Below are 132347 nucleotides of genomic sequence, written 5' to 3' on the forward strand. Positions count from 1 at the left end.
GGTTTCCTATGCTTAGGATATTGTCCAATGTCTCAGTCAACTTCCTGTTGCCTGCAAGATGTAGGACTCTTAGCTACTACTCCAGCACCACAGCTGCCTGAACCCTGCCATGCTCCCTGCCATGATGATAATGGACTGAAACTCTGAAACTGTAAGTGAGCCACCCCAATTAAATGTTTTCATTTATAAGAGTTGCCATTGTCATTGTGTGTCTTCACAGCAATAAAAACCCTACAACACCAAGTCACCCTGTGTGATGCATGTCAGTTTGTAAAGGGCAACCCCTGCTCTGGCTCACCTATGTCTTTCCAGAATGAGGTATTTAAAGAGAAACATGTCCACATGCTGGGCCTCATTTTTTCAAACCAGTTGTTCAGGAAGGATGTATTGGAGGATCTGGTTGTTCCCTTCCAAACAGTTTGTTAAATAGCACTCTGTGCTAGTGTGCTATGGGAAGATGGGAAGAAAATCCAGAGACTTGCTGCACACATTGCAGAACACCAAGCAAGAGAAAAAAAAATCAAAAAACAAAAACAACTGAGCAATTAGTCATTAGTCATTAAAAATAGTGTGTTTTAAGTAAACACACACCATTTTCCAACACTGGGTCTTAGTGAAGAGCAGAAATGGAATTTGAGAAAGATCTGTTCTGGGGATTGGTTCCATCTCTGTCCAGCTCACCTTATGGTAGCAAGTTGCAGGCACTCGTGGAAATGAGGCTATTTCAAGAATTACCCCACCCTCCTTTCTTTCTTTGCTTTCACAGAAGTTGCCTTTAACTTTGTAATTTTTGCACTCATTAAAAAGTACATTTTGGTTTTTATTAGAAAGCTCATTAATGTTGCTAGCCAAGTAGCTGTTGAGTATTAATTTCCTGTGTGGTCAGACTTACCTATCTAGACTTACCTTCTTACTAAAACCAATAATAAGGACACTGAGTCCTTCAATTCAATTAGAAAGTTCCTGGGCTGCCGACTCTGAAAGGATCAACTGCTTTAAATATTTCTGCATGTGAATATGAGCTTATGTCATTTATGGTGGCTTTTTCTTATTTTATAATGTATCCCATTGTTTTATAGAAAGGAAAAAGGTACCAGGGCCCATGTACTGTACAACCCTTTTGGGTTTCATTCATATACTAGTCTATGTACCTTATGGATTGCATAGTACAACATAAGCAGCGTTGGGTGGAGGCTGAGCTTGCTAAAGTCATTAGAAAGGCTTCTAGATAGCTTGGATATGGATTATTTGGAAATGGCTGGCAATATATGTTTCAAAGCACTGGTGAGGACATTAGAGCTCTAGTGGGCCAGTGTTCACCCTGTGTGATTATGGGGTGAGATTTATATCATTTGCCATGCTTCAGAAAGAAGCCGGTGAAGCAGACATTAACACTGCTTCCTGGAAAGCCCTCAAAGAGAGGGCTGGGCAGCAGCTAGGAAAATATAGGCATTCTTTAGCCTATAGCTTCTGTGAGGGTATGTCTGTATACTAGACAGGAAAGGATCTTTGTAAAATTTATTTTTGAACCTGGTAGCACCTTAATGTTTGGGCAAAGTATGTTTTCCCTGTGCAAGCTTCCTGGTGAGCATAGTCCACAGAATAGACTCCTACCACCAGACAGCTCTTATCTGCAACTGTAGATCACTCTAAAGATCCTAAATGGAGCTGCTGAATTGTTGTCATAGTTACCAGAGGACAGTTTTTGAGGCCACAATGTTTTCAAGAAGGGTAGTCCTGGGTTGAATACCCTAGATTTCTTCTGAGTATGCACCAGATTTAAGAAAATGGTTTCTTCTTCCTTCTCTCTTCCTTCCAGTACCTAACCACAAACTGACCCTTGTTGATTCAGATGTCCCCAGTGATCATCCTAATCAGCCCAGACCATACCTTAAATGATCAGACTGATCTTGGGGTGGAAGCACCAAGTGGATCTTGGCCCAACTCTGCTCACAAACCAAGAGAGGTTCCTAGACATTTGGTACATGCAACTTCTTCTAGGCAAAAGATTCAGCTTAACAAACTCTCTGGACTCAATATGCTAACAAGAAACTAACATCTTGACCACAGCACTTATACACACCTCAGATTTCATGTAATTCACTAACCTAGCAAGAGGTTGTAGAATACTGTTCAAAATTTATCCATGGGGAAAGAAGAATCTGTTAGTGATGATGCCTAAGGCTGCACAAAGAGTAAGTAGCAGAGCTGGGATTCAAACAGGTTCTAAGGACAAATAAGTTTCCTTCGAGCCACAATTGCCATTTTAGATACTGAGAAGAACTGATAGTTCCATAACCATCCCCTAGACACAGAACATCCATCTATTCATTAAGTAAACATGTCCTGAGTCTGTTCTGAGCCAGATCCTCTACTGGTCACTAGCAATATATAAAGACAAATCACACATGCTCTTTGCCCATAAGAAACTAACCTACTGACAGCTAGTAGTAATTTTAAAAGAGCAATCTGAAAGACTCTAGTGAAGGGATGTTACAGAAATTATTCTGGAAGAAATAGTACCTGGCTGAGCTGGCTTGGTCTCAAGGTGTGTGTGTGGGGGGGGGGAGGGAGCAGATGAGGGTAACAACATAGTAAGATCCACCAATACCTATGCTCAAAGAACTCCCAGAACTGCAGAGATAACTATGACGCATATACAGGGAGGGAAGGAGAATAAAACCCCTTAATGAGGGTCTGCATAGGTACCATATAAAAGTGTTGGAGAGCTGGGTGGTGGTAGTGCATGTCTTTAAACCCAGCACTTAGGAGACAAAGTCAGGTGAATCTCTGTGAGTTGAAGGCCAGCCTGGTCTATAGAGTGAGTTCAAGGAGAGGCTCCAAAGCTACACAGAGAACCTTGTCTCAAAAAACAAAACAAAAAAGTGTTGGAGAACTGAGAGCCTGGTTGCAGAATGTAAGTCAGGAAGACCAGCTAAAAAACAGTGGACTAAAAGATGATGATTGAGATAGGCTCTCACTATATAACCCTGGCTGGCCTGGAACTCACACAAATCCACTGCCTTTGCCTTCGAGGTGATGGGATTAAAAGCATGTGCACACTGGGTCAATACCACTTTAATTTTTTCTTATTTTTGTTAGAACTACTTAGGGTTCTGCCCTAGTTTCATTTTTTCTTCAGTTTTCATTTCCCAATGAAAGAAAAACATTTATTCAATGCACATCTAAAGCTTATACTGAGGGCAACACATTACTTCAGGTCCCAGTGGAGTGCATGGTAGTAGGAAAACTACACAAAGACACTGACAAAAGGTCCTTGACTAGACAGCAACCAACCAATATGGTAAAACATTGAGATATATGCTCCAAACCAAATGACATAAGGAACTAAATTATTAATTCAGATTTGAAAATAGATGCTGTCAGGAAAGATTTCATTATTGCTGGTTTATCCATTTATTTTTCCATTCAGGATTCATTCCCTGGTGCTTCCCATCTTCAATATCAACTCTTTAGAGCAGTGGTCCTCAATCTCCCTAATGTTGCAACCCTTTAATACAGTTCCTCATGTTGTGGTAATCCCCCACCATAAAATTATTTTCGTTGCTATTTCACAACTGTAATTTTACTACTGTTATGAATTGTAAATATCTGTGTTTTCTGATAGTCTTAGGCGATCCCTGTGAAAGGGTCATTTGAAACCCCCAAAGAGGTCGCCACTCACAGATTAAGAACCACTGCTTTAGAGCAAGCACCAGTCTAGAAACATAAGCCACCAATGCATTATACAAGCACAAGCTGTATTCATGTACAGGTGCACGGTCATGTACGTCTGTAAAAAAGAATTCAGACAGCAGAGTAGGTAGTTTAGGGGCTGACTCCTCCGAAGAAAAAGACTTTGCCAAGTGGAGACCATAAGGACATGAAAGAAGGCGTAAAAATTACTGCCCATAAGACAAGAAGGCTTGAACTACGGAGGTTAGCCTTTATTCCCCAGATAACGGACAGCCATTAAAAAAGATATAAAAAGAGCAGGACAGGGACAGGATCTTCGTTTTTAGAAACAACCTTCCTTTACTCTTCGAAGGCGGGATAGAAAGCCGACAGCTTCTGCACTTTAAAGGAAGGATGGGGAGAGTAGATGGCGGGGAGTGGAGGAATGAAGGCTCAAGGGAATCCCTTCGGAGATGCACATTCTGGATAAGAACTACGCAGTTCCAGGCACAGCACAGCTGCCTGGAACACCCGCCTCCCTTTCCATCCCTTTGGGGAGGAGCTCGGGACAGAGCACGTGATGCCTAGGGCACCCACCTTTACTCAGGGCAGGCCTGTCGTTTATTCTCGGTTTCATGGGTTGCCACTTCGACCCCCAGCAATTCAGCTCAGTATTTCAATGTGCAAGGAGCCCATTCTCTTCCGAATGTCTCTCTATGGGCTTCCTGAAAAGCCTACTTTGGGAACATAAACCTCGAAGGAGTCTTTGCCCACAAAAAAGATGGCGGCACATTGCTTTCACTGAGTGCGCTGACCCAGCTCCGGTGCCGGCCGGGCTGGGCGAGGCGCAGGCGGAAGGGGCGGCTCTGAGATGACCGGAGACCTTCCTGGGAGGGGCTCTGAGCTTGGGAGGCGTGGCCTAATAGGAATCCTAGCGTCGGATTGGTCTTCCGGATGCTGGGCGGGGCCTCCGCAACGCCCTGCCCCTCCTTCGCAGAACCGGAAGTGTCTCTCGGTCTTTCCAGCTGGTTGTCATTTCACTCGGCTCGGTCCTGAGGAGAAGGACTCAGCCGCGGCTTCGGGACCCGGGCACCGGAGGCAGTGGCGGCGGAGGTGGAGGCGGCGGCAGCGGCGACAGCAGGGGAAGACGAGGAAGAGGAAGCAAAGAAAAAGAAGAGCCAGGCGGAGTCCACAACGACGACAGCTGGGACTGCGGGACCCGGGGAAAGCGGCGGCGGCGGCGGCCCAGCAACCGTGAGGAGAAACAAAAGCCTTCTAAATTATAGTTTCCAAGCAGTCTGGGGGAAAGAGAGCGCCAGCCCGGGGGGGGAAGCCTTTCTCCTTTAGAGTAACTACGGTAGCGGGGTTTTCCTTTTTGTCCATCTCCTCCCCCCTTCCCTCTCACCATCCCCCTCCCCCCCTCCGGCGGAGAATCGAACTGAGAGAACTGAACAAACCGCCCCTGGGTCCCATGAGGGAAAAAAATCCCGGAGCCGCAGAGAGGGGAAGAGGCAGAAACCGCAGGACCTACCAGGTCACCCCCTTGCTCCCCGCACCCCCAGGCCGCCAGCTCGCCCTTGTCCAGTCTCGCTAATCCCTCCTGATCGCGACACCCCCCAGAGGGAGAAACGGGTGTTTCCAACCCCTTTCATGGGGGAAAGGAGGCCGAGGGGAGCCCAAGAACAGCAAACGCAGCAAGATCTGCACCCGGAGCCCCAGGAACAGCCCCAGAGGCCCACACTGCACCCTACAAAAGAACAGAAACAGGACCAGGAACAGCAGAAACCTCCCTGCAATCATCTGTCCTTTAGTCAAGGCTGATTTCCTCTTTGGCAACCAGAAATTCACCTCCCGTCCCAGAAAACCTAATATAATCTATCTATATATAAATATATAATATATAATGTTCTTAAATTATTCCTGATTTTTTTAACCAAGCTGCCAAGAAAAGAACGTATTCTCCCCTTAATCCTATTCTAATTTTTATGTGAATCTAAACTGCTGAGGAAGACCATATGTGATTGTTAAATTTTATATATATATATTTTTACTCTGCACAATGCTTATTCTTCTATATCCATAGATGCTTGAGAAGCTGTGTTTTTGTCATTCATGTACATTTTCCTTTGGAAAAAGAAAGCGCCTATTTTACTAACCAAAGACTTGATTTTTACCTTTTTCCTTTTTTATTCTCACCTAGAAATAAGCCCAATTGGATTGATATCAATATTTTAAGAGATTTTTTTAGTTGTTTTTTCCTTCCAGAGAGACCAGAATTCCAAATCAGAGATACTTAACGTTATAAGCTGTGATCTTTGAGTTAGCTATAAATAAGATACTTCAAGCAAACAAACAAATCTGAGATACACGGGGGAAAAGACTCGAGGCATTAGATTGTCTTTTTTTATTGTGAGATTCTGATCCTAAAAATAATAAATGGGGGATTACGGGTTTGGAGTGCTAGTGCAAAGCAATACTGGGAATAAATCTGCTTTTCCAGTGCGATTCCATCCACATCTGCAGCCTCCACACCATCACCAAAATGCCACCCCCAACCCTGCTGCTTTTATAAATAATAACACAGCTGCCAATGGCAGCAGCGCTGGGTCAGCTTGGCTCTTTCCTGCTCCAGCTACCCATAACATTCAGGATGAGATCTTGGGGTCAGAAAAAGGAAAAAGTCAACAGCAAGAACAACAAGACCCTTTAGAAAAGCAACAACTCTCCCCAAGTCCAGGTCAGGAAGCTGGAATACTGCCTGAAACTGAAAAGGCAAAAGCTGAAGAAAATCCAGGGGACAATTCTTCAGAAAACAGCAATGGAAAAGAAAAAATACGAATTGAATCACCAGTGTTGACAGGGTTTGATTATCAAGAAGCCACGGGCCTCGGTACTTCCACCCAACCCTTGACATCTAGTGCATCGTCCCTTACTGGTTTTAGTAACTGGTCAGCAGCGATAGCACCTTCTTCCTCCACGATAATCAATGAAGATGCAAGTTTCTTTCACCAGGGTGGGGTCCCTGGCGCTTCAGCTAATAATGGTGCTCTGTTGTTTCAAAATTTCCCCCATCATGTCAGCCCTGGCTTCGGTGGTAGCTTCTCCCCTCAGATCGGGCCTCTCTCCCAGCACCATCCTCATCATCCCCATTTCCAGCATCATCACAGCCAGCATCAGCAGCAAAGGAGGTCTCCTGCCAGTCCCCACCCCCCGCCCTTCACACATAGAAATGCTGCTTTTAACCAGCTGCCTCATTTGGCGAATAATCTTAACAAACCTCCTTCTCCATGGAGCAGCTACCAGAGTCCCTCTCCAACCCCATCTTCTTCCTGGAGCCCAGGAGGTGGCGGCTATGGTGGCTGGGGAGCTTCTCAAGGCCGAGATCACCGCAGAGGGCTGAATGGTGGAATAACACCCCTGAACTCCATTTCACCTTTGAAGAAAAATTTTGCAAGCAATCACATTCAGCTCCAGAAGTATGCTCGCCCTAGCTCAGCCTTTGCTCCCAAATCCTGGATGGAAGATAGCTTGAACAGGGCTGACACCATTTTTCCTTTTCCGGTAAGATGCTGTTCCATTAATAGATTAAGATGAATAAGGAAGTTGGGTGGTGGAGTATCTGTGGAATGAAAGAATTGGAATTGTGTGTGTTCACATTAGAAATCTTAGAAAATTAATTGATTGCCAGTTTTTATTTTAGCAAATGAGTGTAATTGGAACAAAATATTCACTTGTTTCTTGGACCTTAGTTTTTCCATTTATAATTACAGATAGCAGATAGCTAGTAGTTAATGATACCTTAAGTAATTATAGTACCTTTTTTGTTTAATGAGAATTTTCTTCACTTGCTTGAAGAAGAACAATAATATATAGCAGATAATGTGTTTTGTTGTGGAAACTAATGAATGTTTTCTGCCTATCTAAAGGAACTAACTTAAAATGACCTTTTCTGACATTGTAAAGTAGGGATTCACTGAAACCATCTAACTACTAGGTTGCAGTTTTCCTCCTGGCTATATTTAGACGTGGACCTTGTAGTCTGAGCAGTCTGAACTGATCTATTCAGCAATTCCTCTTAAATCTCTCTGCAAATTCTGACCTTTCTTGTGTCAGTAAGCACTGCTACTTAGGGAGAAACGGTAGGTGATTTTTTTTTTTTTTTTGGTCATGTTTAAAATTAGTATTATTATTTACAGTGCTGGGTGTAGAACCTACGACCTTCTAAATGCTAACTATTTCTTTTTGAAAACCATGAAGTTTTTGATTTCAGAATGCCATGCCATGCTTGCTTTTTTTTTTTTTTTTTTTTTAATGTGATGCCCTTCACCCACTTGTTTTTTTTTTTTTTTTTTTTTTTTTTTTTTCCAGTGTTAATACTAGGGGTGTAGATAATTAAACCATTCCTAAAAATAGATCCAGGCAAAGATCACTAACCTTTGTTGCTACTAGTATATCCTTTATCTGGTAGGAGTCATATTGTTTGATGTTTTTGAACTAATGAACAGCCAGTTTTTATCATAAAAACAGGGTAAAGGGAATTGCAAACTAGCTGAACCTCACTTGCCATACTCAGTTTATATACTATAGAGTATGATCATTTCTGTGTCCTTGGAAAATTTATGTAAAATTTATGTAAAGTACTAAGGTGCTGGACCTGTCCTAACAACAATCCCACAAGGTAAGTTCTATCATTATCCCATTTACAGATAAGGAAACTAAACATGGGATTAAAATTATTTATACATGAAGGTGTCACACAGATGTGTTACAGTAAAAGAGTTTTTTTAGACACAGTCTGCAGGAACTAAATCATATTATAAAATAGTTGTAGTGTTCCTGTGTAAGGGAGTGAAAGTTTGCTAAGAGAAGTCCGTGTAAGTCCAATGAATTAAGTAAGTATCTCTTCTGTCCTTAAAGATAAAATATTTGGTTAAATTTAGTGTTAAAATATTTGGTCAAATTTAGTGTTAGAATTTTTTTATTTTTAAATTTTTTTCCTGTCAAAAAGTTATTGGCATTTTGCTTTTAGAAAACATTATTTTGGGCTGGAGAGATGGCTTAGCCATTAAAGGCTAGTCTCACAACCAAAAATATAAAAAATATAGAAAACATTATTTTTTGCAGTTGTCATGTAGCAACAGATAAATAGCTGTTCAACATATTGACAATGACTTTAAAAGTAGTTTTTAATATTCCTTAGAACATAAATTTTAAAACAATCTAATGCAAATGTGACTTATGAACTCTTTGTGTATTGCTAATTTAAATTAGCTTGAGCTGGAGAGATGGCTCAGCAGTTAAAGAGCACTGACTGTTCTTCCAGAAGACCTGGGTTCAATTCCCAGTACCCACCATGGCAACTCACACCTGTCTGTAACTTCAAGATCTGACTGACACCCTCACACAGACATACATGCAGGCCAATACACGTAAAGTAAAAGAATAATAGTATAATATATATTATTTAAAACAAAACCTATACCTTAGGGGCTGGAAAGATGGCTCGGGTTAAGAGCATTAAGTTCCCAGAACCCACATGGCAACTGTCTTTAACTCCAATTCTAGGGGACCTGACACCCACAGCAAAACACCAATGGACATAAAGTAAAAATAGATAGCTGTTTTTTTTTTAAATACCTTTTAACTAGAATTTTATTAGTGTGTGAATTGAATACACTTTTCTCTCCTATTTGCTATTCCTTATGCTAACAGTAAATTTATGTAACCACATGGTTACTCTCTCATTCTGAGCTTACTAACTTATGATAAAGAATTGTTTGGGGAGAAGTTCTGAACGAGAAGTTCAGAAAATAACACACACACACATACACACACACACACACACACACATATGTGGCTCAGGTTTTCTCCATATGGGGCTGATAGGATATGTTGAACATGTGGAATTCTTTGGATCAGTTTCTTTAGTGATTAAACTGACTTATTAAATAACAGACTAAGATTGACACTAAGAGCTGTTGTTAGAAACTAACCCTTTCAGAGGGCTAGGGATGTAAGTAATAGAGCATTTGTCTGGCCTGAATGAGGCTTTGGATTTGATCTCCAGCACTGAAATTTTTTTTACTTTCCTCTTGTTTTTTTTCTTGTCTGTTATGCTGGGGATAGGAAAAAGGTGGTCAGTGAAACCGATTCAAGTATAGAAAGGCTGGGCATGGTGGTTCACACCTTTGATCCTAGTACTTGGGAGGCAGGTGAATTTCTGTGGGTTCAAGATCAGCCAGGGTTATAAAGTGAGACCTTGTCTCAAAAGATTTTTTTTTTTTCAAATATGGAATGATTAGAAAGTAGATTATTTTTGGCTCCCATCTCCATCATTTTGGGTAGTGGATTTAGAATGAGGTTATAATATTCATATACTATCAGATAGCATGGTACTGTTATATTAAAAATGAATCTGAAACTTGCCTAATATTGGGCAATATTTATTTAGTTTGAAATGAACCAAACTATTTTTTTTACATCTGTTTACTGCAGGTTCATTTTTGTTCTGCCTGTATCTAGGGTTTTAATATTAATAATATTTAATAATTAAATGTTTTCATTTTTATTTATTTTGTATGTATGCACATGTGTACATATAAGGATCAGAAGATAACTTACAGGGGCCAGTTTTGTCCTTCCACAAAGTGGATCCAAGAATCAAACTCAGGTAGTAGCTTTTACCCAGTATGCCACTTTGCCGGTATTCCTCCCCAATTATTTTTTGTCCATTTTCAACATTCTGTTTTGTCCATATTTATGAAGCCTGATTATCTCAGTTGCCCCCTAAGTGATTCACCAAGGAACTATATTTTGAGAAAAAAATTAATTACAAGTTGCTTCTGAATTTTTACCTCATCTAAAGCTTCATGGTATGAATCAAGAATACATAACTTGAATTCTGTTTTCAGACACATTAAATTAATTAATATGCATTTAATAATACATAAATTGCCTTTCATGTTGTGTTTTGTATGTATTAGTTCATTCAGTAATCCTATGAGGTAGAAATTATTATTTACATGCAAGATTTGACTCTTAACCATATTATACTATGGTATGTACCTCTTTACAAAACCATAATACAAATACAAAATCAGATTTAAGTTGGGTGTGAGAGGAACTTCTCCCAGAAGCATGTAAGATGAAAGGAAAAAAGTTAACTATATGTAATGACCAAAAGCTGATTGTAACCCCAATATAGATCCTGCTACTCTAGAGGCTGAGGCAGGTTGGAGAGTCTAGAAGTCATGGCCAGTCTAAGCAACATCATGAGGCTATCCATTAAAAAAACAAAAGTTTTAAAAGTAAAGAATTTTAAAAGTAAAAAATGATATACCATATTTGTTTATCTATTCTAAATGTTAAACTTCATGATGTTAAGGTGAATAATTAAATTTTTATTACATTCGTTTATTTATATGCTTGCCAACACCACTGTACATGCATGGAGGTCAGAGGATAACTTGCAAAAGTTGTTTCTCTCTTTCTATTATGTGGATCCGAGGAATTGAACTCAGGGTTGGCAGCAAGTGCCTTTATTCAATCTCACTGGCCTCAGATCCTTTTGTTTTTAATTTTGAGTAGTTAGGCACATTTGGATAGGCTCTATTACTTTCCATAATAGGGTGACTTTTGGTTTTATTGCCCTGACTTGAAAATAAAGAGACAAGTCTCATATTCATGTGACTAAAGTGTGATTTGAACCTTACATTAAAGAGAAAATAAGTCCTGTCTGTTCTGCCAAACACATCCTGGAGCTCCAATACCCAAACCAGATAATAGATTGGGATACTGCCAATAATTATATTTGAATATAGTACCTTATTGGAATGATGCCTAGATTTGTCCTTACAGGAAAAGTAAAACAGAATTCCTTAGTCTATATACTGTTATCTAAAGTTCCATTTATGTTCCCATCTCCATTAGCTAAGTAAAGTGGCCACAAAGATGTAATTCAGGACTTTACTTGGGCTCCATTACCTTAGACACAACATCACAGGTCTGTTGTCTTAATTACATTAGTAATTCTTGTCACCATAATAACTTACTTGGTGGTATCAATGTAATGTCCTTAAAATATATATCACACAGTGTGCCTGTAAACAGAAAGTTACTTTAGTGCTTCAGGTAACAAGTTTTGGTGAATTATTAAACATCATCATAACATACAACCTCATTCTATTTTATCTTTTCTTAATTGGATTCCAAGAGAAATTTTTCATAGGAAATCTTTTGTTTGACTTAGAATGCCAAGTGGTTTATAATTAATATAAGCCTCTGTGTGTTTATTTGGGACCCAACAACTGTGGGACCAGGTGTGACGGAAACTCCATCTTCAGAGGTAGACTTCTTAAAAAAAAAAAACAAAAAAAAAAACCTTTAAACCTTTTCCAGTGTTTCCCTCATTTTAAATAAAGGTTTATTAATTTCTATTTATGTGTCTGGGTGATCTGCCTGTATGCATGTCTGTACACTTCATGAGGCCTAGTGCCTACAGACCTGAAGAGGGCACTGGATTCTCTGGAACTGGAGTTAGAGTTGGTGAGCCCAGGTTCTCTGCAAGAGCCCTCTGGTAGAATTTTTAACCATATTTTGTGTTGTTTTCAGGGAAGCTTTGAAATATAGTCACAAATTGCTCTAAAACCTATTAGGAAAAGCTTACTTATTAGAAGCCTAGTGAATATGGTTATTGCTAATTGAAACTAGGAAGGTGATATTTAGTTCACCAGGGTAAGCTTGTGAAAATAATCTTGGAGGTGCCCCTGATAAAGACATAGTGAAAGTACTGTTAAAATTAACTTAGGCTTATGTTTGAATTTTACATTCTGAATTCATCATTCTTAGAACTTTTCTGTCTTGATAGAGTGAGAATAATCTTGAAAGCCCTGCAGTATGATGTTGTTTCTAACAATGTGTTACACCTAGGTTTTTGGTCCCATCACAAATAAGATAGTGTGAACAATTTTCTTTGCTTTAAGGGCACAAACCCACAGTATGACTATTCTAACTTTTGTGACAAATAGTTATTTTATTTCATTTGAATTATTCAAAGGTATCTTGCGGAAATTAAAAGTAAGTTTTTGCCCTTATCTATTTAGGACAACATACATATTTTTTAAATTTGATTTTTTTTCAGCACATATTATTGAAAAGAGATTGAGTTACATTTTCAAGTTTCAGAAAATAACTGGTAGGCAGAAAGATAAAATTGCATATCTTATTTTTTTAAGTCAGCTTCTGAGTGTGAAATTTAATTCCTGAGAAAGACTATTATGTGAGGCCAAAATGTATTATGGGGAAGCATGTGCTTTGGACTGAGACATAATTGAATTTGATTCTGAACCCAACTGAGTGGCCTGGAATTAGTCCCTTACATTTTGGAAGATGATCCCTTATCAAGATAATAGTGAAGGATTATTGTAAGGCACCTTAAATATGTGGCCATACTGAAATTGAAAAATGTAGCTTTCAACTGTTGAGTAAAATTGTGAAGATACTTATACATGTAGCTAAGGTTTCTGTGCACAATCCTGAACAATCTTAGTCTTGTGTATCTTATTGTTTATGATGTTTCTCAGAGTACACCTTTACAATCAGTTATAGATGCATCCTATGAGAAAGACATTATTTAACAGAATTAAAGATTTTCTGGGAAAATCAAGCTTTATAACCATATATGTTTAAACTTTGATTAGCATTTAGCAGCCTGTATCTTTCAGTATTTTGAAAGATTTTTGCACTAGGTTGTTTTTTAAAGCTCTAGGTATCAAGTATAGTGGTATATGTTTGTAATCCAGGGGATCCTGAGAAAAAAACAGTGAAAGTACTTAAAATCAACTTAGTCTTATGTTTTAGTTTTACAGTCTAAATTCATTTTTCTTATGAATTTTATGTCTCAGTAGAGTGAAATTCTTGAAATCCCTGAAGTGTCACCTTATTTCCAATAATTTTTCTACCTAGACTTTTGGAAGATTGAGACAAGAGATCACAGATTCAAGGCCAGCCTGGGCTCATAGCAAGTCCCAGGTTACTTTGAACTATAGAGTGATACCCTATTTTAAAATAAGGGACAAAGGAACTTTAGAACATGTTTTACTTTATACACTATAATGTATTTACTATACATATATATATATATATATAGTAAATTTATATATTAAAAGAACAGCATTTTGACAGAAAATGACTTTTTTTTTAAGAAGTTGGAAATAGTACCATAGATTTAAACTGAATATTATGGGCTGGAGAGATAGCTCAGCGATTAAGAGCACTGCATGCTCTTTAGAGGACCAGGGTTCAAATCCCAGCACCCACATGGTAACTCATAACTATAACTCCAAGATCTGATACCCTCACACAGACATGCATGCAGGCAAAACATCAATGCACATATAAGTATTTAAATTATTTTTAAAAAACAGATTAGATATTGTGTGACTTTTTAATGTCATTAACATGCATGGTAAAATTAATGTGAATTATAATTTATTTTATATGTATATATATTTATTATAATTTACTTTTATTTTTGTATTTTAATCTTTAGCATACATTTATTGAGTAATTATGTTATGAAATAGGTATGGGACTCTCACAGAAATCATTTGATAATGTATTTTATAATCCCTTCCTAACTTTTGCTAATATCTGAATGATATTTAGCGTGCATTTTTTCTTAACATTATAAACAGATCATAAATTAACCTAATAATTTAACTCCATTTTAATTTAGGATCTAACTGATTAAACTTTAAGGCAGACTAACATTCAGCTGTAGGTATAACAGAAATGATATGTAAGTGTGGCCATTGATAGATAAAATAGAAATTTCCAAATTGGAAATTTATAAATAAATTCTTATATAAGCTCCTTTGTACACCTATACTTGTTTACATTCTGTGACAAAATGGTATCACCAAAGGCAAACTTTAAACCTTTGCATAGCAGAATTCTGGTCCTCATGTTTATGGGCTGAATTATTAAACTTCAGACTTTTAAGTTATGCAAATACTTCCCGTATTGTACTGTATAAGGCCTGGACATTTGAATTTGCAGAGTATTTTTTGATATGCACCAATCATTTTTAAATACCTAAAGTAAGATGTAGTTAATCATTTGGTATTATATATTTCAAAGCCATACTTGTATTTAAAATGTGGTGTAACATATTAAATAGTAGTTCTTTCAGGAAGCCTAGAGGGATGCATCTAGTTAGTAGGTTCATCGATGCATCTAGTTAGTAGGTTCATCATGCTAGCTAGTAAAAATCTGCTGTCACGTTATTGTCTGTGTGACCTCAAGAACATTTCTACCCCTAAAACAACCTTAATTATGACAAGTCAGATCTGTGCTCTAAATACGGCTTTGCTGTTTAGTAGTCATATAACCCAGGACAAGCTTGCTACTTTCCTGATTCTTCCTCTCCCCTCCCCCCTCCCCCGCCACCAAGCCCTTTTGAGAGTAAAATGAGATTATGCTTAATATTTGTCTTTCAGAAGATTCTATTATTAAAAGGAAACAAGATTTTCAATAGCAATATTAGTCAGGGCTGGCAAGTTGGCTCAGTAGGTCACATATGGCCAAACCTGATGATATGAGTTCAATTCCTGAAAACTCCTGCAAGTTGTCCTCTGATATTCATTTGCCCATGCACACACAAGACTCACACACACACACACACACACACACACACACACACACTAAAATAAATGTCATTCAAATGTGGAAGCCATTGTGATGATAATTGAAATTAATTTTAAAAAAATATTTTTATAAATGAAGTACAATTCTAAAAATAGAATTGTTGCACATAAATAATAGTGGGACCTGAACACCAATAAATACAATGTCTGACTGGTAATTCCCCCCTTTTTAAAGAAGGCTTTCACCCCCATGTGTTTTTTAATTTTTTATTATGGAAAATTTTAAACGTTGTCTAGACAAAATAGTCACCTGACTTAGGCAGTCACTGGCTCCTGGAGAATCCTCTCACCTATACTCCAGAAGTCTTCTCTACCGTATATCTTGAAGCAGTTCCTAGATGTGATAGGGTTTAATTGTAAAAGTACACACTTCTCAAAGGTAGAGTCTTTAAAAGGTAGAGTCTTGCAAGTGTCTTTTGAAGATACTGATGGCTCACATTTCTGTCGCCCCTGCTCAGCCTGTTTTCCCTGCTCAGCCTGGTGTTACTCCCACATACACCAGTGGCCTCATCTCTTTCTAGGCCATCAAAAAAAGCAAATAAGCCCAGCTAAAGCACCAAATCAGCAGCTGGTGACTTGACAATCTACTAGCAGAGTATAATTTTTAATCTTGGCTTTCTTTTAACTCTAGGCTACTGTGGGATTGTGGGTATGATGTCTGGAAAGAATTAAAAAGATGAGTATAGGGCTGTGCTTTGGGGATTATTTTTCTGTTCATAGTTTGTTTTTAAAAGGAATTCAGAGGTTGGGGGCTTTAGAAGCCTGTGGAGTGTATCAAACTTTATTTATTAATCTTTCAATGTGTAGGTATTTGCTATTTTGATGGATTGTAGGCTAGAAATATTTGACTATGGTGAGAGAGGGCTTTCTCATGGAGAATAGTCTGGTAATTTCCTATTTTCTACTTGAGAGTTGAGGAATGTGTTCTGCCTAGGAGACTGGACAGCCATTAAAGATGGGGATGGCCTTGTTAGCCTCATTGGCCAGCTAATTCCTGATATCTGACTGTCTTCACCTCATAATGCTGAAATTATAAGCACATGTAGTTGTGCCCAGATTTTTAATTTTCTTGATTTAATTTTTTTATAGATTCTAGATTTTATTTTTTATGTTCTTCCCTTTTATTGAAAATAGTCTTTTGTCTTATAATATATCCTGATACAGTTTTCCTTCTACTTCTTTGGTTCCTCCGCATTTCCCCGATCTGCTCGGAATCCACCCCCTTTCTGTCTCTTATTAGAAAAGAACAGGCTTCTGAGAGATACCAACCAAACATGACAAAAATAAAATATAATAAGATAAAGTGAAAAACCATCATACCAAGCTGAAATAGGCAACCCAACAGAAGGGAGAGTCATAAGAGATGTGGGTGCTTTGAATTTGGGTCCCCATGCTTGCAGAGCAAGCTCTCTCGGTCCAGAGACAACTTGGCCCCTCATTGCAATTTTACAGCTACATTATATTTATTTTTGTGTGTATGAAATCAAGATTCAGTGATGTTGCAGTGCCAAGACCACATATCCAGTTGGTAGAGATTTGGAATCAAATCTTAAATGGATTTTAACTATTTCTTCCAAACAAGGTTAGAATGACTAAATAGCCAAGAAGAGAGTCCATTGAACTAATGGAGTCTAAATTGCTAGTTTTTTTGGGGGGGTTTGTTTTTTGTTTTTTTTAAATTCAAATAAGTGGCTACAAGTTGTCTTTAAAAAAAAAAACACTTTAAAGATTTTATAATGCTCAAAATGCATAACTACACATGGCATTTAGAGAAGGGGAAATAAAAGGCAGTTTCCTCAACAGCTTTCTGAAGAGATCTTCATATTTATCAGTTTGTGTGTAGGAACCAAATGGAGCTATGAACTGATGAGAGTTGATTCAGCTACAGTTTAGAACTCTGTTGGGAATATATAGTAGCCTAAGTAAGAACTCTTTTACCTCCATTGAAGGCATTATGATGGGAAAGTACTGACTTAGAAGAGAAATAATGAAGAAATGTGAGGTGCTATTGATGGAATTTACTTTGCCCCTTCTTCATACTCACATCATTACTTCTTCGATATCATCCCCTGATACCTGCATCCAAGCTGTGCAGACACAACAAAACTTTATACCTTGTGCCTTGTCAGTAATGAACATTCTAGGTTATGACATGACTGAAATAGATTTTTAAACATCACTGTGACTTTAAGCTCCATTTTCCTAAAATGGGATATCAGTTAATGATTTCTCATGGTACTTGTAAGAACCTAATGCAGATTAATTTGTGTGAGAAATGCAGCTCAGAGCCAGGAGGAAGGAGTCAGCCTCTTGTTTACTTGTAGAGGTACATTTACAGCATGCTGCTAGAAGCATACAGACCTATCCAGTGAGATTATCAGTAGCCAGTCTGTCTAGTACAGCCTGGGGTGCTGAGGGACTCAAGGCAAAGACTCAAGCCTGGGAGTGCTAGAGTGTTAGGCCTTTGGGAAGTAGAGTCCTGAAGGTTAACTGTACAGTCACCTCTTTGTGATTTGTGGACATAAATAGCATTTCATCCAAGAAGAATATTTATATTTTGGAAAATGTTGGATTAAAACTCCCATAGTTAGCTTTGATTAAATATGAGTTCTCCCAGAACTTTCAAGCTTCCTATTTGTTTTGGCAGCTGAGACCCTGGCATTGACTTTCCTTTTGAGCCAAAATATTTTCCTTTCCCTTCTTCACCAGGGAAAATTTAAGCCAAAAAGAGAAACTACCACAGCCTGATATGGATTAATAGCAAGCTGAAAGTGGTCATAGAAAGGGAATGAAGAAAGTTGGGAGCTGAATTTTGCCTTGAACTCTTAATGATATGATTATATACATTGTATGCATCATACCAGTCTGGCAGCACCCAAACACAGGGACACAGGTTTACAAAAAGAGCCAATGAAGAGTGGTGCTAGTAGTGGTTAGCATGGGATTTATTTAAATGAGAAAAGTTAGTCTGAAGACAGAATCTCTGAGCACAAAACAACATCCAGGGCTGGGTGTTGGTGGCCCACACCTTTAATCCCAGCACTGGAGAGGCAGAGGCATGCCTCTGTGAATTTGAGAACAGCCTGGTCTACAGAGCTAGTTCCAGGACAGGCTCCAAAGCAATACAGAGAAACCCTATATCTAAAAAACAAAACAAAACAACAACAACAAAAACCAACATACAGTATAAACTGTATAACCTGATGGTTTCTGTTATTCTTATCCAGTGATTGTGGATATCCCCTTAAATAAGAGAAGAACATGAGAAAATTTTGTCTTGAGGGTCTTCTGTCCTAGGGAATTGATAGAGGTAATAATTTCCCTCTATAAATGATTTTTAAGAAAATCCAGAATGTTTACCAAATGGTAGGTACTGATATTTTACACCAAGATTCAAGTATAAATCTGAGGTCATACTTTTTATACTGGTAAACTAATGTGGACCAGGATATACTATATAGCTCTTTAATGATAGGACTTGATTCTTAACTCGGGAGGAATCTAAGAATCATAATTAAAAAGGAATGACTATGTGCTTCACCTGTCTTTTTAAATAGAGTTTTGAGAGGAGACACATTATTAGTAAATATCTGAAGGCAGGTATTCCATGTTGTTGGATGAAAAAAGAATGATATTCCTAAAATAACAGATTATAGAAGCCAGAGATAATAGGAACAATCTAGATGCCAGATTTGTATTTTGTTTGCTTTTAACCACTTGCTTTCTTCAAGAACAGCTCCCCATTTGTTGAGATTGAACTTGCTTTGTTTTCTTAAGGTGTATGCTGTGGAGTTTGGAAATTTTCAGTGTAAAGAACAAAGCCCCTCTCTTTATAAGGAAACTTAAACTGTTTCTTGTAGCTTACTTAAGATGGGCTGTTCCCGGTTAATTAGGATAATAAGATGCAAACAACACCCCCAAATAGCTAATGAAACTAACATGTTGATTGGGACTGTTTACCTTAGTAGTTTTTATGTGTAGTCCCTGGCCTCATATTGCAACTTGTCAGAAATGTGAATTCTTATGCACTTCACGGACATACTGAACCTGGGGTGACTTAGTAATCTGTTCTTAAATAAGACTCCTCCCAACCCAAATGTTTCTGAGGCATCCTGAAGTATAAAGAACATGGGCAGCTGGACATAGTGGCATGCACCTTTAATCCTGGTAGTCAGGAGACAGAACAGGTAGATCTCTATGAGTTTAAAGCCAGTCAGGCTACATAGAGAGACCCTGTCTCAAAAAACAAACAACAGCAACAACAGTTTGGCTTAGATCATCATTTGAATGTTAAAAAAAACAAAAACATGTGGCTTATAATTCTAGCTACATGAGAGGCTGAGGCAAGAGGATAGTGAGTTCAAGACTCCTGATACCAACCAATGACTTACATGCAAGATAATGTTAAGTATAACAAGTAAGATCTAGTGGCACTGTGCCTGAAATCCTAGCACTTGCTAAGCTGAGGCAGGAAGATCAAAAGTTGGAGGCCATGGTCAGGCAAGACCACTCAGTAGGCAAGAGCACCTCTATCAAGCCTGATTACCTGAGTCGAAGGAGAGAACCAAGTCATCTCCGATCTCAACAGGTATATCAGGGCATACATTTGTTCTGCAACATGCACACAAAGAAAAATAAGGAAAATGTAATTTTAACAAAACAGAGCTAAGCCAGACATTGGTGGCACACACCTTTAATCCCAGCACTTGGGAGGCTGAGGCAGGCGAATCTCTGTGAGTTTGAGGCTAGCTTGGTCTATAGAGCTCATTCCAGGACAGGCTCAAAAACAATACAGAGAAACCCTATCTCAGGAGGAGAGGGGCTGGGGGGGGTGGGAAAAAGAGCTAAAGGTCCACCCGAGCCACACAGGGGGAGCATATCTTAAAAAAAAAAAAAAAACTATGCAATTACAAAATAAAGTGAAGTCAGAACATTGCAATAAAGATGCTGTGGAGCCTTGAAAATGATTGTTCTTTTATATTTATGGGTAGGTATTAAGTTCACGGGTTCAAATTTTGTTATACTGCATACCTGACATGGATAAAGTCATTCTGTTACTGTAAGCTTGTTTTTTCTCATCCATGAAAAGAGATAATTGAATATGCCGATTATATAAGGCTTTTGTGAGGGATAAGTGAGACTATATATTTAATATTTGGAATTAGCTGCCAGCATTATGAATATCAGAACCAGCCCTGCTCCTATAGTTTGCAGTTGATAGCCTGCCAATGTGTTTGTAGGTATGATTTGTGTTCTTTACCTAAATGTCATCCCAATGGGGGAGACAGGATCAAGACTTTGTTTTCTCTTGTGTTTTCAGATTTCTGTCACACTTAAACATTTCGCTCATTCTTTTGTTGAGTAATATTTAAGTGATACTGTTTTCCAGTCATTTGCTGTATACTTATGTCCTCGGAGTCCTTTCCACAAAGTCCCCCTCCCCTACTTTGTACAAATACAGTTGCAATGATCCTGTTGTGATTACCTTGTCTAATGGAATGAGGCTTGAGTCACAGCTGTGTTGCTGAACTCAGCAGGAACCTGCCTGTGCAGTAAGTTGTATGAATTTTTCTTAGTCATAGCTTTTTAAAAAATTATTAAGTGGGAATAACACATTCTAACTTAAGAAGTATAAGGCTTATAATTAAGACAGTGCTAATAAAGTACACAGACTGATCATGTGTATGTATTTGGTGCTCTGTACAGTAATGTTCAACTTTCTCCCAAGGGAGACTGGCAAATACAGTTTGAAGCAAATACAGTTGTTGGTTGGGGAGAGGGTGTTATTTAATTTTTTCAGGGTATTATTTAATCTTCCCCCTAACAAATTGTATAAGTAAAATTTTAAAAAAAAAGAAAATAGTTACTTTGCTTTATGTTTGCATAATGGGCTATTAACCCTGTAAAGAAGACTGGGGCTATATAGTTCTGCGATAAAACATTTGCTTACCACATGGAAGACCTTGAGTTCAATTTCCAGTACTAGGAAAGAAAAAAGGTTCAATTTCTTACTATCAGTGACTAAAAAGTGAACTTTAAGTAGTGATTTCAATCCACATCTTTGGTTTTTGACATAGTTGTCAAAATTTATAAAATATATAAGAGCCTAAAAAGTTAGGATATAGGCAAACCAAAAGAAGAAAATTGGCTGTAGATATAGTTCCTTACTAGAACACTTGCCTAGAATATGGAAAGCTTTAGGTCCCATTGCCAGCTCTGCAAATACAAAAAAATGAAAAGCATTTTGTGCTAGGAAAGAGACCATGGACAGCCAATGAAATTCCTTCCTTTTCCGGACCAGAAAAGCATTCTGGAGGACATCAGTGCCCTGAAGAGTTGAGGCTTCTTAGTGTCTAATACTCATTGCACTGAGTGAGGCTGATGTTCCTGTTTTGGTCATTGGTTCAAGGGCAATCAAGAAGAGCCGTCATTTGACAAATATTCTAGTTTATACTTACTTTCTGGGAAATGAATCCTAGAGACAAATAAGCAGTTATATATGGTCCATTTTGTAGTTGAAAAAGGGGAAAAAAATGGAAATCAAGTCCTCCTTAATAAATTCAATTCTTTGGTCTTTGAATAGGAAAACTGGCAGTTCTGTTCTTGTATGCTGGCCTTCCTATTATATCTCTACCCTTCTGCCTACTTCCTATTGGCCCAAGACCAGATTGTTAAAAAAAATTAAATGTTAAAAATAGAAAGGACAAATTAAAAATAATAAACTTTGAATCTCCATTGATAAGAGGCTAACTTGACAAAATATGTCATTTTGAGCCTCTTGAATTAGCAGAGCATTGAGGAAACATACGTTCTATGAATGTAGTTTGTAGTAAGTCTAATTGCTAGTATGTTTGGGTTGTGGGCAAGAATACCTACTTCAGTGGGGTTGAAAAGAAGATGGTGCTTATGCCACTGAACCCTCAGACTTTGCATTTCATTATCAGCGATCTCTTGAGTCTCTTTCCTTCTAAAAACATATAGAACCTGGGAATCTGTCTCAACACACTTCACCAGAATGTCAGTACCAATTGATCCAAGTTTACATATTGCCATTTACTTATAAGCCTATAATTAAATAATAATGGATTAAAAGAAAAAAAATGGTATGGGTATAAAAAGGATTGAAGGGGTTTTAATCCAAAAATTATTAAAGTTTACATTTTTCATTTAGGATTCTAGTTTGACATACTTTTTCAGTTAAAGTAGTGGTTATTAAATTTTATAGCACTCTATGTTCCAGGCAGTATACTTGGGGTCCAGATAGCTATGGGGTCTTTTACTAAGTTCTAGGGTCCCATTAGCAAACAGAAGCATTCTTGACTTACTAGAAGTAGCTTTTATAAAAGAAGGCGCACAGAACCATTGTCATATTTTGTATCAGTTGCTTTTCTCTTCATTTTGTGATTGGCAAAATGTTAGTTTTGGAAATTTACAAGACTACTACTGCATTAATTCCATGAAAAAAGAATAATCGAGTAAGTTGTTCTCTTATCTCTCTTTGTTTATTTTGGCAAATGAAAATGAACAGCTGTAATGGGAAATGAGAAGTATATAAACAAATCTTAAGACAAGGAAGTAGAGAAGAAATATTTCACATGCTTAAAAATCACTCAAAGGCATTCACATGTTGGTTTAGCAATCATTTTGAGCACCTCCATCCTGTAGATGTGCTTGACATATAACAATATGGAAGGATGGGCAGTATGCCTTAACCCAGTTTACAACATAGACACAAAGAAAATGATATTTCAAAAAAGATTTCACCACCGACTTTCTGCCATCTCAAGTCCTTCTGGGTAGTCCTGTGGGGCAGAGTGGCCTTGGCTTGCCATTACCCATTTGAGGTCAATGTCATACTGGAGACATTTCATGTAAAACAGTTCCTGCCCATAGGACATTGTCAGGACATAGCCAGTGAATGAATGCTTTGTACTGACTATGGCTTACATAGATGACTCAGGGACAGGTATAGTTCATAGTCTGCTGAAAAGAAGAAAATCCAGCTGCTATGGATTGAGGTAGTATGACTTGATGTTGACTTCCAAACCTTGAGTTGGCCTCAGATTCCTTCAATTCCGAAAGAAATTGCAGTAAGGGTTTTGATGTTATGTTGCCTTAAAAAATAGAGCAGCATCCCCTTTTACAAATACTGTACCTTAGAAAAGTCTAATTCTGGCTATGTGTCCTGATCCTGTGGGGACCCAGTTGAGGGAAAAAAAAAAAAAAAAAAAAAAAAAAACTCAAGAGGGAAAAGGTAGATAAAATCAGGTCTTGAGTGAGTAGCCCTCCTCTAGAACAGAATCAAATGTTAAAGCACCCACCCCAACCGTTATCCCCATTCTCACCCCAGAAGCAAACCTGTATGTAATACTCTCTTCTAATGTGGAATTATACCCATAAGAAACTGCACCTGGACTCCTAAAGCTGTGGAGTATCAAAAAACTATGGGTTCAGTGAACACTGCAGAGTGTCTAGATGCGGGCAAGATAAGGGGGAGTGTCCTTATTTCAGGAAGTATAGTGCAAAGTGATAACAGAAAAAGCACAGGGAGAAATGTCAAGTTGATCAGAAAGTAATCTTGAGTGATGATTACCCCATTAGCCTAGTAGTTAGATATCAAAATAAAGTGAGATTCCAGCAAGTAAAAATAAAAGTAAAAGCATGGCTGAGCAGTCTAAGGCATTGGTTAAAAGATGCTTTTTGTTTGTTTGTTTGTTTGTTTGTTGTTTGTTTTAAACAAGCTGAAATTCTGAGCTAAAAGTAGTTAGGAGCTGTGTGGATTCTTAACATTCATAGTGCCTGAGTTTACTACCAAGAACAAAACAACAACAGAAATTAAGTTTGAGTACCTGTAGTGAAGGTTACAGAACCCTGCTTGTTAGGTTCCTGTGGAAGTCCTCTGGAATGCTGTGACAATAGTCTTTGGGTGAAGGGCGAGAGCTCAGATGTATGTATTATCACTTCCTTTCTGAGTTTAAAATGTTTCCATGGCACTTTTAACTTCTCAATCTAAGCTTCAGTTTTAGTTGTTGATAGATAATTCCCCTCATCTGAGGAATGCCAGAGCTGTTGAGAGGTTGTAACTTTTCTTCTTTCTCATCACTCTGAAAGTGGACTTTATTAAGCCAGGGGCCCCAAGCTCTTTTTCTGTTAAACTTAAATGGCACCAATGTCAAGCCCAGCTTGGCAAGTACATATTAAAGGGGGATTTGGATTTTCTTGTCCAGGTACCCACTGTGATCATTGTCCTTTGTTCTCCATCAAAAGTAAGGCTAGGTTCTTTAAGGAGCTAATGCCTTGTTATTTTGGAGAGAGTAGGGGGACAAGCAAGCTCTGACAAAGAGAGGAAAAAGTGTCTAGTGTCATTATTCCATTATTCTTGGAGAGAGCACATAATATCAAAATTACTATTTTTTGTGGAGGGGGTATGTGCATGTATTTGTGATGTAGTGTGTGTCCTGGCTATGGTAAGTGTGTACGTGTATGTGTACACGTGTGTGTCTGTCCGTGTGTGTGTGTGTGTGTGTGTGTGTGTGTGTGTCCATCGGGTTCCTTTTCTCCATCTCTCTCCAACTTTGTTTATTGAGATAGGGTCTCTTGCTGATTATGAGGCTTATTGATTCAACTGGTTCTATCTGAGACTTACTGATTCAGTTGACTGGCATGAACTTCAAGAATTTGCCAAACTGATAGCTATTGGAACAGTATGGAAAGTCTAGTTTTAAGAGATGGAGAAGATTAGCTTTCTTTTACATTCATTACTATTCTTAATGTGAAGGCTTGTTTTAATTGTTTATGCTTTATTAATAAAAGTAATGTTTTTGTTGAATTCTTGTCAGAAATAAAAGTAGTCTTTAATGAACTCTATACTTTTGTGGGTCTTGATGTTTTGGAAGTGCTAGAGTAAATGTGCTTTTTGACTTGTGTCTTACTAAATGCAACTTATTTTCCTCTGTGTAGGTAAATGCTGTGGGGAGGGGGGATTATTGGGAACTAAACCTTACACATGCTAGTGCTCTGCTACTGTGTTATCTCCAAACCTTAAAATACTATTTTAAAAGTGTTCTGTGGCTATTTGTGTTTACAGGATCGCCCCAGGACATTTGACATGCACTCATTGGAGAGCTCACTCATTGACATAATGAGAGCCGAAAATGATTCCATTAAAGGTAAGTTGAAAAATGTAACTATTCTGTTTTAGTAAATAGTTAATAGTGTATTGTCTACTTATTCTGGTGAACAATATTATTATTATGAAGCCATGTGTCTAGTAAGTAATTAATTCTGCACATAAACTTTTTTGTTAAAAAGTCAAATTTATTTGATGGACATTTGCAGTGGGACCCATCATGATACCATCTAAGAGTACTGAACAAGTCCTCATTGCTAAGAGTGGGCAGTTAACTCAAAGACCATATACTTCTCTGAATGTCTCAAACAAAAACCATGTAAGAGCCCTGAGGTTCTTAAATGTGATAGTAACTACTACCATATTGTTGGCATGTTGGCAACTTTTGACCTAGTTGTACAATTTAAAAAATGGTCCACAGTTTCTGCTTAAAATGTTTTATAGTTATCTTTTTTATATATATGATGATTTTAAAAAGCATGCTAATTCTGCTTGGCTTCTGGCCTCACGTCTGTTAATGACTAGCTGTGTTACAATCTTGAACAAGGCACCCAGTTTCACCAGGCCTTTTTTTACACCTCAATAAGAGACTCACAGACACTTGGAGCCTTAAAAGTTAAACACAGATGCATGGACCCCTACCCCATACATGGAATATAGATTTGTCACATTCTTTTTTAATATCTCAGGAGAAATGTCAGATGTTCTCAGGACTCCTTGTGAAAACTACTACACAACATGAAACCTTTTCCTTTTAAGAATCACAGTATACTAGGAAGCAGGTTTCTTTGTTTTAAAGAAATTTAGAATGTTTAGTTAGTTTATCCCAGTTTGAATACGTTTGCTCATTTATTTAGTTGGAGTTTATAAGGTGCTAGACATACAGCTTTGCACTGAAGTCAGAGTAGCAAGGTAGCTTGCTGTGATGCTGACTAACCTAGCTTGGTTTTCCCAGAGGTTAGCTTGTCTTGTCTCTGACACAGTAAAGCCTTTAAGGATAACTTTTTTTTTTTTTTTTTTTTTTCTTCCTTCAGAACTGTTTGAGTTTGTTGTTTGCTTTTTTTAATTTTTCCTTTATTCTTGAAATATGGTCATATCCACCCCTTCGCATTTTTCCTTCCAACTGCTTCCATATCCCCCATCAGGAATCTTTGTGTGTCCTGAAGATATGTGAAATAATGTGTGGAAATGTATATATCTATTTAATTAGGTCACTTGAAAATAAGGATATTTGAAATTGTTTAGGAATGTTTTGAAGGTCCTTACTGAATTCCTCAAGGGATTCTGGTCACCAATCCCATATGTGAAGAAAGGATCTTTCTGAGTTTTTTACCGTTTCCTATTTTGAAATATGTCTATATTCCAGCCTTCCTTTCCTTGTCATTAAAATGAAGAGAGTCTAAGGCCCCTTTTAGCACCAGAAAATTGTACTTTTTCAAAGTAGCTCAAAGAGAATCTAGGCCCATTTCCTGGTTTGGGGGACATGGAATAAAGGGCACATGAGGGTTTCTCTATGCTACCTTTTGTAACTTGCTTGTGAGTCTACAATTATTGCATAAGTTAATTACAGGAAAAGTTTGTAAAGCACATTTTTTTAATTTTTTTTTTTTTTGAGAACTTCCCTTGTACTAAATCAGTGCTTCTCAACATGTGAGTCATGATCCCCTTTGGAAATCCAACAATACTTTCATAGGGATCACCTCAGATCATCAGAAAACATAGATATTTACATTACGATTTATAACAATAGCAAAATTATAGTTATGAAGTAGCAACAAAACTAATTTTATGTTTGGGGGTCACCCCAACATGAGGGACTTATTAAAGGGTCACAGCATTAGGAGGGTACATTAGAACCACTGTACTAGATGCTGGGAAGGTAGGGAGAATAGCAATAGATACAATTTGCCACATTACATTTCTGGGAACAAGACTCTAACTAGTACTTAAATATAAAGAGTTTTGCACACATTGTATAATTAACTGAATGGTTTCTTTGTTTAACCAGTTTTAGCCAAGATATTTTTCTTTTTAGTTTGATAAGTTATTACTGCTTAGACTCCACTTTTACTCTGTATTTCATATAAAATTTATTCTCACCAATATAGTTCCATATGGGAAATCAAAAGTGACAGAAATAATTATGTGTGGATGGCTTAATCTGGGAGCATAAGGAGTTGACAGAATCATGACTTATAAGATGCAGCATGGCAGAATGGAAAGAGCCACTCTAGATTCACAGCTGTGAATCTGGTCCTCACAGCTGTGCTCATGGTTGTGAGGGTTAAATGACACCATATATCTGTCAAAGTCAGCATATTGCCTGGCTCTAGAAGATGCTCAAGAATTGATGTGGATTTATACTGGAATCTACTAAGTCTTTCATCATGTGAGGAAACCTGGATCAGTTTAAGTTTCAGTATTAAATGGATTTCACATTTTTTTTATTCAAAAAGCAAGGAAGAATCCATAGATGAAGACATGGCCCTAAAACACCAGTTTATAATTCTGCTTGGCTTTAAAAAGAACTGAACATGGTTAGTGTCTTCTTCACTAGCAGAATGGCAGCTCCATTCAGGGCAGTACTTCATTTCCTATGAACTTTCTCTGAACCGCAGAGTTTCACATTGCTGTGCTTGATTTGAATAGTGAGTCTATCTTCAGATATTGTTTACAAGTGATCATTGCCTTTTAATGCCTTAAAAACAATTCACTGTCTTCTAAATCAGGCACTAAGTCTTGTCACTCATGTGTACAGTAAGTGATTCTCTTAGTGCTCCTTGTTCAGAAACACAGCCAAAAAAAAAAAAAAAAAAAAAAAAAAAAAAAAAAATCACCATTTTTTTTCTGAGAGCATCATGTCACTTAGAAAATGTAAATTTTAACTTGAGATTAGTACTAAAGAGTTCATCATACAAAGACAAATTTTGTATTTGAGCTAATTTGGTATTAAAATAATGTCATAAAACATGAATGACTTCATTTATTTTATCATCATAGATATGTCTGTGTTTAAATCATAAAGCCTGAAGTTAACTCAGGAACAACAACATGAGTCATTGTTGCAGCATATATTAGTTTAATTGAGAAAAATGTTATGAAGGAGAATTTGCATTTTCCATTTGGGAAAATATTTCCTTGATGCAGGGGCTTAAACTTTTTATTTTTGCCATCAACAAATAAGATACTTGATATGTCTAAGGGTCTTCAAAGATAGTTTTTGAATTTTCTTATGAATGTGTGGTTGATTCTAGCTGATTTCTTCAAAACTTTTAACAAATGTTCAGGACTTAGCTTCCATTTGATCATGAGTATCAGAGCTTTTGTGGTTTTCAAAATAATTTTTTAAGTACTGTTTTAAAAGAATTTTTAAGTTACTGTCACTTGCTCCATGGTAGAGGCTCAGCTGTTATGGGGAGAAAAGGGTCCTCCCTGTGCTTTATCTTTGTGTCATCACTAGGATCAGCTGGCAAGTCCTGATGTTATTTTTATCCTAGAAACTGTGTATTGCCTTCTCTATAACCAGTGCCAGTGACAATCCACAGAAGCTTGTCCCCCCAGAGACCAACTTTGTTTTCTTTGCTCCACACCCAGACTCATATACCAAGATCTGGAGTCTTTTGATCTCCCCACGTGGCACCTTGGGCATGGCTGTAATGCTGTTAGATTGTCAGGACCAAGCAATGCTCACCTATTTAGATATTCAGGTGATTGTTTGGGAATACTGATGTTCACTGTCCTATCTTTTTTCTTGCCCATGACATTGGCACTTATTATCTAGAAATGGAGCAGCAGATTGAAGCCAGAGAACAGCTGTTTTCATCTTTCTGTATCATAGTTTGGACAGATGAAATGTCTTCTCAGATGTATATAGTAGGAAATACTTCTGATAATAATGGAGTCCCCGCCCCCCCCCACACACACACACAGCATGTGCAAGGAATAAAAGGAAGCAGGAATAAACTAGGAAGTAGTTTATGGAATGGAGTTAATATGTTGGCTAAAGGCACAAAATTAGTACTTAAAATCTGTGCGACAATTCCATTTCATGTTAGTGGTTGAATATTTCAAAACTGATATATAAAAGCAATTTAATATCCAATATGCTTCATTTCACTAGAAAGCCAAGTTAGACAGCAAAATTACTGCAAGAGCAAATGCAGTCCGTAAGTCATGGCAACACTGAAAGTGTTTTTCAAATAGTAACTAAACTATGAGTCAATATCATATTTTTCCTTTATTTGTAATGAAGTTATTTGCATTGTTTTAAAATAAATGTTGCTTTCAATTTTTGGAAGGAATGGGACTCAACATACTTATCAGTGTGTATGTTAGGCATGAAATGCTAAATCTTCATGTAAGCAATAGTCATTGTTTGTAGTGCCTGTTTACATATCCCTTCATGCCTAAGAAGCCTGTTAGAGATGTGATATGCTCATGTACTTGCTTTATGCATTCATCTCATAAGGATTTATTTTAAGAGCTGTGGATTTAATACAAGAATCATCTTCATTTAATTCCTGATTGCCAAAGGTGTTGTGACCTACTTTAAACATGCTTGATGTTTTTCTCCTCTACATATTAAATTTCAGGGTCTTTCCCCTATTGTTTTTATCACTGCATTTTTTTTTTAAACAAAAACTTAAATGTGTGGGCAAGTGATAATTCCATCTGTGTCTCTTTGTTGCTGAGCAAAAGAATTTATAATAATCCTTTAGAAGACAGTCATGAAATTCAGTTGGAGTTTAATGCACAAAGCTTGTTTCATTAATTTCATGAGTTTTTAAAATGTCTTTATGAAAGAGTGATGGTTAGGAGAATTATGTAAATTCTTTGTCATTGGGAGAGAATGAATTTAGTGCTGTTTGGGGAAAGATTAAATAATGGCTGGCAAATCATTTTATAATCCAAATTGTAGCCACTTAGTCCTTTATTTTAGAGAACAGATGTTATATACTGATATGCTGAGGCCTTAGACTTGATTTCATGTAGGTACTGACTCTGCAGCCTTGAGAATTCTAGACTACCTGAGCTATTGAACAAGGACTACAGCCAGTCATTTATATGTGTGAACCTGAAATAATTTGGCCATAAACAAAAATTTCAAAAATTCGATGAATTTCCATGAAAACAGGCTGTGGCTGTAACATTTTAATGCTCAATTTCCATTTAGAGGTATGTGCGTGCGCGTGTTTGTGTGTGTGTGTGTGTGTGTGTGTGTGTGTGTGTGTGTGTGTGCACATGTGTGTGGGGGGATTGTACTTGCCCCTTTTCTATTTAAATATGTTAGCCTCTGTCTATATGGAGATGTGTAACTGCACCCTACCAGCCATTTAAAGTGTTAGATACTTGCCTATAACAGACAAGATACAAACTGCATGAAGAACCAAAAAAAAAAGTGTGAAACATAACTAAAACTAATTTATCTTGGATTCATAACCAAATTTCTCCTCCTAGTTAAATTACTGTCTATGCTATCAAGTGTCTTCTGGAAAATTTGGGGGATCTTAAATATTACATGTTTTTAAAATTCAGACTCAGCCAAGCAGCTTCCCTGTTTATGGGAGCCAGCCTTCCTGAGAATACTGGTTTCTTCTTGTCCTCTTTGGATGATACCAAGTAACTCAAAGCAGTTGAGCAGGGGAGTGGTTGAGGTTTCCAAAGTAGAAAGTTGCCTGATTTCTAAAAATCTTTTGAGTAATGGAGTGAGAGACATAGTAAAGAGTATAATTTCAACTGAACTACAATTAACTTTGTGTGTGGCTGTTTTGAAATGAAGGGTGTTTCCTCTCTTGCACTCCCCCTTTCCTAGCTGGGGACGTGGAACACCCTGAATAGCCTTCTTCTTGGCTTGCCTTGCCTAAGGACAAGGCAACATCACCATGAGGAAGAGGAGGAGGGCGGGTTTCCTTGGATCACTGCTGGGGAAGGGCCTGCTGGACTGAGTAGCTGCTTGATTTCAGGTTTACTTCTGATCAGGATGTATTGAATATTTCAAACCCTGTGTCAGTAGAGGTAGACTTTGAACATGCTGGTACAATCTTTCAGATTTGGGGGTTGCTACTGTTGTTTCTGTCTTTAAAAAAAAAAAAAAAATAAGGGAGGAGAGAATCAGGAATTTCCTGGGGAGAGGAAAATGTGATGCTGAACGTTGAATTTTCTGTAGAATTGGATTGACATTATGGCCACTGTGCCTCTGAACTAAACCACAGTTGCACAGAGCACACACATTCTGTTCACGCCTCAGATCTGCTCACTTGTGTCCTGCTTGCATATATAGGTTGAGAGCAGTGGTCTTCTCTCCTCTATCCCATACCTCTGTGATAGAATATTTGACACTGATTTTTATTCTAAAAAATAAGATAAGCAGGTGTCACAAAGCAAGAATTTATCTTATGTCATAATTGCTTGAGCAGTCCCATTATTTTCTTGTTGAACATTGGGCGCAGAGAATCCTATTTTGAGTCTGTGAAAACTGAGTGGTCACAATCACCTTAAAACATTACCACAGCTCTGCTTTTACCTGGGTGGCAAGTGAGGGTAGAGGGCTAATGTCAGGGAAGCAATAACTAACCCTTTTATGTTATTAGAAGGTTAATGATCCTAAGCATTTTCAAAAAAGATTTTACCGCATAATCTTATTCTTTACAGTTTCACAAAGGCTCCCATATCTTGTGGCTGCTGTGACTTAATTTTGTTAGACATGCAATGGGGCAGTGGAGAGGGAAGGATTGCTAAAGGCATAAACCAAATTTGATAAATACTTTTGAGATAACAAGCACTAGCAATGGCGAATAATTTCCTTTATAGTTTCACACTGTCACCTTAAGAACAGCTTAAATAAGCATGGATTATACCAATTGGTTGTCAAAATTATAATATTTTCCATTTATAAATGAAAGATGAGTGACATTTTGAAGTTTTCAGATATTGTTAGCAGTTTGTCAGTGATAAATATTAGAGATTCCTACTGTGTAAAAGAGAAAGGGGGTCTAGAATTACAGAGCTCCATGCTGCTAGTCATATGAAGACAGAGTTCTTTCCAGCCTGGTCCCATAGCTTCAGTCCCAAATGAACACACAGAGGCTTATATTAATTATAAACTTTTTGCTGATGTCTCAGGCTTCTCATTGGCTATCTCTTTCTTAACTATTAACCAATGTCTATTAAACTATGTATTGCCATGAGGCTGTGGCTTACCCATAATGATCTAGCGTGTTTCTCCTTTGGCAGCCACATGGCATCTCTCTCTCTCTGGCAACTGCTCTCTGCCTTTCCTCTTCCTAGAATTCTCCTAGTCTGTTAACCCCGCCTATACTTCCTGCCTGGTAACTGGCAAATCTCACATTTATTTATCAACCAGTAAGAGAAACATATATTCACAGCATACAGAAGGACATGTCCCTCAATCACATATGCAAATACCTATTTAAATAGATGTTTTGTCGTCTCTAGCGGTCTTCAGACCTTGATCATGTTATATAGCCTTGGCCTATGTAATTGGTGGACTTTGTCAAAGGAAACCAGGTTGCCTGGTTCATATCTGTCATAAAAACATCCAGATTCCTTTTACAGTTAACTTAATTACAACAAGCAAAGAACAGCCCAGTATGTGAAGAAATGACTTCCTGGATTTAGATCTGTACCCCTGTAAAAAGCCAGAAGTGATCACATGCCCACCTGTTAACCCAAGTACTTCAAGGTGTGGAGACAGGAATTGCTTGGTCTGGTTTGCTGTCTCTAAGGAATAAGGCAGGAGAATGAGTGAACAGGACACCTGATGTCCTCCTCTGACCTCTGTGTAAGCACCACCTGCATTCATGCTACACTAACATGCACATGATGCACTAATACAGATGCATGAAATTTTTTTTAAATTCCTGATCTGCATGGAATGTTTACCTGAATATTGTTTGCAGTTAATTATTTATCAGCTGTTTATGCCTGATTTATGTTTCCTTTTTATTTCATGGTACCCATGTACTCAGTATCAAAATTTAGAAGGAAAGCAAACAAACAACAACAAAAACCAATGAATTTGTTGTTGTTCAGCAGTACAATTTGAATAAGCTGAACTAGTTTTAAATTGGTTACTACTCTGAAAAAAGTCAAATACATTGGGATGACAATGCTGCCTCTTGAGCTTCATTATTCGATTCAGTAGTATGCCCAATTCTAAAAACAGGACTTCATTTTATTCTGAGTTATACCTGAGTTATAGCTCAGGTATATGAACATTAGTCAGATTCTGAAGGGAATCTCTTAGAGCCCAGAGGAGTGAATGCCAGTTGCTGTCCATAAGAAAAGAGGAGGGGTCAGCTGTTTGGTGCCTGAGAAACTAGCAATATAGTGCAAATCTTTGTCCTGAAGAACAGTCATGACTAATAGAAATTTAACTTGAAACAATTCTGACAGTTATTTACTGACTGTAGAATTCCAAATAATAAATATCTGGCCTAATTGAGTAAATTGAGGTGTTTAAACCAACTGAACCCACCCCAATGATTAGAAGCTGTTAGCCTATAATAGACTTTCTGAAATACTAAGAAAATGATAAGCATATTTGAGATTGTGTTCAGACCTGGCTCTCTGGTTCCCAGTGGTGTAGCCTTGGGTTGGTGGCTTTCTGCACATTAAGTTAGAAGATTTGACAGTGTTTGGTATTGAGTAGCTTACAGAAAGAATATAATCAGAAACTAGTCAGTGTTAAACCAGTTATGTGAAGGTTTTGCCTTAAGCAATTGTTTAAATGTGATCTCATGAATGGTTTCTGTTCAATGTTTATGTACCTTGGATTTCTTCAGCTATTTGATGGAGTCTGAATTCATTAGTAGCCAAGTATACCAGTTAGATTATAAATATGTCACTTTCCATATTAGTTACTTTTCTATAGTTGTGATAAAACACCATGACCAAAGCAACTTGTAGAACAGTGGTTCTCAATCTGTGGATCATGACCATTTGAAAACATATATTTCTGATGGTCTTGGAAACTGGGACACTTCTCAATAGCAAAATTAGAGCTAGGAAGTAGCAGTAGAGATCATTTTATGGTTGGGGGTTATCACAACATGAGGAACTATTAAAGGCTTGCAGCATTAGGAAGGTTGAGAACCACTGAGCTATAAGGAAGGGTTATTTTGGGCTTTTGCTTCCAGAGGATTAGAGTTCATAATGGTAGCTAGAACAGCTAAGATCTTACATCTCAAGCCACAAGCAGGAAACAGGAAGCACATTGGAAATGGCATGAGGCTGTTAAACCCTGAAGCCATTCCCAGTGACTGATATACCTCCTCCAACCTTGTCAGCCTCCCTAAACAGCTCTACCAACTGGAAACCAATCAAATGTCTGAGCCAATGTTGGATGGTCTCATTCAAGCCACCACACTTGCATATGCATGATTGTTTTCCAAAAGTATGTGAATGCTGATGTAATACAATTAAATTACATTTAAAGGTGTTGCTGAGTTCTTACTGTTACTAAGGTTTTAGTTGTTTTGTTTGTATTTTCTGGGTTGACGTAGAGCTAGGAGTTGGTTATCATGTGGTGAAGCTATGAAATAGGATATGAGATAGTTCTAGAGAATTTCTCTAATTATTCTACTCTGTGCTCTTGTTGTTCCCCAGTATACAAAAGAATTTAGTGCTATAAAGGAAGAATAACTAGAGGAAGAGCTAAGGAGAATGGAAATATATATAAGGCACTTGCCTTGTATTGTCATCTCCAGCAAATAAATCTTCATTTCTATACTTGAAGCTGTATTTGTCATTTGAGACAGGACTTGGGGAATAGGGACACCCTGACATGATGAAATATAGCCATATGGTTTGGAGGTGCCCTACCTTTATTCCAGCTCCCCAAAGATTGTACATGTTCATATTCTGCAAGGTCCCTTTCATTGCATGTTTCTTCTTTGAAGTAAGCTGGACATCTCCATGGACAGCAGTGTAGATGTGCACGAGTGGAAGGGAACTATTGCCACTCCTATCTCATTCTCTGCTCTTTGGAGAATTGGCTCCAACCTAAATCCTTACAGTAACTTTTTCTTTGAATTTTGTGATCTCTATTTTATAGTCAAAAATAGGTAAAGCACAGAGAGGTTAAACAATTTCTGTAAAGTTACTCCATTTCCCAGAATGGGAGAGAGGGTCAGCATAGGAAATAGGAAGTCTCTTGCCTCGGATTCAATGGATCAGGCATTTGTTGTGTAACCACAAAGAAGGAAGAAAACCTAAGAAGATGTAAGCAGATGTGACTTTGCATACATGACATAGACATTAATATTTCCTAACTTCAGTTTAGGAATTGAATTTAAAATTGTATTTTATCATGATTCATGATAAATTTCTATAGAAGGTATGTGGTCCTCCCTCTATACGACTTCCTGTTACAGAATGGAGACTGGTGTTCTGTCTCCTGACCCAGGACTGATTCCTCAGGCTGTCCTGGGGCATATGCAGCCTGTTCCCCAGGTGACTCAGGCCCATTGCTTTCCCTTCCCACACACTTGTTGGCCTGTTTTTCTACTTTTCTGCCCATTAGATTACCCCTTCCCCTCCTTTTTAATCAACCACAGTTGGTTTAATTTGGGCAAAAACCATGCCCTCCCCTCTTTTTTTACTTTAAATTTTTGTCATTAATCACTGATACCATAACATCCTCTTAAGGCAAGTTATCCTGTTGCTATGTCCTCTCATTACAGCAGCCAGAGAAAAAGGCTCCTGGCAAGGGTAAAAATAGCCTCCCTGCTTGCTGTTTGTTGTTAGCTTTCCTGGCAGTCGGAAATCTTTTGAATTCCTTAATTAGGTCAGCTCTTTGGTAGCTTCTCTGCAGACATTCCCTTCTCCTAGAACTCTTAGTTGCTTTCAGACCTTGCAACTTTATAGCTGCCTTGAATTACAATCAGGTAATCTTTCATTCTGTAGAAATATATTCCTTTAGCTTTTACAATCTGTTTTTCGCTGTCCTATCAGAATTCAAAATTCGAATTTGAAGATTTGGGACAAAAAAAAAAAAAAAGGTGTCCCTTGTTTTCATTAATACTGGAAACTTATAAGGCAAGTTTCCCTCTCCTAAAATTTTTCTGCAGCTGTACTGGTTATAATTAAACTCCAGTATTTCAGTTTTGTCTTCTCTCTTCTCTCAGAAAAGAATTACTTCCCTGTTTGTAACCAAAGATCAGAGCAAACTTCCATTTCTTTGAAGCAAAAGATTCCCTGGATTACTACTGCCTTCTCCAAAATTCCAGTTTAGTACTTGTTAGCTAACAGAAACTGCCCTGCTCCCTTTCTTTTACAGGTGGAAATGGCTGCTTATCTTTGGCCATTGTTGGAGAGGGGAAAGGAATTGCTATTAATTGCTTAAATTACTATTACAACATAGGGGTAGAGGGGTCTTAGAAGTTATTTTAGGACTAGCCTTCAATGCCTATACATGGAAATGAGGATTTCTGTGTCCCTAATATGAAGCAAATTTCAATGTGAGACTGTGATTTTACTTTTTTCCCCCATATCTTGCAAGGCAGACACTTCACCACTTGCTGGCTTTGTTTCTTTCGTTCATCCAGCAACTGATTATTGAGTACTTTCCTATGCTCAAGCTCTTGAATACAAGACTTGAATACAATAGTTTGCTTCCATACAGGAAGAGATAGCCTGAAAAGGAGTGTGATGGTTAATTTTAGTTGTCTGTTTGACACATCCAGAATCACCTATGAAGGGAGGCCCAGAGAGGAATTATCCTGTTTGGCCAGTCAGGGAATGTGTTATCTTGAGTTAACAGAAGTAGGAAGACTCATCCTGAATGTGGGTGATACTGTTTTTTTGTTTTGTTTTGTTTTTGATGGACGGGGCCCTCGACTGAGTGACTAGTGAGAGCTAGCTGAGACCTGGGAAGCATGTGTGCTTTCATTTTCTGGCTGCTCTTGACTATGGATGTACTTCAACTTCCTGCTACTTGATTTCTCCACAATGATGCATTGTAACCTAGAATTAAGAGTGAGATAAAAACCTTTCTTTTGTTTTGTTTTATCACAGCATCAGGAAATGAAACTCAGTAATATAGTATGAGAGGTGCTATGGACTGCACAGGGTTATCTGAACCAGAGTGTGGGTGGCATGAAACTGGGAAGACTTCCATAGGAAATAAAGCCAGTGGGGGAACTGCTTATAGCAGGGCCCAGGAAGGTAGAGGGAATGGAGGTAAGACTTGAGTGGTGATAAATTGGGACTGGGGTGGGGGCATTCCACAGAGAAGGTAACCTAGAAGTAGAGGTTATGAGTTAGTAGGTCTGAATGCTTGGTGGATCTAGTAAGATAGGGAAATGGCTTTGTGGACAGATTTAAAAAAAAAAAAAACAATACAAATGTAAGGATTTTTTTTCTGACTTTCACTCTGACAGCCACATTCATCCCATAGAGGGCTTTTATTTAGCCTGGACTCTGTGTGTATATAATGAGTTTTAAGTGGGTGTTCAGAAAAGAGCAAGAGTCTGAAGCTGGCGTCAGTGCCAGTTTTTCCTTTGTGATTTTACATAGAAATGCTACAAACAGTTGCTTACAGGACAGAGCAAGAGACCAAGTAAGGTTATGGACTTTAATTGTAATTGTTAAACAGTTTTTTTTTTTTATCATAAGACACAGAGCATAGTGAGTACATTGCATTAGGTCATACTGACATTGGTTTTACATTTATGTAAATACAAAGTTGATATCATAATCAGTGAATTTATAATGGGCCTTTAGCCTTTGCTGTATGTTCACTATGTGTAAACAGTATCTGTCAATATTGATTAAAAACAAAATGTATGTAAAGGCCATGTGTTACCTTTAATAAATATTTTGACAGTATGGCTTTGAATTAGACATGAACTAAGTAAAATTATCACTGTCAGAGTTGTGAGGAGTATTCTAATCAAACAACAACTACAATGTATGTGTCCGTATACAAATATATATGCATATGTGTATATGTATGGAAGTTAGAAAATTTAAATTTAATGAGGTTCACTATAAGCTTTCCTTTTGGAGTATCTATGTTATTGTATCTTGAACCAGCTTAAAATAATAACTTAGAATTTCATGCTACTTGGAATTGTATAGGACCACATTAGCTATGTTCTAGACAGCAAAGTCATTATTTCTTATGTGACTTGGCTTTTGTACCATTTACAAATGATGCTAGCTTGACTCTGAAGAAGAGAAGGTCATAACATGATATCCAACATTACTGTAGAGCATTTGATATTTTTCATTGCTTGTGTTTGAAGTGGGTGCTTTTATTGTATCATTTCCTGCTGAATTATTTGTAGCAATATTATCTGGGTTTCTCCTTGGAAAATAAGTATTAATTATGAAAGTAACCTGTACATTTATTACTAATAAAATAGAGCATCGCCTTTTATCTCCTTGACAAGCTTGTTTGTCCTAAAAGAACATGATAGTACACATTGTTCTTTAGAACAATCTTCTCCTTATTAACTCTAAGTCCATTGTTTGCTAAGTAGTGGTTCTTCCAACTCATAGAGGTCCAGCATGGACCTGTCGAACTGGTGCACGGACCTTTCCTAGCTGTAGAATTTGGCAGTGTAGTTCCCCAGAGTCACACTTTATTGATTGCCTATATTTGGCTAGGTTGAATAGTGTCTACAAATATAGCCTCTGCCTTCTGTATGATATGTGCTAGGCTCTGGCTCCAAATGTCATAGCTGCCTCCAGAGACACATTGAATTTCTGGTGATGGTATCCCTTAGGATCCTGATCAGGTAGTGTTTTTTATATTTATAACACAGCTTTTTTTATATTTATATCAAAAACCTTCAAGGATTGAATTTTAGCCATCAAATAAGTTCACTTGCCTAAAATTCTAATGCCATCTTTTTTTTTCTTTCAGGAGCTAAATTATAAGTGTACCAAAACATGTATATAGATGAATTATCAAAAAACCAACCCAACAAAACCACAGGCACTGGGTTATCTGTATGCTTACATATCTCAATTATTTTTATTTATCCTTCATTCGTTTATGAAGTACTGGTGTTTTAAGTTCAGTAGAATAAATTTATTGAGTGTTTTCTGATGTTTAAACAGAAAACTTACATAGGCTTAAATTAAAAAGTTTTAGTCCCAAAGGGCATTTATTACATAAAAAAGATAAGAGAATTATCCAGTAGCTTAAATGGTTACATAAAACTGACAATTTCTATATGGCTAGATGTAAAATTTGGTGAGCTAATTTAAAAAGATATTTCCATTTTGGGAAAAGTATCTTTTAAAAAAGGTGACACTGAAAATATTTGAAAAAACTCCTCAGAAAACTTGTAGCCTTAACAAAAACCAACATACAGATGTTTCTAACAGGTTAACTAATAATTGCCATACTTATAAGTAACCAAAATATCCCTTAGTAGTCCCATACAAACAATGTAACATTATTTGGTACTAAAAGAAATGAGCTATCAAGTTCCAGAAAAGACATAAAAGAACCTTAAGTCCCCAAGAAGTTAAAGAAGCCTGTCTGATAAGGCTTGGTTCTATGATTTCAGCCATATGGTATTCTACAAAACAGTGAAAGTCTCCAGGGATCCACAAGGATGACCCCAACTAAGAGTCTAAGCAATAGTGAGAGGCTACCTTAAATGCCCTTCCCTGATAATTGAGATGATGACTACCTTATATGCCATCCTAGAGCCTTCATCCAGTAGTTGATGAAAGCAGAAGCAGAGATTCACAGCTAAGCAATGAGCCGAACTCCTGGAATCCAGTAGAGAGGGAGGAGTGGTGAACAAAGGGGTCAAGACCATGCTGGGGAAACCCAGAGAAACAGCTGACCTGAGCAAGTGGGAGCTCACCAACCCCAGTCTGACAGCTGGGGAACCAGCATAAGACCCAGAACATGGTATCAGTAGGGGGGCCTGAGCAGTCTATGGGGCCTCTGGCAGTGGAACCAGTATTTGTCCCTAGTGCAGCAATGGCTTTGGGAGCCCATTCCCTATGGAGGAATACTCTCTCAGCCTAGGTCCTACCCCAAATGATATGATATACTTTGGTGATCCCCCATGGGAAGCCTCACCCTTCCTGAGGCGTGGATGGGGAGGAGGTGGGATGGAGAGTTTGTAGGGGAAGTGGGAGGATGGGAGGGGAGGGAACTGGGATTGGTATGTAAAAGAAGATTTTTTAAATTTAAATAAAAATTAATAAAATATTTAAAAAGTAAAAGCCAAAAAAAAAAAAAATAAAATAAAAAGCAAAAAGACCCAAGGTTGGGGTAAAAAGACATAATAAATAGGTGGAGCACAGAGAAATCTTAGGATAATGTAACTGCTTTGTGATTCTGAATCAAAAGGTGCATGTGGACACATGTTGTTATACATTTGTCTGAACAGTAAGAATGAAAGTAATAAATAGGACCTATGAACTTTGGGTGTTGATGAAATGCTTATTTAGATCTATCACTTAAGACAAATGTGCAAGTCTTCTGCTAGCTTTTGCTGTGAGTTTAAAGAAGAACCCTTAGGGTAGGTAGGTAAGTGCCTAGACTGACAGACACAGACAGTATCTGTCCTTTGCTGGGGAATAGGCAATGAGACCCACTGTGGATCTGTGGGAAGGGATAGTCAGGACCTTAGCCATGAAATAGGAAAGGGAAGATAATATGACTGATATTGGCAGCCACAGAGCAAAGAAGACTGAAGTATAGTAGTGGGTATAGCTTGTAGAAGATTCAGCCCCTATATAGTATGAAGGATGCTTTGGGAAGATTTCCAGAAAGGGAGAGATAGCTGTTATCGAAAGAATTTATAGAATTGGGCAAAGCATTGGGGAAACATTGTGAAACTTAAAAAGAAAAAAAAAATCCCTTAATGTCACTGCTGATAGTCTTGAATGGTATTGGCTTCATGATCAAAGCTAGTGCTTGCCTGACAGTAAGCCTATCTATTTTGTTAAGCCAAGCTAAAGCTGTCAGAGTAAGGCTCACTCTCAGTGTTCCAGCTGGGGACTCTGCCAGGAGCTCCCAGGGTCGTGCCATGTTTGCTGTATTCAGGAAGCTAAGGAGCAGACCAGCTGTGAAAGGTCATTTGCCTTAAAAGTGGGGCACATGCCTGAGCAGAACCAAATTTTTGGTCTGTGAAGTTCTTTTGAACACACAAGGTTTTAACATGGAAGCTTCCTCCTGAAGAGTTGTTAGTGCTTAGTGTTGGAATGATGAGACCATATTACCTCTGGTCCCCAAAGACTCTGTGAACTGGGTAGAGTTGCTGACATTCAGAGAAGGCCTGCTCCAGCATGAAGGCTTGGCAGACTCTGTCTCCTCTCTGCTTCTCTATAGCCATGAGACTCAAGCTCTGTATGACTAGAATTCCTAGAACTCAGTGTTGGCTCCTAAAAGTCTCTCTGTGCTTCAGAGACAGTTAGATAGTATTATGCTACTCCTGACTATAGCAGAAAGTTAACAACCAAGTTTTTTCTGCCACTTCCTTAGATGAGTGGCAGAACTTGATGAGGGTTCTCCACCATGTTCCTGAAGGTTAGTAAAGATGAGCGGGTGGGGTATGCAGACTTAAAAAAACATTGCCTCAATGGTATTTATTTTAAAACTTAAGAGTGTACACCATATGTATTCAGTAAGAATTTGTGGTTTAGATAACTCACTTTACATGCAGAGGCTCTTCAAAAAACAGAAATATGTAAACTGGGTGTTGGTGGCACTCAGGAGACAGAGGCAAGTGGATCTCTGTGAGTTCGAGGCCAGCCTGGTCTACAGGGAGAGTTCTAAGACAGGCTCCAAAACAATACAGAGAAACCTTGTCTCGAAAAACAAACAAACAAAAAACAAATATAGTTTTATAAAGGCAGAGAAATCCTATTGCCTTCCCTTGCCAATTTGTAAGACAGTTCATCCAACATTTTCAGTGCTTTCACGAGTTCTTTTTTGGGAATAGCTCTTAAATAGTGATTTTAGCTTCAAAATGTATGAACCATTTCAAACTTGGAAGCTAAGTGGCCATGCATTTATTGAGTGCTTAGTGTGTTTGTGCTCTGTGTCAGGGCTTTGAGCTCTTTCTAGAACATAAGAGTCAAAGAGTCAAACAGACTTTCTTCTCTACTTTCAATGTGCACCGCCCAAAACCTAAATTCAAACCTCCCATCATGCATTTTTCCTGCAAAAGTCTGACTTTTTTCTTAGGAAAACACACACACACACACACACACACACAGAGAGAGAGAGAGAAAGAGAGAGAGAGAGAGAGAGAGAATACTGTGGCTGGGCGGTGGTGGCATACTCCTTTAATCCCAGCACTCAGGAGGCAGAGGCAGAGACAGGCAGATCTCTGTAAGTTTGAGACCAACCTGGTCTACAGAACAAGTTCTAGGACATCCAAAGCTATACAGAAAGACCCTGTCTAGAAAAACAAAAGAGGAAGAGGAAGGAGAAGGAGGAGAAGGAGAAGAAGAAGAAGAAAAGAAGAAGAAGAAAATACTGAAATTGCATCCTTTCAAAAAGCAACAACTAACACAAATGAAAAATATTTCATATTTGTAGGACAAAAGATTTCAAGATTATGTCAGAACACAGTGGTATAAAGAAAAATATATTGGGTGGTGACTTGGAAACAAGAATGACTTAATAGGTAAATAGTTAATATGTTATGAATAGTTAAATATGAGGGAGACTTTACACCCTCAGACTTTCCTTTTTGGTGCATCAATGCCTGATATATCGTCTGATTCATTATGTTCCTCAGAACAACAAACCTGTGTCCAAAAATGCATATTTTGCATATTAGAAGCCATCAACTCAACTCTGTTATTGAATAAGTTTAAACCATCTATGAAAAAAAATTAGTAACGGCCTTCTTTTACCTTCAGGTCGTCTAAACTATTCATATCCAGGATCCGATAGTTCTCTGCTTATTAATGGTAAGTGATAATTGATTTACCCTAGTGAAGTGCACAAAACTGAAGTTAGTGTTAGGTGAGAAAATATAGTATTTGTGCTTCAACAAGTGCAGAAGTAACACTTGTTCTACAATGACAGTTGTAGATTGCTATTAATCACTTAACAATTCTTGTCCCTCAAAATTGTGACAGACCTTTTCTCTAAAAAATACCACTTGATTCTCCATTATGAAATTAATGAAGAGAGTGACTGTGAATCCCATATTGACACAGATCACCTTTATCAAATGCCAGCTAGTTGCTGAAGGTAGAGTGCCAGGGATAACCAGAGACTTAGAACCAGGAAGAGGCAGTCCAAGACCTCAGTGCTTTACATTACAAAGAGAAGGTCATTCATTCTTTACTGACAGTGAGAGCATAAAAAATGAAGATAGATTAGCCTTTACAGTTCCTTTCATAGAGCATCTTTACCTGGCCCAAGCATTACTCATGTGCCCACTAATCCTCCTTTTATGTGTGCATGCCAGAAGTAAGTCAAAGGTCACAGGAAAGACATCTACTCACAGAATTAAAGAGCTTTAACTAATACACACACACACACACAAACACACGCACGCACGCACGCAAATATTTGGTATCACAGTTTTAAAATACCTTTTTTTTTCTTTTTATTTGTGCATGTGTGTGCACGTGCGTGTGTGCATGTGTGTGTGTGATTTATTTTTATTTTATGTGATTTATTTTATTTATGTGTGGCAAAAGTGTGCCAGTTCCTTTGGAGGCCAGAAAAGGGCACTGGATTCCCTGGACCTGAAGTTACAGTCTGTGAGCTGCTATGTAGGTACTGGAAACTGAACTTGGGTCCTCTGGAAGAACAGAACCTCAGCTACTAAGTTTCCTCTCTAGTTCCTGAAATTTTTTCCAGATTTCTGTTAATTTCAAATCTCTTTTAAGATATTCTGCCCTCCAAGAGTTATTCTTGATTCCTTCTCATCATTCCTTAGGCAAACAAAAACAAACAAAACCGCCTTGTCTATGGCAAATAGTAAATGAGGAATTGAAAGTGATTGTTATAATCAGGTTTCCTTTTAGTTAGTACTTGAGAATGGTGTCCTATGGAATATAGGTTTGTTAGCCGCCCCCATAAACACACATAAAGTCAACAAGAGAGTAGATGTATGAGAGGTGCTAGACCCATCAGCTCTTCCAGAAGCTTTATAGTACACTAAAACCTCACTCTTTGATCACAATCTGTTCTCTTCATGCTGCAGTGCCAGAAATAATAACAATAAAACAACATCTATAAAATAACGCCACTATACTATTATAGAAGGAACTATTATAATATGCTCATAATATATTATAGTAGCACAAAAGTATCCAAGCTAAAACCTACCACCTAATGGTGATGGCATAAGAATGAGGAGGACATCCCTTCCATGGAGCAAGGTTTACTTTTTCCTGTAAACTAGATCTAGGCTCAGGTCCAGGTATTGGAAATTACAGTGAGCTAAGATTTGGATGACTGAATGATCCCAGGCAAAGTGGTTGACTTTATCTATGTTAATTTCCTCATGAAGTTGTTCAGTTGGATCAGTTGCCTGTGAGACTTATCTTTGTGATCTTTGTGAAGTGAGAAAAACTCTCTAGTAACTTTCCCTTAAAGATCAACACATTTAAATGTTTAAGAGTCTTTTGTTATGTCTTTCCTTTTCTCTCCATTAATATTTATTTTTATAGATAGTTTATTTTCAGTGACTAGTACTTGGCAAAAGAAAAATAATAAAGATGACCTTTCTTCCCAAGTATTTATGTTTTGAAGTTTAATTGGTCCATAAACTATAGAGGAAAACCAGATGCTTCATTTCTACTGCTGCTTATTTAGAAGTTTTATTTATTATGAAAATATACTGACTGGGGTTAATATCATCTCAAACTGAAAGATGTGATGATAAGAAAATTAAAAAGATATCTTAAAAGGAGAAACTCTAACTTCTAAAGGAAGACCCAAGATTGTAAAGTTTTGATTGCCATGGTCTCAGAATATCCAGCTTAATGGGCCCAAACTAGGTTTTTTTCAGAGGTGACCTAGTGTTAATTTTTAGTAGGAAACCAGTAGAACCAGATGCCAATTTATTCATTTGAACTGAAGAATGAAACTTGTAGGTAGATAGATTAGATGCCAGAACAAACTCATTCATTTTCCAGTATTAAAGACAAATATACTAGAAGATTATTAAGTGGGAACAGAAGAGAGATAGTTCAATGGTTAAGAGCACATTGCCCTTATAGATGACCCAAGGCTCCGAACCACTTGTTGCTTCATCTCCAGGGAGATCCGACACCTCTGGCCTTCTCAGGCACCTGCACTCATGTGCACAGACCAACACACATAATTAAAATATGAAGTAAAATATTTTTTAAAAATTACTTAAAAGTCTTGAAATCAGAGTCAGTTAGGAAAGGAGGGCAGTGAGACCTTCAGCATCTTGATTTAGGCTTGGGTGTTGGCTATTCCTTCAGCCATTTGTATAAAACATCCTTGCAAATGGACTTTCTATAATAAATTGATCTTATTGCACTAATTCTTAGTAGTTTTGCTCTTAGGTTAGGTCAGATTTTGGGTGTATTTATCTTGGAAGTCTAATATACAGGAGTAAATGTGCTTAATGAAGACAAGTTTAAAAATTACTGAAACCTCCCATCTTGCAGAGTTGAAGATTAAATATAGCTAAATCATTTATCATCACACAAACAGATAGTAAGTCAAACTAAAACCATTCTTTTGTTATTGTTATTAAGAAAGTGCACATCAAGGATTTACAAAAAGTAGCAATAACAAGGGATTATTAAGGTGAATCTGTAAAAGTTGTCTGGGATGGACAAGTTTTTTCTTTGTTACTGAGATTAAGTAACCCAAACCACTACTTTTAAATGTAGCTCCCTCAACTTTTTGCTGTTTTAGAAAATGGGTAAAAAAAGCTTGATACCATGTCACTTTACCACCAAGACTTGAAGGGCTTCGGGGTGCTATTTTTCCTGGTCATCATAGTTTATTCAAACTTTAAAAACCATGGGAACAAGCTGGGTGGTGGTGGTGCACGCCTTTAATCCCAGCACTCTGGAGGCAGAGGCAGAGGCAGAGGCAGACAGATCTCTGTGAGTTCAAGATCAGAGACCAGCCTGATATACAAGAGCTACTTACCCCTCCTTTTGAACATTTTAATTTTTTTTTTTGAATTTTGATTGACTTTTATTATATAAGTTGTTTTGAAAATTTTAAACAACCTCAGAACTTTGGGTGAGGAAATTAAGTTTAAATCCTTACTAATAAAAAGAAAAGGGGCATAGTTCTTTCCCAGTTTGGGGTAGTTTATATTGGAATAACATTGGAATTTGCTTGCACTGTGATAAAAAGGCTTACTCATCCACAGATCATGTGATTTCTTGTTTTGCTGTGTTTCAGTCAAGCATTTTCATACTATCCAGTAACCTTAATGGATGAATGACTTTTCAGACTGCTGTAGTATTCCTTCTAGGGAATTACACATCTTACTTCTGTGTTGGTTATAAAGGTTTTGTTTTTATTTTTTCTTGGGGAGGATTCTTGGGCTTAAATGTATTTAAAAATTCAAACTTTCTAGCTACTTATTGGATGCCATATTAATGTATTAGTTTGCTGAGGGGACAGTAGCAAGCACACAGACTGTGACTTAAATAAGTTATTCCCCCACAGTCGTGGAGGCCCAGAAGTCACTTTGTGGTGCTAGCAATCACTTTGAGAGTCCTAGAAGTCACTTTGTAAAGACTAGAAGTCCCTTTGTGGGGCCTAGAAGTCACTTTGTGAGGCCTAGCAGTCACTTTGTGGAAGCTAGCAGTCACTTTGTGGGGCCTAGCTCACTTTGTGAAGGCTGGAAGTCACTTTGTAGGGCCTAGCAGTCATTTAGTGAAGGCTGGAAGTCACTTTGTGAGCCTAGAAGTCCAAGATGAAGGCATGTCTAGGGGTGATTTCTCTGAGACTTCTCATTGGTATAAAGATGGCTTCTCCTTACTTAGTCTTCCTCCTTTACACATCTGTATCCTAACTTCTTAGAAGGATAGCTTTTGTGGGATTAGGACCCACCAAAGGTCCTCATTTAACTTTACCTCTTTAAAGACTGTGTCTCTAAAGTCATCATATTCTGAAGTCCTTAAAGGTAAGACTTCAGCATATAAATTTTGGGGTGTGAGAAAAAAAATCAACCCATAATGAATGTCTTTTCTAGTAAATTTTATGTAACAAGTATGTATGTTTTATGGTTCTGATATATAAGCTTGAAACTTAGTTTCTTAAGTAAAAGTGCTAAATATAAGCTAGATTACCTTGTAAGTTTTTTCTGGTATGACTTAGTTTTATCTAAGGAAACCAACAGTCACTACCATCTCTATTAAAAAGAGAAGTCTGTACTTTTGTTCTATCACTTTTCCTTTAATTTTTATTTTCAATTCTCCCTTCTCTACTATTTTAGTCCTTAGAATTAACTGTTTCAAAGATAAACTTTGGGCACTAGAAAGATCCTAGAACAACAACAGAATGTTAGTGTTGGAAACTCATTCCTGTAGTTCTTATCCTGTGATGATGTCTGTTCATTTAAAAACATCAAGTGTTTTCTTGTTCCAGAGTAGGACTGTTGAGACCTATCTTTTAAAGGCTATCAAAGACACTGTCTCTTAATTACAGGTTTTAGAATAGAGGAGGGACATTGTTTGCTTGGATGTGGGCAGAAATCTGTCAAAAAGGAGAGTGTAATTTACCCAGGAAAAATATTGTCTGTAGTTACATTTTTTGAATGCTACTGTACCAGAAAACTGATGTGACATAGGAAATTTTAATAACCAGCCTGTGCGTATAAATTAATTTTTGCAGTGAATTTATTAGCGGTTGATTATAAAAATCACCTAAAATTATTATTTGCATCTTTGTTGGACTGTATGACTTGATCTCTGATGTAAGCATCCTGTCAGCTTTTGGGATCTACTCTCTTGTTCAGAGTTTAACAACTCTAAGCTTTAGGTCTTTGTATTTTACGTGTGTGTGTGTGTGTGTGTGTGTGTTGCTACACAATATAATAATATTTGCACATATTAAAAAGGGTCACATAATAGTTGTTTTCTCTTTATGAATATATCCTGATATGGATACTTTCAAACGAGGAAAAAAGGATGCTTTTAAAAAACGAATAGAAACTCACCTTTATAATGAAATATGTTCAAAGAGAGAGAAAACAATTTTTCTGTACCTTCTTTGGAATTCTAGCCCACAAACTAATGGAGTATTTTCTAGAGGGGATTTGACTGTGAATAATAAAAAACCATTTGTAAGCAATTCTGTAGATGTGTTTTAGAAATGAAGCACTTATCAATAGAACTAATAACAAGGATCCAGAAGTTACAGTCATTTATAACCACAATGTTTCAAGCACAGTTTTGCTATTCTTGACTCTTGTTAGTTCTGAACATTAAATCATTGGAGACTCTATAAGCCCAAAGTGAGCAATAAAAGTAAAGGTAAGACCATACAAATAGTATTCAATTTAAATCTAATGGAGACTGGGGAGACTTTAACTTAGCAACACAAGCACGTATCTGATAAATTATAAGTTGACACTTTAGTAACTTTGGGAAATTCTTCACATTGTGTACTTCAGTTGACTTAACTAGAACTTTTCCAAAACGTGTATGTCTTTGTGAATTTTCCCCCCTTGCAGTGCACTCTCTTAGTGTTTGCAAAACACAAAATGACAAACTATACTTTCTACTTAAGATTAGAAATCTGTGTGACATTTTCCCCTGGAAAGTCTGTGTTACAAGTATTTCATCACAATGTATTCCAAATATAACTTGTAGTCAGTGGGGAAAGGGTATTAATATATCTTTATATAGGATAGAGAGGCAGCACTTAGCATTTAATTACTACGTGGATTCTGATTGTATTGGCATGTTCATCAAAGCTATAGTTTGTTTACTTTTCCATGTATGTCACATGTCAAAATTCACTTGCACACATGTACAAAATAAGTGAAAATAAAAAATACATTGTCATTTTTAAGTTCCACAAATCATTATTTTTTAGTACTAGTGTACACCGATTTTTCTGTTTGATTTTTAAAGTTTTTATAGTTCTAAACACTATGCACCTGCAGCCTATTTTCCCTTAATATGGGAAAAGGTATCTGATTAGTTTTCAAACATTAATCCTGGAATTTAACTGTAAATACCTCTACATTAACCACTTAATTTTGTGGTACACAAATAAAAACTGAGAATTCACATTTGAAGATTTTTGCAGGTACTTTATTTTTGTCTATTTATAGCTTGTACTGTTCCTGAAGGCTTTGGGGCTTTGTTAATTTATTTTTTAATGGAAGCCGTGTGAGTTTTCATTTGGTTTTGTAGCTGTTAAAAGCTACAAAAAAAAAAATCTCTGTTTTCTCATAAATTGAAGTAGCATCAATTTACTTGTTAAGATAGAACTTAGATCTCCAAGTCACTCTTTTTTTTTTTTTTTTTTTTAAGATTTATTTATTATGTATATAGTGTTCTGTCTGCATGTATCCCTATGGGCCAGAAAAGGGCACCAGATCTCATTACAAATGGTAGTGAACCACCATGTAGTTGCTAGGAATTGAACTCAGGACCTCTGGAAGACCAGCTAGAGTTCTTAACCAGTGAGCCATCTCTCCATCCCCCTTGAAATCATTTTTTCCCCCAAACTCCTTTGTCTTTGAAGTGGTTGTCTAAATAGAATGTTCTTTTTATAAAAAGCAGACACCCACTTTTGTGATGTCATTTGTCTTTCTAACCTCTGTCTGGTAAGTTGGAAAGTAGCTCTTCACCTGCTAACCCTGAAATCCCTGGAATGAAGACCTACAAGGCTTTCCTTGAGTAAAGTTTTAGCACTGTTTTAGGCCATTCCAGTAGTTCAGTGGAATCCAGTGCTATGTAGTAATGGTAAAAATGTGTTTTGGTATCAAAACTAATTTTATTTTGCAAAATGCTCACCTGTTAGTCCTGAGTTAAACTGATTTGTGTTGTGTCTAGAAGACAGAGAGTGAAAGTCCTGGCGGTGTTTAGTGATTTTAACTCAAGAACCTATCCCAATATGTCCAATTTAAACCCAGTCCCTAGCCAAATCCTACTTGTGCTACATTCTTTGCCTGAACATTGCAGCACTCTGTGTCATGGCAATCCTGTACTCCTGTTTTTCCTTTAAGAGTTCACCTATATTACATTATCGCCACCCCTTACAGGGTATTCCCCTATGTCCCTGTTGCATGTATTACATAACCAGCAGAACTATATTCTCCAAAGACATCCAAGACTAATGATAGTGTTATATGTTTTCTCCTATACATACATGTATGCATACATACCTGTAATAAAGTTTAGTTATAAGTAAGGTATGTAAGAAATTAACAATAATTTAATTTTGTTGATTTTAATATAATTAAATTAAACTGTAATAAAGTTATATGAATACAGTCTTTCTCAAAATAGCTCAAAAGTGACTATAGACAGCATATGAATAGAGAGATGATCCACATCTTGGGCATGATAGAAAAGGGAGGTACCAGGTTCCATAATGCTACTCCGAAGTTACAAATTGTATTTCTGGAATTTTCCATTTGATATTTTCAAATTGAGATGTACCATTGGTAACTGAAACCATGGAAAATGAAAGTGGGTAAAGAGAGGTCAGTATTGCTATAGGCATGGCTCATTATCATTACAAATGGCTATGTGACCCTATGGCCTATATGATCCCTGATTCCCTGAGGTCAAAGCCTCAGGTTGTTTTATCCACTATGCTTAGCAAGACTGTGGGGTCAGGAAATGTCCAATCAAGCCAAAGCCCTTGAACTGGGTGAGCCTCAGTGTCAGTTTATTTCAGAGAGAGCATTTTATCAGGATGCTCTGAAGTTTATGCTGTTTCTTGTGGATTCAATAATACTTTTTCTCTTCCTTTGAACTGCAAATGACTTGGTAACAAAATGTCAAACCTTCAATTTTAAATATTTGGAACTGGGTAGAAGGGTTTTTTTGTTGGTGGATTGTTGTTTGTTTGCTTGTTTGAGGATACAAAACTGTTGATTAAAGCCAATATATAAATTGCCTAAAATTTTCATTTGTTATGATTATCTTCTATTTTAAATGAACAGAAAAGTGTTATAAAATGTGTATTCTGTAATGGTGAAAGGTCATGAATTCAATATTGATACGTTTACTAAATTGTTAGCTTGGAAATCTGAGAGAAAATATAAATTAACACAGTGGTAATTGGTGGAGATCATGTTGCACACAGCCTTAGCTTCATAATGTCTTGGCCCTTGGATGATGAATACAGCCAAAGGTTTCTTTAAAACAAGTGAAGATCAGTAAAGATGTATGGTGTCTTTGAAGTTCTTCTTAAAAAATGCATGAAACTGGTCACAGCTGTCTATTTCCTTGGTTTTTGATGCATAGACCAGGAAATGAGGAATGTGGCCTTCTTTTTTCCATTTCAAAAGCTCATAGATGAAATCTCAGTGGATTCTTTGACAATGTTTGAAAGGTTGTTTTTGTTTGTTTTTTGTTTTTTGTTTTTTCTTCTCATTTGACATGCAGCAAGGACTTATGGGCGAAGGAGAGGTAACATCAATGTTTCTCACTTTTGAATGTATCAGTTCTATATGGAGAGGACTCAGGTTTACCTAGCTTATAATCTCTGTGGGGAAGGAGTGAAGGGAAGTGGATGGGTTTGGCCATTCTGGTCTCTGTTGTAGTTGTAGTTGACATTCTAACTAAGGAGACTAAAGAGTAGGACAAATTACCAGAATGGTGGGACTTGAATTCTGTGTATTATTTAGCTGACTTATAGCTAAAAATTTATCCCTTTTAACTTCTTAGACTAATTTAAGAATTTCTTAAAGATTTGATTCCTTAAAAACTAGACTTGTATAAAAAAAATCTCATTAATTGGAGAGTCATTTATACTCAAGGAACTTCCATCAGCCTCTTTTATAAGTAAACATGATGTATTTATTTAGTTTAAAATATAATGAACTGAATACATGAGTAATTCTACAGGTGTTCTAGAAATAACAGGGAATTTTAGAGACTCATTTTCTAGAAGTTCTCAACTAAACTTAATTTTCTTATCTGTAATACTTTGCTATTTTATAAGGAAACAAGATCATTTAGATATAAAATGTGATCAAAATATCATTTAGAAAATAATCTCTACTTATAGGCCAATTTTTGGATCATAATTTACTAATAGCATATAAGATGAATTTGTAACAAAGACACTGTTGTCTATGCTCAGGAGTGGGAGTTACAGTAACTGTGACAACCAAAGGGCATGTGAGAGTTCCAATAAAGGAAGAAATGGATCATTTCTAGAGTGCAGTTGACAGTTCCTCAGAATGTACCTAGAAGTAAAAAGCAGCCTGATCAGGGGAAAGCCTGAGAGATTACAACTTTCTGTACCTCTATGCTTTGCTTATATTCTAGACCTTTGTGTTTCCCTGCTGGGTAAGTATGGGAAGACTTATGCACATTGGCATTTCTAGTCTTTTCTCCTTTCCTGTGTATTCCAGAGGATAGGAGTTTCAGTTTTTATGATAGTTTTTCAAAACAGATGACATAATAGTTGGTAAGCTGATAATCACTCAGCTACTATGTGTTTAGCATTTCTCCAGATCTTAAATGCTGTAAGACTCAAAACTAAATTGGGTACCAACATTAAGTGGGCTTTGATATATCATATTAATTAATGTAATCACTAATGAGTACTCACTTAAAATTGGCCTGCTCATTTTAAGTACATTTTTAGGAAAGTATGTAGAGGCTATGCAATTTGGTCTGCTAATTAAATTTATGTGACCACCATTTCATAGCCAAATTTAATAATCTCTGTCCTTGTGTAGGTTGCCATGGCACACTGCCAAGGCACTGCAGTCTGTTGCCAACAGCTTTCAAAAAGAGTGCTGTCCTATACTGTGCTTCCATTTCATATGCTGAAGCTTCTGGATTTCTGTGGGATACTTGAGTAGCCCCCTGTTAACCAAATCTAGTCTCTCTGATTCAGTAGACTTTAAGGTAATAACAGTTCCAGAGCATAAGTGATCCTGTAGTGAGCAAATAAAAGCAGTAGTTTTATCAATTCATGTTTTTCCTTGGTGTGTATGATAATCAGTGACAAGGAGCCCTTTCTATTAGCTTTCTACTCTGCTTTCTGTTTCAGGTCAGTCTTCACTGTTTCCGATGGAAGATGGATTCCTGGATGATGGCCGTGGGGATCAACCTCTTCATAGTGGCCTGGGTTCACCTCACTGCTTTACTCACCAGAATGGGGAGAGAGTGGAACGATACTCCCGCAAGGTGTTCGTGGGTGGATTGCCTCCTGATATTGATGAAGGTATATTCAGGAAGGACTGTTTGGAGCAGCGTGCCACATGGTGGCCAGGGGGAAGTTGTACCTACAATTTGCTATTGTAGTCCTATCTTACCTGCCTCTGACTCTTCAGTCTAGCTCACCTTGTTCTCTTGTCCTTTCATCCTATCATACCATAAGATTAGTTGCAGAAGGAAGAGAAAAAGGATTGTGGGAATGAGCTGAAGCAATGACCAAATTCAGTGGAACAAGGGAAGACCCCAGAGCAGATTTCCCAACAAGTCCATTGTGAACAGCATGGGCTTAAGTGCCCTATTCTGTTTTGTCCAGTTTTATTGGGTTTTGCTACCTTTAATTGTTTCAAATTTTAGATTAAACATGAACTTTTTAAAAATGTAGTCTATACTTGTACTATAAGACATATTATTTTTCATTCACCAAGCATTTAAACGTTCTCTAAACAGCTGTACTGTTCTTGGGCCTGTTTATATAAGAAAACAAGACAGAAGGGCCCGATTACAGAATCTGCATTCTAATGGGGGAAAGTGCATGAAAATTATGTAAACATAAGAGAGAGTATCAGAGAGCAGTGTTGGAATGCAAACTGTTATGGGGTCTGGCATGCAAGCAGTCTTCTTAGATCAGGTGGCTAAGGAAACCCACTTTAAAGAATATTTGAGCTAAGACTTGAGTCAGTATTGAGCCCTATAAGGACCTTTAGGGATTAGTTACTCAGTAATATTGAGTTCATTTCTTGGTTTCAGTGACTCTAATAAAAATCATAGTGGCAGACCATCCCACAATCACACAGCCTTGGATACTTTCTATTACTTTTTCTGAATGGAAATGGATATAGACTAATTCATGTTCTAGAGAATAGAATAGATGTCTGTAAAAGTCTGTAAGATCTAATATTTATTCATTTGTCACTTAGAATGAGATCAAGTTTATGAAGCTTCTAGAAGGTGGAAGATTATAACAAACATACTTGTTAAGTCTCTTGATAAAACTCCTGAAATTTCAATTCCATTCACACTCATTCTCCTTATCACCCTCAGAATGCAGAGCTTGACAGATATTCTGGAGAATTGTTAATATAAAGTTACAGAATTTCTATGGGACATGGGATGTCATTTGAATTTGAATAAGCTGAAACAGAAGCAAAACCAGAATTAGTACTGGGACATAACTTGAACAACCTAGTGTCCTGTGACAATGCCTCTAAAGCAACAAAGTTGAAATGCTAGCTTGTAGTCATGGAAATATGGTAAATAAAGATGGACCACTGAACACTTGAGAGGGTGCCAGAAGCCCTCGAGGCTAGGGTCCTCCTTTCTGGCAAGAGAGTCTTGCTTGTTACATTTGGATTTGATTTTCTTAAGCTGGAGCTGAGAGTATTCCAGATTTGCATCACTCAAGCCGAGACTTTTCCTTTCATAGTGAGGGTTATGGTTAGTTCTGTTCCCACCATCTAGCTCACCTTGCTCAGGAAGAAAAAATTTTATGAACCATACAACTTCCAAGTTAGCCTAGCAGCATTCTCCTGCAAATCAGTCTCATTTAAGCTAAATTGAACAGAAACAGGTATAGCAGAATAGACCACACTGTTTTACAGCTGGAAGAAACTTAAGACAAGGGAAGGAAAAAGGAAAACCCATGAGATGTTGGAGTTGCATTGAAAATATGTGTGTTGGTTTTTGGAATACATAAAGAGTTATAAACATGTTTGTTTACATGTATATTTGTTTTTTCCTACCTTTGTCTACTGAAGAAGACTTAGAAATAATGAATATCTATGAGAATATGGGGTTTTCTTTTTGTTGCTAAAAAGAACCAAGACTGCTTTATAAAAAACCATTTCATATGTTGACATGATTTAGAGGTATAGCAGAAAAACAAGATACGATTGAATATCTTCCTGAGCCACAAAGTATGAAAGCACTTTTTAAAATGTCAGGGAAAGGTCAGAAGGTCCTGGGGGCTCCCACTGGCCCTCTCAGGGAAAGGTAGGTAGATAGGTAGATAGATAGATAGATAGATAGATAGATAGATAGATAGATAGATAGATAGATAATCAAAATAGAGAACTGTAATATAGAGGAACCAAGTAACTAAGATCAATGTGTCTAATTAAAAGATGAAATGACACAGCATCATTTGGTAGTATTTGTGTCTGGGATATACAGCATGAAACTAATGAGGAAGCAGAATACAAACACAAACAAGGGCAATGCTAGACTGAAATACCATAAACCAGGCTGTTTATCAACACTAGGAACTTTTCATCATTCTGGAGGTTAGAAAGCTCAAGGTCAAAGCATTAGGAGGTTCCTTGCCTGTGCAAGTGCCTGCCAATAGCCTTTTGATAATAGCCATCATTGTTAGCACATGATAGAAGTGACAAAGGACCTCTCTGGGCCCTTTTATATGAATAAAAATCTTAAACTGATAATATTGATGAGGCTTCTATCCCATAACCCAGCCACCTACCTAAGGTTCCTCTAAGTTCTTTTCAACTGGGTTTATTTCAGCATAGAGATTTGCAAGATGGAATGTACAAACATTTACTCCATGTCAGCATACTATAGAACAGTGGTTCTCAACCTTCTTAATGCTGAAACCCTTTAATACAGTTCCTCATAATGTGGTGACACTGACCATAAGATTATTTTTGTTGCTACTTCATAATTGTAATATGCTACTGTTATGAATAATGATGTGAATATTTAATATGCAGATGGTCTTAAGTGACACCTATGAAAGGATTATTGGACCCAGGGGTCTTGACCGAACCACTGACATAGAAAGACTGTGGAGAACTGAAACAGTCTAATGCTGCATGGATGTGACAGTTAATGAGCATGTGCTCTGGATGGGATTCCTGATCAAAATTAAAGGAAAAGACTTTATTGGGTTAGTGAATGGAATCTGAGCACTGGAGTGTAATTGTTTCAGTATTGATTTCCTGACTGCGGAAGCTACATGTAGAGATATAAAAGAAAGCAATCTTGCTTTGAGCTGAGACCAATGGTAGTGTTTGGGAATCATACAGCATGATGTCAGTAAAAGATGATGGACAGATAAATTGATTCATATGTGTATCTAACTAGAGGGAAAAAGAGGAAAAGGAAGAAGTTGGAGGGAAATGCGCTGAGTCTTAAATGTGATGAGTACATAAATAATACAGGAGCTCTTTGCACCATTGTTGGAGATAGATTTTTATTTAAAGGGAGAGTAAGAAAGGGTGATATCAGGAGATAAGGCAAGGTAATGGACACATGAGTCTTGAAAGACGATAGCTAATTGTTTTCTAGTTTTACCTCTGTCATATTTTTCTTCCTTTTCCTTTTTTTCCCCTTATGTGCTGGGTAAGTACATAAAAATATAATTGACACTGAAAATTTGATTGTGAGCCTAGCCTTTAACAGCTAAGCCATCTTTCCAGCCCAATAGTGAAAATTTGAAACCCCAAGTGAAGCTCCACGAGTTCAGTATGTATACTCTGACTGTTTAGAAGTTCACTGAGATGTGTAGACTTTAGAACAGGGCACTTACTTGTTTGAGTGGCCACATTCTAGCTTTGGAGAGGTTTTATTTGTGACTTCATTGCAATAAAGTAATTTTATACTTAAAAAAAAAAACTACTAAAACTGGTACATTTAAATCTACTTTTGTCATTTTTCATTAGATGAGATTACAGCTAGTTTCCGTCGCTTTGGCCCTTTGATTGTGGATTGGCCTCATAAGGCAGAGAGCAAATCTTATTTTCCACCAAAAGGTAATTCTTGAGGTTCTAATCATTGAAGTGCAATTTATTCTCAGGTCGTCTAATATTGAATATTTTCATAAATATTTACTTTGACTGCAAAGTTTTTATTGTTAAACTTATGTGTTTCTAAACATGTTTTAAAATTTTATACCTAATATACTTTTAACTTAGTTTTAATTACACATTGCAAGGTGTTTCTAGGTACTACCAAATGGAGCTGGTGAAAAGACTCAGTACTTATGCCACACTTGACAACCAGAGTTCTGTCCTTCCAAACCCACATGGTGTGAATAAGGAGAACCAGCTCCTGCAACAAGTTGACCTTTGACCTGCATGCATGATCTACATACAGAGAGAGAGAGAGAGAGAGAGAGAGAGAGAGAGAGAGAGAGAGAGAGAGAGAGAAGATATACTAAAATGAACTCAAACTTTTAGCAGGAATGTTGTTTTAATTTTTTTATATTTTCTATTATTTTCCCTTCCTTAATTTTACTTTTAAGATTTATATCCTATGTATGACAAAGACAGGAAAGCCTGTTAAGTCTTACTTTCTGTTGTTCCCCCCTTGCCCCAGGCTATGCATTCCTGCTGTTTCAAGATGAAAGTTCTGTCCAGGCTCTCATTGATGCATGCATTGAAGAAGATGGAAAACTCTACCTGTGTGTATCAAGTCCAACTATCAAGGATAAACCAGTAAGTTTAGTTTAGCATAGAATTGCCTTTTGTTTATGTTTTCATTTACTTGCCTAAATTAAATGTTTTCTATTTAAATTTATATGTTTGAAAACAGAATATAACAGGTTTTATATTGTATTCTTTGATAATTTCATACATGAATACATTGTGTTTAGATCCCCTACCATCCCCCCTTTAGCTTTTAGAAGACATCCCTCCACTACATCCTTCTCCTAACTACATCATCTCTTCCTCTTCTTCCCCACATTCCCCCTCTTCATTCTCTTCCTCTTCCTTCAAATAACTTCCTGAGTCTAATTAGTGCTCCAGATTTATGTGCATGGGTGTAAAGCCATCCTCTAGAGCATGGTCAACCAACTATGGGCCATAGTACTGAAGAAAACTGACTATCCCTCCCCTAGCAGTCACCACTTGCCAAAAGCACTAGGGTCCTATGAGCATCTCCCCTACCAATATTGGAGTTGTGACTGGCTTGATCATATACAGGAAACCACAGCTGCTGTTAGTTGATGAAGGCACTATTTTTCAGCATCCTCCCCAACCTCAGCTCTTATAGTCTTTCCATTTCCACTTCCTCAGTGTTCCTGAGCCTTTTGGATGAGGGAGTATGAGATAAATATCCCATTTAAGTGAACATTCCACAGTCACATGTTTTCTGCACTTTAACCAGTTGTGAATCTCTGTATTAACCACCATCCACTGCATGGAGAAACTCTCTGATGAGCAGTGAGATATGCTTAATCTATAGGTAGAAGGATAAATATTTAGAAGGCAAGTTTGTACTATGTCCCTTTAGCAAAGTAATAGTAGGTTCTCCTCTAGAGCCAATGACCTACCCAACCACAGTTTCTTGCCCAGTTAATGGTATCAGACATGAATTCTATCTCCTGAAGTAGATCATAAGTCCAATAGAAAACTGTTGGTTACTCCAATAACATTCATGCCACTGTTGCACCAGTGGGCAAATTCACCACACAGAGTTCACAGCTGGATAAGACTATTGATGACTTTTCTTCCCCAGCAACCCACAAAGCACCTTCTAGGCTATAAGTGGGAAGGTTTAAGTGAAGAGGATTAGAGAGTAGGACAGAAGAGGGGTTCAGGGAGGGCTAACTAACACTGCAAGTATTTGGAAAAACCATATGGAAACCTACTGTTTGTAAGCTTGAGTGTGTGTGTGTGTGTGTGTGTGTGTGTGTGTGTGTGTGTGTGTACATATACATACATCATACATATATACATACATACATAGAAAGAGAGACATTGAGGAGGGAATTAGAGTTACATTATACAGAGGGAGAGTGATACTACCTAAAGCCATAGGTTATCAGACAAAAAGTTCAGTGCCAGTTGTGAGTTATATCCTAGGCTATTGCTATTGCTCTTGGCTACCAACAAAAACTTGATGGTAAGACCTTATGGCTAAATGTGTCACACACTCACATGACATGGAGAAATCAAACTGGTATATAGAATGTACGAGACTGCACAAGCAGGCCTTGCTTAGGTACATTATTCTTGATTGGGTTAATAGGCACTAAAGTGTTTATCAAAATATTACTGCTCAGTGATTTAAAGCACTTGCTGCCTTTGCAGAGGACCTGGGTTCAGTTCCCAGCACCCAAATAAATAAAAATAAATAAATCTTTAAAATTTTTTTGTAAATATTAGCAATATTTTTACTTTGAAATAATTTTTAAAACAATACAACAAATTCATTAATATCAATAGTAAATATATATTTACTGGAAATATGCTCAGTTCTATTTTATTTAAATTTAAATTATGTAGGATGGGTAAGACAAAGGTCCATTAAACTGAAAAACAGATAGTTAACCTGTAGGTAATTAAGGATATATGGGTGTATTAAGGGATTTATCTTATAGTAAATAAACAATTCCTGGAACATTCTTACTCTGAAATGAAGGGTAGGGAAGGTAATTTTTAAGCCTCTTAGTTTTTAAAGCTTTATTGATTTGTGATGAAATGGCTTATTGTAAAATACACTTTATAATAATTTTGAACTGTTTTTGATATGAGCATTTTGGTTTACATACTCCTTAGGTACAGATTCGGCCCTGGAATCTCAGTGACAGTGATTTTGTGATGGATGGTTCACAGCCGCTTGACCCACGAAAAACAATATTTGTTGGTGGTGTTCCTCGACCATTACGAGCTGGTATAGTTAAACAGACAAAAGCTCTGTATCATTAGCATGTGAAATATAAAGATCTTCAGCTGAAGTACTCCATGAGCTTTGAGTTAATGTGCAAGAGAGAGGTCTAAAATCCAAATTTTTGGATTAGAATAAATGTGTTCTGTTTCCTATTAGTAGTTGAGCAACCTTGGACAAATTATATAAATTTCCTAGTCAATTTTCCCATCTGTAAAATGAAATTAAAAGTGCATATACTTTGTAGAGTTGAGGACTAAGTGAAATAACTTATGCAGAGTGCTTAGGTATAGTACTGTAAGATGCTAATCATTGTCATTTATCTTGAAATCCAAAGCCCTTTGTGTGTTGAGATATACAGTGTTTATTTCTCATGTCCTCAGTTTCTCATCAGCTGTTTACTGAGCTCCTAAATACAAATTCAATCCAGCATGTTTTTAGACTAATAACTACAATGAAATTACATCCCCAACTGACATAAATAACTTGAGGTTTGAGAGGGTGATAGAAATGAATAAAAATATAGTTTTATGTTTTTAATATTTCATGGAGAAGATGCCTTCACTCTCAGGTTTTTAAAATAGAATATCTTTTATTTATTCTCTACAGTTTCACATACGTGAACGATGTATCTTGATCATATCTACTTCAACTTCTCCCAGGCATCTCCACCAAATTCCCCTCTTCCCTCCATGTCCTTTCCTTTTCTCTTTTTTTTTTTTTTTTTTTTCAGTTTTTGTAAACCAGAGTCTACTTGAGGCTGGCTGCTGTTGGTGTGATCTTGTGAAGCTGCAATGAGGTCACGAGTGCAGTGGCATGTTCTGTCAGGAGACAGCACTTCAGAGTGCTCTTCCCCATCCTCCTGTTGTTACATTCTTTCTACTCCCTCTTCTGTGATGTTCCCTGAGCCTTGTGGGGACATTGGTTAGATGCCTCGTTTAGGACTGAGTCTCTGCAGCAATCTAGTTGTGGTAGACAACCATAGAGCAGTGTTGTTTAGTGGACCTCTGGGTGTCACTGATCAGTAACACACAGGGAGGTTTTGGAAGCCTGCACTGAGATTTTCATTCCCTAGTCACTGTCTTCTGGCAGAAGCATTGTCCACCCTATGTTCAAACTCTTTTTTAAAAATTATTTTATTTTTATCTTAATGTGTATGGGGGTTTTGCCTATATGTATGTCTGTGCAACATGTGTGTACAATACCCCCAGAGGCAAGAAGAGGGCATTGGATCTTCTTGAACTTGAGTTATATAGACAGTTGTGAGTTGCCATGTGGGTGCTGGGAATCAAACGTGGGTCCTCTGAAAAAGCAGCCAATGCAAAATGTGCTAGTGAATAATTAGATAAAAGCAAAGGTAATAGATGGCGAAGGGGGATCAGAAGGGCTCCCAAAGAATCTATCAGTTATTATTCTAATGTTCAATTTACAGTAACCAATACCTTGATAACCAGTACAGATATAATAACAATGCAACCCAGAGCAGACAAACGTAGGCTCCAGGCCTGGCCCTGTCACCTGTGACAGACCAATCATCATGGGCCTCAGTTTTCTCAGAAAATTATTACCTATTTCATAGGTTGTGAAGATTAAAAGGGCACATTGTAAACCAACCAGCCTGCTGGGTGAATAAACACTGATCCAGCAGAAAAGCTCTTGTAGTAATGGTTTTTATTCTAATAGTGACTATAATGATGCAAACTCAGAGGTCACATGAGCTTTGTTTTGTTAAAACTGTAGGTGTGAGCCAGATAAGTCTTCCTGATTTTAAGTGTCTCTGCTTCTTTATTTTTAGTGGAGCTTGCGATGATAATGGATCGGCTGTATGGAGGCGTCTGCTATGCTGGGATCGATACTGACCCTGAGCTCAAATACCCAAAAGGAGCTGGGCGAGTTGCATTTTCTAATCAACAGAGTTACATAGCTGCTATTAGTGCCCGCTTTGTTCAGCTACAGCATGGAGAGATAGATAAACGGGTAAGTCTTGGACTGTGTTTGGAAAGTTCTAGAAGTGGTTCACCTGTGTTTAATGCACATTGGCACTTCCCTTAGTACTGACACTAGAATCCAACACTCTGTGATACGTTACTTTGAAGTCTTCATTGGTTATTTTATTGTGCTTTTCTCAATCTGAGCATTAAAAACAAATCAGTGGTGGGTTATGCTCACTGTTTCAGGCCATGTATGTTCTATGTGGTCGTTCTCAGTATAAATAAAGAGAAAGAATGGGCTGTAGCTACAGGGACAGGGGCATGATTTGCTGTAACACAGTCACATGCCTACTTGCTCTTCCACTGCCAATGCGGGTCTCAGAGCTGGGGTGTATCATTAGAAATGCTTAGGTTTGGTCTTCCATAGTGAAATCCCTAAGTCAGTGTTCAGTCCCTCTCTAAGTCCTCTATGGAGTCCAGGGCTTAAAATCTAACTGCCTTTCTTCATCTTCTGCAAGTGCTGCTAGGGATTTTCATCCAAGAGTCTGCCAAGACTAAAACCATAACCAATCTTGTTGTAGTTGCTGAGTTAACAACAGGTTATTCTAATGCTTGAGAGGCCCAGGTGATGGTGGGCCTATTGCATGCTGGAACAGCCCAGTTCTGTAAAGTCACCTCTCTCTTTTAGATTCAGGTAAATTACTCTCATTGACAAAGAACAAAGTGAGGTTTCAGGCTGTGAGGAACATAGCCACATCCTGTTTTACCAGAGCCACAGCTGTGGACACTTAAACCACCAGCCAGGCTTGGCAATGTCTGAGAAGTTCATGAAGCAGAAAGCAGCCATCTACTTGCCCACTAACCCTTGCAGTATGCTTAAATGGTTTTGTTTAAATTATAATTCTAGTAATGACAAAAAAAGAAAAAACTAGATCCACTAATTAAAACAAGGGTTTCTGAAGAAAACCTTCTGAGAGTTTAATCTCATAATGCTCTGAACAGTTGGTTTTACTTTATAATTTCTGATAAAAATTTTCTTTTGCTTTTGTGTTTGAAAGTTCATTTTAATAGACAAGGATGTAAGAAGATAGATATAAACATCTTATGATAAAATGGATGACCTTCACTTCAGTAAGTGTGTCACTGTCCCTTCCCTTGTGACACCTTGGGGCAAGTAGGTTGAGGCACAGGATAAAAGTGTACTTGCACGTGGTTCAGAAATGCGACTCCCTTTTCATCTCTCCATTGCAGGTGGAGGTGAAGCCATATGTCCTGGATGACCAGCTGTGTGATGAATGTCAAGGGGCCCGTTGTGGGGGGAAATTTGCTCCATTTTTCTGTGCTAACGTTACCTGTCTGCAGTATTACTGTGAATATTGCTGGGCTGCTATTCACTCTCGTGCTGGCAGGGAATTTCACAAGCCCCTGGTGAAGGAAGGTGGTGACCGCCCCCGGCATATTTCATTCCGCTGGAACTGAAGGACAAATGAGTCCAGAGCTCATTTGCAGGCCTCAGAAGTGCCCTCTTCTGTTAATTCCAACCCTTCCTCAGCCTCTTCACGCTGGCATGTCCTGTGTAGCAGTGTGTAACTAACAGTAGTAGAATGAAAAGAACAACCTACAACATAGGTATTTTGTAGACTCTCGTGTCACTACAAACAGTATGTTTAAACTCCCTTTTCACGTTGCCATCATGTTGCATGTAAGTTTTAATTCTCTTATTTGCTGGAGGCCAAGAGGATCCAAACTTGCTGCAGCATTTTCTTAGAGGAGAGAAATATTAACAGAGAAATGAGACAATATTTTGGGTTTTTAATTGCTGGTAATGATATAACATATAAGAATACTTTATTGAGATAACCACCAACAGTAACACTATTGTCTGTTCTGACATAGTCTCCCCCAGGGAAGTGCTCTTGCCGTTTTCTTTCTTTTCTTTGATTCCTTATCTTTTCTATCCTTTTCATTCTTTAACAGCAATGGAGGAAGCTAACAGTTACTAACAGGAAAAGAGTATGTCAGAACAAGCAAATGATGAGCAAGAGTGAGCAGAGTAACCAGAAGGGCTTTGAGGCTGAGTATGGTTTGATCATGCCTCAAATGCACCATACATCAGAAAAGCATAAAGCAGGCAGAGCTGAGTTTGTTTTCTTTGGAATAATTCTTAAAATCCCGAATGTAAGAATTAGGTGGCTTTACTACTGAGGAGAATGCATTTATTTACTTAACTGACTTCCCAGTCACAGCCCCAGGAAACCTACCAAAGCTAGAATTAATGATATCTGGTGGGAAACAGAAGAACAAATGCATAAATTTTATTTTTGTTGTTATATAGAAACTCTATATCCTAATTTACTAAGTCATCAGCTGTCAGCCTTTGCTCTCCATTTTGACATTGAAAAACAACATATCTAGACATACCTCAAGGATATCGTTTTTGACTTTATGTTACACTACACTCGTAGCCAAAACTGGAAGAAAAAAAACAACATACAAATTGGCTGCCCATTGGCTTTGTTTTCCATTTGAAGTTACTTTGGAATCCTGTAATTTAGTTGTAACATAGAAAATGTGTGTGGGGGGGGGGAGGTTAAAAAAAAAAAAGTCAAGTAGTTGCAAAGTGTTTTGCACTGTTGAACTAAGTAATTGTGTAAATCTGTGCAAAAGTCCGTATGTTTATCTTACTCTTCCTATAAATTACAATAACATACACTTTCCGAACTTAGCATGGGACATAGTGTTTGAAGTGCCAACTTCATCAAGTAATGCATGCTTTATTATAAATACACCCTAGCTTTGAAAGGTGTTCTTATGTTTTGAACAGTATGCTTCAGAGTTAAATTTAAACTAGTCTCTTGAAGCCCTGGTCATGGAAGTAACTTTTCATTTAATTGACTTTCTCTTATTAAATGCCCTACCGTAGTTCAAAGGATTACTATCAGTGTGCAAAGCATTAACAGCAGCAGCCTCAGTGCAGGCTTGCTAGCTGTGCTGCCTAACAGTACCATCTTGGATCCTTCAGAACCAAAGACTTGCCCCGCAGTGCTGGGTCACCGCCTGGCTGGTGACCCCTCTGATGTCTGTAGGAAAAGCAGCCCTTTATTTTTAACACAGGCGTTAATGAACTACACCTGTTAAGTTCCAAAGGTCAAAATGGAGGCACTCGCTGTCTGGAGTCCAACAGGAATAGGGGGCCACCGCCCAAGACTCCCCTGCTAACAGAACAGCAAAGCAGCTGTGCAAATGGAGGGTGCTCTCATGTAGTTGGTCAGGGACAGATTTCCTTTTTCTCCTGAACTACATGATTCTAATTGGAATGTTCATTTGCCTCTTTTACTTCCTTTACTGCTTGTAGGTGGCTTGGGGTGTGCTGTTGTGCTGTTCCTACCCAGTAAACAGGCGTGATGAGTTAAGAAATAACACTGCTTGAGAACTAGCTTTGAATAATTTTCCCTTTGTACATGACCTGCTGAATTTCGGTACAGTGTTTTGTAGCTAACTTATTTTGTCATGCACATGATGTATATTTGTTATGCACTACTTTTGTATATCTTGTTTTTCCAACAGTGAACATTTTTAGGCACACTTTTCACTGACGGGATATCTCTTTATGCAATACCTCAATTTTTCATATTGCAAAGAGTAGCTTTTTGTACTTTTATTACTGAGAGATCTTCATATACTTCATTTTTTAATATAAATAATTTTAATAAATTTTATTTTCTTATATTCTGCTTTTTATACATTTCAGTGCTCTGCATACATTTTAAATTATGAATGTTGTGCACTGGCAATGCTATTTTAGAGTCTGCAGAGAAGAGAAAGCATGTTGCTTAAACAGCCTTCCCCAGCGCCAGCTATTGGTGCACCTATAATTTAAGAAATAGTCTATGTAAAGTCACAAATTAATGAAAAAAATTCGCATGAAAATGACAAAGTAACACTGTAGTTCCTAAAAAAAATTAAATGCATAAGCATAGGGTAGAAATTTAAAATAACAAAATTGTCTACAGCTTCTTACTAAGTTTTTAAAATTATTCATAAAATGCAGACATTTTGGGTGAATGTTTAACCATTTTTAATCTTAATTAATTGATGTTACGTGTTTGATTCAGAGATGTCTGCTCTTTTAAATTCTATAGAATAAAACAAAATCTCCTGCCACAGGACAGGTTTGTAATGTTAGTATGCATGACTAATGTAAGAAATTGTTATTCTGCTAATATTTACTTGTGATTGTGTGACAAGCGTGTTTACAGATGATTTGGTTCCACTTCTTTCCAGGGCATAAACAATGATTATCTATTACTCTGAACTTTATGATTACATGTCCTTCAGATTACATGGGATTGTAGTTGGGAGTTACCATGTAACTCAAACATAATTAACATGTAATTAGTTTACAGGTTTTAGGGTATCACTTCAATTTACCAAGCATGTAGTTCTAGCGCACTAGCATGGCACCAGCCATGTATTTACAATGTAGTTACAGAGTAATTACATGGTTATTTTTGCAATGTAAAATAAAGTGTTTCTGATTATTTTCTATGTAAAGGAACTCCCTCCCACCCCCACCCCGCAACCCATCCCCTGGCTTTGGTATAATATATATACTTCTCCATACACAGACCTCTGCAGAATGCAAAATAAAACTTGCAGTGAATGAACTTAGCATTTTATGAGAGTGCTGTTGGAAAGACTTGATAATTCACCCCTTTTGTTTTGAAGAGTTGAATCTTCTGTTAAAAGGTGATTTAAAACTTGAATGTGATGAATTGTGGCAAGCTCACTCCAGTTATGTGCAATACTTATCTCACACTTTGGAAGATCTTTGCAGTGTAATTCTTTGTTTTTAATTGCAGACATTTAAAAATGTCATTTTCTACTGTTAAGAGTAATCCTCTTTCTTGCTGGTGTTTCTAAAGAAAAGAATCAGAAATCAATCTTTCTACTAATGTAAATTTGAGATTATTTTTAAAAATGGAATAAAAGAGGTTTTGGTCATTTGCTTTATTTTATTATCTTATTTTAAAGCTACTGTGATTGATAGCATTGTAAGAATTGGGACAATATTGTATTCAACTGTTTTATTTTTTATATTTTTAAAATTTAAAGTATAATTAGTTTTTATAATTTCATCAGATTTTTGTTATATTTTTTTGGAAGTGAAACTTTTAGCAAGTGGGTGTCTAGTTTTTACTAATCCCTGATTTCCCAGTGATTGCTCATATTATCAGAAGGAAGCGTTATTTAAGTGCGTCAGTTAATTGTACTACTTGGCTGAATTTCCATATAGTTTTTACTGTGTATGGGGAGGTTGTAGTATTTATTCTAGCATTTTAAATAAGGGTAATTCATTTTTTTATTAAAGTCATTTTCACGTTAAGTTCCTATTTTTGTATGTTCTACTCTTAAGTTATATAACACAGTTCCTTTTTTAAAAGAGTTCATTTGTTGAAGTGCTAGTGGAAAATTAATGTTATTAAATAGTTTGCAAATGACTATTTATACCAGTATGCATATAATTTTTAAATATTTGTAATGTGAGATGTTGAATGAATAAAACTTTTAACTCAGACTTCTTTTACTCTACTTATTTCTTTTTAGCATAAGTAGGTTCCCTGGTTGGGATATAATATTTGAAAAATACTAGAAATGTCCTGCTGGGCCCCAGCCAAACAAACCGGGATGAGACAATGTTTAATCATCTGAGCACTCATGGCGGTGTTCCGGGCTTATGTAAACTGTAAGAGCTGGCAGCTGTAGTGTGTTTGACTCTGCTGTTAGTTCTTTAGTTCTTGTGCTGCCATGTAGGGTGTGTGTGTGTCTGGGGGTGGGGGCATCAGCCTACAGTCTAAGTGTTCTCTCTCCCTCTTCTCTCCCTCCTGTGTGCTAAGCACATGCTCCACAACTGAGCATCATCTCTAGTCTCAAAACAAGTCTCCTTTGTCTTTGAACTCTCAGTTCATAGGCTGTGGCTTCTGGGATTATAATCTCATAGCTGTCTTTTATTTGGTTCGGGTCTCATACCAAGTATTGTAATGTGTCAACACTTATATTTTAAGATACATTTAAACTTTCAATGATAAATTACAACAAACTATATCCAAGGATGCCTTGTTTATGCAGTAAGGTATCTGCACTTTGATCCTGTGATACACTGTTCTCAAGAGTAGGAAGGCAGCTTTTACTGGAGACAAATGCACTGTGAGATATTTTACTTCTTAATTATCTTTCCCAACATGGAACTCTTTTCAGCCTCTGGAAATCATGGGGAAGTGGGTCAGACAGTGGACTATGCCCAGGAGTTCTAGGTTCCAGGAGCTTCAACAACATGGTCTCTGCTTTCTCTCCTCTGGCACTTTCCAAGACTGACCTGCACGGTGTGTTGGAGCTCCCCTAGGAAGCTCATGCTCCTTGTTAGTCACACACACAGCCATTCCTTCATCCACCCATATATTACAGGGTTCCAGGTTTGCTTCAAGCCCTGTTCCATGTCCAGTCAGTCTCCTTAATCCCATCCTCAGTCCCTATTCTAAAGGACTAGAAGTGAGAAGCTGCTGTTTGGATTAGGTTTCCATTGACTTGGACAGCACTTACCACAGTTGCCACAGACACAAACATATCTCCACATAAACCACCAGCTTTGACTCTGCCATCCTGAATATGCTCTGTCTTTCTGACCATATTGCCTCCTTAAAAATTATTTCCCCTCCCTCATATCCCGAGGATAGGAACCACTGGATTTGAAAAACCAAGAATTGGGCATTTACCTTGCCATCCTGGTCTCTCTTATTAGAGAACATTCTGTTTTGACATGCCTGGAGCCTTCTCTGGATATTTTTTTTTTAAGTTCTAATCTTTCTCTAGTCAATTGGGTGTCACCACTGGCCATCTGGGAACATGTCTTACTGTGATTGCACACAGTGACAGAATTGGAAAAGTACAACTTGTCTCAAGGAAGTTAAAATGAGCATCAAGTCCAGCATGCAGCCAAGGCAAAACATCCATGTTTTGTGTTGCACAGCCTCTAATTAGGTGTCAGTGGAAAATTGCTGGAGGCAGATGGAGCCTGAGGGTGGTGAATTGGGGAACACAGATTCTAGAGTCTAAGCTTTAGCCTTGGCCTTCTATTTCAGGAAGTAGAGCCTCAATGCCATACAGATATCTGCATGATCAAGCAAATGTTGCCATTTTAAAGGGGTTATTTTCAGCTTTTCTCCCACACCTCAGTGACACCAAACAGAAGAGAAAAGAACCAGGCAGACCTAGAAATGATTCCTCAAAATCCACCAAAGGCAACAAGGCATCTGAAGTTATTCTGATATAAGTTACCTATAAAAGTAGCCAAGTGTGTCTGTGTGTGTGTGTGTGTGTGTGTGTGTGTGTGTGTGTGTGTGTATTGGGGGAAGGAGGGGAGTGTGATGGAGGACCAGTCATTTAAGTATGTAAAGTGGCATATATGATTTTAGGTAGTACCTAGCAAAGACTTGATGCCTCCATATTTGGTAGAATGGAGAGAATCATATGAGAGATTCACCTGATGCAACACCTTTGGTCATCAGCTGTTGGGAAAATGTAATAACAGTGACACATGGGACAGGAAGGGAATTGGGGTGGAAAGTGCAGTGGTCTTAACTATCAGTTGTCTTTCAGCAGCCCTGACCCTACAATGGGGAAGAGATTAGTCACAGCCAAGCACCTGTACCCTTGGGCAAGACTCCACCCTCAGGGCACTGCAGGGTATTTAGTATGGAAAGGCAGGCACAGTGTACAGTTAGGACACAGCAAAGCCTGCTTTCCCATTCTCATCTGGCAGGGCCCCTTGCTTTCCCTGTGATCCTCATGATCACACCGAATCAAGGTTAAATAAAATTGGAGCGGGCATAGGAAGTATACGCCTTTAATCCCAGCACTTAGGAGCCAGAGGTGGGCATATCTCTGTGAGTTCGAAGCCAGTTTGGTCAACAGAACAAGTTCCAAGACATCCAAGCCTACAGAAACCCTGACTCATACTAATTAATTAAAAATAAATTGGATTTTATTTTGAGTGCATGAAAGATTGGGAATTTTTTAAAAGTGTCAAGTTCCTAAAATTCAATAAAATATTTTTATAGAAAAGAAGTAACAGCAGGCCACATGAGTGAGAGTATTCTTAAGCCTCAATTATTTGGTGGGGGGGGAGTTCTTTTATGGAGTTTAAGCAAAGGAGGAGTTTAGTTACTAAAGGTATTTGAAGGTGATATTTTTATTGCTACATTATTAGGTCATATAAGCATTTATCTATTTTTCATCTTCCTACAATACATCTGACTTTAATCATATTAACCATACAATGATGGTTTTCCTCTAAAAATTCACATAGGTAACACAATTTGTCTTAATTGCATGTGCCCTCAAAACTACTTCAGGTCAGACCAGCCCTCCTACCTGGATATAACTGGAGTGCTACTGAATAGAAGCTGAATAGTTGTTGGGAGAGAAGAGACACCTCTGTTGAGGGTGGAGAGCTGTACAGCTCAATGCCAGTCCTGGCTGTGTGTTGTATATTGTTTGGAGAGGGGTGTGTATACATAGTCAATGAAGATGAGGGTCCAGGCTGCCAACTGCATCAAAGTGGAGTCCCATGTGGCTAAGCTATTCCCTGTGCTTGCCTGCCTTGGCATGAACCTGTGAGTGAGAGTGATATCTGCTAGTGTTGAGGTAGTGCTTCCCAAGCCCCAGGCCCTGTGCTGTAGATAGCCCCTTTCAACCTTTATAACAGGATAGTGACTGTGTGAGTCAGGTTCCCCTAGATAGTTAAGACATGGCTCATTTTACCAACATCACATAGGTCCCAAGAAAGGATAGCCACCTGGCTAGTACATGGTTGGGTGCTGGCACTTAGGTGAAGGAGGAGGGGGGAGGGGAAGCAGGGAGAGAGGAGGGGAAAGGGAAGAGAAAAGATACACATCATTTTTGTTTTCAAACAAAATTCCACTGAGGAGAAAGTTTTCAATTTTCTTCTGTAAAACTTCATAACCAAGCATCTTACACATGTGTCATATTTTCTGATACTCTGCACAGTCTCTTGTGATATCACAAAAATAATTCTGAAACCCACACAGCTAGGAGAGACTTTTCTACTATGTCTTTTTTAATTTTTCAAATCAATTTTTGCTTCTGCACTGGAATGCCAGCAGGGCCAAAATAAATTCCTCTTGAAATTTCTATTAATGATTTTGTATATATTCATAAAAGAAGGTTCTTGCCATTTTTAGAGTTCTGGGACTTTGGAGCAGTCACAGGCTTTTGATTTGTGCAGCGCCCTGAACAGCTGCTCTTGGGCAGATGTGACTCAGTACAGCCTGGAAGAAGTAAGAAGGGGGTTTGAACCTGAATTAGCCAAACACCTTCAGAGTCAGCGGGTCATGCCCTGTACCCCATGAGCAAGTCCCTCAAGGTTCCAATCATGGTTTTCTAAAAGTGCAAAGGACAAGCACATGTGCTCCAACTTAGCCTCACAAGAAGCCTTAGTAAGTCAGAATGGATACCCTTCCCTAAGGGTAATAAGGGATGTGAGGGGAAGGTCTCTGGGGTGGAGATCAGGGATACTGCAGAGCCTGGGAAGAGGAAGAGAGTGGAGCATTAGTGCACATGCACCGAATTAGGAATAGATCATCTCCACATTCATCACAGCCTCGCCTGGCCCGGTGTGATGTGATTTCACAGATGGCAGTCACTATGCATAAGGAAGAAACTAGAATCTTCCTTGGCTTTCCTCATGTGCACATTGTGTGTCAATATCCTTTCCTCTGAGGTTCAGATGAAGAATAAGGTGTCCTGACTTCAGGGCATTTGAGCTTCTCATTTTGGTGAAACAATGGCAAGAGGCATGCCTTGCTACTTTGTTACACCACTACTCTGCTGTCATTCCTGTTGTCCCTCCACTTACAGGGTCCCTGCTGGTGCTGGCTGAGGGCATGGCTCAGTGGCAGAGCTACTGCTGCAGACCAGCAGGTAGCAGTCCTCAGATGTCCCCTGCCCAAGCTGCCTTTCTCCTGTGGATTATCTGGTCCCCCATCCCTGTGAGACCACCACAGTTGCCATGGTGACAGCACTGAGACTCTAGGCTGCCATGAAGGGCCACCTAGTGTCTCTCTCTGCCTCTCTCTGTCTCTCTGTGTCTCCTTCCCCCATCTCTCCACACACACACCCCTCTATCCAGAACAGGAGTGTTCATTCCACTGCATGGAGATGTGCAGGGCAGGGAGAGTGTGAGTTTGTATTGGCAAACCACACAAACCCAGAAGGGCTGTGTTCTGAGGCTTCAGTTTCCTGAATGTTTTAGGGTGAGTCCAAAATCTCTTTGGAGGAAATATAAGAAAGAGGTAGGAGGTTCTAGAATGTAGGCTTATGCCCCGGGGTAGTAGATCAATGATACAGCCTTTAATGAAATACAAATTCTTATTATTTCTCCCTTGCCCTGTGAGTGCAAGATTCAGATGAAGGTGGACCTAGGCACAGTAGGACGAAAGTATTGAATTTGGTTTGGGAGCAGGACAAACCTGGGAAAAACCCCAAAGCCTGGAATCATTGTGGTCCTGGGTTCCTGTCCCTAACCTGCCTGCCTATGACATGACCCAATTAAGAAGCCACTGACAACCAGCTTGCAAAAGCTGGATCTCTGGATTGCGGTGATGGTGGACTGATGTATTCACAACAGCACCTGAGCCAGGAACATCGGCAGTCCCCATTTTCACTAGCATTTCTTAGTCCAGGTCTGGCTGTTATTGACAGCATCTTCCTGAAAAGGAAAGTCCCTCCCTGCCTCTGAGATCACTGCTTATACCACTGGCTTCCTGCAGCCAGTGGATCAGGGCTCTGGCTTGCCATTGAGCAGCAGGAGCAGATGCTCACTGCCTTAACATAAAGTCTCCATATCTCCCCACGCCCTTTCAAGGTAGCCTTGGCCTCCACCGTAAGCTCTCTAATTTCTTCTGGTCACAGCTCCAACCACTCTCCATGGTCCTCTCTCCACTCCCCTAAGGCAAGCGCCTTTGGGGTACAGGGCCTTCCCTAATCCTGTGTCTCCACCTACCCATTCCTGACTTCAACTCCACACTGTTGACTTTGCATCCTTCAGGCCTTAGCTCAGATGACCCCTCATCCCTACACCACTTTTTCTGGGGACCCCTAAGTTCATTTTTCTACTGCTATCACCACAGACTTCATAAATTATAAACAACAAATTTCGTTTGGCTTACTGTCTGGAATTCTAAGAACACAGTGTCTGCATTTGGTAAACATGTCAAGGGCTTGAGTACTCTATTACAACATGGTGGGAAGACAAGAGCATTGTCTTAGTTTCCACTGCTGTGATAAGATACTATGGCCAAAAGCAACTTGGGAAGAAGAGGGTTTATTCTTTCTTTTTCCATCTCCACCTTTCATTCGTTATCAGTCTCCCTCCCTCCAGAGGCAGCCACTCCAGGCCCTAGATACCTCAGCAGAGCATTGGTTTACTTTGCTTAGAGGCTAAGGTAAAGGTGGGGACCTGGACAGCTAGTGAAGCCTGGTGGACTATGGCTGGCCTCCTGAGCTGGAAGCTGTTCCTGACCCTGGCTTTGGGGTGGGAGGTGCAAGCACACAATAGCTGAGCAGACCAGCCACTCCAGGCTGGAGTTGGTCTTAGTCCCAGAGAAGGGAGTTTGTTCAATCTCGTTCATCTCTTTATCTCTCAAAACAACAGGAGAAAAAAAGAAAGAAAGAAAAAAAGACACCACCAACAAAACCCACACATTTGCCCCTAACTGGAAGCTGAAGACACTGAAGGTAAATAAATATATAGACAAAGAAAGCTTCTGTCCTCAAGCCTCTCTACTCGAGACAAGGCTGGGGTTTGAACTTGTGCCTCTGCATACTCACATGTGCCTCTGTCTATGCGTCTGTGGGTTTGCTGCTGTGTATGTGATCTGGTGAGTCACCTCAGTTCTCTGAGCCCCTAACCACTCAATGTGAAGAGTCATTGGGAAGATTGGAGAATGATGCCGCGTGTGCGCTTCAGATCTCAGTGTACATGCTGGGTAAGGAGCTGTGCTTAGGGGGTGCTGACCAGGTTAAGGACTGCACATGCTCAGTACAGACAAGGGTGTTGTCTGAATATTTCTGATGCAATGTTGGTTGGATTTATAGTTGGATAGATCTGCAGAAGTGTAGCCCAGGACTGTGGAATGTCCTCTATACATGGAACCGCCTATCTAAAGCCTGTCCTTGGTGACTGATAGCTACAGCTGTCAGTCTGCAAAGGGAAATGTCATCAGGGAATCCTCTCTTAGTCTCTCCTCTATCTATCAAGGATTTGCATTGTTCCCAGGCTCTGACCATGCAGACTCAGCTAAGTCATCACCTTCCTGGGATTCACATCCATAAACTAGAAACAAACAAGTGTGCTGAGCAACTAGATGATATAGCAGAGGCTGGTGTTGGGGACAGGAATCAGGGCCACTTTCCTTGCCTTTGTTACACATCATCAAGGGCGTCTGCAGAACTGCAGATCTCGACTCCACACTCACTTCTTGTCACCCTCCTTCAACCCCCAGGATGTCACAACCATCAAGGAGTAGTTGGTCATCTCCACAACATTTCTTGCCTTGGCCTTTGCACAGGATTGCTTGGTTGATATGGCATTTGTTTGGGTCCCTCTCTGTTTTCAGGAAATCTTCAGTCCTGAATTTTTTTTATCATCCCAGGGAACACCAGAACCCCAGCCCCAGGGACCACTGCAATGAGCCTGTGACCAGTGAAACGAGGCTGTGAGACAGTGTCTTCAAGGAGGGGACTCTGTCACCCTCAGTGAGCTAAAAGTCCTGGATAAGCCCCTCTGGGTGCCCATAAAGATGGCTGCACTCCATCTTGGCACAAGGACAGAGTTCAAAGCTGCCAGCAAGTCACAGGTCAAAGGTGTGGCTACAGAAGGATGTTTTGGCCTCTTAGTCTAAATAACATACAGCCCTAAATCTGAGATGTGGCTACTCCCGACCTCAAGGTTAGGGAAGGAGAAGTTGGAGCTAAGGTGTGGTTACTGAACCCTTGGAATGAGTGAGGAAGAAAAGTCTGTTTGTTCCATATACATGACACTGTGTTCCACTTTTTGGTTATAGTATGTAGACGTGTCGAAAAATAAACTTATGGCATTTCAGTATTGACTGATCTGCCCTCCTGACCTTTATTCTGTCCCTGTGTCTTTCTTTATTATCTATAGCTAGCCTTTCCCTCATCCACACTCTCCCACTCAGGTAAGGACTTGGGGCCACTCAGCTGGCTCCAATTGCAGCCCCACAAAGACCACTCCCGACAAGCCCCTAGATTGTTGGAGAAAGGATTGGGTTTGCAGATCAGGATACTGCTACTCAAACTAAATCCTGACTAGGCCATTTCACTCCCATTCAGGAAGGTGCAAGCCATCCAGGTGAAATGGCTTCCATCTTTTTTTTACTCTTAAACCAAGAGGGAGCTTGGCTGCTCCTGGTTGACCAGAGTTTAACCTTAGAATCTATACTCAGCTGGCCTGTAAGAGGAAGAGGAGGCCCTGAGAAAGACTGTTTGTTGTCTGGACAAGGAGGTGGCTCAGCCCAGGGATTCATGAGGAAAGAAAGAATGCCTGGGGGTGTGCAGGAAACACACACCTGCCCTGAGAAAGCAGGGCCACTCTGATTGAACGGTATATGGGGGGGGGGGGTTACACACACAGAAGCCCGGGCAACTGAAAGGGAGGTGCGTCACTGAAAACTGTACCCCAGCATGGGCCAGCACCACAAAAACTGCAGCCCTGGAGCCTTCTGGACAGCTTGCAAGCAGCTGGACAAGTCCCAGAGTCTCCTCTGCAGTTGTTCTGGTTAGAGTCTGCAGCAGGCACTGCCTCCTCCTTCCCAGGCCATTGTTAGCTGCTTCTGGAACTGGGGGTGGGGAGGTGCTTTTCCAGTCCTGCTTGTTTCAGCTTTCCAGAACTTGTGAGGTTTGCTCACTTCCTAATTGCAAAAAACCTCCCTCCTCTGGCCAGGAGAGAGGGTCTCAGCTGGGAAGGAATTGCCACCATGTGCCCATCTACAACAACCATTCAATCTGGAGTAACATACTATTGATGGTTTGGTTTTGCTCCCTGGTGACTATTTGCCTGTCTTCCTTTGAAAGTTGTCTATTCAGATCTCTTGCCCACGTTTGGGGTTGTTTTCTAGCTTTGGGGTTGTTTTAGCTCCTTATATTATATTATAATAATGTTATCAGTTTTATGTTATTGCAAATACTCTCCAATCCTGCAGGTGGCCTCATTTTGCTCACTGTTCCTTTGTAGAAGCTTCCAGTTTGATTTTTTTTTTTTTTTCCTATGTGTTTGCTTTGCTTTTGTTTTGGGAGTTTTTGGAGTCTTCCCTATTTAGTCCTGGCTCTCACTACCTAGGCCAGGCTGACCTTGAATTCATAAAGATCCTCCTGTCTTTGCGACTCAGCTCTGAGATTAAAGGGGTGCACCACCATGCCTGACCTCTTTGTCTGTTTTTGCTTTCAAGGTCTTGTTCAAAACATCCTTACCTGGTTCGAACTATGCATGAAATGTCCGTTTTCTTCCAGTAGTTTTGTAGTTTGGGGCCTTACATTTAAGTCCTCAAAATACTTTATTTTCAGATATATGTATGGAGAACCACTAAAAAGAGGCTAGAGGGTGGGGCCTGAGCTGACTTATCATCACTCTGCAGTCAAGAGACACTAGGTTTCTGGGATGGGGTAGACAGACTGTGTGGGAGACAGACTGTGTGGGAGGGAACAGCAGTGGTCTGGGCGAGTGATACTGGTAGATATTAGTGAGTGATGGTGGCTGGAACCAGGATGCTGGCAGCTGCCTGCAAAGCAGTTAAAGGAAGTGTGAGCATTGGGGAAGACACATTTGAACCAGTTGTTCGTTGGCAAAATCCTGCATACTCTATTTTGGAAGGAAATGCAGTTTATAATGCATTTCTAATCCCTGTGCTTGGAACCCATCAGCAAAGGCAATCTATTCCAGAAACAACCAGAGCCTGCTCTAGGTATGCCTGAGTTAACAGGACCCTCCAAAGAAAGTGCTGTTTACAATGGGTGGTATCCCTTCTAACAGCTATATGGTTTAGCTGCTGATTCAGCTACTGGAGGGGTGTGAACGGCAGCCTGTCATAGATGACACTGTACTTCTGCTGTCCTCAGTTCTGAAGTCACATCAAAATCCTTGCTTCTTTGATTGTTTGACCAGGCAAAGATTCTGCTTTAACAGCAGCCTGTGGTGTTTAGGTGTTCTGAGAAGATTCTAATTCTAATTAAGATCAAAGTGACGGTGTAAGTTTTCTAACTAGGAGACTGAACTTTACAATTAGGAACCAAAGAGTATGTGTTGGTCTAGTGCTATGAGGCAGTTTTCCAGATACTGGGTCTAAGGGAACTGTCTCTCACTCCCTAGAAGGGAGTTCAGTTTCCAAAGCAAAGCCTTGAGCTGGGTTCGGGGCCTACAGCTCTCTCATTCACAGGGGTTAAAAATTGAGACAGGTTGACCTTAACCTAAAATTGAGTGACAGCCTGAAGAGCCACTCACTGACCTTGAGTACACTTGAGCCATCTGACACCTTTAAACAGGGCTGCTGTACCCTCTGCCTGTCACACATAAAGAATCTGGGCTTTAAAAGGAAATAATTTCTCAAAAAAAAATGTACAATTACTTCACATTGAGGCTGGAAAAATTGGGAAAATTTGTTTAAAGTAAACATTATAAACCTGTCATGATTTCTTTAAACCAGCAGGCAAACAAAACCTTCACTCTTACCTTCCTATGGAATTAGACTTCTTGCCAAAGGAAGTCTTGGGGCTAGCTTTTGGGAGGTTGGGGTAATTGGCAATGAAGAACATCACAGCCTCCCACCATGGCCACTGCACACTCCTAATCAGACGCTAGCCAGCCTCAGGGAAAGGATGGTGAGGTCTGGAAATGCGTAGCAGATGCAATGGTGGGTAAAAGGGACAGATGAGGTGAGAAGGACCTTTTCTGACAGCCTTGGGGGCAGCATACGTTCCTATACCCACTGTTGGCTAATGGAATGCATGACAAGGAATGTGAATCTTTAACATTGTCTTGGAAAACAAACAAACAAACAAACCAAAAACCTAACCAAAAAAACCAGGATAGCTAAAAGAATCCTGAACAATAAAAGAGTGTCTGGAGATATCACCTCTGATTTCAAGCTGTATTACAGAGCCATATAGTAATTAAAAAAAAAAAAAAAACATGGTATTGGCATAAAAACAGACAGGTGAATCAACATAATTAAATTAAAGACCTAGACATAAATCCACATTTTTTATAAAGAAGATAGAAAATACACAATGGAAAAGAGAAAGCAATGTCAACAAATGGTGCTGGTCTAACTGGATGTCTGCATGGAGAAGAATGCAAATGGATCCAAATCTATCACCCTGTACAAAACTCAAGTCCAGGTGAATCAAAGACCTCAACATAAATCCAGATACAGTGAACCTGATAGAACAGGAAGTGAGGGAATAGCCTTGAACACCTTGGCATAGGAGATAACATCCTGGACAGAACAAAAATAGCACAGACACTAAGATTGACAGTTAATAAATGGGAACTCCTGAAACTGAAAAGCTTCTGTAAGGCAAAGGAAAAAATCATCAGGACAAAACAGCAGCCTAAAGAATGGGAAAATATCTTCATCAACCCCACATCTGACAGAGGGCTAATTTCCAAACTATATAAGGAACTCAAGAAACTAGACATCAAAATACCAAATAATCCAGTTAGAAAAATGGGGTACAGAGCTAAACAGAGAATTCTCAACTGAGGAATCTCAAATGGCCAAGAAACACTTAAAGAAATGTTCAACATCCTTAGCCACCAGGGAAATGCATCTTACACTTGTCAGAATGCCTAAGATCAAAAACACGAGTGACAGCTCATGCTGGTGAGGATGTGGAACAAAGAACACTCTTCCACTGCTGGCAGGCGCGCAAACTTTACAACCACTATGAAAACCAATATGGTGGTTCCACAAAAAATTGGCAATTGATCTACCTCAAGACTCAGCTATACCACTCTTGGGCATATACTCAAAGGACACTGTACCACAAGGTACTTGCCCAACTATGCTTATAGCATCTTTATTCATAATAGCCAGGAAATGGAAACAATCTAGATCTCCCTCAATCAAAGAATGGATAAAGAAAATCTGGTACATGTACACAATGGCATACTACTCAGCTATTTAAAAAATGGCATCATAAATTCACAGACAAATGGATGGAACTAGAATATAATCAGTATGAATGAGGTAATCCAGATCAAGAAAATCAAACATGGCATGTACTCACTTGTAAGTGGACATTAGCTGTTAAGTAAAGGATAACCATGCTACAATCCACAGACTCAGAGAAACCAAGTAACGAGGAGGACTCAAGGGAAGATGTGTGGATCTCCCGGGCAGGGGAAACAGAATATATTTTGCAGGTCGACTTGGAGAGGGTGGGGATGGAAACAGGAGGGATCAGGCTGGGGATGGGGGAAGAGGGAGAGAACACAGAGAGAGAGATGGATGGGATTGGGGGACTCTTGGGGGCAGTGTGGAAACCTAGTGAGATAGAAACTCCCTGGAATCTATGAAAGTGACGCTAGCAAAGACTTCTAGTAATGGGGGATGCAGAGCCTGAACTGGCCATCTTCTGCAACCAGGCGAGGCTTCCAGTAGTGGCCTAGGACAACAGCCTAACCACAAAACCTTCAACCTATAATTTGTCCTACCTGCAAGATGTGCTGAGGTAATGGTGAGCACAGAACTGGTAGAAGTGACCAACCAATGAGGGAGCTCATACCTAACACTCCCTCGATGGCCAGGAACCAGAGGCTGAACATCCCAGAGACACAACTGGCAAAAAAAAAAAAAAAAAAAAAAAAAAAAAAGTCAATGAAATGATTCCGATTCCTAACAATACTCTGCTGTACTCATAAATCAGAGCCTAGTCCAATCATCAGAGAGGCTTCCTCCAGCAGCTGATGGTGACAGATGCAGAGACCCACATTAGGCGGAGCTCTGGAGAGCCCAAGGAAGAGGGGGAGGGAGAATTGTAGGAGCCAGAGGGGATGTTAGGAAAACATGGTCCACAGAATTAACCAAGCAGGGATCTTGCTTGATCCCACAGAGACTGAAGCGAGAGCCGCAGACCCTGTGTGTGTCTGAGCTAGGTCCTCTGCATTCCTACCGAGGTTGTTTAGTTTCGTCTTCCTGTGGGACTCCTAACAGTGAGAGTGAGGTGTCTCTGACTCTTTTGTCTGCTCTTGGGACCCTTTTCCTCCTACTGGGTTGCCTTGTGCAGCCTTGATATGAGGGGGTTTGTGCCTAGTCCTATTGTAACTTGCCATGCTGTGTTTAGTTCATTTCCTGGGAGACCTGCTCTTTTCTGAAAGGAAACAGAGGAAGGGTGGATCTGGGGAGAAGAGCAGAATGTTGCGGTGGGGGGGGGGGACACAGGGAGGGGGCTTGGAGGAGAAAAGGGAGGGGAAACTGCTGTTGGGATATAAAGTATGAGAGAAGAACAAATAAAATAGAATTTAATTGTTTGTTCTGTTAGAAGGCATTGATTGCGCACAATAATGGAGTTTATTCATGCTTCCTCCCTCCCTGTGTTGTTCGCCTTCTACTCCCATCAATCAGCTTCCCTTTCTCAATGTGCCCCTCTTTCACTCTCATGGTTATGTGTAGGGGGAACTCAGTGGACTTCTCTAATGTTAGAGCGAGAATTTGTTTCCAGAAGCATGGTAGCTACTACCGTGAAGAAAACTTCTCTCTCTGTCACCCCTTACCCTGGTAAGCATCGGGTAGGGGTGGGGCCCCATGAGCTGTTTCCTCTTAGCTCTTGCCTCTGTTTGGGAAGGAGTAGCTCACGCATTTTGTCACCCAGAACCACATCTCCCCTTACCGGCCCTGGCTTCTATGCTGGGACTACCACAGCACCCTCTCACTGCCTGCGCCCTGCCCCTGAGCCCTTCAGCACAGAGAGGGAGCCGTGATCATTGGTCCCATAGGGCATGTGGGTGAGAAATGTGCTTTCTCCAAGCGCCTCTTCAGAAAGCTTGGTCAGACAGTTGTGGTTATTTTGGTTTTGTTTTTAATTCAGACCACTTATTTTTTAGTAATAATAAAAATCGAGTCATTGCTTCAAAGACGGGGTTAAAAAGAGGCAATTTCATCTGGAAACCATGACTGCCACCTGGTGGATGATATAAGTTATGCAACTGCAAAAAAAAAAAAAAAAAAAAAAAAAAAAGGCTTTGCTTTCAGAGTTCATTTCTTCGTTGTCTTCTCAGGGGTTTCCTTAGAAGAGCTGTTGAGTTGAAGAAGAGACAGCGGCAACTACAGCACCGTGTGCAAATGCCAGTACAGAAACAGTCTGAAATAGGGTGAAAGAATGTGGATGCTGGAACCTCGCCACCTGCATTTGAACCCTGTAGTTCCAGACAGAACTTTCTTTCTGTGACTCTGGCTGAGCTGTTTAACCACTGCTCTGCTGCTTCTCCCATATCTGTAGAATGGGGCCAGTAACAGTCCCTACTTGAAGAGTAATCATTCTCCTTCATTCAAGGTTTCCGTTACCAATGGTCAACCTTGGAGAACATGGAATGCAGAATCCCGGGAGTAAAGTCATAGGTAAGTCATGAGCCATTCTAGGTAGCATGATCTCACTCGGGACATGAATCCTTTTGTCCAGCTCATACAGGTATATGTGTTGATATCCTTACTTCTCCCACTCGCTGGGTCCTGGGCAACTTGGCTCTGTTCCTGCTCCCGACTCCTCTCCTTCTCCTGCCCCAGTGGTTTTCCTCAGCCCACAGCCTGTCACTTCCTCTCCTGGGCCTGGGCCTTCTCCTTAGGGAGCCTTTCCTGGTCGCTGGGCCTCCCTAATCCCCAGGCTCTCTCCCTGCCCCCCGATTGCTCTTCTCCAGGCTACCTTCCCTCACACGCATGCACGGAGATCCACTGACAGATCAAAGATTGTCAAAGGTTGCATGTCGTCATGCACACATTAGGTGGCTGCATAAGGACTGCATGCAGAAACCATGTGTAACTGGGGCCTCAAGGAGCTGGGCCAATGGTAGCTCCATGCCTCCAGTTTCAATGACCCCAACCGCTGAGCCTTGTTTTAAACGGATCCCTTTCCCTTTATAAGCAAGCGCCTCCTGGCTGTTCTCTCTTTTTCCATTTCTGCTCCCAATTGTTAACACCTACCCCTCCCTTCGCTCCCTTTCCCAATAAATTCCATGTGGGTTTGTTGAGTTTGGTGAATCCTGTGTCATACAGCAGTATGGATACACTAGCTACCCACCTGCTTAGTCATCTCAGGGTTTCAGCACAGCAGGGCTCATTTTAAATAACCCTATTTACTTAACAGTGGTTAAGAAAAGTGCAAGAGTGGTGATGCTGTTAATTCATTTGTACCAGTGTGAAGCCTCGTGATGCTTCCAATGGAAGGGAGAGTTGATAATAATATGTATGGGAAGGAGGAACCAGACTCTGTGCGGGGCTTAGTGGCACCCAGGTTTTCAGATATCCATGGGTGTCTTAGAAGGTATAGCCTGTGGATAGAGTGAACCACAGTGCCTGTGTTACAGGGCGCTTGTGGGAATTAAAGGCTTACTCCATAGAAGCACCTAGCACCCATCCGTATCACAAAACCTGCTCAGCAAATGTTCCTTGATGGTAGCCCAAGGCCCATCCTGCTGATGCTTGCTAGGGAGGAGGCTGCCCCACAAGGGAGGCCAAGACCCCCATAAGTGACCCTGTATCTCCTCTCCTCTAGCTTCCGAGCTCAGCTCCTTAACCCCCCACAAAATCCTTCCTGCTACTCATTCAGAACTGTCCCTCTCCCACTGACTCCTTCTGACTATGAACTCTCTGCAGCACTGCTCACTGACTGCTGGGAACTCTCCAGGGCTTGACTATCCATATATGTGACCCCATGCTTCCTCACCAAAGTCCTCCTCTCTACCTAACAGAGAGCCTCTAGGTGCCCCTCAAGGCCTAGAGACTCAAGCTAGTAATCCCACACCTCAACTCCTGGCCCCTCTCTGCTTTGGAATCCCCAAAGCCTCACTCACCCATCTAGGACCACACACCTCTTCTCCCTGCCCTTTTTTGTCCAGGACTACCTGCACAGGACCTCCAGCTACTGCACAAGACTGGGTACATTCAGCCTGTGCTGTGGGCCAAAACACCATCATCATCATGATCATCATCCCAGCAACCCAACTCCAGATGCCTCATAATAAGCTAAATGAAAAAGCAAGACAACACGACCCCCCCCCCCACCAAGAATCATCATTCCCATGGTATAGTCTCAAAGGAGAGCAGCTCAGACAAAATGCAGAGCCCAGAGTTCAAAGAGATAGTTGTAAACATGTCCAACAAATTCAAAGAAAATACAGATAAATCTCTGAATGAATGTAAAGGGGATACAAACCAGCTTACAGAAGCCACAACACAAACACAAAAAAACCCACAAACAACCGAAGGAAACGAAGACACTAGAGTGAACTCGTGTAATGTTCACCCAACTGAGTTATTTTGGTGCTATGCAGGCAAAGTAGCAGTCACTAGAGAGACAGAAATACTGAAGGAAAAAAAAACACAGAAATAAAACTGGAAATGAAAAATTCAAATGAAAACTTCAGTGAAAAGCCTTGCCTAAAGAATAGTTCATATAGAACACAGAAAAGCAAGGCTTGAAGGCAAGAGAAGGGAGCTGGATTATTCAAAGAAACTGATAAAAATGTAAAAAGCACATGAGTGGGATATTCAGGATCTTTGCAACACCATGAATACACCAAATTTATGAATCATTGTCATAGGAAAAGGAGAATTCCAGGGCCGGGACAAAGAAAATGCCTCCAATAAAATCATAGAAGAAAATTTCTCAAATCTAGGAAATTGATGTCTATCAAGGTAGTTTAAGAGATACACAGGACACCAGACAGACAGGACCAGAAAAGAAATTTCACGTGCTATATTATAGTCTAAATACTAAATATACAGAGCAAAGAGAGGGTGTTGCAGGCTGCAGGGGAGAAAGCCAGAGCCACATAGACAGGCACACTCATCAGAATAACAGCTGACTTCTCAATGGAAACTTGAAAGCCTGTGATTTAAGCCTTGAAAGAACACAGATGCCAAGCCAGACTTCTTATCCAGCAAAACTATCTGTCACAATTGAAGGAGAAAGAAAAACTCCCTATGATACAAATAGGCTAAAGAAATCTGTGATCACTAAGCCAGCCCTATGGAGAATTCAGGAAGGAATACTTCAGAATGAAGGGGAGAATATACATATCCAAGACTCTTCAGTGAAAAAAAAAAAAAACAAAACAAAAAACACAATGCTAGGATAGCTGTACAAATTGAGATCAAGAAAACAAACATCATAATAAACAACAAAATAACAAGAATTAATGCATACCTTTCAATAAATCTGAATATTAATAGCCTCAATTCTCTAATCAGAATGCATCTTTTTGTCATCTGCATGAAACACCCCTGTCTTAGTTAGGATTTCTGTTGCTGTAAAGAGACACCATGACCATGGCAATTCTTATGAATGAGAACACTGCATTGGGGTGGCTCACTTACAATTTCAGAGGTTCAGTCCATTATCATCATGGTGGGGAGCATGGCAACATGCAGGCAGCTGTGGTACAGGCTACATCTTGATATACAGGCCACAGGAAGTCAACTGAAACACTGGGCAGGATTCTGAGCATAGAAAACCTCAAAGCCTGCCTCCATAGTGACACACTTCCTCCAACAAGGCCATACCCACTCCAACAAAGCAACACCTCCTAATAGTGTCACTCCCTATGAGATTATGGGGCCCAATTGAACTCAAACTACTGAATTCCACTCCTTGGCCCGCATAAGCTTTTAATAATAGCATAATGTGAAAATCATTTTAGTCCAACTTCAAAAGTTCCCATAGTCCTTCATAGTCTCAATAATGCTTTAAAGTCCAAAGCTCAAGTCTCTCTTCTGAGGTTCATGTGATCTTTTAACTGTAATCACCTGTAAAAATCAAAATAAAAAAAGCAGACCACAAACTACCAATATATAATGGTGCACAATATACAATATATTAAGCTGGAATCTCCAGCTCCTCCCTGCATGATCCAGAAAGCCCATTCCTGTCTCTCTCTTTCTCCAAATTCCACTTTCTCAGATCTCCAACAAAGAAAAGACAACAAAATGCCCATCCGGCATTCCCTGGTGATTATTTCAGCTTCCTCCCCTGTTGCCAACAACAGCCCAAGTCCCCACCTAAGCATTCCAGCTTTTGACCATACCCAGGCACAAACCCAGCTTATGGCATATGTGTCTTCATACTTTAACTGCAGGCTATATAATCTCCCTGTTTTAGTTCAGTCATTCAGCTTCTCCCTTCTCAATCTCTGGGACTGGAGAATCCACCTGGGAATTGCTGTGTTCAAATAAACCTGTTGTTGTACTTTTAAATTTGGCTTGATCTGTCTTACTGTGTCAGTGCAGAAACCTGTTAATTACCATTCCAAAGTTCAGGAAAGAGAACATAGTAAAGAAATGTTGGACCAAAGCAAGACCAAAAATCATCTGGGCAAACTCCAGACTCTGCATAGCCACATCTGATATCAAAACGCTCCCACATCTGTACTCTGTTCAGTTTTGTTGACTGCAACACACTTCTTTCTCCTGGGATGGTTACACTCCCTGTTAGCAGCTCTCCTTGGGTGTATTCCTCAACTTTGGCATCTCTAATATTTTGGGTTCTTCAAGGTAATCAGTCTTCATGCAATGGGCTCTCTATTAGGCCTCCATTCAGGGACACCCCTGCCACATACCTGGCCTCAGTAGCTTTCTTTAAATGAGGAGGCAAATTCCATAACCCATTTTTTCTAGCCCTAACTCTAAAGCCAGAACCACATGGCCAAAGTTCTACTGCTTACTAGGGCTGGAACATATTCCCCTCATTCAATTACATCTTCACCAGCTTTCTGTTCTCCATGGTTTCCTTTATTGCCTAAGCTTGGCTGTCCTGAAACTGGGTCTATAGGTTAGGCTGGTCTCAGACTTAGAGAGCTATCAGCCTCTGCCTGCTGGGATTAAAGGTATGCACTACCACACTCTTTGTAATTTACGATACTCAGCTTGCTCCTTTTCATTATAAATCTTCATTAAAGTTACCACTACACGACAGAGTCTATACTAGGCTGTTTTGAGATTTCCTCTACCAATGAAATTTGTCCAAAACTCTTCACGTTATCATCAGACAGACTGTTTTGGGTAAATTATTAGGAGATGTTACAATTTTATACATACTAAACTCAGATGCACCCAAATTCATAAAACAAAACAGCAGTAGTCATACCAAGGGACAGGTCATCTAGATAATAAACAAACAAACAAACAGAGAAACAGTAGCATTAAGGGATACCACAGAGAAAATGGTCTTAGCAGTTATCTACAGAACATGCTACCCAAGCATGGAATACAGACTCTTCTTAGCAGTCTAAGGAACATACTCTAAAATAGATCACACACTAGGATACAAGGAAAATCTTAACAAGTACAGAAAGTTGAGGTAACTTCCTGCATCCTTTCAGACCACAGTAGAACAAAACATCATCAGTTGCTGAAAATCAACAATAAGGGACACCACAGAAAATACATGAACACATGGAGATTGAATAACAAATGACCAAGCAAGGAATGGGTCACTGAAGAAATGGAAATTTAAAATTTTCTATAATTAAATAAACATAAAGACACTGCATACCAAAACCTACAGGGCACAATTAAGGTGGTGCCAAGAGGGAGATTTATAATTCCAAATTCCTTAAATCATAAAATTAGAGACATCTCAAATTAATAATTTAGTGATGAACCTTGAGGCACTAGATCACACCAAACCCAAAAGTATTAGATATAAAAAAAAAAAATAACTAAGAGCAGGTCAGGAATAAGCAAAATAAAATAAAAAAATTAAAGAATCAGTGAAAATAAGAGCTGACTCTTTGAAAAGATGGACAAGGTTTGGCAAACTTGTAATAATACAGCATGAGCTGGGACCTTGGTGGGGAGCCCCATGGGTGAGGGACAGAGAGAGTCTTGCAGACAAAACTTATGTGGAAAGTTTATTGGGCAAAGGTAAAGGAATGATGGAAAGGAAGAGGGAAGAGAGAAAGAGATAGAGACGGAGAGATGGAGAGGGCTGCCTCCCCCAGAGAAATGGCAGGAAAGAGTGGAAGTGGGTGAAACGTGCCTTTTAAAGGGACCTACACACCTTCATACAGAGCCAGGGTACTGCCTGCCATACACAGAGGTGGCATACTCTGCCAGGTCATCAAGGGGTGGGGCTAGGTTTCCCTGGATTATAACAAATTAACCAATAGAAAGAGGTGAAAGATCCAAAATAATAAGATTAGAAATGGGAAAAGGAGACATTACAACAGATGCCAACTGTACTGGCTGGTTTTGTGTGTCAACTTGACACAAGCTATAGTCATCGGAGAAGAAGGAGCCTAAGTTGAGGAAATGCCTTCATGAGATCCAGCTGTAAGGCATTTTCTTAGATCAGTGAGGAAGGGCCCAGTCCATTTGGGTGGTACCATTCCTGGGCTAGCAGTCCTGGTTTCTATAAGAAAGCAGGCTTACTTCATCTAGTAGCTGATGGAAGCAAAAGCAGACACCCACAGCTAAACACTGAGCTGAACTCCTGGAATCCAGTTGCAGAAAGGGAGGAGTGGTGGGCAAAGGAGTCAAGACCAGGCTGGAGAAACCCACAGAAACTGCTGACCTGAACAAGGGGGAGCTCATGGATTCCAGTCTGACAGCTGGGAAACCAGCATAGGACTGACCCAAACCCCCTGAACATGGGGGTTAGTTAGGAGGACTGGGCAGTCTATGGGGCCTATGGTAGTAGAGCAGTATTTATCCCTAGTATACGAATGGACTTTGGGAGCCCATCCCACATAGAGCTTAGACACATGGGGGAGGTCCTGGGCCCTGCTCTAAATGGTATGACAGACTTTGAAGACTCCCCATGGAAGGCCTCACCCTCCCTATGGAACAAAAAGAAGATGAGATGGGGGTTGGAGGAGGGAGGACAGGGGAGGAAGGGAGGGTGCAGGAACTGGGATTGACATGTAAAATAAACGTGTTTCAAATTTAAATTTAAAAAATTATCAGAAAGAAAGAAAGAAAGAGAGGGAGGGAGGGAGGGAGGGAAGAAGGAAGGAAGAAAGAAAGCAGCCTGAGCAGCCTGAGCAGCCAGAACAAGGAAGCCTTCTTCAGCCTTTACATCAGCTCCTCCCCCAGATTCAGCCTTGCTTGAGTTCTTGCTCTGACTTCCTCCAAGGATGGAAGTGTGAGCCAAATAAACCCTTCCCTTCCCAACTTGCTGTTTGGCCATGGTGTTTCCTAACTAAGACACCAACTGAATTCAAAACAGCATGAGATCATACCTTAAAAACATATATTCCACCAAACTGGAAAATTAAAAAGAAAAAAAGAAATGAAGGAAGAAAGAGAGAGAGAAAGAGAAAGGAGAAAAAGAGCGTGTAAGAATGTCTTGATGAGTTTGACCTAAATGGAGAAAAACTCAAAGCATCCCCACTAAACTAAAGACTAAGACAAACTCTTCTCATCCCTATTCAGTGCAACACTTGACATCTTAGCCAGAACAATAAGACAAGATGAGGAAATGAAAGGAGTACAAATAGCAAAAGAAGTCAAGTGTTTCTAGCTGCAGGCAACATAAGTCTAAAATCAGAAACAGGATGGAACACCCACTTTCTCCACTCTTATTAAATGGTATTCTTGAAGTCTTAACTAAAGCAGTAAGACAAGAAAGTATACAAATGGGAAAGAAATAAAGTGTCTATATTTGCAGATGACATTGTTCTATACATGAGACCATAACAACCCTCCCAGAGAGCACTCTTGGAGCTGATTACAGCAAAATGCCAAAATATAAAAAAAAAGAACCAATAGCCTTCCTATATATCAATAACAAACCTGCTGAGAAACGAATCAGGGGGGGAAATGTCTCAGAGAAACACATTGGGATAAAACTAACCAAGGAAGTTAAAGAGCAATCCAGTGAAAACGTTAAAATACTGGAGAAATCAAGGAAGACACTAAAAGATGGAAGGACCTCCCATGCTTATGAATTGGAAGAGTTAAAATCTCTGTCTTACTAAAAACAATTTACAGATCCAATGTAATCTTCATCTCATCAAAATTCCAACACCAATCTTCACAGGCATTAAAAAGAAAAATCTTAAAATCCATATTGACACCAATATCCAGAGCCAAAAAGTATGCATGAGATATCACAATATCTATTTCAAGTTATACTATGGAACCACGGTAACAAAATAGCACAGTACTGGAACAAAAACAGACCGCAGACCCTTTGAATAAAAGCCTGATAAAGACCCACCCATCTACAATCAGCTGATTTTTGACAAAGCCTAAAAAAAATTAGAGGACAAACAGCCTTACCTACAGATGTTGCTGGGGAAATGGGTGCCCACATGTGGGAGAACGAGACGAGAGCCTTCACCTCACCCTGCACAAAAATCAACTCCAAACTGAAAAAAAAAATTCTCATAAGACTCCCAAACTGGGAAAATCAAAGAAACCAAACAAGAAGAAATCAAACAAGACAATCGATGAATGAAACAATAAAATGAGCAGACAATTCTCTAGAGATGAAAAGCAAATGGTCAATAAGTCTATAAACATATAAAATTGCTCCACTTCAGTGGCCATCAGAGAAATACAAGTCAAAACTACTTTGAGATTTTATTTTACCCAAGTCAAAATGGAAGTCATTAAGAAAACAAATTAACAAATGCTGGAAAGGATATGGACAAAAGGAAATCCTAATACACAGCTGGTGGGAGTGGAAACTATTCCAACCTAATGGAAATAGGTATTGAGATTCTTCAAAAAATCAGAACTTGATCTCCCATATAGCCCAGCTGTACCACTCCAAGTCAACATATGACACACACATATTTGCACATTGATGCTTACTGCAACATCATTCACAACACTGCAGTTATGGAAGGAACCCTGGTGTCCAACAAAGGAATGGACAAAGAGAATGTGGTATACATATACCAATGGGGGGAAATTCAACATAAATAACAAAGTTAAGTCGTGGGGAAATGGAGACAACCACAGTAAGTGAATCAAGTCAGTCTCAGAATGACAAGCATATTCTCTCTCATTTGTGGTCCCTAGATTTTTATATAGTTACCTAAAATCATGCCTGTATGCAAAAGTTGAAGTAAAAATCTTTAGGGAGAGAAAGAAGACTAACTGGGGGGGGTGAGGGGAAAGAGGCTTTGAGGGAGACAAATTATGAGAGGAGGTGAAGGATGGAAAAATATAGCCTAACTCTCCAATGACCCCAGGAAGATAAAAGTTTAAAAATACTATCTAAAAAGCCCTAAATATCTTAAACTTCAGACCCTGTCTTCTGCCTGTAACTAGGTAAAAGGTCTAGGAGTCCACACAAATGCAGACTGCCCAGGCAATAGAAAACTAATTGGTCCATAAAGCGCAGGCTTGGATGATTTAAAATGATTGCGAGCTCTTGATGCTATGAGATGATTGGTTTACAATGTGCGGGCTTTGTTGTAAACCCTATAAAAAGCTGTCTCAGTTCTGTACTAGGGGTCCTCAGTTCTCTACCTCTGCATGGCATATGACTGTGGACTCCAGTGCACTTGGAATAAACATGACCTCATGCAGTTTGCATCAAGACCGCTTCTCGTGAATGATTTTGGGTGTCGCCTTTCCTGGGTTGGAGCATGAAGGTCCACACTCTGCAGGTCTTTCAGAGGAACTTAGGGAAGGTGATCAGAGGGAGTGGTGTAGGAATGAGAAGGCAAATAGGAGCCCCAATACAGGATATAGCTTAGGCACAGAAGGAAAAAAACACCAGATTAAAACCATATTCATGTAGAATAAAAGGTAAAAGGAAACAACGAATGCAATTACAAAAAATAAAAATTGCAAAATTCAAAATACAGGAGGACAAAAAGGACCCTATCACCAGGCTGCTTCGACTTGGTTGAGATTCATGTCCCCTTCCTGCACGGTGTTCTTCAGCTGACTCTGCAGATAAGAGGGCAGCCGCAGCCACAGTGAAGACCACAACAGGTTAGCCCGGAAGGCCTTCTCTACTGGCGTCCTGAGGAGTCAGCTCTCTGCAGGATTCTCCAGTCCTCAGTATGGGTTTCTATATTCACCTTCCTCCCCACCCCATTCAAGTTCAGGCATTGTGATCCATAAATGCTTTTCAGTGTGTTGGAGGAGGAGCACCTGACAACCTTTGCCGTTGGAGCGCTCTTTCCGTTTTTCTGCTGTCTTCCCATGGTGGTTGGAGTCCTCCCTAGCCTAGCTAATAGTTTTGAGTTGGGAGATGCCATAGTACCAATTTTTCTGTTATTCCTGTTGGTGTCTCTAAGAAGCAGTACTTCCTTTGTCCCAGCCTAGAGAGAAAGCAGCAGAGTAGGCAAATGGCAGGCCCACTCGAGCCCCTGCTCTGGGGCTGGCTTTTGTTTTGTTTTGAAGACTCAACTTGTACAAGAAAAACCTTATCACTGGGGAAGACACCATCATGAAGTAAAATTTTGTTTCAAATGACATTTGTAGTGAATATGCTATAGAAGGTAGAGGTAACGATGTAAAATTCTGGTGGCAATTTAACAGAGCAGTTGCAGATGGGCAGCTGAGGCTGGCATTTAAAGAGGATGAGAGCCCTGTCACTGAGGACTTTGGGGTAATACTTGCAGAAATCTACTGTGCATAAATCAAATCAGATTGTTTTTATAAGCATTGTAAATTTTCCTGTAGTAAAAGCTTTCTTCTCCTACAAACACATTAACTTCACAGCAACAGTGGCATTGAATACTAAGCAGAAGAGAGCTTCCACATGAGATATCTAACTCCTTCATGATAATAATAAAATCTTGTGTCTTCTCTTTTGTGTGTGTGTGTGTGTGTGTTTTTTTTTTTTTTTTTTTTTGTTGGTTTTTTGTTTTGTTTTGTTTTTTGGTTTTTGTTTTTTTTTTTTTTTTTTTTTTTTCTGTTCCAATCAACCCTGCTGTTACAGCCGCTTCTTAGCAACGCTGGTAAAAAGTGAAATTGCAATCATTGCACACAACTTTCTGGCAATGAAGACATTTAAAGCCTTCCTTCTCCTGGAGACAGCACCATGTGGCATTTCACACTCTGCTTAACAAGCAAGGTGCTCACAGATTTTCCTGGCCGAGAGACATTTACAACTTTCCCCACCAGGTCTTCCTTACGTTTTCTTAAAACTAACCTAAGTAAATCTTGGTTTTGGAGGGATTGTGAATAATCCAGTAAGTTCTACCCAATTTCATACCAAGCATCAAAATCCCACAAGGACTGAACAGAGAGAAATGAAGACAGAACCTGGTATTGGGTGTGAGGGTCCATGCCCTCCACGGATCTTTCAGCAACAGTCAGACTTTATATGTCTCATACAACATGCTGCTCCATTTGGGAAAACAATACTAAGGAATTCTGTTTCTTCCTGGAAATTCTGGTGTGTGTCCCCTTGGCAAGAAGGCTTTGTGAAGTTTTGAGTTGGGTCAAACCATTGTAGTTCCTCTCAGGCTTCAGCAGGGAAGCCAGGGCTTTTCATGAGAAAGCAGCACTATCTGTCTTCAACATGAAGCATCCCTGGGAGACAAACACGCCACTCTTGCAGAGTATTGTCAGTTTTGGTCACACTCATGATCGAACATTGTGCATCTTTACAGCAGTTTCTCTGTCCCTTTGAAAAACTTGTGCAGCTCCATCACCATGAGACTAGCAAACCACCAGCCACCACAGAAAATCAACTCAATTTCTTCTCTCCCTGCCCCCTCCACCCTCTGCTACAGATTTTTCCAGCTGTGTTACTAAAGTTCAGGGTCTTCCTCTTTATGTATGTATGTATGTATGTATGTATGTATGTATGTATATGTGTATATGTGTATATATGTATATATGTATATGTACATATATATTAGCAGAAGTTGAATGTCAGTCTGTTGCAAATAGTGGTTCACAGCTACTTTCCTGTTAGATATAGTTGACCAAGAGCTAGCTACTGTGGCCAGCCATACCGTGAAAGCTCAATTGTAAATGAATGATACAACTCCCGTACAGAACTATGCAGGAGTCTGAGCCAAGGTCCGACTATAAAAGAGATTATGTGAAATTCAGCTCCACATCAGATATCTGGCAGCCCAAGAAACAGTAGGTATTTTTTAGCATATGTAGCCTCAAAGTGCTTGAGATGGTCCCTGCTTTGCAATTTGAGGGCCGTACACTATTGGCCAATCTATAGGCTTCCTGGCAGGAGGGTGACAAAGGGGTATCTGAAGCTTAAAACAGTGGCTGAAGCATATGAGGAAAAGACATAGATGAAGACAAATGTCTGTGTTTAAAAGGAGAAGTACTATAAAAACTACATTAAAGAGCCAAAGTCAAAAAATAATAAAATAAATAAAATTTTACAGGGTCCATTTTTAAAAATAAATACAAAAAAAGAGGCTAATTTTAAAAAGTATTATAAATAGGTGACTATAGTCACTTTTTTGTTTTTCCCTAAACTGAGACCTTTTGTTGAAGCTATGAGCTCTGGAAGGCTAGAAGTTTCTGCATGCAGCATTGGACAATCATGTAGAAGGTCCCCTTCTCCGTGGCCGATTAATCTTGCTTACCTTATTTACACCATTTGGTATCTGATTCCCTCTGATGACATGGCTGATGAACCACCCTGAGGTTTGGTTGTCACCACGGTGTGATAAATAAGGCCTTGTCAGAAAGCTGCATCTGAGAGCACTCATGTGAGGTCTTCAACTCTGACTGCAGACGATTTAAAGAACCATGATTGTGAACAACAACAGAGGATGGGCATGGGTAGAATCCTGAGGACTATTAGCAGCTGGCAAGACACTCTAGTTATCCACACAGCACACAGCATTTTAAACAACTATGATGCCAAAAGCCTTATAAATTTTATACAATTCTTAGATAATTTTTATAAAGACACATAGAACGTGCTATTGTTCACAATAGCTGTTTTTTTAACCAGGGTTATAGCTCAGACCATTTAAGAATTTTTTTAAGAGAGATACTCAAACCCCCGCATCATTTTGGTGGCCATGGGGATGTTGTGGGAATCTTTCTGCATACCCACTCTGACACCAGTGACAGTGGAAGAGAACAAGTGTCACCGGTGTACCAGGTGTACCACGACAGATCCTGAAAGGCTTCCTTCCATCCAGGGTCCAGTTTCCATTTGAATTTTATACACTAAATCCACAAGGTGGGGCAGGCTAGCAAGCAAGAGTTGACAGAAGCATGTGTGGCAGTCAGCAGGTTGTTAAAGCAATGACCCATCGTTTCAGCTATTTCTCCAGGCCATCTGTTCCGGGAGTGAGTGAAGCCATGTTGGCAATAGCAGTACAGGCCGTGCTTTAAGTAAGTCACTAAATAAAGCAATAATAAATCAGTATCTAACAGTTGGTCTTTTCTACCATAGTCTACCTCAGGGATTAAACAACACTTTACCACTGAGCTTTATTGTCTGCCTTGTTTTTACTTTTTGAGACACTAAGCTGCTAATTGAAATTTTCACTTACATAAATATTCAGGTTCTTGGAATTTATCATGTACCCAAAAGCATCTGATAGAAACACATACACACACACACACACAGAGAGAGAGAGAGAGAGAGAGAGAGAGACAGACAGACAGACAGACAGACAGACAGACAGACAGACAGAGTCAGAGAGATTAAGACCATGAAATGTTCATGTTAAAATTTCAGTCTTTAAAAAAAATTCAGTCATAACAAGACAAACTTGGTTTCTAAAAAAGAAGCAAATCCAAGTTACAGTTCTGATGAAAATGACACAAACTATAGCAACATAGCTATACAGCTACATTAAGAATCTCATTTGAAATTTTTATATAAATCTCAAACCAATTTTTTAAAAAAGCCAAGCACAATGGTATACAATTATAATCCCAGCATCAGGACAGTAACATGGGGGGATTGCAAGTTCCAGGGTAGCCTGGGCTACCTTGCAAAATTTTGTTTGAAAACAAAGTTTCTTTTACCCTTTTTCTGTCAGTCTTGCATCTGAGAACTAACTCTTAGATATCTGCACTCTGGTTAGAACTGGCTGAAGAAATGAACCCCCATGCATCTTTGAATAATCAGTTATTGTATTATAAATATAAGGACAGAGGAAGAAATGAAATAGGTAGACAGAGGGTCCAAAACCTCTCACACAGTAACCCTATAACTGAAGGAAGAATTGTCTAAAAGGTACTCACATGCGCGCGCGCACACACACGCACACACACACACACACAAATGTTTTAATGTAGTCATGCCAGTCAAACAAGAACGTAAACTTAAGTCCATACCACCAGAAGAAGAGGTCCTAGTTGAGCTCAAGGAAAAGAAGAGGAACCTCTGGAAAAGTGAAATGACCAGCAGAGCCTGGTGGCTCAGGCCTAGCGTCTTAGCTCACAAGGCCTGCCTGGGCTATACAACCTATTCAAAACCAGCCTCTGCAACTCAGCAAAACCCTGTTTCCAACTGAAAAATTAGAAACCACATCTGAGGGCATGGGTTAGTGGTAGAGTGAGTGCCTAGCCTGTCTGGAGCCCTAGGTTCAGTCCCGAGCAATACACAGACAAAAATATGCATGGATATTCCACCAAAAGTTGCTTCTAGGCATCTGGGGGGCAGTCTACCTCTTTGAGTTTGAATTAAATTCCATCCAGTGATGTTTTCAGGACTCATTTGGTCAGCAATTCATCTGGGGCATGGATCACTAGTCAGTTTTAAAGACTTTTTAAATTAGCCTTTGACAATGTCATACATGTAGTAATGTATTTTGATGATATTATTTTGATGATATTCACCTTCCATTACCTTCCCTTGTCCTGTCTTCCTTCTGATGAACTTTTTTCTTTCCAACTCTCCAACCCTTCTACTTTCATATCTGCTATTATTGTTGTTATTATTATTGTTCATTTGTGACCCACTGAGTGTAATTAGTGTTGCTTGCATGCAGGTGAGTAGGGGTGCTATTCTCTGCCAACTGTCGTCTTCATAAGACCAGCTGTGTCTGTTTGCAAAAGATCATCATGGCTAGGCTTGCTGTCTGTTGTTGACATTTCTTATAGACAAGGAGGCCTGGATACCTGCATATCCAGATACTCCTCAACAAGTTATATGCAATTTTTCTCTGATTGGATTGGCCTTGAGATCTAGGGTGGGGTAGATTGTATAGACAGGGAAAGACTAGGGAAAAGGAGTTCCACCTGTGTAGCCATGGGTAAGCTATCTTCCACGTTGGGTGCAGACCTTCCAGAATAGCTGTTTTAGGATCACCCTCACTCCTGCCTGTAACTTCTTACCCAAGCTCTATAAACAAACCTAATAAACTCATTGGTTCTCCATGGTGAACTTTGGTGCAACCCAGCTTTGGTTATCACTGGGACCTTGGAGTCACCTAGTCACTCTTTCCCCATCCCCCTAGGGAGAAAATTCAAAGCAAAGATATCTCCCTCCCTCCATTAACGGCCAATAGCCCCTCAGAGAGGAATGAGCCTTAGGAGCTCCCAGCCCATCCATGACAAAACATTAATGAGCCCAATTATCTTGTGCAGATAATCACAAATGTTGTGAGTTACAAGCGCTAAGGTTATGTCACATCTGGAAAGCAGCTTTTCCCAGCACTCCCCTGAAGCAGGCTTTCACCAAGCAGCTCCCAAATCATGACACAGAGACTCATTATTATGCTTGTCCCACTAGCTCTTATAAATTAAATTAACCTGTTTCTCTTCATTACATTTTTACCTTTCCTTCATTCTGTATTCCTCCTCTGTGTCTGGCTGGCTGGCAGCTGTCTGGCATCTGGCGCTGGGCATGCCCCTCTCTTTCTCCCTCATTCTCTCTTCCTTATTCTCTTTTCTCTTCCCAAGTCTGTATCTCTCCTCCTATTTACTCTTTTTACCTGCAAGCCCACCTATCTCTCTCCTGCCTAGCTATTGGCCGTTCAGCTTTTTATTAGACCAATTGGGTGACTTAGGCAGGCAAAGCAACACATGTTTACACCACTAAACAAGTGCATCATAAATAATGCAACACATCTTTACATAGTTAAAGTAGTATTCCACAACACTCCCCTTTATCCGGTCTTCTCCGATGTTCCCTGAACCTTGAAGGGGATGGTATAGATATGTAGAGATGAACACACAACAGCCATATATTCTCAGTACCCTGGCCAATTATAAGTCTCTGAAGTAACTACTGTTCACTGAGAAATGAGGCTTCTCCAATAAAGGCTAAGAGCAGCACTGATCTAAAACCAGATGGCGACATTCTTAATCTTATCAAGGACCTTTGCCTTATTATTTGTTCTATTGCTGAGACAAAAACACCATGACTAAGGCAACTTATAAAAGGAAGCACTTAATGGGGGACTTGCTTACAGTTTTGGAGGGTAGGTACATAACCATCATGGTGAGGAGCATGGTAGCAGGCAAGCCAACATCGCACTGCAAAAGTAGCTGAGAGCTTATATCTGAGCCACAGCCACAGGCACAGGCCCAGCCCAGGGAGTAGGGGGAGGGCACGTTGGGGGGAGAACATGCTTTTGGAATCTCAAAGTCCACACCCAGTGACACACATCTTCCAGCAAGGTTACACTGCTAATCCTTGCTAAACAGTTCCACCAGCTAGGGACCAAGCATGCAAACATGTGAGACTATGGGGGTCATTCCCATTCAAACCACAGTCTGATGAAAACAAAACCAGAAACTAATTTAAAAAAAAAAAAACTGAAGTGAACATTAGTCATAGTGAAAGGCTGAGGCTTCCCTTTGAGATGAGACGAAAGAGAGAAGGATTTACTATCATTTATGATTAACTTCATAATGGATAGATATTCATATGGGAAAGTTAATCTTGATCTGTGTCCACCCTATTAATCCCAGGTATATTTATGACTTAAATGTGAAGATAAAAATAAAGCTTATAGAAGATAATAGAATTTTTTAGAATGGATCAGTATTTATGAAATCAAGCACAAAAATGTATGATTCTCTAGAAAAAGACCAATAGTTTGACTATATTAAAATTAATACTTTTATTTATAAATTTCCATAAAAAGATCTAAAAGATAAGCCATGGACAACACACTGAATATGTTAATAGTTCCATAAAAAATCCGGGCTACCGAAGACACATGTCAAAGACAGATTTAAATGCAAGGTGTATTATCCAAATGCTTGATGAGCTCAGCTTCATTGTTGCTAGGGGAAATGCAAATTACAACGATGTAAAACCACACTGTCATAATTAATGCTAGGGGCTACCTTAAATTGGCGTCAATGTCAGGGTTTTTGGTTAAACATTCCTGTGAGAATATGTCACATTTTTAATAGGGTAAATATTTAAACCTATAGATTAGGTAAAGCATATTACTGTCTATGATGAGGGCAGGCTTTATTCATTCAGTGACCATCTTAGTAGTAAAGGATTGACCTCAGCAGAAGGGGGAGGAATTCCACCAGCAGATGACCTTTAGATGGGAACTTGAGCATCAACCTGTTCTGCACCCTGTCCATCAGTCTCTGCTTCTAGCCCTGCCTCTTTCTCTTACACACGCACACCCTATTACATCCGTTTCTCTGGATAAACCAATACAAACCTGTCAGAAGTCTGACAATGGTACAAACGTCATAGGAACCTTATGTAGCAACTGCGATTCTTCTCAGCTGTAGCGTGGAGTGCTGGTTGGTACAACCATTTCTGGATACCTCTTCATTAGCAGCGACTAAAGCTGAGCATGTGAATGTCCTAAGCATTTCCACGCCAGACTAGGAACCCTATGGTGTATGTTTCACAAAAGATGTATTTTCCTATATGCATTTTAATACTAGTCTATCACTAGTGGAATGGATGAAGGAAGACGTACTAATCATGCAATGACAATCACACTGATACAATCTGAGTAAAACAAAATCAAATACAAAGGACAACTGTAACTCATGACATTTGAAATCTGAAGAGGATATGAAGTACTTACTCATTGCCCCATCGATTAATCTGAACAGATACGAATTACAAGTGTACACTGAGTGTCTGAAAACCTGTCCAGCTTTCTGCTGATGCCTTATGCACTGTTCTGCATATATTTAGAATTCAATAACAAGGTTTTGGAAAGTATATTTTTATTACTTTGGGGTTTCCCTTCATATTTTGTAAACCTCATTCCCTTACCATAAAACATCAAAAAGGAAAGCTATGAGTAAAATTAAAACATAAAAAAATTACAGTATGCACTTCACTATATGCTATATGCTGAGTAAATGGAAAATGACATTTGAATCTAAGGGAATTCCTTCTTTTTATGTGTTACTACTCAGTATGCCCTGTTGTGATTTATTCTTATATCCAAGAAAAAGGAGATATTGTGTAACTTTTACTAGGAGATGTAAAGAAACATCATTCTAGACATCTATACAGACAGGGAAAAAAAGAGAGAGTCTATTCAATTTTAGTTTAATGGACCAATGAACTTATTGTGGTACGGATGAGAAGTTATTTACATGAACATCAATGTCTCAGAAACAGATGCTCAATAAAAAAGGTCCACCCCAGGATGAACATTGACTGGGGGAAGCATCATACTTGCTGGCAAGCTGGCTGGTGGGCAGGTCCTCTCCCCAGAAACTGCTAACTACTTATATAACCTTGGGGAAAGGCTTTAGGAAGCCTTCGACTTTCAGAAGCTTCAGCTTTATGTACTTCTGGAGACTTGTAGGTTTCTTTTACTTCCTGAGCCTTACAGAGTCTACCTCTATGAAGGAAAGTTTCAGTTTTGAGGCGATAACTGTGCAGCAGAGGCTCAGGGAAGGAAAATGGTTGGCTGGAAAAAGCCTAACTGGCCAACAGCTAACCAGGTCTAACTTCAGCTGTGAGGTCTGTGTTCTCTCTGAAGAGTATCTCTCCAGGCCTAGGGCCCTAACCTTTGGCAGCAAAGGGTTGTCTTCTCCCCCAAGCCTTCCAACTGTATCTGATTAACTCTCCAAACTGATCCAGTGTTAGGGCCTCACACTGAAATTCTCCACACAACCGGCCATGAGGCTGACCTAGTTCCAATCTCTCATCTTCTTCTTGGTTTAGCTCATTTCCTCAGAGGCATTTTCCCCGTCATTTGAGGTATGTTTGAGACAAAATATGTTTGAGGTAGTGCGAGACAAAAACAGGAAAAATATATCTTGCAGGTTAAGAGCTCTTTTACAGTTAAGAATAATTTCCCGTCTGTCCTATGTTTGTTTGACCCATCTACACCTGATGTGCTTGATCACACGAGGGTGGGGGTAATGCGGGCAGGAAATAGATCAGGATATATGCTTGCCCCTGAGTGGACCTGATGGGAAATCTCATTGCTCTATGGTTTTGATTTTAACCCCCTGGAAAGCATGACTTGTGGCCATTTCCTGGGAATCCAGGAGAGGTCCTGGCCAGGGTCCATCTTCCCATCCAGTACTTAATCAAAGCTTGCTTCAAATTTGGATTAAGCTTGTAGTAGTGGTCTTATTCTCAACCAGTGGGATGAACAATAGCAAGAAAGGGATCACTATTCCAATTGACATGTCTAGACAAGGCAAAATTTACTCACAATTAAGGTGTACTAGGAAGAGAGACTACACTGAAACAGGAAGTTTCCTTGGTTTTTATTCGAACTTAGGTGGTGTCTGTGTCTTCTTCATTGACTGGGGTCTGACCTCACAATCTTATTCAATTGGCTAGTCCAAAAAGAATTGGTTTATAAACTGGGCAGTGGTGGTGCATGCCTTTAATCCCAGTGTTCTGGAGGCAGAAGCAGGTGGATCTCTGAGTTCAAGGCCAGCCTGGTCTAGAGTGAGTTCCAAGATAGCCAGGGCTACACCGAGAAACCCTGTCTTGGAAAAAAACAAACAAAAAAGAATCGGGGATGGAAATTGAAGAAACCATCCGGAATGAGGTAACCCAGTCACAAAAAGAAGAACATGTATGTACTCACTCATATATGGATTTTAGACATAGAGCAAATGATCACCAGCCTATAATTCACACCACCAGAGAAACTAGGATACAAGGAGGATTCATACAAGGTCCCTCACAAAAAGGGAAAGGGACAAGATCTCCTGAGCATATTGGGAGTGGGGGGGCAGTGAGTGGAGAGGGGGCTAGGAGAAAGAGAAGGGGAAGAGAGGAGAGCATGTGGGACTAGGAAGATTGAGTCATGGGAGGAATAGATGAGAGAGAGAGAGAGAGAGAGAGAGAGAGAGAGAGAGAGAGAGACCATAAAAGAGGGAGCCATTGTAGGTTTGAAGATAAAACTGAACCTAAAGAAATGTCCAGAGATCTACAAGACTGACCCCAACTAACAATTTGAACAACAGTGGAAAGGCTACCATAAATGCCCTTCCCTGATAATGAGATCGACAACTAACTTATCCACCATCATGGAAACACAAGCAGACATCCACAGCTAAACACTGAGCCAAACTGGAATCCAGATACAGAGAGAGAAGACAAGACCAGGCTACAGAAACCCACAGAGACAGCTGACCTGAACAAGGAGGAGCTAATGGGCCCCCAGACTGATAGCTGGGAATCCAGCATGGGACTGACTCAGTCACCCTGAACATGGGCAGTCTAAGGGACCTCAGACAGTGGAAACAGGATGTATCCCTGGTGCACAAAAGGACTTTGGGTGCACATTCCCCATGGAGGGATACTCCCTTAGCCTAGAGACGGGAGGGAGGGCCTAGTCCCTACTCCAAATGATGTGACAGATTTAGATGACCCCTCCAGGAAGGCATCACCCTACATGTGGAGGGGGGGTGGAAGGATGGAAGAGAGGGAGGGAGAGAGAGACGGAGAGGGAACTGGAATGGATATGTAAAACAAAAAAAAAAATAAATAATAAATAAATAAAAAAGGAAAAACAAAGAATTAGCTTATAGGAAATGGAGGAGGAAGGTGAGAGTGGTCACTGCTCCACAGAAAAAAGGTCCAGCCTGTAGGGAAAAGGGGCCAGCCAAAGAAACCCACCCTGAGCAGAGCCAAAGAAACACACGTTGGCCCTAGAACCAGAGCCAGTAAAAGAAATACACCCTGGCCTTCAAATTAGAGCAAAAAAGATAAAAAGGACCAGTGAAAGAAACACATTCGGCCCTGAAACCACAGCCAAATCTGACCCTGAGCCTGAGCAGAAAACCAACAAATTCCAGAGCTCGAGATCTAGCCAATGTGAGCTCAAGGATGGAAATACGACCAATCGTCACTCTGGAAATCTCCTTGGAAAAACTCTGCCCCTAAAAATCCCTATATAAGCCTTGTGCCTGTAAGGCTGTCTAGCTGTCCTCTTCCACCCTGCCAGAGGCAGCCACTGTCCTAGAGTCTTCCCTCCCAATAAATCTCTTGAATAAGGTTTGGGTGAGATCTTACTGCTCCCTAATGGAGTAGAGGGGAGAAGTAACAACTTTTCAGGGGAGCCAGAGCAGAGAGGAGTGGAGAAGGGCTGTAACACTTTGGCTGGGTAAGCAAAGCTGAGTTGTTACACTCCCAAGTAAGCAGACCTGTTACACTGGGGAAGCCTTCCCCTGGAGAGGGCTGTAAACTGCCAAGCTTACTGTGACCTATGGCATTCCTTGGCTCCCAAGTGCCAGAATACCTTTCCATCTGAGCTGCAATGCTTAAGCAGGCCATCAAATTTCTAGAGTAGAGCTATTGACCTTTATGTAAATCAAAGTTTTCCTGGGTGGAGAGGGTTAACACATTGCATAGAAGTCTTACACGGTGGGGGAGATAAAAATATTTTAATTATTTGTCCTAAGCACGTTTTACAGTATTTGATAGGAAAGGCCATGTTTGATATTTCTTACATCCCAGCCACAAATCTTTCTAGCGGGGCATCTTCCCCGCTAAGGACCTTCCTGTTTCACCTTCATTACGGCTTTTCTTGCCTCCCAAATTCTGACAGAGGGGTCCTCCCTAGGCTCCTGTCTTCTGTTTGCTGCCTAGAGTCTCTCGTCTCCTTACTTTCTTCCTCACCTCATCCCCAGACTCCCAGCTACACAGTGGATCACTCCTCAACTTCCCACCCCAGTACCCAGGCTCCCAGAGAGTTCTAGACTCCAGTCGCCCGGCCCCGCCCCCATGCCTTCGCTAGAGGGTGGGCCTCTAGGAAGCCCCGCCCACTCCCCGCATTGGCCCAGCCCCCAGCACTTCTCCCCTCCCCCACCCGCACGCTGCACGTGGTCCACCCCCCCCACACACACACACACACGCGCGCACACACGCACAGTGGTCCTGCTCAGGTCAGAGCTGAGGTGCCCTAGGTCGCCGGCCTGACACGACGCTGAGATGGTGCCTGCAGGCAGCCGCCAGCGGCAGGATAGGCCTGGCTTGGTCTACGTGACCCGCTTCGCCTCGCACCCGTGCGGCGTGTGGCAGTTGAGGGGTCCCCGAGGTCTCCGCCACCAAGGCCCAGGGCTCGGGGCCCGCTTCGCCGCGGAGCAAGCGACCCCGAAGAGCCAGTCTCCGGGAGGACAGCTGCCCACCGGCTCCCACGCACGGGTCGCCGCCACCCCGGGCTACTCCATCGCTCTCCAGCTGCGGAGGTCGAGAGCGCCAAGCGGTCCCGAGCAAGCGGCGCGAGCAGGTGGAGGGATGCTCCTGTCCCAGGGCTGGTGCTGAGGGCAGCTGCTGCTGCCATCTTGTGGACGGCCTTCAGTCAGCCTGGCCTCGTGTCAGCCTTCCTGCTATCCCTGTTAGCTTTCCTGTCAGCCCTCCCGTCAGTCCTCACACAGCATTTCAGCCAGTAGGCAGCTAGGCTCCGCCCTCCGGTCACTCTAGGAGGACCCCTCTAACTTACTTAATAGGTGACCCGAGAGAGGGCTGCAACACATTTAAGATAACCCAGATACCTGAGAGAAGTTCCTGGATGTAGCTACTTAAGTCCCTCGGATAAATGGGAGTTGGGCATTCTTGTTGGTTAATCTCACTGAAATTTATTGGAATCGTTAATTACATGAGCTGGAGAGGTGGCTCAATAGGTTAGGAGCACTGGCTTCTCTTCCAGGTAGCAACTTATAGCTAACTCCAGTTCCAGGGGATCTGATGCCCTCTTCTGGCCTCCTTGGGCATCGGTGCACAAACAAAACACCAATACACACAGAAAAATAAAAAATAAATTACCAGTTATTTGATTGTGTGTGTGTGTGTGTGTGTGTGTGTGTGTGTGTGTGTGTAGAACAGACAGAGATGTTGACTCGTTCTTTTAAAACGCAGAAGATGTAATTCTATTTGATCAATCAACTTTTGAACCTTTCAGGATTTTTTTGTTGTTGTTGTTAAGATTTATTTAGCCAGGCAGTGGCACACTCCTTTAATTCCAGCACCAGGGAGGCAGAAACAGTCAGATCTCTGAGTTCAAGACCAGCCTGGTCTACAGAACTAGTTCCAGGACAGCTAGGGCTGTTACACAGAGAAACCATGTCTGAAAAGAAAAGAAAATATTTATTTACTCATTAAGTATACATTGTTCTGTCTGCATGTATGTCTACACACTGTAAGAGAGTACCAGAACTAATTACAGATGGTTATGAGCTACCATGTGGTTGCTAGGACTTCAACTCAGGTCCTCTGGAAGAGCTGACAGTGCTCTTAACCGCTGAGCCATCTCTCCAGTCCCTTAGGGATGTTTTAAATAAATAATTATTTTTAAAAAATGTTTTCACATGGTGCCTCACATTTTTTTAATCCAAGAATTAAGGAGGCTGGGACAGTTTGAAATCAGCCTGGGCTAAATAGAGCATTTCAGAACAGCCAGGGCCACACAGAGAAATCCTGTTTGAAACAAAAATATTCATTATAGATCTTGCATGAATCTAGGTAAGTTTATTTCCTGGTATTTAATCTTTCCAATTGTAAGTGGGGCTCCTTACTACATAATGCATTAGAAATCTATGTGAAGTCTATCATCTAGAATCTTTAGCAAATATTAGTTTATGTGCGTTTTGAAGATGTTTGCAAAATTATATACTTCATACTTCATAGCCAAGATCTAGAACATCGTGGTCATCTCAACAAAGCTCATCTTTGAGGGGTCAGCCTTACACCTATACTTGGGTTTTTTGTTTTGTTTTGTTTTGTTTTGTTTTTTTGGTTGGTTGGTTGGTTGATTGGTTGTTTTTTGTTTTGGATTTTTTTGGGTGGGGGAGGGTTGGCTTTTGGTTTTTCCAGACAGCATTTCTCTGTGTAACAGCCCTGGCTGTCCTGGAATTAGATTTGTCAAGGCTGGCCTCAAATTCACAGAGATCTGTTTACCTCTGCCTCCTGAGCGCTGAAATTAAAAAACATGTCACCTCCCAGCATACCTACATTTTTAAAAGCAACTTTCTTGAGATTTCATTAACAATGTATACAATTCACCCATTTATGGTACACAAGTTAATGAGTCCTACATATCTAGAACCATCACTACCATCCATTTTAGCATACTTGTTATATCACAGAGAAACTCTGTAGCCCTTAGCAGTCATTATATCCCACCACCATAGCCTCCACTACCCACTAATCTTAGCCCTAAGCAAGTACTAATCTATACTATCTCCACAGATTTACTTATTTTGGTCATATCTAATGGAATATTTATAGGTGGGCTTTTCTGACTGACTTCCTATTCAATATTGCTTGTTAATTTTAGATCCTACTAATTCACTGACCACTTTTATTATTATAGTTAGTTCCATCACTGATTCTCATATATTTTCTAGCTATATATTACTTGTAAAATTATTTTTGAAGACAGGGTCTTACTATGTATCTTCAGCTTGTCTGGAACTCACTATGTATCTTTTGCTGGCCTTGAACTCACAGAGATCTTACCTGCCTCTGCCTCCCACGTGCTGAAATTAAAGGTGTGCACCACCATTGCCCAGCTGGTATAAGTCATTTGTAAATAGAGATATCTTATTTCTCTTTTATTCATTCTTAAGTCTACCATATTTTTTGTCTAATTGTACTGGCTAATACCTGTAGTGCAGGGTGAATAGTTGTAGAGATAATGGGCACCTTAACTTGTTTTATTCTTAGGAGAAATGCCTCCAGTGTTTCTCCATTAAATAAAGTACTGGTTTTAGGACTAAGACTGTATATTTAGCATATGAAAAAGTATACCTGCTTTTATTATATTTAGTATATTTATTATGAATAGGCTTTACATTTTGACAAGGGCTTACTATGATCTATGGAGATAATGTTTTTTCTTAGAATTAGTAATGTGTAGTATGATATATATAAATAGATTTCCAAATAGTGAATCAGCGTTACAGTGTTGAAGTAAATTTCACTTTCTTGTGTTTTATTATTTTTTCATATAGTGGCAGGCTCTAATAATAAGCTTAGAAGTTTTCACTGTTGTTCATGAGATATAATGGCCTGTATTTCTTCTTTGCATTTCTTAATTTAGATATCAGAGTTATACATACTTCATACAAGTAATTGGGAATCTTCCCTTCCTTTTCTATGTCCTGGAATAGTTTATGGAACATTGAAACTACATAGTCTTGATAAAATTTTCTGTAAAACCATCTGGGCCTCAGGTTTTATGGGACAACTTCATAATAATTTTCTCTATGCCATGGAAACTAGTCTGTTTACAGTTTCTGACTCTGAGACATCAGTTTGGGGGAACATGTATTTCCTTAAGCAATTATATACTTTGTCTAGGTTTCTACATACATTTCTACTGAGGCCTGCAAACTAATGTGTTTTAAGTTCACCCAGCTTTGATGGCCATTCCTCCCTTAATTGCCCCCTGCCACCCTCCCTTCCCATCCCTCCCACTCCACATGTAGGGTGATGCCTTCCTGGAGGGGTCATCTAAATCTGTCAAGTCATTTGGAGTAGGGACAAGGACTTCTCTCCTGTCTCTAGGTTAAGGGAGTATCCCTGCATGAGGGATGTGCCCCCAAAGTCCTTTTGTGCACCAGGAATACATCCTGGTTCCACTGTCTGAGGTCCCTTAGACTGCTCAGTCCTTCTAGCTGAGACCCATGTTCAGGGTGACTGAGTCAGTCCCATGCTGGATTCCCAGCTATCAGTCTGGGGACCCATTAGCTCCTCCTTGTTCAGGTCAACTGTCTCTATGTGTTTCTGCAGCCTGGTCTTATCCTCCCTCTCTGCATCTGGATTCCAGTTCGGCTCAGTGTTTAGTTGTGGGTGTTTGCTTCTGTTTCCATCAGCTACTAGATGAGGGCTCCATGATGGTGGATAAGTTAGTTGTCGATCTCATTATCAGGGAAGGGCATTTATGGTAGCCTTTCCACTGTTGCTCAGATTGTTAGTTGGGGTCAGTCTTGTAGATCTCTGGACATTTCTCTAGGTTCAGTTTCTTCTTCAAACCTACAATGGCTCCCTCTTTTATGCTCTCTCTCTCTCTCTCTCTCTCTCTCTCTCTCTCTCTCTCTCTCTCTCTCTCTCTCTCTCTCTCTCTCCTCTTGTCTATTCCTCCCCTGACTCAATCTTCCTAGTCCCACGTGCTTTCCTCTCCTCCCCTTCTCTTTCTCCTAGTTCCCTCTCCACTCGCTGCACACACACACACACACACACACACACACACACACACACACACACACACACACACGCCACTCCCCATATGCTCAGGAGATCTTGTCCCTTTCCTCTTCTGTGAGAGACCTTGTATGAATCTCTTAGAATCCTTCTTGTATCCTAGTTCCTCTGGCGGTGTGAATTATAGGCTGGTGATCCTTTGCTCTATGTCTAAAATCCATATACCAGTGAGTACATACCATGTTTATTTTGTTTATTTTTAAAAACAAGATTTTGATTTATTAAGCATTTTTTCTTGTTTCTTCCTCATAAATACCAACTTCTTAACTTTATTTTCTTTCTTTTTGCTTCCTATTTGTGTACGTTTTATACTAAAATTTGGGTATTAATTTTTATTTTTTAATAGTTTAAAAATACACTTCAATTTTTCTTGTAGATATATATTGTATATTGAACATAACCCAGTTTTCTTCTGTCCTCCCTTCTTTCAACCCTTCGTTTACTCCCTTAGACAATTTTACTTATTTCCATTTAATTTATACACATGATTTTATGTGACTATATGAAATCTAGGAATGCCAAGTAAGAAAAAGCATGTAATATTTGTCTTTCTGAGACTAGCCTAATTTGTTTAATACATTTTTCTCAAAACAACATAACTTAATTCTTCTTTATGGGTTAAAAAAAAATCTGTTGTTGGAGACCAAGGTTTTTTCCATAACAGCTGTTATGAATACCTTTGCATAAACATTGGTGTTCATGTGTCTCTGTGTTATTTTGGGTCTTTTGGGTAAATACTCAGGAGTGGTATAGCTCGGCTATATGATAGATCCATTTTTTAATTTTTTGAGGCACCTCCATAATGATTTCTATAGAATTTGGACTAGTTTATTCCCACCAGACCTTTATAAGGATCAAGATTCCTATTGTCCACATCTATTATTGTTTTCCTCTTAAAATTTTGTTAAATTTATCCATCCATCCATCCATTGCATGTGTGTGTCAGTCATCATATGTGTGCATTAGGAAACAGCTTGTGGGAGTCGGTTTTCTCCTGCCATGTGGGCCTGAGGGAGCAAACTCAGTTTGTGAGGTTTGGCAGCAAACTTTGCCAACCATGTTGCTTTCTTAATGATTGACATTCATACTAAGGTAATATGTAATGTCAATGTGATTTTAATTGGAATTTCTTTAATGCTGGAAAGGTTAAACAGTTTTTCTTATGTTTATTGATGATTTTTATTTCCTCCTTTCTGAATTGTCTTTTCCTTTCACTATTTCATTTGTGGCGGGTGGGGGGGAGGTTGTTTTCTTATTGGTCAGTTTTTTTTTTTCTTTCTTTCTTTTCTTTTCTTTTTTTTTTTTTTTTTTTTTTTTTTGTTTGCTTCGTTTTGTTTTGTTTTAGCTCTTCATGTATTCTGCTTACTAATCCTCTCAGATGTGTAGCTGACAAAGATTTCCTCAACTGCTGTCTTTGTTACACAAAAGATTTTTCTTTTTGTGAGATCCTATTTGTTGGTTATTAACTTTATTTTTTTGGCAACTGGGGTCCTATTTAAAAAGTCCTTTCCTTTACCTACATCTTGAAGTATCTTCTCTACTTTTTCCTGTTTGGAGTTAATCTTTTGTGTAGGGTAAGAAATAGGGACTAGCTTCTTTCTTCTGTATTTGGGCGCCTCATTTTCCCAGCACCATTTGTGGGTAAGTCTGTCTTTTCTTCAATATTATTTTTTCCATCTTTCTCAAAAGTCAGTGACTAGCTGTGTCGGTCTCTAGCTGGATTTACTGTTCTGTTGTGTCATTTTATATGTGTTTAGGACCATGGCACTTTGTCAGGTGACTCAGCATTAGTTATGTTGATAGCATCAGCATTATTCTTTTTGGTTCAAGATTGCTTTGCCTCTTCTGGATACTTTGTGCTTTCAAATGAGTTTTAATATTGCTGTTTTCTACTTCTATGTAGAATACCACTGGAATTTTTTATATAGATTGAAAATCAGGCCTTTCATTTATTTTTTAAAACCAGGAAGTATTTTGTATGGTGAATTTGTTTTAACCACTTTTAGTACCACCCACACATCTCCATATGTAACATTTTCACCATTGATTTTTAAAACATTCTATAATTTCATTCTGCTTAGTCATGCCACACTGATACTGCTTAACATATTTTAAAGGTTTTAAATCCTGGGACCTTGCTATTTTTTTTTTTTTTGGTTTTGTTAGTGCTTTCTAGTTTTATTGATGGTGATCAGAGAATGGTATTCCTTGTGTCTCTACTGTCTACGTGTTACTGGCGTTTCCTTTGTAACTCAGTTTGTACCTCTCCCTCTCCTCTCTTCCAGAAGCCATGCCAGAAAGACTTTCCTCAGAACCCTGGTTTCCCCTTTCACCTGTGTCTGTCCCACCCAGCTTCTTCTTGGTACACTGTATGGGATTTGGTCCTTTAGATTACATACTTAAATATCTTTCCTCCACTCCATGTTCTGTTCTGCTTGTTATCTATTTATTTATTTCATATTTTCAGATAGAGGATGGATTTAATTTGGCTTTGTTGCTGATAAGAGGCTAGAAAACAGCTTCAAGGCAGTTGTAGTAGTCCAGCAGAAATTGAAAGGCCAGAATTAAAGCTGTAGGGGTAAATGGACAGACTGATAACTAACTGGAAGGGAAAGGAAGAGTTGAGGCTGTGGCCTCTGTGTGGATGGCAAAGCTATTAACTTCCATGACCTCCTTGCTGAGCTTGTAAAACCAGGAATGCATTCAAGAGAAGGGTGCCCTGAGACAGACATGCACCAGAGCTAAGCAAAGAGTGTAAAGTACTTAGGTTTACTCAGTCTTGGTTATATTTTATATTAAATAAACATTTATTAGGTGTCTATGGGAAACAAAAATGAATTATTCGTCCATCTCACAATGTTTAGCATCTACCATATTGTAAACATTAGATCAAATACTAATGACAAATACTAATGACAAAATGAATCAGGTGACTATTCTGTAGCCAAAGGACTCACATGTGAATAATAAGTATATAAGTCAATAGGTGTGAGTACTATAGGAAAGAGACCTGATAAGACTTTGATAATCAAGTTCAGGGACAGAATGTAGCACAAGACAGAAAGTCAAGAGGACAAAAATGGAGAAATTTCTGGTGGGACAGTAGAGATTATCAAGAGCTCTGGCTTTGAAGTCAGAAAGACAACCACAGGCTCTGTTAATTACTGGAAATATAATATTGCCCATTTTAGCTATCCAGTCTGATTCTTTAATTTATCACCTTTCAAGTGTGGCTAATGGTTTCCGCCTTAAGAGGCTGCTGTGACGATTAACAGAAGCAGCGTGTGCACAGCGCCTAATGTGGTGTTTGGGGTGGAATAAGCACCCAGTAAGTGTTAGCACAGTGAGCCCAGATGGCTTGAAGGAACAAGAATGACTAACAAAATGTACTAGACATTTACTGAATGAATGAAAAACAAGTTTTTGATTAAATTGTAGCGTGATTTTCATTTCTATAACCCCTAAGGATGTTTAATTGGTGGGATGATGTCACCAGGCACAGGTGTCTTGGGAAAGTCAGACTGGTAAGCCATCCTCCGATGTGCTGGTGTTTAGAAAGCCAAGGGCTATGCAGCAGACCAAGCTAACATCTCAGCCTAATAGGTCAGGCTGGTTCCCTTTCACTGTGCTTGGGAGATAGTCATGTGTTATAAGTAACTAAGGATGAGGAATACTACTGTGAAGGAGTACAGATGGATACTTTGGAAATGGTAATAATTTGAGGATAACAGAGTCTAGGAAAGCATCAAAGTAGAGAAAGCTATTTGAGATTTTCACATGAGGCTGAGATATGGACAATTTACAGGTGGAGAAATGTTTGTGCAGATTGTTGAGGGTGGATGATGATTGCCAGTGACCAGGGAAGAGCTACAAGTACAGCTTGATAGGGTTAGAGCATGGGCAACAAGAAGCAGAAGAAGGTCGGAAGTGGGGACTAAACCCATGGTGTAGCATACACTGGGGCCCAGTCTCAGTACAGGGAGCGAGGGAAGATATGTTTTCCTTGTGCACATGTGTTACACTTCTTGATGTATTTCCAGACAGACTTCATGGCCCCTATCTTACCTTAAGGGGTGTAGGAGCAGATTAGGTGAGACTTGTAAGCAGGAAACACTGGGAACGGTGAAAGCACGCCATCATGTTCAAAGGGGAACATAAATATGAGCAGAGCTTCTCAAACTTGAGTTTGTATGCCATATCTGCATGTGTGTGCTAGTTTACTCAGTGTATTTATTTAAGTAGGTAATTTTCTTCTCTTAGCTAAATTTCATTAGAACAGTATTCATGTGTGTTCACTAAGAAGAGAAAATACAAGTTAATAATGGCAAAACAATATTGTTCAATTGTAGTAAATAGGCTTCATGGTAGAAAGTATCTGTCATAAAGGAAAAGCAGCAAGTCTTGAAGATCTCTAAATGACAAGTTGACAAACTTGGACTTCCTCCTTTACTGGAAGATGGGAAGAACTGGCAAGGGAATGCGTTTCTCACAATGTGACTTAGTTAAGATCCATCATCCCGTGCCTGTGCCACACTCAGAATTAGTGGCATGTGCCTCACAAATTAGTAAATGCCACTTGGGAACACATTTTAGTTCATTCAACAAATGTAATGTATTATGTACCTAGTAGCCACAAAATAGAAACTGGATTTCCAGAGAGGAAAAGACACTTTTCAAGCAAACTGTGAAGTTCTATGACAACCCAGAGTGGTTTGTAAGATCCAAGAATGTTCCCTGGAAAGCTAATTGTTGAATGTGCAAAGGAAATTCAGGTAGTATGTTACGAATGAAGTGGGAGAGTTAAGGTAGATGTGCCAAAGGCAAAGGGAAAGCAGACAGAAAGGGCTCCAAGGAGCATATACTTATTGTTGTTTTCAACAAGTAGTGTCACTTAGTGATCAGAAATATACTACCAAGCATAAACATCCCCCAAAGAGAGCTTATGAGACATACTATGGCCTCTGTTTTCAGGATAGTACTTTTTAAAATACGTACTAACTTTGATATCTTTTCTTTTCTTAAAATATTAGGTTTAACTCCAAAAAATGCAGCTAAAGAGTTTGATTTCCCAATACCACTGAATGAAGCCTCCAAAATAATGAAGGAAAGAAAAAAGGTACATTGCTATAAAAGAAAATTAGCATTTAAATGTTAGATCTTCTTCTGTGATTATAGTGTACGAAGGTTTCCAGGACAGTGGCAATAATTCCATCTCCTGAATAACTTAATATTCTGAAAGGAGAAAACAGAAGAAACTTAGCAAAAATAGAACTGAGCTTAGACATATTTATTTAAAGTAAATATGAAAGTAGTTATGGTATTTGAAAGTATAAATGCATTTTAATCAAAATATAACCTGCCAGGTATGCTTTTTTCAAAGCATAACTATGTTCCATAGAGTGTAGCTAACTGCTATATATAAAGCAGAATAGCAAGAAAATCACAGACTTCATAGGAAAGAATCATCTACATTGGTGTTATATTGCTCTTTCCAAAGCAAAGAATGTATGTGACTTTTTCAGCCAGAAAGATGACAAAGATGAACTTTATTGCTGAACCCTTGGTTGTCAAATATCATAGTAACTTGGGCATTTTGAACATATTTCAGAAAAGTGACTGTGCTAATCTATGACTGCCATTTTACTTTAAAGACTGTGTTAGTTGAGCATGACACATAAACTCATCCTTGTTTGGTGTATAGCCCATGTATGATTTAAAAGAGTGCCCCAAGCAACTAACCCTTGTACCAAATATATCTGAAGAATATATCTGAAGTAAGTATCAGTCTTCCACTCTGCTAAGACCTGCTTCCTTCAAGAACTGTTTCCTTTTGGGTAAGGAGGAAAGAACATGGGCAATACTTACCTCTAAACTTAATGTGCTGTGCACTGGGATAAGTGATTTGCATATGTGCCTTTCATCCCATTGTTCAGTATGTGAAGATGTTTCTAGATGACATTTAAATGCTTGTCAAATGTTAGCCTACTCAGTAGCAAAAAAAAAAAAAAAAAAAAAAAAAAAAAAGTCTAGATGTAGCTATTTGATTTTATAAGGTTTTCTTTCTACTCTAGCATATTCATAATCTAATCTCTGGCAACTTTGTCTAACTGTCTCCTAGGAGAACTAGTTAATTCTTACCTAGAATAAAATACATTATAAACTAATCTCTGCCCAGCATAAACAGGAATAGAAATTCAGTATTTTTAGTGCCTTTTGAAAATTGAATGTGCTGGACCCACTTAGCAAGACTTTGCAAACATTTTTTCTTCTTTTGAAAGGCAGCATCATCCAGGAGAGCTCATTTAAATACTGCAGGAAGGGAACTCGAGAAAACTGAAAAAGAAGAGGTCAGACAAGTTAGTGGCCACTGGGGTCATTGGCGGGATAGTTCCTGGGTGTCTTGCTTTACACTGATGATGTTGACTAACATGCAGCCAGCAGAGTCACCCTCCATCACCTCCCATCGAAAGGCATTGCACTTCTATGCCCAGCATTCCTTAACTGTGTTTATCTTTTTAAGGTCTTAGTGTGGAAGAAAGTACAAAAAGTCATTTCCAAAATGATTGCAGAAAATGAAAAATATAGACACAGACTGAAGTGCCAAAATTTATCTAGTGAAGTAAGTCTACATTTTCAATTTTATAAAAAAAAAAATTGGGTTACATAAGCATTGGATTGCATTAGATTTCCTAACTGCCAATTTAAAGTGTAGGAACAGTTAAAAGCACAAAGCCATGCTCAGGCAGGGGATGTAGATATAAGGGTGAATGTTTATGTGGGCATAAGGGTGTAGAAGGCAAACACTGGCTGGAATTTTCTAAGCACAGAACACACATGTTTGTTAAATGTATATTTGAATGTCAGTCTTTAAACACAAATTACAAAACATACATATTGGTGAAGAACATGTTAACTGCAATATAAAACTACATATTTTATCCAACTTCTTGTCATTTCCTTTCCATGGATGTTACATTCCAGTGTAACTCATTTAACAAAGTCTGCCCTTGGCACAATTTCATTCTTGAAAAACAACTCACAAATTGAATCTTATCCTAAAACTGCACCAGTGTTTAGTAACTGACATTGTGGTAAAATAATGATAAGTTGCAGGTTTTCAGACTGGCAATCTGTCTGAGCAGGTAGAGGTGCTTGCCAACAAGCTTGATGACCTGAGGTCAATCCCCAAGAACCACATGATGGAAGGTGAAAAGCAACCCAAGTGGTCCTCTGACCGCCATTTGCATGCTACCCTCCCCAACATGTGTGCAAGCACACACACACACAAAGTAAAAACACAAGATTTTGAAAGTTATAAAAAAAGGATGTTCTTGGCTTTCAAAATATTAACTGGAACAAAATTAGCATAACTAGTAATAAATTGATAAATCAAAATTTCTTTACATATAGAATATGTCCTGTCACAGTGAGTGCTTCTCTGACATCTCGGTACTTAATGACACATTTTGAGTCATTAAATTTACAGTACTTAATTTTGTGAGGGATGTTTTGTAAGTAATATGGTATCAGATAAAAGTCCATAGACTATTAGCAGTCATAGAATGCTGCACTAATAGCATATTGCTCACAGCAGCATACAGACCAATGTTCAGACTCACTGTACTCCAGTTCACAATTCTTGTCCAATCAGAATGAGTTGTTAGGAGGTAGTAGGAAGAAGAAAAAGGTGTTTGAACAGCGATGTGCAGAGAAGATGGGCACTGTGTTCTACCACTGTGGACTTGTACTTGGCAGAGTCTTTTGAACCTCACCCTTCTATGAATCCAAAATCACCTGGTAAAAATTATTTGCTAGCTTAACGTCCAAAATAACATAAGTAAAAAGTATCATTGACATTGGTTATTTTACCTTAAGTTTTGAGCTATATTATATAACTGTTTAATAAAGCTAATACCTCTTAATATGTTGACAAAATAAGTGTTACAGACCAACTTGAACTTCTTTTATGTTGTTTTTAGATTCGAGTTAATACAAAATGAATGTGAATCATCTTCCTGTCTTCTCTGGTGAGAATCCATTGAAATAATTGAACAGATCTTCCCCTCCCTTTGTACCCTGCTTTCTCTAGCCTTTGGCATACCTCCATTGTCACTACTAATCTACTTCCTTCCTTAACCTAGAGTGTGGCACACAGCACATCTCGTTAAATATTTTTTGACATTAAAATTTTCACTTAGTCCCCATGTCTATCATGCCCTTGAAACTATCCTCCACATGATCTCATCTCCATGATATATGTGCAAATGTATATAGACACACAAACACACACACACACACACACACACGTATACACACACACATATATATAGAAAAATGTGAGTGTGTGACTTTTCTTCTTTTATATGTCTCTGCTTCGTTCTCTTTCACTTGGGATGTGCTGCATACGTGAATCAACCTCTCCTCTTTTAGTATCATGCAGTCAGTGTTGTGATTCTCATCCTGTCTCTCTGACTGCATTTCCTGTTCATTTTAAGTTGTTCATCTTGCTTCCCTAGGAGTTGTTACTCGTCCTATTATCTCTTCACTTATTTACTTCCAAACACACTGTTTTTTTTTTATAGACTTAGCTACTATTTCTATCCTACCCATGACCTCTGATATTGTCAACTGTTCCATAGATGCTTTAATAGTCTATATTTTACACTGAGCAAGCATATCGTCTCCTCCCCTTTCTTTTTAGTTGTTCCTGGTTTCCCAACCACATGGTCCCAATGCACATGAAGGGGGAGATTTCACCCAGTTTTCTGAGATTTGAAAAGTAATAGAGGGAAGGCCAGTCTTAGGAAAGACAATTAGACTTTTGTAAATGAGAGACTGAAACAAGAGCAGTGTGAGAGAGTATGTTTTAGACCAGAACATGAGCTGGGATGGCATCAGCGAGAGGGTGGGTTTCCTCATTTCTCTTACAAGGCTATTACAAAATGGGAATATGCAAAATTCTCATGAATGTAAGGCCAGTACAATAATTTGTAGTTTTGTTTCTTTCCTAGCTACAACTTAATCACTTCATGAGATTTCAACAACCTTGGCTTTGTGGTCGTATGTTCTTCAAGTAACTAGTTAATCCACCTGCTTCCAGTTGAAAGACATGCCATCTGGGCATTGGTCTAGGTCTTGCATGCATATGTGATCTACAGTTTCCCTGCATACAGGCTCATCCAACTTCTTTGGACAGTGCTGAGTAAAGTTTCACATTGCTAAATCCCTCAATGAAGTTTCAAATGTTAGTTCATACAGCTTAAGTATATTACCAAATGGAACATGTTTATAAACTTGATTGCATGAAATTTTGCAGAGTGTGCGGACAAAGCTTTTTGGATTAGTTCAACCTTTTGCTTATGTTTGTGTGACCTATCAGCTCTTCAGAGAAACAGACTGTTTTGTCATATCTGTCAGTGTTTATTCATGTTACTGTGTGGATGACATACTGGATAGTGTCCCCACTGTTCTAGAAGCATGCAGCTCTAAAGACTTCTATGGAAATGAATGTTCTAAATGTTTATATTTATTGTTTAATAATTTCTGATAAAAGATATTAAATCTATTTGTTGAACAGAACATAAATACAAGGTGAAATTTCTTCTGAAATATCATTGAATACCAGGTCTGACATCATGACTTGTTCAGTGTTTTAGATTCTATCAGAGTGATGACCTCTTCAGTAAAACCTGAGACTACAAGTGTCCAACTTGGAGACATATCTACTGAGCTAACTTGGAGATATATCTACTGAGCTAACTTGGAGACATATCTACTGAGCTGTGGAAATAAAATTTTTACATGTCCTCTCTTTTGTCCATCTCATCTTCATCAGTCTCTCTTCTGGTCTTTGTAAGTAGGAACATTCACTCATCAATTCTATTCCTGGTTTTTCTTTTCCTTTGCTTAAATCAAAGAAGTTTTATTTTAGTCCAATAGTCTGTTCTTGTGGCTCTGCACACAAAGCTAAGTGGCTAAAGTCATCATTGAACATGGCCCCCTGCTGTAGTCAGGGCTACCATAAGTGCAGGGCATATGGGCCTGCTGTCTGTGTAATGGGCACACTGCCTTAAACCAAGAAGTTTCTTATAAATAAAAGTAATACACGTTAGTGATGAAAACAGTTATCAAGTCAACACTAGATAAAGCAGTGATATTTATTATCATTGTTAAGTATCATGGACATTTCTGTGTTTCTGGGAATCAAATATAATACACTGTCACTGAGCATACCTACCCCCAGCCCTGTGCTACCCTTCTGTGTGCCAGGTGGTACAGCAGGCTTGCCCAGCGCCACCACAAATAGATGAGCAAGCTTTGTGGTAGAAGGCCTTGGCATCCCTGATGTATACACTTAGTGACCAAAGTATTGTAATGTGACCTCTGTTTTATGTTTGCAACATCTGTTTTATGTTCCCCAAGAGATGTTTCATGCCTAAGTGGGTGGTGTGGGGGGAGGAAATAAGAGAACCAATGGTTTCAATGAAAAGTAATTAGCCCACCAGTTATTCTGGGCCACCCAAATGATTTAAGGCATAGGAACTAATTAAGGATCAGGATATATCCACATCTAATGTAATCTGAAAGTAGATTAGCATTTTAGGAAAGTCTGAAGTCGTATAAAACCATGGAAAAATAGTTTTGAGTTTGGAAGGTAGAACACTGGGGAAGGAGGGAAGCTGCATGGGAAGAGCCTTTTACTCCAGGAAGGGTTTGATGCTGGAGCACTAATGCAGTGGCAGAAAAGTTTCCAACTCAGCACAGATCTATTGGAGTTGTGGAAACATGCTTTTCACATTTCCTTTCAAAAGGACACAAGGCTGGTGGCTACACTGTGGAGCAACCATGTCATGCCTGTGAGGCCATTCTTCCCAACAAATTGTTCCTATCTACCAGTGATGGGTCATCTCAAAGACATTGAGACAGACACACTTTAGGGAGCTGGACCTCAAAGACTGCCTACTTCCTTTGCTGAAGAAACTCTTATAAGTGAACCAGAGAATGTCTAAGATTTCCCTTATCCACCCTTCTTCCCTTCCCTCTTTTCTCTATCAATACCAGTTGTCCATGGTTGGAGGTGCACAATTCAACCATATATACTAGTGCATGGTGGAGATATGTATGGTGTGTGGAGGCAGGTCTGCTTTGCCAAGTCTAGGCCCCAGTTGGGAAAATCTGAGTCTGTAGAAGGTGTGATGGTGTCATTGTCACATAGATTCCTCTGCACTCTCAAAGTTTGCATTAAATGATCACTTTTGACTTGTGCTAGAAGCAACCATGGTTCCATTGAAGAGGAGTAGATATACCAATCCATGCCCAGATCATGTAAACTAAAAAAAATTTGACTTGTATATAAGACAAAACTGAATCAATGTCTCAGTTTCTTTCTATTGTCATGAAGGATTACCATAGGCAGGCAGGCTGGCATCAGCTGAGGGTTTTACATCCTAATCGCAGGCAACAGGTAGAATGAGAGGAGGGTAGCTGAAACCTCAAAGCCCTCAACCAGCAACCCTCCTCCAATAAGAGCATACCTACTCCAACAAGGCCATATCTTCTAATCTTTTCCAAACAGATCATCAACTGGAGACTAATAGGCATGCAAATGTATGAGCCTATGGGGGCCATTCTCCTTCAAATCACACATTCCACTCCCTGGCACCCATAAGCGTGTAGCAGAATCATAATGTAAAATGCATTAAGTCCAACTTCAAGCATCTTCATAGTCTTTCAGTCCTAAGACTAAATGTCCAAAGTCTCTTCTGAGACTCAAGGCAATCTCTTTAACTGTAACACTCTATAAAATCAAAAAGCAGATCACAGACTTCCAACATATAATGGCACAGGATATACATTATCATCCCAGAAAGGAGGAAAGGGTGTATAGTGAGGAAATACTGGACAAAGCAAGACCGAAACCCAGCAGGGCAAACTCCAAATTCTGCATCCATGTCTTAACATCAAAGCACTCTTCATTACTCCCATTGTTTTCAGCCGTGTTGACTACAACACACTTGTCTCTTGGGCTGGTCTGCTTCCTGTTAGCAGCTCTCCTGGGCAAATGTCCCATGACTCTGAGATCTCCAACATCTTGAGGTTTCCAATGCAATCCAGGCTACAGCTTCACTCAGTAGCCTCCAGGCCTCCATGCAGTGACTCTCCCTGCCAAAAGCCTGGCCTCAGCAGCTTTCCTCAGCAGCAGAGGGAAATTCCATAACACCTTTACTGCTTCTTCATCCTTTACTCTAAAGCCAGACCACATGACCAAAGCCACCAAATTCTACTGCTAGTTTAACTACATTTGCAACAGCTTTCTGTTGTCAATGGCTCCTTTCACTGCTAATCCTTCCCTGACACCTCATTAACTGGGCACATGAGCCTGTGGGGGCTGTCCTCCTTCAAACCAGTATAACTAGAAAAGATACAGACAAGAAAACGTCTGGAAACAGGACAACTTTCAGTTGTCTTTCTACCTCATGAATTTGTGATGACACATAGCCCCAGCTGCACCCTCCAGGGAGGTAGTCTGGCGGGAAATGTGTCTTTAACTTCCATAGCACACTCAGGACTGTTAAGGACAATGTTTCCAAGCTCACAGAAACAATATTGGTTTATAAATTACAAGTGAAAGCAAACTATATCACACAGTGATAAAAGCAGGACTGTTCACAGATGTCCTGTTGTTCCCGGTGCCGAAGGCTACCTGGCAATGCCAAGCAATGTCCAAAAGCTGCCATTCTGTGCTTCCCCCAGACCAGCGGCAATCCGTGGCATTTGTTTGTTTGTTTATTCATTTATTTATTATAGTTTTGTTGATTTATTATGTGTAGGGTTTTTTGTCTGCATGTATGCCCTTTGCACCACATGTGTGTCTGCTGCCTGAGGAGAACAGAAGAGTCACAGATAGTTGTGAACCAATTTGTAGGTGCTGTGAATTGACCCCCAGTCCTCTGCAGTGCTCAGGGCTCTTTCCCAAGTTTTGAAAATGTTCTTTATTCCTTCCATGTTAAGCCCTTTCCAATTTGAAGCATGTGGTTGAGTGAGGGTTAGTTACAACTGTCCTATAAGCATCACTCCCTTTGTTGGAAGCAGGCCCTGACTCCCAACACCACCAAGGTCCTTCCTTAGCTCCAAAGAAATCAAGTCTCTAATTCTTTGGGAAAATGATGTTTTATTTTCTTTTTACTAATTTACTCTGATAATTTCATACACAAATATAATACATTCTGATCACTTTCATCCCTTCACATCCATTCCCTCTCTGTGTCTTTTTTGTCTGTGAATACTTTCCTGACTACCTGGGATTGAATCTTTAACACATTATATCTATGATTTTGGATAAGTTGCTTAGTGTCTTTGTGCCTAAATCTTCTATTTGTAAATTGAAAACATGACTAACATTTACTAAAGAAAGTCATTACAAAGACTAGATGAGTAAAAACATGGAAATTCCTTCTTACAACATATGCAAGTACAAAACATTTACTCTTGTCACCACTAAATGAAAACAAACAAACAAACAAACAAACCATGTAGCTCAGGCTGACCTCATACTTGCAATGTTCTTGCCTCAGCTTCCCAAGTGCTGGCATTAGCCAGAAGAGAAATCCTTCCTGCTCTGTGTTGATTTTCCCATGTATTTTGTTCCAGCAATGGAGCACTAACATGGCATTCATATCTACTCTCAATTTTAATACTTTTGTATCATTAGGTAAAGGTTCATTTTCATCACCAATATCCATTTATTACAGTGTCACTTTTAAGAGACTATTTCCTCATCATTTAACTGCATTAAATTTGGGGTTAGTATATAATTATTAATTTTATTAATTGATTTAAATTTTTTTATCTTCCTGATTTCCTGAGCTTTTGTTTCTTTTACACTTGAAAGAAGTAAAGATACTACTTCACATCTAAATATTGCTGCCTTTATATGATCACTTTTGAAGTAAAATGATTTGCCTTTGTTTTCATTCCTAAATTAGAATTTTTTGTTACTATAATGTAATTTGCAAGTAGAACTGTCTGTATATTTTTTGCTTTATGAACTACATTTTTGTAGCCTCACATATGAACTATTCCTATTGATATCCCCTGAACATGAGGCAAAGTCATATTTGCTATAGACTTATGTATAAATTTTGAATCATGTCTATTACTTTCATTATTTAAAGCTGTGTCTCTGTCAATATGTTATATGCTTGACCTGTCAGTAATGAAAGAGGTGTGTACCACTAGCATCCTCCACTGCCCTGAAAGCCCCTGCATTGCGGCTATGATGTTGACATCTGGTTCCCGGTGTCCTGTCTTCTCAAGGGCTTTGTTTTTTATGGGTGAACAATGTCCAAGTGGTCTTATTTAGTATGTTTTGGTTTTAACTCTTCTTTATCTGAATTTTAATTTCAAACCCTTATTTCCACGATTTTGTGTTTGCTTTTCAACCCTTTATACTCAAACTTGTTTCTCTAATTCTTTTTTTTTTTTAAAGCATTTGTATTTATATGTATGTGTGTTTTTCTGCCATGTGTGTGCAGGTCCCTCAGAAACCAGTAGAGGTTGAATTTCCTGGAGCTGGAATTACAGACAGCTGTGAGCTACCCAACAGGAGCCCTGGGAACTGAACTCAGGTCCTTTGGAAGGGCAGCCAGGGCTCTTACTGTAAGCATCTTGGCTCAGATGGGATAGGCAGGATGGAAAGGTATTCCGGCAATCAGGAGCCAAGAAATACCACAGGTCACAGCAAGTGTAGCTGCTTACAGCCCCGCTTTAGGGAAAGGCTTCCCCAGTGTATCAGGGTTTCCCTGGTGAAGTTATTACAGTTCTGCTCTGCTCTGCTCCTCCAGGAGAGCAGAGTGTTACAACTCCCCTCTGCCAGGAGAAGGTTTCCCCAGCGAAGTGTTACCGCCCTGCTCTGCCCCTCTCTGCCCAGGGTTGTCTCTGCTCCAGCCAAAGAAGGTCTTCACCCAAACCTCATGCAAGAGATTTATTGAGAGGGAAGAATCTAGGAGAGGGGCTGCCTGAACAGCCACAAGCTGAACAGACAGGTTATATAGGGATTCTTAGGGGCGGGGTTTTTCCAGGGAGATTTCCAGAGTGGGGATTGGTCAGATTTCAACCCCTGAGCTTAGGATGACTAGATCTCCTGCTCAGGTATTTGTTGGTTTTCTGCACAAATTTAGGATCAGATTTGGCTCTGGTTTCAGAGCCAAAGTGTGTTTCTTTCACTGGTCCTTTTCAGCGTTTTGGCTCTAATATTAGGACCAGGGTGTATATCTTTCACTGGCTCAGATTCCAGGGCCAAAGTGTGTTTCTTTGGCACTGGTTTCAGGGTCAGGGTGAATGTCTTTGGTTCTGGTTGCAGGGCCAAAGTGTGTTCTTTGGCTCTGCTCAGGGAGTGTTTCTTTAGTTGGCCCTTTTTCCTTATACTTATTGATGAGCCATCTTCAGCCCAGGACTTTGTTTCTTGACTACATCATAAGGAATCTTTTGAATAGAATGATGTTCTTAAAGTAACCCCTGTGAACATGTGTCATCTAATACTTGTCACAATTTCTCTGATTTTTAAAATTCTTTATTTTCCTCACTGTTTTCTATATAAATTAGTTTCTAAAAGTGTGGAATGTATATATAATTTTTGAATTATGTCTTCAGTTAGCTTAGTATGCCAAAAGTACTTGGGCTGACATTCATCTCTCAGCCTCGAAAATGGAGGGAATCACTGTTGTAATTTAAAAGAAGGAGGAGGAAAAGAAGAAAAAGAAGGAGGAGGAGAAGGAGGAGAAGAAAAAGAAGAAGAAAAGAAAGAAAGAAAGAAGTCAGCTCAAGAAAGGAAGAAAGACACCATGCAACAGAGTTCAAGCAGAAGGGTTTTTATTAGGGGAAAGAATCATAAAAAGGGGGAAATGGAGTGGGGAGACCAGCCTCCAGGGTCGATGGGAGGGGACAGACAAACAGACAAAGGAAGAAAAAGAGAGAGAGACATGGGAGGTGGGCAGGCCCTTTTAAAGGGGAACATGGTGAGTGTGTACAGGAGGTGCTCTCATTGGCAGAAGCTGAGGGCGTATCCTGTCAGATCTCCAAAGGCAGGCCAGTACAGATGCTTGAATACAATCATAACATTCGGCACTCCATGATTACCCCTAGCTTTCCTGCCCATTTCCTCTGTTGGTCAGCTTCACCTCAGAAATTAAACCCCACTCTTGTTTACACTGATGCATGATTTCCATGGTTTTAGGTCCAGTTCCTGACACACTCTTGTCAGAATTGGAAGCAGGAAGAAAAGTGAATCTAATGTGTGCCCACCCCTTAGGTGGCTGCTCATGATATGTTACCTGAAAATAATTAGTTTATACATATGTACATTACAAAGGATCTATATGCTTCTGGGATCAGTGTTCCTTATAAATAGACTTTAGTGTCTTGTTTCAGGTAGAGGTAAACCCCCATGAAAAAGACAGTAGGTGCACGTGGCATACTTCATTCTAACCCTTGCCATTGGCTTCAAAATGTGAAGGTCTCATGGGAATCTGAGCCCTTCGCAGATTTGTTCCCAGGAGCTCCCAGAGGTAAGCACAAAAGGAAGCTTTGCTTGCACCATCACTGGTGTTCTGCCCTTAAATTTCAAATAACAGAAGTCAGAACGCTATGAAAAGCCAGAGATTCTTTCTTCTTAAAAGGGAGAGGGGGGGCATCACTGTCTGATGTAAAGGGAGAAAGAACAGTAGCCAGGCAGCAAGTCTGGTCAGGGGTCCTCTTCTGGCTGCCTGGAAAGAGATGAAGAAGGCAATTTCCCAAAGCAAGGAGGCAAGCTCTCAGGGTGAGGCTAACCATATCTTAATCTAAGCAGGGTGACTTACAAAGAACCTTCCAATTAAGCTCTATGAATCCATTCAGAAAGATATAAGTTGATCAGAATAAAGGTTTTATGAGAAAGTTTTTTGAATTTGCCTAGGAATTTATAAGCATTACAAGCCAAGAGACCCATTTTCTTGTTAAATGATGCAGTGGTGTCTCTTTTGATAAAAAAAAAAAAAAAAAAAAAAAAAAAAAAAAAAAGGCTTCCTGGTGTGTCTTATGAAGTAAAGCACAATTAAATGGAAAGATTTCACAAAATGTCAACTGTAAGAAGCTGTAAACACCAGAAACTTGTAACATTGTGCTTCAGGAAGAGGGAGGGAAGGGAAAGGTACACAGCAGTCTCAAAACAGCTCTTAGCCAATCCCACAGTAAACAGAAAGCTAGGATGGCCTTATTCCTTTATCCCAAGTTGAGATGCAGGTGGACGCCTTTCTCTGGGTTCAAAACCTTGGGCAAAATCTCATCTAAGGCTCATTATCAAAAAGGGTTAAGACCTGGGAGCTACCAGTGAGAAGCTGAGAAACATGAATTTCAGGCCTGGAAGAAGCCTGCCTGGGCAGTGCACCTACCACAGGCTCTGCTGCAGGCCACACTCAGGCCATGCTTCCTCTACAGAGCAGTATACTCAGGTGTGACCTGGCCATTGTCCCACTAAACTCTCAGCAGCTTCCATTACCCACATTAGACACAAAACTGGGCCCGCAAATGGTCCATCACTGCTGTGCCTAAATTCTCTCTGGGGATAAAAATAAGTAGATAATGACTGCAGAGAGGGAGGGGTTTACAAGACCTATCCCTCCCTGAGGAGTATATGATCATTCAACAGTTGCCGAGATATATGTACAGCCATGTTGCCATCAGTAAGTTCCCCTTGCTTCTGGTAGTAACCTAATTAAACTCACTGGTCCACTGAGCTAGACTAGGTGGAATTATTTCTTTTGTCTGACATTGGTGTGTGAATACAAGTTTGTTATCTCCCTAGGAAATGTTCACACAACATCCATTGACTTTGAATATCACCCAGATTCGAGTACCCTTTATATCTTGATGACAGATTGCCTCTGGGATCTAGACTCACATATGTAGTTGGCTGTTTGCTAGCTTCATTCGAATGGCTTACAAGGCATCAGAATCTCAACATATCCAAAACTGAATTCATGGCCCTTACTATCAACTTCATGTTTGTGTAGTTAATTAGCCAAATGTATATGTCACAATCAAATTCTCAATGGAATAGTATTTGGAGGTGGGCCTTTGGAGAGGTGATTACGTCACAAAATTGGGCCTTTATGATTCATACTCTTACAAAGGATCCCCAAGAGCTCCCCAGCTCTCGCTTTCCCTCTATTTTTCTTCCTAGTTTTCTTCTACAAAGAAAAAAGACATGAGAAGAAGTCAAGAATCTGCAAAAGGATAATTGACTATCCTCCAAACGTGCTGGCATGACTTTGTGTTGCTACCCTCCAAAGACACAAGAAATACATCTGTGTAGCTCGTTAGGACCCAGGCTGTTTATGGTCTGAGGGAGTGTCTGCTTCATACCTGCTCCTTGTCTTGCCTTGCATCATCCAATAAATTGCCCCACCAGGATTCACTCAGCTCACAGTGACGTGCCCTACCCAAGGTCAGCTCCAGCCTGCTCCCAAATCCTACTGCCTTTGCTGCATGTCACGGGTCCCCTGTGCCCTGACCCTGGGTCAGGTCCTGACAATTCCCTGCTTCTGCTACATTCTTTGTCCCTCTGAGGATACTTTACTTTAGTCATTATACATAATGGTTTGCTCTAAATTTAGTGATTAGCATAAGATTACAAAAGAATAATTAGATCAAGTCTAATGTGATATTGTAAAATGACATCATAATGAGGGTAGAGGAAGTTCAAATAGTGGCCCATAATCCTCACTCATAGGGACCAGGAAGAGGCTCATTGGACAAAGTACTTTCTGGGAAAGCATGAGGACCAGAGTTGGAGATCCCAGCACTCACATAAAACCTTGGGTGGAGCTGTGCTAGCCTGTAATCCCGCAGTGGGAGGTGAAGGCTGTGTTGTGAAGTAACTCCATCAGAGAACACAGGACATGCTTAAAATCAAACCGCCTTTATTCTCACCTGCTGAAGACTACAGAGAACTTGCCCAAATCATGCAGCCCCTAGCCTTGCTGTTCTCTTGCTATTCTCCCCTTTTAATGCACAAAACCCACACTCTGGTTTGACACACTTCAATTAGCCAGATCAGTTATAATAAACAGAGCTACAGAAGTCAAGAAAGCAAGATTAGTACATTTAGGGACTTTCCCAGAACTGTGGATGCTGATGGATTAGGTCTTGGCTCTTGTTTGGGAAGGTTTTGGGTTCTTAGTTCAGAATCGTGCCTCTAACATGGCATCAGCTGTGCTAAGGTCTGGGGGCCTGTTACCTGACTCACAGTTTCTATGGGTGTGAGTTAAACTGTGGACTCATCGTGGGGTCATATTGTCCCCTCAGTACTAACCAAAATGACAGAATTTCCTCTGTCTTACGCACTTAAGTAAGCAGTTGAGGAAGTGAGGTTGTACAGTGAGATCTGGGAGCAAAAGGACTAAGAACCCAGCAACAGCCATAGTGGAGCAGTTAACCAGGGGACCAAGAGAAGCTATCAGATTCTTGGCAACTCCTTCTCTCTCTTTAAGATTATTTCCGACCATGGCTAAACTCCCTCTGATTACCCCTGGCTGGTGGGCATAGCAGCAGCAAGTCCCAGTGCCGTACAGAGACCTTGTTTTATGAAGAGGTCCAAGACTCTTTGATTCTGAAGAGCAACCTCCTCTAAGGAGTCTACCTGGACTTCCAGAAGGGAAATGGAATTTTTCAGATGACCTATGTCTATGTCTACTTGAGCACTGAGGTCCTTGAAGCTTTTATTCCCCATAATTAGGGCTGAAGTTCCAACTATAGAGGAGTCTGTGATGCCTACCCCCACCAAAAGGAGAATGAGGATGGGGATGACTCACTCCATGAGGAAACCCAGAATCCAGATTTAGGTGGGCCTTGCCCTCTCCTCACTCCTATGGTATAGCATTGAAAGAGTGTGGGCTTCTCCAGAGCAAACAACTCAGGACATGCACATTTGGCTAATCCATTAGTACAAGTAAGCCAGGTATCTCCAAGACCCCGGAAATACACTCAGCTTCCACTTCCAGCATTAACCTGATGTGTATGAGTATAAGGATCTGCATGGAGGAAGCCATCTAGGGATATGTTGGTGATATTAATCAGGAGCCTTTCCCATGGAGGTCCCCCAGTGTGAGCTTAGACTGTTCTTACAGTTGTCAGGGTTGGAAGTGTATCTTACTGTTTGATTAATTCCAATCACAACATAACAGGGGGGCTTGGGAGACCAGGCATAGCCAACAATTGTTAACCTATGTCTGGTTGAGAATGATTAAGAAACTGATACACTCCTTCCAGCATCCTGAACACTGAGGAGTTGGCTTCTGCTACCTTCCTGACTTTTAATCTCACAGTTACCAGAGGAATTCCTGGGAAAATTGGAGTTTGGGGACTTACCACCTTAGGGGGCTCATATTCTGTGAGTACCAAGATGGGTCCTTTTGTGTGGATGGGCCAGATGGCCCTTGGTGAAGTTTGTTTACTTTGCATAGTAAATTTACTACCTGTATTCCAGCAATTCACATCAACTCAAGGTATATTAAGCCTGGTTGAGCTTTGAGGCCTACAGGTACAACTTAGTTTCCAATCAACATTTAGGACCTTTGCCAGATTTTTTTTTTTTGAAACTTTGATCATGAAGGCTGGGCTGGACCATTGTTAGGCCCCAGGGAGAGGGACAGGCCAAATCTGGGGATTAACTCTTGAAGGAATTTCTTGGTGACTACTGAGGCTTTCTCCATTTGGGTGGGATAAACTTCCATACATCCAGAGAAGACATCTTGGAAAACTAACAAATAGTTCTACCCAAGAACTGTGGATTTGATCTCTGCAAAGTCCACTTCCCAGTGTTCTCCAGAGGTAGCTCCTCGGGCAGGGATTCCTTCCCCGGTGCTCTTCCTCCTCTGGGCTTCATATGCACAAGTGGCACATCTGGATGCAATGTCCTTGATAGGATTGTCTGGTTGAGAGATGTAACATCTGGGCCTGAGTAATTCAGCAGTCTAGTTGCCCACAGAGAGCAGCCCAGTGGAGTTTGGTGGACACATCTGTTTGCCAGCAGTGTCAGGGAGCACAGGTCTCTCACCCAACAAGACAGGGAGCACAGGTCCCCCATCCAACAAGGCAGGGAGCACAGGTCCCCCATCCAACAAGGCAGGGAACACAGGTCTCTCACCCAACAAGGCAGGGAACACAGGTCTCTCACCCAACAAGGCAAGGAACACAGGTCCCCCATTCAACAAGACAAACAACAAAACCTACCCATTTGCTTCCTGCTTGGCATCCTTCCTGGATGCTGGAGTAATTCAGGTTTAGTCAGGATAACTAAGATTCGGAGAGGCCCCACTGGTTTGAGGGCCACCAAATAGGTGGCTAAGTCTGCTGCCCTGTTTCCTTGAGCCAGTGGATATGGACTGTGGCACGTGCATACTGACTTCTGTGTACACAGTGATGACTTTGCCCTTCCCCAGTGAAGTGCCTGGGTTAATGGCAGAAGTTCATCCCTTTGTGCTAAGGTCCCTCGGTTGAGGAACTGACTTGTCCAAGGTGACAGCTGTGGCCCTGGCATACCTGATTCCATCTTGGACAAGACTGCTCCCATCAGTGTACAGTGCCTCTCCCACTTCTCATACCAGAGCAACTGTTAGGTCAGGTGTGACAGATGGGACCTCCTCAGTCACTTCCAGGCAATCATGGAGAGGCTGCTTGGTTATTATCTGGCAGCAGTCTGACTGAGTTGATGGCTGAAATTTTACAGAACGGGAGATGGGCAAGGTCCAGGAGATGTGCTTAATAATGCCTTATTTGGGCTTTGCATATCCACCCCTCTTTGGGGTTCTCCCCAAGAGAAGCTCTAAAGGGGACAAGGTGGTTAGGGATAGTGCCTGGCCCAAGGACAGTTTATCATCTTTTACTAGCCTGGCTATTTAGTAGCAATTGCCCACAACAAGCTGGCCAACCAGAAGAAACAAGATCAAGTACTTTGGATAGTTAGGCCACAAGCCTCCTCCAGGATCCTAGTGTCTGGGCAAGAACCCCGTTTGTGATACCATGAGCCTCACTTGAGTACAAACTGAAGGATTTAGTTATGTATGCTGGGGCTGGTACAGAATTGAGGGCTTTGTTCAAGGCCTGGAAATCTCTTTGTTCAGAGTCAGTCCGTTGTAGTGGCTGGGTGTTGCCGTTCCTATCATACAATAACTTAACTAACCTCACAAACTTGGGTATATACAAGTGCCAATACCCAACCACCTCCAGAAATTCCCACCTGTTTCTTTGTCCTTGGCACAGAGACCTATATGATCACCAAGATTTGGCTCTGGAAGAATGTTCGTTTGCCTCCAAATTATAACCTGAGTAGGTGTCACAGGGTGCGCATAGGTGGGTATTCTTGTCTGAAACCTAGTCCCTTAGAGCCTGTGGTACCTCTGGTAGACAGTGTTTACATTCCTCCTGTTTCTGAAAGTGTGAGGATGCCATTCACATACAAGTTGGGGGCTGAGTGTGATTCAAGGTAGGATGGGCAGTGGCCTCCCCAAAGGATATGGTTGCCTGTAGTTTTTGTAATAAATCTCTCCCAATTAGGGGATGGAGCAGTCTTGTGTGTCTAAGAAAGAGTTTGTCACAGTACCGTGTCCCAAGTCCACCCTCCAGGAGGTCATCCAGAGACAGCAATATGTCCAGTTGCTCTATGGATGGCTGTACACTAAGACATCACTAGTTCAAGTGGCTCTATCAGTACTGAATGAGCTGTGCCCTTCCTTGTCAAGCAAAAATTTAACAGATTTGCCCCTCACCTTTAATGTTACCTTGGGCACTCAGTGGGATGGAACCCCAGCCATGTCAATTCTTACCCAAATGAAGAACAGGATGCCATTTTCCATTACCCTTTCAGTAAGTGCACTGGTCCTTCTGTAGCCTCTTTTCCTGCCATTCCTGGCTTCCCTCCCTGGAATCTCTCTTACTGTACTCTCCGAGAGCTGCAAACTGCTGCTGGGTCAATCTTTTATTCTGTTTTTCTTCTGCAGAGTCAGTTATTATAAACCTTTTGAGCAATCTCCAATCATTTGTACCTATTCATACCCTCACGACCTTCCATTTACTGGGGTTTCTTTCCAATATCTGGGGCAGGCTGTATAACAAAAGCAGTATTGGTTGCTTACTGGTTTTCTGGGGCATCTGGTTCTATGGGGGTAAACATCCAGTAAGCTTCACAGAGGCATTCAAGGAAACCAGCAGGCAATTCTTGGTGCTACTGTATAACCTCGCTCACCTACTATTGGTGGGTTTTCTAACAGCTGTCTTCAATCCTCCTACCAAAGCTTCCTTACCTTGGTCAGTGTTGGGGTCCCAGTCAGGTTGGATGGAAGGGAAAATCCGGTCTATTCAGGCTGTGCTGTCCCACAGTGATTCCTTGCCCAGTTTGGGGTGGCTTCTCTACTCTCAAGCTGGATTCTGTCCTGCTCCTCACAGTGAGGAGGGTGGCCCGGAGCTGCTGACAATCATTCTGGGTCATCTGGTGGTTGTAAAAGACTGTCTCTAGGAGACTTATAACAGCCTGAGGTTTCTCAGAGACTCATGGGTTCTAAGTTTTCCAATTATATAGATCATTGGTTGAAAATTAACATAAACCATGGGAGGAGAAGGGGAATGGAAGGAACATGACAGTTTTGGGTCCACCAGGGCTATCTCCCTTAAAGGGAAGATGGGGGAACCTCTACCCCAGGGAGGTTCCTCTCAGAATCCCCAGAGCTAGACCACTCCATATGTGTGGAAGAGAAATGGTCCTGGGATAGAAGAAGCCACTTCCCTGTACCCTTACAGCATGGCCCAGGAGCTATATTCCCTTCCCTGGGCATGACCCATTGCAGCACTGAGATGTATAGACAGGGAAAGTCAGCTTCTTCTGGAAGGCAGAGAGAACAGACAGAGGCTTGGGTTTCTCTGGGAAACCTGGCCAAACCAAGAGGATTCAGGTCCCCAGTGAAAGGGCACAGGTCCTAAGCCAGGGAAGTGGGTCTTGCCCCAGAGAAGGTCACTGGTCAATGCAGGGAAACTGGTCAGGGTGGCTGGAGGTTCCATTCACCACGTTCCAGATTATCTGTACCATCCGTG

At 39.8% G+C, this 132347-nt stretch overlaps 2 protein-coding genes across 9 annotated transcripts; both read left to right on the forward strand.

Moving 5' to 3' along the window:
- Positions 1 to 4800: 4800 nt before the first annotated feature.
- On the forward strand, positions 4801 to 67968 carry Cpeb4 (cytoplasmic polyadenylation element binding protein 4). Of its 6 annotated transcripts, XM_051181010.1 has the most exons (11): positions 4801 to 7236; positions 25468 to 25549; positions 41990 to 42034; positions 43378 to 43428; positions 52051 to 52074; positions 53672 to 53845; positions 57510 to 57599; positions 58165 to 58283; positions 60351 to 60465; positions 62255 to 62436; positions 63642 to 67968. In XM_051181010.1, exons 1-11 carry the CDS (start codon positions 6112 to 6114, stop codon positions 63867 to 63869), a joined length of 2235 nt encoding a protein of 744 aa, XP_051036967.1. In that variant the 5' UTR covers positions 4801 to 6111; the 3' UTR covers positions 63870 to 67968. The 6 variants fall into 6 exon arrangements, with proteins under 6 accessions (XP_051036967.1, XP_051036968.1, XP_051036969.1 ...); XM_051181011.1 differs by lacking the exon at positions 52051 to 52074; XM_051181012.1 differs by lacking the exon at positions 41990 to 42034 and having other exon boundaries at positions 4802 to 7236.
- Positions 67969 to 103955: 35987 nt separating this feature from the next.
- Positions 103956 to 116254, forward strand: CUNH5orf47 (chromosome unknown C5orf47 homolog). 3 transcript variants are annotated; one of them, XM_051181023.1, is made up of 4 exons: positions 103956 to 104253; positions 113258 to 113343; positions 114748 to 114846; positions 116207 to 116254. In XM_051181023.1, exons 1-4 carry the CDS (start codon positions 103956 to 103958, stop codon positions 116225 to 116227), a joined length of 504 nt encoding a protein of 167 aa, XP_051036980.1. In that variant the 3' UTR covers positions 116228 to 116254. The 3 variants fall into 3 exon arrangements, 1 of the variants encoding a protein (XP_051036980.1); XR_007834270.1 differs by lacking the exon at positions 103956 to 104253 and adding an exon at positions 114506 to 114574 and having other exon boundaries at positions 113237 to 113343; positions 116207 to 116253; XR_007834271.1 differs by lacking the exon at positions 113258 to 113343 and having other exon boundaries at positions 104167 to 104253.
- The last annotated feature ends 16093 nt before the right edge of the window (positions 116255 to 132347 follow it).

The sequence above is a fragment of the Phodopus roborovskii genome, unplaced genomic scaffold, assembly GCF_943737965.1.
Source record: "Phodopus roborovskii unplaced genomic scaffold, PHOROB, whole genome shotgun sequence".
NCBI classification, from domain to species: Eukaryota; Metazoa; Chordata; class Mammalia; order Rodentia; family Cricetidae; genus Phodopus; species Phodopus roborovskii.

Coding starts and splice junctions, on each gene's coding strand:
- CUNH5orf47 (XM_051181023.1), top strand. CDS start 103,956: ATGGTGCCTGCAGGCAGCCGCCAGCGGCAGGATAGGCCTGGCTTGGTC. Junction 113,344..114,747: donor TAATGAAGGAAAGAAAAAAG/GTACATTGCTAT, acceptor TATCTTTTTAAG/GTCTTAGTGTGGAAGAAAGT. Junction 114,847..116,206: donor GCCAAAATTTATCTAGTGAA/GTAAGTCTACAT, acceptor TGTTGTTTTTAG/ATTCGAGTTAATACAAAATG.
- Cpeb4 (XM_051181010.1), top strand. CDS start 6,112: ATGGGGGATTACGGGTTTGGAGTGCTAGTGCAAAGCAATACTGGGAAT. Junction 7,237..25,467: donor ACACCATTTTTCCTTTTCCG/GTAAGATGCTGT, acceptor TTGTGTTTACAG/GATCGCCCCAGGACATTTGA. Junction 43,429..52,050: donor TAGTTCTCTGCTTATTAATG/GTAAGTGATAAT, acceptor TTTGACATGCAG/CAAGGACTTATGGGCGAAGG.